The sequence below is a fragment of the Chlamydotis macqueenii genome, chromosome 3, assembly GCF_036417535.1.
Source record: "Chlamydotis macqueenii isolate bChlMac1 chromosome 3, bChlMac1.mat, whole genome shotgun sequence".
NCBI lineage: Eukaryota > Metazoa > Chordata > Aves > Otidiformes > Otididae > Chlamydotis > Chlamydotis macqueenii.
The window spans coordinates 72,758,228-72,901,313 of NC_141558.1; the positions used below are offsets into that span (position 1 = coordinate 72,758,228).

The 143,086-nt window shown below is 39.6% G+C and overlaps 5 protein-coding genes and 1 long non-coding RNA gene across 17 annotated transcripts in view; 2 read left to right on the forward strand and 4 right to left on the reverse strand.

Moving 5' to 3' along the window:
* Positions 1 to 8,661: 8,661 nt before the first annotated feature.
* Positions 8,662 to 30,794, reverse strand: LOC147601307 (uncharacterized). 3 transcript variants are annotated; one of them, XR_015258142.1, is made up of 5 exons: positions 30,377 to 30,794; positions 26,401 to 26,592; positions 10,365 to 10,466; positions 9,692 to 9,899; positions 8,662 to 9,219 (listed from the first exon to the last, which is right to left on the reverse strand). It is a non-coding gene; the product is annotated as an uncharacterized LOC147601307 (long non-coding RNA). The 3 variants fall into 3 exon arrangements; XR_015258143.1 differs by lacking the exon at positions 30,377 to 30,794 and adding an exon at positions 29,684 to 30,105; XR_015258141.1 differs by lacking the exon at positions 30,377 to 30,794 and adding an exon at positions 27,895 to 28,158.
* An 840-nt stretch (positions 30,795 to 31,634) lies between these two features.
* On the forward strand, positions 31,635 to 65,557 carry WDR26 (WD repeat domain 26). Of its 2 annotated transcripts, XM_086745190.1 has the most exons (15): positions 31,635 to 32,454; positions 34,045 to 34,144; positions 34,273 to 34,329; positions 41,008 to 41,144; positions 41,740 to 41,837; positions 42,658 to 42,814; positions 44,507 to 44,563; positions 47,516 to 47,654; positions 51,710 to 51,850; positions 53,203 to 53,322; positions 54,137 to 54,282; positions 54,812 to 54,890; positions 55,449 to 55,578; positions 58,803 to 58,988; positions 60,540 to 65,557. In XM_086745190.1, the coding sequence occupies exons 1-15, from the start codon at positions 32,102 to 32,104 to the stop codon at positions 60,563 to 60,565; spliced, it is 1,926 nt and encodes a 641-aa protein (XP_086601316.1). In that variant the 5' UTR covers positions 31,635 to 32,101; the 3' UTR covers positions 60,566 to 65,557. The 2 variants fall into 2 exon arrangements, with proteins under 2 accessions (XP_086601316.1, XP_086601317.1); XM_086745191.1 differs by lacking the exon at positions 44,507 to 44,563.
* On the reverse strand, positions 49,881 to 72,869 carry CNIH4 (cornichon family member 4). 3 transcript variants are annotated; one of them, XM_086745193.1, is made up of 5 exons: positions 72,513 to 72,869; positions 70,989 to 71,057; positions 69,815 to 69,927; positions 67,312 to 67,452; positions 49,881 to 50,630 (listed from the first exon to the last, which is right to left on the reverse strand). In XM_086745193.1, exons 1-5 carry the CDS (start codon positions 72,579 to 72,581, stop codon positions 50,606 to 50,608), a joined length of 417 nt encoding a protein of 138 aa, XP_086601319.1. In that variant the 5' UTR covers positions 72,582 to 72,869; the 3' UTR covers positions 49,881 to 50,605. The 3 variants fall into 3 exon arrangements, with proteins under 3 accessions (XP_086601319.1, XP_086601318.1, XP_086601321.1); XM_086745192.1 differs by lacking the exon at positions 49,881 to 50,630 and adding an exon at positions 66,513 to 66,714 and having other exon boundaries at positions 72,513 to 72,866; XM_086745195.1 differs by lacking the exons at positions 49,881 to 50,630; positions 70,989 to 71,057; positions 72,513 to 72,869 and adding exons at positions 66,513 to 66,714; positions 72,034 to 72,252 and having other exon boundaries at positions 69,815 to 69,925.
* Positions 72,870 to 73,011: 142 nt separating this feature from the next.
* Positions 73,012 to 120,032, forward strand: NVL (nuclear VCP like). Of its 6 annotated transcripts, XM_086743972.1 has the most exons (23): positions 73,012 to 73,089; positions 74,663 to 74,736; positions 76,483 to 76,535; positions 76,625 to 76,721; positions 77,616 to 77,670; positions 78,198 to 78,461; positions 80,008 to 80,134; positions 80,426 to 80,502; positions 80,787 to 80,921; positions 83,127 to 83,228; positions 85,113 to 85,230; positions 85,691 to 85,835; positions 88,630 to 88,900; positions 91,447 to 91,665; positions 92,282 to 92,386; positions 93,145 to 93,207; positions 94,631 to 94,750; positions 96,681 to 96,780; positions 108,159 to 108,265; positions 112,455 to 112,531; positions 113,988 to 114,076; positions 117,917 to 117,987; positions 119,803 to 120,032. In XM_086743972.1, exons 1-23 carry the CDS (start codon positions 73,033 to 73,035, stop codon positions 119,845 to 119,847), a joined length of 2,571 nt encoding a protein of 856 aa, XP_086600098.1. In that variant the 5' UTR covers positions 73,012 to 73,032; the 3' UTR covers positions 119,848 to 120,032. The 6 variants fall into 6 exon arrangements, 4 of the variants coding, with proteins under 4 accessions (XP_086600098.1, XP_086600101.1, XP_086600099.1 ...); XM_086743974.1 differs by lacking the exons at positions 73,012 to 73,089; positions 76,483 to 76,535 and having other exon boundaries at positions 74,690 to 74,736; XM_086743975.1 differs by lacking the exons at positions 108,159 to 108,265; positions 117,917 to 117,987; positions 119,803 to 120,032.
* An 8,041-nt stretch (positions 120,033 to 128,073) lies between these two features.
* DEGS1 (delta 4-desaturase, sphingolipid 1) lies at positions 128,074 to 132,800 on the reverse strand. Its single transcript, XM_086744250.1, has 3 exons — positions 132,661 to 132,800; positions 130,914 to 131,656; positions 128,074 to 128,705 (listed from the first exon to the last, which is right to left on the reverse strand). The coding sequence occupies exons 1-3, from the start codon at positions 132,740 to 132,742 to the stop codon at positions 128,559 to 128,561; spliced, it is 972 nt and encodes a 323-aa protein (XP_086600376.1). The 5' UTR covers positions 132,743 to 132,800; the 3' UTR covers positions 128,074 to 128,558.
* A 5,449-nt stretch (positions 132,801 to 138,249) lies between these two features.
* FBXO28 (F-box protein 28) overlaps positions 138,250 to 143,086 on the reverse strand; it is a 12,921-nt gene continuing 8,084 nt past the window's right edge. Inside the window, exons 4-6 of one of the 2 annotated variants that reach the window (XM_086745222.1) lie at positions 141,056 to 141,251; positions 139,664 to 139,771; positions 138,250 to 139,177 (exon numbers count right to left, since the gene is read on the reverse strand). In XM_086745222.1, coding sequence (XP_086601348.1) covers positions 138,783 to 139,177; positions 139,664 to 139,771; positions 141,056 to 141,251 — 699 coding nt within the window. In that variant the 3' untranslated portion in view covers positions 138,250 to 138,782. The remainder of the gene's footprint in view (positions 139,178 to 139,663; positions 139,772 to 141,055; positions 141,252 to 143,086) is intronic. The other variant, XM_086745223.1, reaches the window with a different exon arrangement.

A 143,086-nucleotide genomic window follows, 5' to 3' on the forward strand; every position in this document is an offset into this window, starting at 1 on the left:
AGTGTTCTGCAAAAGACACAGAGGGCTGAGAGTTGCTTTCAGCCAAGTATATTTACATACATGTTTAGCAACATATTCCCACTTTCAATTTTTAGAAATCAGAGGGAGCCAGTTAAAATGAACAAAATCAACTTGTTGGCTTTTCAGTAGCAATATTAAAATGCCCCTGTTAGCTACAAAAGTGCGTGAATGTTGCATGACATCTTCCATTTTTTTTTGTCTACACAGACAAGGTCTTCTTTAAGAAGACAACTTTCACCTTAAAAACTTGAGTCACAGAAACACTAATTTGACTATGCTGCAAGGCAAAGAAGTGTTCGGTTTGTTGGAATTCCAAGGCAAGGTGTGAAAACAAACTGGAGAGAGTCTCCAGATAAACTAAGAGCAATCATCTGACTGCATTTCAGTCCAAAGCTGCACTGACCATAGTCATATAAACTCATTTTATGCACAGCCTCTTTTGTTAACTTATTTAGCATCTTGTGCCCCTGAACATCAGATGTGAATTTTGGACCGCAAATCTGAGGCATCTGAATTTACTGCCATATTATATTGTGAAAGTACATCACCACATGACTTCATATCTGAGTATCTGTCAAATTCATAGGTGCTAATAGCAGAGATTCACCCTTCTGTCTGTACAACTTAAATAAGATTCTGCCTCAATATGCAAGTTTTATAGTACCTATATGTATTATGAAAATGTGCTTTTTCACAATAATAACTAATATTTTACTATCTTGGACAGCAAGAAAAATGTTTATTGAGTATTATGAAACATTATGAGACTGAGATATCCAGGAAATGTCCCTACAGGAATGCCAGTTTACAAGTTTGCAGTGTGGTTTATAATTTTAAAGTTGCTATAATCTCAGACTGACTGCATATTTTAGAAACCTTGAAAGACAGACTGAGGTTCCAGAAGGCTGATAAAGATAAAAATAATTTTTATCTTTAATAAGATAAGAGAATAGGTAGGGAATGATAAACATTTTGGCATGGTTCATTATTTATTCCATTATTTTTCTGTTAATTTAAATTAAATAAGTATCTAGAAGAGAGCAAGAAAAAATGCAAGGACCAATGATAAATCAAAGTAAAGTTTTATCAAATGAAACAAAATTCTTTCTATAACAAAGTAACAGGGCTTGGGAAAAGGAAAGAGCAATTAAAGCCATATATTCTAACTCTTAGATTTTGACACTTTTTCACAAGACATTTTCAAACATATGTTAAGGAAGTCTGGTTTGGTTGACATTTTTACATGACTATTAACATTGTGTTGGGAAAATGCAGCTGGTTTTGCTATTCACAATTCACTGTATAGTGGAAGGATTTTGCACTTGGAATTGTGTAGGATCCTACATCAGGTCTAGCACTAGTCAAAACTTCAATTAATATTTCGGATAATGCAGTAGAGAAAATTATTAAATACCATTCAGCCATCAGCTGCAAAGGATCCCTTAACTGCCTGTGAAAGGGTAGGATCCAAATTGAGAACCATCACAACAAGTTAAGGAATCAATGTGAAAAGTATATGCAACTTATCAATGAAAAATCAAAAGTACTGCATTTAGGTAGGAATATTAAGAGTGGGAACAATCAGACAGCAGTCCTCAGAAAAAAATAGCTGCATGTTTTATAACAAACTGAATGTAAGTCAATAATATCAATCTGGAGTGAAAACAGGAAACACTGTACTGGGATATATAAGCAAAGATGTAGCATTGAAGATGGGAAGTAATTAAGTTTGGGACATTACACTTGTGAAAACTACGTGCACCAGTTGGAGATAATTTAGGAGACATTGGAGATGTAAAACATGTAACCTCTGAGGTAAGGTAGAAATAATTGAGCTCATTTCACCTAAAGAAAACTTTTAAGATCTGCATTAATACAGTCTTCAAATATGGAAAGGGGTAGTGTGTGTGGAAAGAGAACATAATATTCTTTGCCCACTACAGACAGAATAAAACATAATTGTCTTAAATTATAAAAAGTTATTTAAATTAGGAATTTAAAATACTTTTCTACTGGTAAAGACAATGAAGTAATGGAACAGATTTGCCCACAGAGACCAATTCCATGAATTGGAAGATTTTAAGAGCAGTTTACATAAACCTATGTCAAGAAATATTTGAGCTGGCTTTTTGTTAGGTAGTTAATTCAATGACATTTTCGTGTGCCTTCCAACCCTGTGATTTTAAAATATTTTAAATCAGATAGTGAATGTTCTATTTTGTTTTAATTACATTAAATGAGTAAGGGACAAACCTATTGACTTATCCTAGAGAGTGGTCAATGCCGCATGCCTGTTAGTGTTTAAGAGGCACTTGGACAATGCCCTTAATAACAAACTTTAACTTTTGGTCAGCCCTGAAGCAGTCAGGCAGTTGGACTACATGATCATTACATGTCCCTTCCAACTCCTCTCCTCGCCTCGCCTCTCCTCTCCTCTTTCACACAAACTCCACTGTAACAATCTCCAACAAAAGACGGCACAGTACCATTAACAATGAAATATGCAGCAACCACATTACAGTGAGAATCATTCTCAGGTTGAATAGCAGGTCAGGAGACTTCTATGAAGCAATTTTTGGAAAGCTGTTTTCAAAATGGCTTTATAGATGGTTATAAATATTTTTCAGTTCTCAGTGATTATGTATTTCTCATACTCAGACAGGAGAACAAATATTTTTTCCCAAATGAAAGAAGTAACTGTTAAAAGAGCTGAGCATATAAACTTAATAATAGATTCAGATTTTTGTGTAGGTTTTAAACCAGAATGTGCTTAGAAAAATCAAAACCCTTTGTCTGCATCTGCAAAATAAAAGCAAGAATAGGAGAACACATTATATCAATTCTGTTAAGAACTCCTCAAATTACATTTAGTATTATCTCTTTAATGCCCAATTGTGACAGCAAATGTAATAAAGAAAGATATTCAAGGTCTATATGTGATGTAGTCCAATACAGAAAACTCCAAGTAATGCAATTACTTTGCCCTATTCCCTCTATTTACTTTTGATTTGAAAAACAACAGTTTACACAAAGATACATTCCCACATACTTTGATGCACACTGCATCTAAGGTCTAAGACTGGGTTGTTAACTAGACTTTGGTTATAAATTACGAACCAAAGACTCATTGCTCTACCTAACACATACTCTATATCATAGAATCACAGAATGGTTTCCGTTGGAAGGAGCCTTTAAAGATCACCTAGTCCAACCCCCCTGCTATGGGCAGGGAGATCTTTCACTAGACCAGGTCACTCAAAGCCTCATCCAACCTGACCTTGGACATTTCCAGTGACTGGCCATTCACAACTTCTCTGGGCAATCTGTTCCAGTATCCGACCACTCTCATCATTAAAAAATTTCTTCGCTGTATCCAATCTAAACCTACCCTCTTTCAGTTTAAAACTGTTGTCCCTTGTCCTGTCATTACAGGCCCTGGTAAAAAGGTCCTTCTCCACCTTTCCTATAAGCCCCCTTTAGGTACTGGAAGGCCGCTATAAAGTCTGCCCAGAGCCTTCTCTTCTCCAGGCTGAACTCTGCTGGTTCAGAGCTGAGCCTGAAGTTCTTGAAAATTCAAGTCACTTAACACGGAAAATTAGTATTTGCTCATTGGTCAAACTCACTCATTAGATGCATGTCTTATCTATTTAAAGAACTGAATAATGCTCCCCTCAGCCTTTCTTCATAGGAGAGGTGTTCCAGCCCTCTGATTAACTGATGATTTTCATGGCCAAATGATCTCTTACCTTTTATTCAAGCCTCTTCAAAAGGTTTCCTGAGATTTAGCGAAGTGCAATAATATTTTTAAAATATCTACCTACTCACTAAAAAATAAGAGAAAACCTAGGTTATTTAAAGCCCAAATATTCAGACTGCTTCTTCTGGTATTATAGCTGATGGATGAGGTAGCTAAATTTCATAAAGAAGATTAAACCACACTACCAGCCAGAACCTTTCAGGTGAATTTGTGTGGAGGATCATACTTTATTAGCACAAGCAGAAGGACAAATGCTAATTTATCTGCAATCGGTAAGTGCTGTGCAGAAGCAGGGAAAGCTGGTGGAGTAAACAAACAGCAGGGGAAAGTACAGCCTTAAAATTTAATGTTACAGGAGGCAGCTGAAGTGCACAAGCACACGTAGAAATAAGTCAACTGCTCCGTTTGGTACTTCAGAGCGCACAAACTATGTTGGTTCTTTGCTTACTCAGGGTATCAGCTCATTGAGTGACTTCTGTTATTTATCTTTAGGTTTCATTCTAGATATAGAACACTTTCATGACAAAGAACAATTGAGAATGGATAGAACTGTAAATCTCTGGGGACTTGCTCAATGTACGTGAAGTCTGAAGCAAAAGCCTGGAAATGACCATCCTGTTCAGAGCAGTCTGGCTCCAACTTCACTCCGTTTACAGTCATTTTTTTATTCTGCTATTTTATGACTGCTAGGTATTATATTACAAATGGATTAGAGAGTGAGAAGTGGGAGAGGTGTGGGGAGTACAGAAGAAGATGAAATATCGCTGGGATAGGAGAGGATTAGGGCAGGGATTGACCTTTCAGCACTATAAGCAATGCAAGGTGCTGACTTGTCTGGTGAAGAAGTGGCCAAGGAAATCCTCAGATTTCTTGTCCATGTCTACTTGAAGTTTTAACACATCTACATCCACCAACCACCAGTTGTACCAGGGGAAATCTCCAGCGAAGAATGACCTGGTTGTGAAAATTAGGTTTTTTATGGCCTTGTAGACAAGCGACTTAGCCCTCAGAAGGCAGGCTGCAATAGAAGCATGGGGAAGAAAGAAATGTCTCAAATTGTTAAAAAAGGTAAGGTCTAGTTATCCTATGAGTTGTGTTTTGTGTCCAGTTCTGGGCTTCTCAGTACAAGAGAAACAGAGACATAACGGAGAGAGACCAGCAAAGGGCCATGAGGATGATTAAGGGACTGGAGCATATGGGGAAAGGCTGGGAGAGCTGGGATTATTGAGCCTACAGAAGAGAAGGCTCAGGGGAATCATATCGATGTGTATAATTACCTGAAGGAAAGGTGCAAAGAGGATGGAGCTAGGCTCTTCTCAGAGGTGTCTGCACACAGGACAAGAGGCAATGGGCACAAACTGAAACACAGGAGGTTCCCTCTAAACATCCAAAAATACTTTTATACTGTTAGAGTGACTGAGCACTGGCATAGGTTGCCCAGAGAGGTTGTGGAGTCTCCCTTCTTGGAGATATTCAAAAGCTGTCTGGGCAGTCTGTTTTAGGTGACCCTGCTTGAGCAGGGGAATTGGATAAGATGACCTCCAGATGTCCCTTCAGACCACAACCGTTCTGGAACTCTGTAATTCTGTGATCCACAGCTACTGAGCATGAAAAGCAGCCAGTTTGTTCTACAGGGTTCCTAACTTTATTTAGGAGTCATGCCACAGAAATCAATTAAGTAGATCACAGATGAGAAAGGCCTCAGTTTCTTGAAGCTCCCAGGCTACGGAGACAAGAAACACAGCAACCTTCCAGCTGATTAAGGAACAACTCAGATCTGTTTTCAAGAATCTTACACAGTTCTTGCCAGATGACTATAAAATACGGTTTTGAAATAATTATTTTAGCCTGCTATTGTGAGTAGGACAAATGAAGCTAAAAGTTCAAGGCTGTAAACTTTCTCTAAAAAAATCAATAGGAACGTTAGAGTCTATTTACACTAGATATTTATGCAATCCCCATTACAGCAGTATCAGTACTCTTACCAACATTTAATGTACTTCACAAAAATGCTGTAAGGCCAGTGAATCTGCGAAACTGCACAGTCAAAAATACAAGATTCATGAATCCCGAGAGAAAATGCTGTGCTAAGATTTAGTAAACAAATCATGAAGAGTAATCCAGTGATGATAGATCTCCTTGGAGAAAAGCATACATGATTTCTAGGTCCTGCTTTTAACATTTCAGATCTGCCAGTATTACTAAATCCAAATATATTGGACTGCCAGTACATGCACAGATCAGCTGAGCATGTGCCATCAGTTCAACACAGAGCACGACAGGCATCATTAGATAGCTACTGAGCTGTTAATACACACATGTGCAGCTGCTATCTCTGAGTTTTGGTCATCTGTAAACAAGACATCATTTTCCTGCTATCTGAAACAATAGCAATTAATTACCTGCAAGAACACGCTATTCTGGAAGGCTTAGCAGGTATGTTGTTTACCTATTTTATCCAATGAGTGATTACATTTAAAGTAAATAAATAAGCCTGGAAGCATTGCTTACTTAGGTGTGTACCTAACCAGCTGAATTTACAATTCAAAAAACTAAACTATTTTATGAATCTGACCCTAAAATGACTTACCAAAAGCCACAGAATAAGCAGTCATGTCTCAGTCCTAGGCTCTCATCTCAGTTGCTGACTATCTTTTCTGCCTCATTATCTCTATGGCCCGATTTTTCAAACAAAATGACAGTGAATTTAGAAGAATATAAATCCAGGACTGGGCACGCAGGGCAGAAAAAAAATAATGTGGTGAACATCTCAGCAAGATTTGAACATGTTTTTTCATCTTCCTGGTCCTTGGCTGTAATAGAAAGACACTACTAGTGGTTCCTAATTAACAGATTACTCAAAGTATCTGCGAAACTGCAATGTTATTTGTCTTTGTCATCAAATGAGGATCCAATCCTGAAACACTTCCAAAATACAAATAATACATATATATTATATATGTAAATAATTTTACTTTCCTAAGTGTACTCACAGATCTTCCATGTGTGCGAATGACACATATGAAGAAGGCCTTCAAACCAGATCCATACCTTGCAGATGACATTTAAACCAATACTCAAAGAATCATGAGAAAAAGTTGTGTTTCATTTTTATTTTGTAGAGGATTTTTTTATTAACAAGTAAGTTGTAAGAAATCTGAGTTCCAGCTTCTGCAGAAGAACAGAGGCAGAGTTAAGCTACAGCACTTATTCTAGGCTTCAAAACATTTATCATGGTCATCGAGAGGTTAAATTCTTTAGAAAGTCCAACACTGATTTCAGCACAAAATCTTTTCACAACGCTGACACCAACACACTTTGGGACTGAAAGGCAAAGCCTTCGGTTAATCCCGTTCTGCCAAGTTAAATGCCTTCCCGAATTTATTGTTAGAGAGAGCATCTGCTTGGGTACGAGCTCTGGAGCCTACAGCACCAAGCAGGGAAAGGAGTGGGATGGTCATTGGCAGGAGAAAGGTTTGCTACTGGCTCAGATTTCTACATTTGTGGAAATCTGACTCTGACTTCCACCACTGTAGCTCCTGAGAAGCAAAGGGGTTTCTTAGAAAATATCAGTGCTGGAAATAAATTCTAGGTGTTAAACTGAGAGTATGCATAATAACTCCAATTTCGTGAGCAAGGTCCAGTTGTCATTCTATCAGAATTATGCAGATTTGGTGCCCCCTGCTGTCTTTTGTTTTACTGCCAGAGCGACCGATGAAAAACGTGTGAAAAAAGTGCTAAATGCACCAACTGCACAAAATACCTGCAAAGGGCAAATTAAGGACCCTGCTCAAAACCACACATTTAAATTAGAGTGTGAATTCACAGACTGCTCTTCTTCTTCTTCTTCTTCTCCTGGTGAAGCATCCAGGAGCTGAGAATAGCAGAGCTGTATTTTGGTAGAAGAATGATCACAAACCAGGGAAAAGCATCGGGTGCACCATGACTAAAAGGAGCCGCAAGGAGACCCGAGCCCAGCCTTAGCACACCTCCATTGCTGGAGAGCAGGACCACAGAAACCACTCAGTCTTTCGTGCGGATAAAACCACATGAAATCTTTGTGGTCTCTCTTTCCTTGCTCGACACTGGGTCTGCTGCATTCCCATGTCTCATCCCCAAACAGAGAGTTTAAATAGACTCTAAATACTTTTGCATTACGGTAGCACTGAGAGATCTCAAGAAATATCAGTACTAGTGGCACTCCCAGGTACGTACTGGTTGCATCTACCTAAGCTTTTGTATTCACTAAACTGGAAGACGTGCTCCAGGAGCCTACACAATACACCAACCTTATGCAAGGGACAACCCTAGAGTTAACCCAAAGTAAAACCACTCAGATGCACACTGCGTGGCTGTTGGGACCGCAGCACAACCTGTTTCTCTTTACAGAGCCAATCCTCTCAAGCCACACTGCATGCTAAAGTAGATGCGGTATCCACTTAACGTGAGACTCATGCACAGAATCTCACTGCTGCGGAGGGCAGTTGTCTAACCTCTCCCTCCCTCTAGCTGCTTATTCCCAGTCCATCCATTTCGTTAGCACCAGCAACCATCTGGTGGCACATAGGGCTTGCTTAACTTCCAGACTCAATTAAAACTAATCTCTTTTTTTTTTTTTTTTTTCCCTTCTATTTCTGCCAGGGCTGATTTTCAGTTGGATCAGTTCATTGTATGGTCATGTGGGTGCCTGGTCTGATGTAAGAAGAGGGAGGAATGTCCCTTTTGGCAGCCATACAGTCTTAGATTGGCTTAAGCTAATCATGAAACTTCCAGCCTAAATTAAACAAGGGCATGAGGTGCCAGCAGGTGCGACGGCTTGTCCAAAGTAATACAGCACATTTCTAACACAGCTGGGTTGAAATCCTGGTATAATCAATGACTGAGATTTTATCTCTCTAACTTTTAAATTTTTGCCATTTATTTCTGCCCCCTGCCCTGTACTTCTGGAACACTACACAGTATAAGTGATGATGAAGCAAAGCTACAGTGCCTCATCTGAGCCTCTGCAGAGCAGCAGACAGGACTTTTTGAGGAATAATGTCTAAGTTATTTTCTACTGTCAATCAACAGTAGGCCAACAACTGATAATTTTGTCTGTTTATTCTCAAAGACATTTCTTTAAAGAGGCCTTTTTTCAGTAGTCACAGCAATAATTGGTCAGTCAGTTACTTCCTCCCTTCAGTATCCGTGCTTAAAGATGAAAAAAAAAACCATAAAAAATCCACAGAGAAGGGGCAGTCCTGTCTCGCTGTAACAGGGGCATTTAGTGACTGAAAACAGTGCTTGTGTTCCTGAAAACACTGGTGCTAAGACGGTGTTGTGCTGTACTTCAAACAGATGTGCAGCAGCGGATGCTTCATCATTTCATATTCTCCTTGTGTTGGAAAGCTTTCAGGACTGACATTTAAACTACGAGTCACCGACTGTTCTGGAAAGGCTTCCTGGTGAACAAGATGAAATTTCTGTCATTTGTAGGATCTGAGAAGGTTTTTCAACTTCAAAAGAAAATAATTTATCCAGGTTCTCTGACACTTACTTATATATGCAAGCCCTAAACGGCCATTTTCAACTCTTGAACTCCTGTGACTTTGTGAGATGGCATGATCTATATTACATCCACACTAGCAGTATTTAAACAAACATCCTTTAAAACATCTTGTTCACTCCCACTATCCAGAATTCCTATTTTGTATTCCACACATTTTATTTTTATACTTCAGCATTCAAAATACCAGAAGGCAGAAGTTTGGCCTGCTAGTTATTAAATATTGCACCCCAATACAAAATCAACTTGCTTACTACATCCTTCATACTTGCTATTTTACTCAGTGTACCGCTGCAGGGGCTGAGTCTAAAACCTCCCCTCTATCTCTTCTGACCATTGTGTAAGTCAGTGGTCCGTCCTCTTTTTACCTCTTTTCAGGGTGAAACACATGCACACACAGCCATGTCAGGGGTTGTGCAAGAGGAAGATTATGAGGGTGGATCCACTTGTTTTGATCTCCCAACAGAGCACTGCAGCTCACCCTGCTTCCAGGCTCTGGGGCTGCTCCTATAGTCACCTTCTTCCTCTTTTTTCCAGTCCTAAGCTCTCTTCTTTCACCCTTTTTTTTTTCCCTCCCTGAAATTAAAAAATTAATGTGCATATCTAGCTGCCACCACTTGCAAAGAGCCAGGCCTCAATGCTCTTGAGAGCAAGGAGCTAATTTTTAACTGTTGACATGAACTCGAGTGCTGGAAGAGCCGGTTTGTCACAGAAGGGTAGTGTGAAGAGGGATGAGCGTGGAGGTTTAAGTCAGAAGGTCTTATTATCACTAGACCTCAGGGCACCAGCTAATCAGTAGGGATATAGCTTAGCTGGAATAAGTGTACTTTATGATATTTATGTCTGTATCTGAAACATTTGGTTTTGGTGAGACATCAGAGAGACTTCATGAGCCACGGGTGTGCTGCATCACAGCAATTAATAACACTTACCAAGAGATTCCCTGCCAGTGCATGCCAGGCTCCAGTGTGCAGGAAGGGATGAAACACATCACTAGTCATGCTCTGCCCAACACATAAACTAAGGTAAATATCAACATACATGTCAGACTTCTTTCTTCTCTCAGCATACTCTTTTTTTTCCCTGTAATTCAAGTATTGAAACACATTTCTTCAGCTAGCACATATCTGGATCCTCTTTTACCTTAAAAATGCAAATTTGCACATTCTGAGTTGTAGCTTTCTCCTCATAGGATAAGAAAACACTTTTAGAATAAAGAACACAGAACTGGGCAGCGAAAAACCCAAACTCAGTTCACAATGTAAACAAAAGATCTTGCATTTACTATACTTGTTAGACATCCTGTCTAGAAGAGGATGGCAAATTGCCCGAGGCTTTGTTTATGCTGGCTAGCAAAATAATGCTATAAACAAAGTAGAAGACAAACTGGTTTCTAACATGATTTGTCCAGTCTGTGAGGACTAAAATCAAACTTTTTAAAGCTAACAAGCAATAAAAACAAACAAACAAAAAAAACCCGAAGTGGGATGATTGAAATGAGTTATATGTAATATAAAAACAATCAAGAGCCGGCATCTATGACCCAGAGCCAGAATTCAAGTCATTCGAATATAGAATAAACAGTGGAGGGACACTAAGCAAAACCAAATTTTTGTAGCAAATATTCATATTTCAGGGTTAGTTTAAAGAGCAAAAGATCCATTCATAGTCTTTTTCTGGAGACTAAACTAGAATTGTACCAAGTACATGCATGTGTTTGTACATCAGTAAGCACCAGCATGTATTCTTATGTTAGAACAATATTACATCACATACTTTTGTTCTTACCAGAAGATTGAAGGCAAAAACACTCTTCATCTTGCATTTAAGAACACCAAGTAAGAATCTACTAGTCTACATAGTAAACAATGCATTTTATGAAGCATTATTTCATTTTCTTTGTGTGCACTCTTCTATCTGTTTCCATCTGTTGTTAGCTGTGGTATCTTGAGACTGTAAGCTTTTGAGAGTAGGGACTAACGTTTTCATTTTGTCCTTGTAAAAATCAGGACAGCAGGATCCGAAACCAGGACTACTAAATGTTGCAGGAATCCAAGTAATGACATGTAAAAATACTGTATTTGTCATGATAAACCAATATAGCTCCAACATGTGCAGTTGTTTTAAGGTATTTTTATCTTAAGTTCAGTATTTAAGGATTTTGGTTATGACAATTAAATATTTCCTTCGATTCTATCAAAATGTGAAACTTTGATGGTCATAAATTACAAAAAAAAAAGAAAAGAAAAATGTAATATTTATGTTCTTGGAAATTAATGCTGTAACACAGCCATTCAGCTTGTGTGTGTCTGTCTGTGTCTTGGTTCTCTCCTCACCCTGACTGGAGTAGGCTTGCCAGAATATCTCATTGCTCCCTTCCTGGCCACAGTTTCCTTGCATGGAAACTGGGTAGGATAGAGAAGAATAAATGGTGGGAATTCAAATGTCATCCCAATTCTGGACGTAGACAGGGAGCATGCACTCGGAGAGCTGAAGAGCACTCCTGAGGCACGCAGTATAGACACAGCTATTGCAGCCAAGAAGAGAGCCTTAGGCAATAACTGACTTTGCTGCTCTGTCTATTCTCCAGTTGTATAACTGGATACCTTCTGACGTTGCTCCTTTTGCTGTATAACTCTTCTTACCTGTAAGAAAAAGCTTTGGTACTTCCACAAGACATTTGCAAACAATAGATGTAACAATATATATAATGGGCATGTGCTGCTTGGTCCACTGCAATTAGATATAATGAGTTTTGATGGTATTCTTTTATTTAAAACATGCCACCAAGAGAAAATATTTTATGGTCGGTGATAGAATTTAATTTCTCATTTACCAGGTATATCAGACTAAATCTTCAACCAGTGCTCTGTAATAAAACACAGCTCATAAAGTAATACTATGCTTTGGAATATAAATAGGATGCATTATACACACCATATAATTTAATCATTCTTGACTACGGCATAAATGGTTGGAGGTGAATGCCGCCTAGACTAATACTAATTACACCTTGCACCTTCACAAACGTACTGACTGAAGTACTTAATCAGCCACATACACAAGAAATTTGCTCTAAGCCACGCAATGAGTCAGTGGCAAACAAAGGAGGGGAAACAAGGTCCCTTTATCTCCCAGACTTCTTCTGAGCCAGCTTCTTGCCAACCAGAATTAAAAACCACTTCGTACTTCACAGCCATAAAGTAACTTTTTGTTAGTCATCCTGAGTGTTTTATCAGAGTTGTAATCTCAGCCTCATAAGATGTTAAAAAGCTTTCTAAAAGTAAATACAAATATATATATTTATGTTAAGCATGGTAAAACATAAACCAAATGGATTAAAATCTTACAACTCCTAAAATAGCTTATTTTTACTATCTGTACGCATTACTGAGGAAAAGAGTACTACTCTTAAAAGCACACATTTATCGTGTAAACCTCAGTATTTTTTGTAGCCTTTAGGTTCACCGCAGTCACTCTGTACTACATTTTCATGGTTCTTTAAACGACCACTGGGTGTCACAGTTACCAACAGTAAACTCTATGCTTGGAGGACTTCTGCAGGTTCGTTTCAAAACAGATTCATAGCATCAGAGATAATACTAATTCCTAAACCTTATTAATAGCTACCCCCATTACAAGATGATGAAATGGTTTCCTCAATAAAAATAAAAATCAGACTGAGTTAATACAAACTCTATTCTTCTAGAAACTATAGCGAAATGGAGATACAACTTTTAAACTTGGTCTATAGGTAAGATTCTGTCACACTGCACATTTGTGAAGTATTTTCACTGCTAGAGTGGAATGAGACAATTCTGACTTCATGGACTTGAGGAATAATTTCCATAGGCTTTCTCTTTTAAAAAATATGTAGCAAGAGAATAAATTCTTTCCTCTCCATTTTTTAAGAAACCCATTCACTCAAAGAAAGTCTAAGCATTTTGTTATTACACGTAACACTACTGCCTTATGCTTCAGGCCCCAGCTCTCAGGATCATGCAAGTAGCAGAGGAATATGAGTTTTCACAATTTTAAATTTAAATGTAAGTTTGTGACCTTCATTACAGTAAAGAAAATGTCACCCCAGTATAATTGGCGCCTATTCAAGTTTGCAGACAATAGCTTTAAATCATGTGAACTGCTTTGTATCTTGGCTCAGTCGTCAGCTCCAAAGGGACAACCCAACGCTAACCCCACGAGGGTCTCCATGAGATGAGGAGTGTATCTGGTTGGCTGGTTTCACCCACCCATGTGTAGACCTTACACCTGGAGTACTGGAGAGCTGCTCCATGCATCCAAAGCGCAGGCAGCACCAAGTAAACTGGGCTCTGGGTTCAACAGTCAAAGGCTCTGGGGCGCAGCTGGTCTTCTCGTCAATCCTCCCGGTCGAAGGGCAGGGACCTGAAAGGGCCAGACGTATCTGGCAGGTTAACTCTTGGCTCAGGGAGTGGTGCTACAGCCAGGGCTTTGGGTATCTAGATCACGGGGCGTGCTTTGAGAAGCCCAGGCTGCTAGGGGCGGATGGCGTGCACCTAACCAAGAGGGGGAAGAGTGTGCTTGGACAAAGACTTGCCAGGCTCGTCCAGAGGGCTTTAAACTAGTGTTGCTGGGGGAGGGGGAGCACAGTTCAGCCCACTGCTGTCAGCATGGCGCCAGTGCCAGCACCGAGGGCCCAGAAGCTGAGGAGGGATCACAGATAAGTGCAAATAAACCTAAACTGCGGTGCAATAGCACCCCTGTAGCTCCAGCCAGCAAGTCGGCTTTGTTGGGGGCCCAGCTGAAGTGTCTCTATATCAATGCACGCAGCATGGGGAATAAACAGGAAGAGCTGGAGATGCTTGCACACGAGCAGGGCTACGACCTCATTGGCATCACGGAGACGTGGTGGGATGACACATACGACTGGAGCGTCAACATGGAGGGGTATAGGCTTTTTAGAAAAGACAGGAAGGGGAGACGAGGAGGGGGTGTCGCTCTCTTCGTCAGCAACCGGCTGGAGTGTGTGGAGCTCCACCTGGGAATGGAGGAGGAGCTGACAGAGAGCTTATGGGTCAAGATTAGAGGATGGGGACGGACAGGGGACGTCACGGTAGGGGTCTGTTACAGGCCGCCTGGCCAGGAGGATAGAACGGACGAAGTGCTCTATAGGCAGATAGGAGCAGCCTCACGGTCACAGGACCTGGTCCTCATGGGGGACTTCAACCACCCTGACATCTGTTGGAGAGACAACATGGCAGGGCACAGGCAGTCCAGGAGGTTCCTGGAATGCGTGGATGACAACTTCCTCCTGCAGGCGATAGAGGAGCCGACAAGGAGGGGTGCCTTGCTCGACCTTGTGCTCACCAACAGGGAGGGACTGGTCGGGGATGTGAAACTAAAGGACAGCCTTGGCTGCAGCGACCATGACATGGTGGAGTTCAAGATCCACGGGGCAGCAAGGAAAATACATGGCAAGCTCTCTGCCCTAGACTTCAGGAAGGCGGACTTCGGCCTCTTCAGGGACCTGATGGGCCAAGTGCCATGGGAGGCAGCCCTGGAGGGAAGAGGGGCCCAGGAAAGTTGGTCCATATTCAAGGAGCATCTCCTCCAAGCTCAGCAGAGGTGCATCCCGATGAAAAACAAGTCAGGCAAAAAGGCCAGGAGGCCGGGGTGGATGAGCAAGGAGCTCCTGGACCAACTGAAAGTGAAAAAGGAAGCCTATAGAGGGTGCAAGTGGGGACAGGTAGCCTGGGAGGACTACAAAGAGGCTGCGCGAGTGGCCAGGGATAAGGTAAGGAAGGCCAAAGCCCTGGCAGAACTGAATCTGGCCAGGGATATAAAATGTAACAGGAAGAGCTTTTATAGGTATGTAGGGGACAAAAGAAAGTCCAGGGTAAATGTAGGCCCCCTCCAGAAGGGACTGGTGTCCTGGTTACCCAGGACATGGAGAAGGCTGAGGTTCTCAATGACTTTTTTGCCTCAGTCTTCACCGACAAGAGTTCCTGTCCCACCGCCCAAGCTGTAGAAGGTGCAAGCAGGGACTGCGAGAATGAAGAACTGCCCATTGTACTCGAAGAGCAGGTTCGGGATCATCTGAGGAACCTGAAGGTGCACAAGTCCATGGGTCCTGATGAGATCCATCCTCGGGTCCTGAGGGAACTGGCGGATGAAGTTGCCAAGCCACTGGCCATCGTATTTGAGAAGTTGTGGCGGTCTGGTGAGGTCACCGATGACTGGAAGAGGGGGAACATAACCCCAATTTTTAAAAAGGGGAATAAGGAAGACCCAGGTAACTACAGGCCGGTCAGCCTCACCTCTGTGCCTGGCAAGGTCATGGAGCAGATTCTCCTGGAAACCATGCTAAGGCACATGGAGAGCAAGGAGGTGGTTGGTGACAGCCAACATGGCTTCACCAAGGGCAGATCGTGCCTGACCAATTTGGTGGCCTTCTATGACGGGGTGACGGCATCGGTGGACAAGGGACGAGCAACTGACATCATCTACCTGGACTTGTGCAAAGCTTTTGACACTGTCCCGCATGACATCCTTCTCTCTAAACTAGAGAGACATGGGTTTGATGGACGGACCACTCGGTGGATAAGGAGTTGGCTGGATGGCCGCACTCAGAGAGTGGTGGTCAACGGCTCGATGTCCAGGGGGAGACCGGTCACGAGTGGCGTCCCTCAGGGGTCCGTGCTGGGCCTGGCCCTGTTCAACATCTTTGTTGGCGACATGGACAGTGGGATAGAGTGCACCCTCAGCAAGTTCGCCGACGACACCAAGTTGTGTGGTGCCGTCGACACGCTGGAAGGGAGGGATGCCATCCAGAGGGACCTTGACAGGCTGGAGAGGTGGGCCCGTGCCAACCTCATGAAGTTCAACCAGGCCAAGTGCAAGGTCCTGCACCTGGGTCATGGCAATCCCAGGCACAAATACAGGCTGGGCGGGGAATGGATTGAGAGCAGCCCTGAGGAGAAGGACTTGGGAGTGCTGGTGGATGAGAAGCTTAACATGAGCAGGCAATGCGCCCTTGCAGCCCAGAAGGCCAACCGCATCCTGGGCTGCATCAAGAGAAGCGTGGCCAGCAGGTCGAGGGAGGTGATTCTCCCCCTCTACTCTGCCCTCGTGAGACCCCACCTGGAGTACTGTGTCCAGTTCTGGAGCCCCCAGCACAAGAAGGACATAGACCAGTTGGAGAAGGTCCAGAGGAGGGCCACGAAGATGATAAAAGGGCTGGAGCACCTCTCTTATGAGGACAGGCTGAGAGAGTTGGGGCTGTTCAGCCTGCAGAAGAGGAGGCTCCGGGGAGACCTGACAGCGGTCTTCCAGTACCTCAAGGGGGCCTACAAGAAAGATGGGGAAAGGCTGTTTAGTAGGGCCTGTTGCGATAGGACGAGAGGTAATGGTTTTAAAATAGAGGGGGTAGATTTAGATTAGAAATTAGGAAAAAATTTTTTACGATGCGGGTTATAGAACACTGGAACAGGTTGCCCAGAGAGGTGGTGGAGGCCCCATCTCTGGAAGCGTTCAAGGCCAGGCTGGATGAGGCTCTGAGCAACCTGACCTAGTCAGGGATGTCCCTGCTCCTTGCAGGGGGGTTGGACTAGATGACCTTTGAAGGTCCCTTCCAACCCTAACCATTCTATGATTCTATGATTCTATGATTCTATTTGCAATTACACAGGTTAGGCTACCATACTACATAATATAAACCATGTAACCATAAAGCTTCAGTTTAGACTCCACACGCTCTGAACAAATACCATCAGGAAGGGCTGGCACGGCCGTGGACAACTGGGAGAGGACACAGTGGACAGCCAAAGCGTGCCAGGACAAGCAGGCTGTTGCTCCTAAGTGCCCAGGGCCACCACAATGTCTGCAGGATGCTCAGGAAGCTTCTGCAGTGCATCTGCTAAGGGATACTGATCTGCAGCAGGTGCTGAGATCAGTCAGGGCCTCATGTTTGGGATCATCCTGAACAACAAAGTTTTTGGGATCTTCGCTAGGACCTGTAAGATGTGAAGAAGGAAGGAGGATGGTATTTCCTGGCATATATTGGGGTTTGACATTTGAGAGCTAAATGAAGGAGTGTGAGCCTAATTCTCTGTCCTCACCAGATGGGCAACTTGTAGCTGCTGCCACATTTCAAGTTCTCTCATTCCCTACTTTTCCTTATCTATCTCTGGCTTCAGAAATGGAGAGAAATAAAAGTGGCAGCAGAGAACTAATTTAATCCCAGAAAATCAGGCTCGACAGAAGCACCTACAGTTCCTGGCCACAGTTCAGGTGACGGGTGAGAGATACAGGCTGAGACATGGGCAGGTGAGACAGAAATGCCAAACAGGCCCTGTCATAAGAGATGTGTAACACATGGCAGGCATCAGCCTCTCTGTTAAGTGCTATGTTTAGGGCCCCAGATTGCCTTAAGCAAATCACCCTGCCCTGCCCAGTGTTTTCCAGCTCCTTCATCTCAGACACTTGCTGCCTGATTGGCTAAAATTACTGTCTCAGCCAGAATCGTATTTTTTTCTTATTTTTTTCTTTAACCTATTTTCATCCAAGTCCAGATGTACACAAAAAGGCACACTCAGAAGAATGTAAGCATTATCTAATACATAAAAGATGGATGCAGAGAGGAAGAGAATTAAGCTGTTCTTCACGCCCAGCATGGCACGATAAGGAGTAATGGGTGTAAACTGCAGGTGGGAGGTTTAGATTAGGCATTAGAAATGGCTTTTTAACAGTAGGCATAGTTAAGGACTTGAATAGATTGCTTGAGGAGGCTGTGAAGGATTTCAAAAATAAGTTCCACAAACATTCATCACAAATCATATTGGTACACATATTCGCAGAATGGAGTAAGGAATGGATTGTTCAAAGTCCCTTCCAGTCCTGTTTTCCTGCGATTTTATGATTCAAGGATGTCTAATGGCCTATCTTCTGCTAAGGATAGGTCTTAAACAAATCCCACAATCTTAAAACACTGCCAGCCAAAAAGATGAAGGATTTTTTTTTCAGTTAACATTATTCCAATTCCCCCTCTCCTTACTCAAAAAGCCCTCACACTCTTCAACACATTCAACTGCAAAACTGAATACAGCCAGTAAAATACTGAAAGCTTTATACTAGCAGCACTGATAACACTGTGGCAATAATACAGCAAGCAATCTGAAATCTATATTTCTTTTGACCAACTTCTCACCCCTTATATCCATCTCTCCTCCTCCCCACCCCAACACAATACTTAATTTTCTAAATTACTGGAGCTATTATGTGCACTTTCATTAACATAGCAGGTGCAGTTGTTTAGACCATTAATGTCCTAGCAGTAGTGTAAGCTGGGAGTGACCCCACTGCAAATTAACAGTTCAGACACAAGAGAGGAATGGTGCTTTAAAATACAGCTGGAAATCTTCCACTGTACCCAAACAGGACTTGGTCCAGGGTCTTTGTCTGAAAGCTGCTCCCTTAACACAAGTCACTTGAGTTAGAGGAGAAAAGTGTTACAGATTAATTCTGCTTTGTGGAGAAAAGAGGCTTTTTTCTTCCAGCTGAAGTTAAAAGCTGCCAGCAAGCATCAGCAACCCATTTGGAAATTTTGGACTGACAACTCATGTGATTTGACCAGGGACTTTTCCTCCCCTTGCTATTCTGTTGCATTATTTCTATAAAGTTGGTTACGAAAACCTTCTCTGATTCAAATTTATTTTTTCTGCCCTTTCATTTCACATTACTCTGCCACTATTTGTCTTCCTTTTTCCCTTCCCATTGCTTTTTAGTAATAACTTCCTTTACAATAGCTTGAAAGACTGATGCCAACATTAAGAAAAAACCTACAGTGGAATCCCCCCTATTCAAACTGTTCTGTTTATGTTACTTTCCCATTTTGTCTCCTCTTTCTAAAGTGTAAACATACCAGGGCATGCCAGATATTCATTTTATGCTTGTACTAAATATCTACAAAAATAGGGTTCACCTTGCTTGGGCCTACAGGGATGACTGGTACACAGATATTAAAATAATTGTGTTTATGTACTGTAAGTAATGCAATGTAATGTAATGTTGGATTGTGGCTACTACCACATACCTTCCCAAGGAAACAGAAAAAAATAACCTTCACAAATTCTTCCTGAAATACTAAAAAAAAATAATTTAAAAGAGGAGATGCAAAAAGGACACTATGATAGATCATACTGAGAATGCTCCTGTGCTGCTTACAATCCCACATGTCAAACCACGCTGACAATTACTGAATACAGTACTGCCCACAGAGCGGGGTCCCACAGTGTTTGTTTGGCATTTGCATCACCTGTGCTACATATTCTGAATAACTTTGGTTTAGCTACCTGACTTATTATTCATATAAACCTATAGTTAAATGTAGGATATGACCGCACAGGTCAGCGCAGCACTCCTACCAAACTAACTCCAAAACAAGATGCTGTATAGGTGTGTCAGGGTGCTCCACCCTGGCTAATTAGGCAGGCCAAGGCCGGAGACCTGCGGCTTCCACAGCCTCAGCCCACAGTTCAGTGTCCCTGCGGGAAGCTGAACGAGGAGTAGCCGAAGTGTTAGACCCATTTCACTTCAAAGACTTTAAGAAACAGCCTTTTGATGTCTATGTAGAACATAGGGATGTAAAGATAAGACCTGCTTCTCTTTTAAGTGAGGGACCTCTTTAAGTGAGATTCCAGTCCAGCTAGACACAGCAGTCCTTCTTGTTCACAGCTGCCTAAATTGATCTTCTTCTGCAGAGCTACAAGGATGGCAATGTGATCAGGAGTTACAACAAGTTGGTTCTTACATTGTTGTTGATCAATTACATCATTCAATAAATGCTAACTGGTTTCAATGGACCCAGCTGTGAACTCACACCAGTAAGAATTACAAAAACACTGCACTGAAGCCAGTAGAATTACACAGATGTAAGCCAGACTTAAACCAATATAAATCTAATTTAGGTAAACAAATAACAAGCCCAAGATACCATCTATCTGAACTTACTAAAACAGAAATCCATACCAAATATTATTTGGGGTAATCATCACAGCTCATACTCAGTGAACCTCATTCTGATTTTATTTATTCTTCCTCACATAAAACTTCTGCAATGTAAAGAAAAGAGGATTAAGCCAAATAATTCCATGAAATCATTAGCTTCCTGCCACAAATACAAATCAGACACGTGTAAGAATAAAAAGCCAGTTTGGCAAGATACCATAATGCCAAGTCAGGTCAGTCAGGTTATAATAATTTCTAATTAACACTCTCCCAAGTTTCAGTGTTATTTATTTGCATGTCAGTGTCACTCAGAACAATATGGTATTCTTTCCTGCCTATGAAAAAAAAAAGAAACAAAAACTCACAGCCTGATGTGTACAAACAGAAATCCAATGTGACCACAGATAAAAATGATGGTTGAACTTGACAACCCTTGAAGAAAACATCTTTAGAAATCAGAATACTGACAGAATCATAGAATTATAGAATGGTTTGGGTTGGAAGGGACCTTAAAAACCATTCAGTTCCAACCTCCTTGCCACGGGCAGGGACACCTTCCACTAGACCAGATCGCTCAAAGCTCCATCCAACCTGGCCTTGAACACTTCCAGGGATGGGGCATATATGTCCACCGATCAAGAAAAGCATAAATCAGGAGAGGCTGAATAACACTGAAGACATGATTTCTACATCTTATTTCGATCACATTTATCTGAGCAGCAAAACTTCCCCTATCTCAGAAGCTTTACATTGCCTTGCCCCTGAAAATGCTCCCTTTTGAAAGATGGAGTAGCACTGTTCCCTAAGGCTTAACATAAAATTCAGCAGGTTGAGCCTGCTAGAAGGCTTCATTAAAAAAATAAATATTTTTATTATGTTTGGAAATTGCCTGATAGGGCAATAACTATGCCATATTATTCAAGAAGACTTATTTCAAAAGCAAAGTCATGGAAACAGTTCTGCTGACAATCTGAATCTGCCTCAACTTACTGTATTCAGAATATCTGTAGCTGAAGAAATTCAGACCAAATATCCATAGGTTTTGTTACATACATTAAATTATTTACAATTGAAATTAATGTTTATAGGTATACATGTTAGGTAGGTAAAATGATAAAACCCACTGAAGATTATGAAAGGCATAGCTAAAATTGTCATTCCTGTGACAATCTTTAGAATATAGGTAAAGTAGTACAGTCTTGTTTTTCACATAACAGTGGGCATTTATTTTGTTAACATTATTAATTAATATTTTTAAACAATATTGATAAAAATGTTAATATTTAATCAATTATAAAAGTAAGTAGTACAGTAATTAGTTCTGTGTAGAAGACAGATTAAAGATGCTTTCACATCACATATCTCATAAGACTTCAGTGAAGTCATAATGTGTTGATATGGGACAATTTAAGGTACCTGCATGGTCAAGCTTTTTAACAATTAAGTAGACGATCCCAAGTCTCTTTTCAAGGCTGAAATAATATTATCAAAACAATGCCGAAGAAGGCATTGCAAGTATCCGTGACAGGGTAAGTGATCTTATAAAATTTTAAAACTAATACGAAAAATGAATGGGTTGAGGAACAAAAGGGCATATTTTCGAGGGGTTTTTTTTGAGAAAACTTAATTTCCAAGATGGGATAGCTGATATCTGTAATTTTTCTTTTTTTTCTCTTTTTTCTACCAAGGCAAAGATATTGTGGAAACAATGAACAACTGCTGGCAGTTCTGTATACTCAGAATGCTTGCTGCTTTTAATCAAAGGTTATTAAGCTTTCATCTTGTGTTTTGCTCCTGTGCAAGTATCATAAAATTTCTGTAAGAAGTTTAATAATTTGCATCTTTTTAAAGCAACAAAACTAATTAAGCAGCAGCGACCACCCTTTACTATCTAACGATCTGCATATATCAGACTCTGACTAGGCCCAAGCGCCACAAGACACATACCCTGAAGAACCAAGAGGATCGTGAGCTCTGGGAGCAGCTTCCAGGTAAGAGGCAGTAGGTCCAGATCCTCAGAGATCCCTAAAGGTCATCCTAGGATATTACCTGAGGATCTCCTCAGAGACATGCTGCTTCTTCAGGTGATCTGTCAATAATTGCCTCAACATCCCTTCCTGGCTAGTAATCTCCCACAGAAGAGTATTAGAAACCATTATGAATTTGAAGACAGATGATGACAGATCACCAAGAAGTGATGTGACAATATGGCTTCAATTTGTTTTGTGAGCTGTATGCAATTCCTGAGCCCCAGGCTGGCCTCCTAGTAACAGGGGAGTAGGCATCCAACTGTCATAACTTATTGTGATTGTTAATGGCATATTAGGATCTTTCACCCATGGTGACACTGTTTGCATTTTCAAATCTACCATTAAAGTCATAGAATTTAGGCCAGAATTTGCCTCTTTTAACTGTACGCACTTAGAAATTAGTGATGTAGTCTAATGTAGTTGGGCTAGGCTCTCCCTAAAGTCAATGGAGAAAGACATCAGAAAGTGATTCATCCCATCCTAAGGTAAGTATCTGGAATGAACCGCCTTTCTAGGTGCCTTCATACAGAGGAAGCCTAGAAAACTTACAGAGGTATATATAGAGGTATTAAGTCAGGCTAGATGAATATAATGAGCTATGTTTTTAAAAACAAAGTTCTGTCAAGGTTTTCCTGCTAATACCATTGTTACGAAGGTAACAGAAATGCAGATCTATCAAGCTACCTACTTTGCATTTGTGTCAATGTTCCTGGCAAAATGGAATTAATCCAGTTCAGCTGTGTCTTTGGCACTACATGTCTTTGGCACTGGACTTCTAACAGCACAGGGGGATTCTTTTAGCTTCAGGTACAGGGAGCCTTTGTTTTTAGGAGAGAAAGACTGAGCTCATTTCAGAATGCACTGTGAGGTTTCAAGTGGCCATGGTGTGAGATATAGTTAGCCACTTCAAGGTAATAGATTTGTTATAATTCATAATACCAGGTTCCAACTGTGAAAATATAGCAAATAGTACTACCCATGGAAGCATGTCTACATGTGCACTGAAATATTAAAATCCCAATTTAAAAAAAACCTTCCTTTTCCCCCTTCCAGCTGAAACTACTTCCCACCATGCCTCCCAGCTCTGAGTGTATCCAGCAGGACACACTCCTCTTTCAAATGTGGCATTCTGAAAAAATGCTATTAAATAGGAGAAACTTACAAAGAAGGTGTAAGTATTTATACAAAACTAGGAACTAATTCGAAAATTCTACAGACATAATTGAGTATATTGTATCATCTTGTGCTGATGGATAAAAATAGGAATGACAATATATAGGGTGCCCTTCCCATTAGTCTAACTGGTAATGAGTAATGCATCCAAATGAACATCAGTAAAGCCTGCCTACCACACCTTGCTTCAGAAACCCTCTCAGCACTCTTATTTAAGAGGGAAGCCACAGAAGCATAAAGGTTTAATCTGCATGTATTTGAAATTATTATATTATTTGTGAGGCAAAGATTCATAAGGTATATTAGTCACCCCAAACAGGTGTCAGTAAAAACTATCTCTGCCTATATTCCACAGATTGTACTCTCTTAAAAAAAACCAAGTATTTTAGAAAACTCGAGGAACATTAAGTTTTCTGTTTGAGAAATCAGGTTAGTTTAATACTAAAGACCCAACTATATTAGTTAAAGACAAAAATAAACTATAAGATACTAGGAACCTTTGGAAAAGGATCTGAATAAACTCTTCTGGAAATCATAACATAACATTTAAAGGCCATCAGATCACATGGGTTTAACATCTTACTGCTTGCTGTTAGCTACAGAAGGAACTTCTGTCTTGCACGAGTGTCCTGCGAGCTTGAGTGATCAGCCTGCAATCCTGTTGTGGCATGACTTTGTATACCCCTCCTGCATCTCAGGCCAGTACAGTCCTGGAACAACAGTCTTTTTCAAGCATACGGAAGAAGTATTTTTCTGCTGGGTTATTGGTGGTGTCTTGTGTTCTTTATTACAGCAGCTATTTGAAAATTTATGAGGTCTTAAGTATGAGAAGTAGTGCCAGAGCTGAGGTATTGGAAAATAGTGACAAATGAGATGAAGTGGTGAAGATTTTTTACTATATAAATGTATGGAACCACATGAAGGAATCTTTTCTCTAATTTGGTGGCTCTTTATTTCTGATTTAAATACTACACACCAACAAAGATGGAGAAGCTTGTACAGAAAGTTGGATTTTAGGCAAAGATACAGTTGCAACAAAAACTAGTGATTTCCCTTAAAATAAAGGGCACTTAAATAGTAGTGCAATGGCATTCTTGTGACACTAACCATTAATCTCTTGTCCAAAGCAAGCAAGGAGTGTCTGGTGGTTTACATGCTTTCTTAAACATGGACTTGGGAAAACCATATACTCCTGATTAAGAAGGAAAAAAAAAACTACTAAGTAATCCCAGGGGTCCAAGGAGTTATTCACAAGCTTAATGTTAAGATATAATCTGCTGGTGATTACGTAACAATTTCCCCTCTCTGCCCATTCCAGAGCTGATAAGAGATACTACCGTCTACATGCCCGGTCTTGAATTTTCAGTTCCAGGTGTAAGAGCTCATTGCATTACAACCCTCTAGAGAAAACAGAAAAATCAGAGAGAAAGGACTAGTGCACATGTCATTCTGGGAGAGGCAGGGCCTAATTCAATGGCTCGGCAATACAAAGCAGTGTGTTACCCCACTTAGGGTTAGGCTCTAGGAGCTATGTGGGAGTTGGCAGACACAGTTTAAAAAGCCTGAAATAACAATTGCCCTGAGAGCCAACAAGAAGCAAAAGGCAGGGGAGTGGCCCTCCAGTAGGAAAAGTAAAATAACTGCAACAATAGAAGGATAAATCTAATCTTGCACAAAACCACCAATAACCCATCTGAGCCCTAGACATGAAATTGACACATTAATATTAAGGAACACAGACTACAGGAGACACTTCAAACAATGGGCTTGGAAAGCCCCATGGGACAAAACCAGTGCTAAGCTTTTCCATAGAACACCTGCCAGGTCCTGCTGCACACAATGGTCAGAAGGGGATTTAGTAAGTGTTAGAGTGAACATTTATGCCTATCAAGATGTGGAGGGAAAAAAAAAAACAGTCCAAGCTTGTTGTTATTCTGCCGGTTTCAAGTGTGGAAACATCTCTTTGAAGCACAGACATGGTGGCTTACCATCTTCCCAAATCCTGGCTATATATAACTTTCTAATATATTTCAAAATGGCTGATGTACCATGGTATACACAGTCAGATTTTTCAGGCTGATATCTAAGATAGTTCCAGACAGACAAATCATGCATGCAAAGCAAGTCCAACATGTCAGATTCACAGCATATGCAATATTGTCTTGCTGCACACGCTCAGAGAAGTTGCACAGTAAGTACGAGTCTGGCATCAGACCTTTTGCACATGCATGCTTTATCTGCCCATGTGGATAAACCTGACTTCTCCCAATACATGGCGTCCTGCACATCCAGAAAGACATCTATGGCAACAGAAATACCATGATGCCAATGACATACAATGAAATACAAAGCAAGTCATGCCATGTATGCTCTTCCTAAGAGAAATTGCATTGACCGTGGAATAATATGACACACCCCGCATTTAAACAGGACATTCCATGCTATCTGGCATCCTCAGCATTTTCTGACATTTATTTTTATTACCATGCCATGCTGTGATTGCCCAGGAGAGTGCAGAGGTCAACATAGGTGTATGTACATGACATTGGTGGACAGAAGACACAGTATGATTACCTAATATTTAATGAGGTTACAACAATAGCACTAATGCCCTTATCCTTGCCACATGAGCTCATCTACGAGGCAACATGATGTCCCTACTGAAACTTTGGGACATAGTATCAGTAAACCCTGAGACATGACAATTATTGAGTCATCGATACTGTTCCTCCCATACCACAGAGATTCTTCTAGGAAGTGTATTTATAATCATAGAAAAATTAAAGTTGGGTGAGATCCTTTTTAGGTTACTGGTTCAACCTCCTGCTCCAAACAGGGCTATCTTCAAAGCTAAACTAGGTTGTTCAAAGCCTTATCCAGTCTAGTTGTACCTCCAGGGATGGAAAGTCTACAGCCACTCTGTGAATGTGTTCCAGGACTTGGCCACTCTTGCTTCAAACTTTCATTTTCATTTTCTTATACACAGTTGGAATTTCTCTGGGTGCAACTTCTCACTTTTGCCTCTTGTCCTGTTGGTGCACATCTCAGAAAGAAGCCTTGAGCTTTCTTGTCTATAATTCCCCCTGGGAAGGTGAACATTGTAATTAGATCCTGCTGTAGCCAAACCCACTTCCTCAGCTTCTCCTTGTACATCACATGCTCTAGCTCCTACCACCTTAACAGCCTCCGCTCAACTTGCTCTAGGTTGTTGCTGGAGGACCCAAAATTGGACAGTGGATATCTAATGCACCCTCACTAGTGCCACACAGACAGCTGTAGAACTCCCATGAGGAACTTCTTTTGTCCACCAGGATGGCCAGGCTCTTTTGTGTTGGGCTAGTCCCAAGCCAGCTGGCTCTCAGCCTGTAGCATTGCATATGGATAGTCTATCCCACATGCAGGACTTTGCACTTATCTCTGTTGACTATCACAACGCTCTTGCTGGCCTATTTCTGCAGCTTGCCAAGGCCACTCTGAATGGCAGCTGTGGCCTCCAGTACGTCAATTGATCTCCACAGTCTGGCATGGAGATCAGCTGAAAACTTGCTGAGGGTGCATTCTGTTCTACCCCGAGTCACTGATGAACATATCAAACATGACTTGCTCCAGTATCAATCCCTGATTCTTCCTAACCGGGCATCAGATTTCAAACCAATGAGGCGCTACCCTTCAAGCCTGGTAGTACAGCCAGTTTTTCACACACATAGTCTGCACACCCCATACACATCTCCTCAATAAGGTTACTGAGGGAATCCCTATCAAAAGCTCTAATAAAGTCAGTCTTAAATGGCATCCTTCGCTTTCCCCTTGCTCACTAAGCCAGAAGTCAGTGAAGTTAGGTCAGACATAATTGAACTTAAAGGCGTAACATTTGCCTTTTCTCAGTCATCGGCAGTCTCCTCTTAAACTCTGCAGCCTTTCAAATGTCATAGGGAATGAACACACAGTAACACTGGCCAGCTCCCTCAATGCTCAAATGCACGCCAGCTGGTCCAGTGGACTTGTGTAGGTCCAGTTTGATTCAGTGGGCTTTAACCAGATCTGCTGTGGGTAGTCTCCCGCTCTCCCCAAACTCTGCTACTAGCCATGGAAGCCTGGGAGATGTGCAGTTTTGCCCAGTAAAGGCCAAGGAGAAGGAGGCCTTGAGTATCTCAGCCTTTTCCTTGACCTTTATCACTAGGTAAATCACCCAGTCCTGCAGCAGGCCCACACTTTCCCTTGTCTTCCTTTTGCTGCTGATGTGCCTATAGATGCCCTTTTTGTTGCCCTTCACATTCTCTTTCAGTTGCAACTCCAGCCAAGCTTTGGCTTTCCAGTTTCCACTCCTTTACTAAAACACCGAACATCCTCTGCAGCCCAGTGTAGTTTGCTTACAAACCATCTACCTGTTGAATGCTTTCTAGAAATGCTGTTTAAGGTAGGTGGCTGTTTTTCATCTCATTCTCATCTTTTGAAAGTTGCAAGCAGATGCAGGTACCTGTTCAAGCATTTATTTAGCCGGTACTGTGGGAAATGCCATTGTTCTAAATTATTCTTTCTTCCTTTGTTCTTTGTTGTTAGTTGGTTTGTTTCCAGCAACCTCAAATTTGGTGCAGAAGAAAAGGAAAAGTACACACACATAAACCTGATAGCAGGGAATCAAATGATTCTTTACTTTAATCATGCAGATTTGACTGCTAATCCATCTGTCTGGGATTTTCTCTAATATCTTATAATATTTCATTCTGCCTAAGCAACTTCACACAATTATCATTAAAAAACCCAGCCCCTTAATGAAAGAGTTCCTTCCTATTACTCAGATATGGACTTCCTGCCTCATCCTTCTACAAAGCAAAACAGTGGGGAAAAAATATTATCCAAAATTTTTCAGTTGTAGTCAGCCGATAAATTATGAATTCAAGGGTGTTTTTTACATTTTAACTTTCCAGACCTAGGTAAGGGAGGTGTTCCTTACTTTTCAAGCACTTGTATTTAGTCTAGAGTGTCCCAAGACAGTTTTCTTACACATAAAGACAGCCCTTGTTCAACATATTCTATACTTGGTCATTTCATTGGCAGTTTTTGATATGGAGTGATTGGTCTCTTCAGTCTTCCAAACTTTCACAATAACTAAGTGTTTCTGCAACGTTATCTATTAAATATATGGCTCTGTACAATAGGAAGTTGTTTAACTATGATATAGTCAGAACTGTATACATTCTGCATAGTTACGTATTACCTCTGTACTTCAGTAACATGGTTGATATAACAACTGTATTTAAGGTTGCCAAAATTTTCCTTTAAAATTCCTCTCCTAGGTGTTTATAAGTTTTTCAATTTTTATTGCTGAACTGTTGCATTTATTCTTTACTCCAGGGAAACTTTGAAAATGTCTGAATATGATGAATGCATACTTCTGTTATTATAAAAAAAATCCTCTGTCACAAGTGAGATGTGTTTTGTATTTAACAATTAATTCGTCCAATTGCTCAAAAAGCTGCACGCTTATTTGTATCGTCATTAAATTCGCTCTCTCATAAGGGTGTGGAATAGAATTAGGATCCAAATCAGGGCTCAACTGATAAAAGACTGCCAAAGCACAGTGTCACTGTCCCTTTCCCAATTCTCTTTTTCCTTGCTGCAGCATAGGGAGGAAGGTCTGCTGGCCACAGACCTGTCTCTCAGGACCCCCTTCTTGTGACTAGGAAAAGCCTAGGTGAAGGGAAAGCCGTTCCTCTGACTAGGAAAACCACAAAGGAGGAAACGAGCAGGAATTGCTCCAGGAACTTCCCATGTGTGGGACAGGATCCAGCTGAGGCATGCTCTTCACACCTGGGACTCTGAATCATTCCCCTTCTACACCTTCGTATCAGCTAGGATGCTGATGTTGTGTCCCACCTCCCCCTGACACAGCAGCCAGGGCCTGTGCCATCCCAGCAATACTGAGCTTCTTCCTTCAGCTCTTTGTGTTTCTGTTAGGATATTTCCTCTCCCAAGAAAGGAAGTGAGGCAGAGGTGGGAAGGACTTTCACTATGATTAATGTAGCGAGATGTACTTCTTAAAGCTGATCTTCCAGGTTCTTTTCAGCTCCAAACACTACTCTTACTCCAAGATTATATCATTTAAATGAATGGGGCATACTGCAACTCTGTGAGACCTTTTTCTACCACAGATGAGTACACAGAACCACTTACTCGTATGATATCGTCCAGCTATAGGAAAGGGATTCTGCTTTTCTTGCATCACAGATATACTCCTCACAGAGACATCAAGACAGGAGCTGATGGGTGGAGCAGCAGGCTACACACAAATACTCAAAGCAGTGACTGAAAAGGGAACGCCAGGCTCTCCAGGTGGTGCAAGAGGAGCACGGCAGGGCAAGCAGCTGGAGGGACAGTGGCACAAACCAGTATGGTGGGAAGGGGTTTTTACTCCCCCCACCCCGGACACTGAGGCACATGGCAGGAGAGAATGATGGGCAACTTGACCTTGAAAACCCAGTCTTGCTCTTTGGGAGTTCACTTTCAGGTGCCTTCACAGACTCTGTGCTGCTCTCTGTACTGTTCCTGTCATCTTCACCCAAATCTTTGAATTCTAGATTCAGTGATGGCATCTGGGGAGGACTGAGGAAGAACTCAAGAATAATGAAAAGACAGAGTGATGGAGATGAGAGGAGATAGGGCTGTGGTGAAGTGGCTAAAACACAAGCATTGTGATCTCCTGCAATAGCTGGCGAGCTAAGGAACACAAAATTGATATGGTCCTCTCTTTGGAAGACCAATGTTGAATTTAACCCTACAGCCACACTTAGGGAGTGCTCAATGATAACCCTCTTTCTAACCTCTCCCTCTGGTGTAAGAGTGCTTCAGCTGCTATCAGTCAAATACCTTCTGAGGCCTCAAAACAGGGCCAAGGTACGGGATCTACTTCAGTTAGCCAGGTTTCCATGCAGTCACATCTCCTTCTCCAGTTTCATTCCTTTCACGGATCTTGCCTCTTCACAGACTTCTCCACTTGTCTTGGGCCTATGGTTTCTCTCAGTCAGACTTCTTCAAAGTTGAATGTGAAAAAAAGCACTGTTGTCCAAACTTACCATTTTAACATAAGTCGGTAACATTCAGTGCTCCTAAAACCTCAGCTTCTGAAGGCAAAGATGATTAGATGTTAATCTCAGCTTTCATTACAAAAAAAAAACCCAACCTTGTGTTATTTTCCTTTGAGTTTTGGAGAAAAGCTTGAGAATATCAAAGATGAAAATTCTAGGCTCTAAGCCAAATAACATACAACATATTATTTCAAGACACTATTTTTAAAGATCAAGATTTCACTCGTCCCATGACTTTTGACCAGAGACTTGGCTGAGGATTTGAGTTTCCTCTCCATCACACAGGAGGGGACGGAAGGGAGACACCTCAGAGCAGAAACTGGGACCCACAAAATGCCCAGCCTGTCCTGATAAATGTGCCCCAGCTCTCGAAGATCTACAGCCAAAATGCCATTTTCTCCCGCTTCCGTGCCAACGCATACAGCACTACGAAAGACAAGACCAGCAGCGGGTCTGAATGCTTCCAGTAACCAACCTGGGCAATGACAGGATGCGACTTCATTGATGCGATTCATTTCTCCTTTTTTTTTTTTAAAAAAAAAAAACCCAAACTGATTGTTTCAGGAAATAACCGTAACCCTCCTCCGCCCAGTCACCTCCGCCGCCTTAGGGGACAGCCAGTCCCACTGAGAGGTGCCTGGGCGGTGGGCGCTTGCCACGCGTCGTGCCCACCGCACAAGCCTTCGCACATCTCCGCCATCGCGCTCTCGCCCCAGGACTGCCAGGCGCGGGCACACGCGCGCAGGACCCCAGGGATCCCCCCCGGGCAGGATGCCTACGGCCCCCCGTAGTCGTCGGCAGACCCCTGCCCCGGAGCCGCGGGACGACAGTGGGCAACCCAGCAGGCCGCGGCGGGGCGTCGGCGGCGACCCCGGGGCCTGTCCCACCACCGCCCCCCGGCACCTATAGGGCCCGTACCCCACCCCCAGCCCCGGGCGGCGGAAGTGTGTGTAGGGGGCAGTATAGGAATTTCCTGTGACGTCCCGGCCCGGACTCCATTAGGCTGCAGCTGGGCTGAGAGGAGACAAACCCAGCGGGCAGCGAGCGAAGCGGGCCGGGCGCCTGGGGCTGCCGGGCGGGGGCTCAGGGCAGCGGCGGCCGCCATCGCCAGAGGGAGCCCCGAGCGGGCGGCGGCGCTGCCTCCGGGACCCCCGGGGGGCACAGGGCCCCGCTCCGCCTCCCCTCATCCCCGCCGCCTCCCCCTCCTCGCCCCCCCCCGCCTCCTCCTCCCCCCCGGCTTCCCACCACGGCCGCTCTCGGCGAGGAAACTCTGGCCTCCGCTTCCTCCTCCTCCGACTCGGACACCGGCGGAGCCTCCCCGCCCCCGCGGAAGAAAGCCCGGGCCTCCCCGGCGGCGGCGGTGGAGGGAGCAGGAGAGCCCGGGGTTTCCGCGGGCAGAGCAGGCCTCACCTCGTCCCAGTCCCCCTCGCTCCCCGCCGGGCTCGCCCCCGCCGCCGCCCCCCTCAGAGGCAGCAGCAGCAGCAGCAGCGGCGGTGTCGGCAGCGCCATGCAGGCCAACGGGGCAGGAGGGGGCCAGCAGCAGCAGCAGCCGCCGCAGGGGCCGGCGGGCCCGGAGCTGGGCTGCCTGGGCGCCCAGAACGGCGAGGCCTCGGCGGGCACGGCTGCCAGCGACCAGCTGGCCCACGCCAACGGGCTGCTGCCCTCGGCCAACAGCGGCGGCGGCAGCCCTGGCGGCCTCAGCGTCAACAACGGGGTGCCCGCCGCCGGGGGCCCCGGCCCGGCCGCCGCGGAGCTAGGGGGCAGCGGCGGCAGCGCCCTGAAGAAGAAGAAGCGGCTCTCGCAGTCCGACGAGGACGTGATCCGGTTGATAGGGCAACACCTCCACGGCCTGGGCCTCAAGTAAGTGGCCGCGGAGGCGGCGGTGGGCGAGGGGGAGCGTAGCCGGAGCGGAGGGGAGCTCCCTCCATCCCCCGCCGCGCCGGCCGGGGCGCCCTGACCGATTCGGAGCCTCCGGAAGGGCTAGGGGAGGCCCCGCACACAGACACCCCGCCGTCCTCCCTTCTCCGTCCGCGGGGAGGGGGCGGCAGGGCCCGGCGCGGGGTCGCGGGAGGCCGCGGAGGGTGGGCAACTGGGAGGGGAGAGGAGAGGAAGGGACCTCCGGAGGGGGAGGTTTGATAGCGAAAACTGCCCTGTCGCTGCCTGGTAGTCCCCAACAAGGAGAGGCCAGTGCCTGGGTGCGAGGCAGAGCAGTGGGGCAGGCCTGCTCGCAAAAAAAAAAAATGGAGCCGGAGATGTGTTTTGCAAGCCCGTGCCGGTCAGCTCGGTGTCTGCGAAGGGACAGGCCGGGAGCTTCCTCTGCCAGGGATGGCAATATGGAAGTCGAGTTGCACACCGATAAGGGAAGATCAATACGGATGTGTTAGTGGGGGAGAAGTTATCTGGTAAACATAATGGAGCCTGCAGTTGGGCGTGGGGGGGCGGCTTTTCGCAGATGAGCTCCAAGATTTGGCCTGTCAGCTGGGAGGAAGTCAGCACAAACTAAACTGCCACTTAAACAGGCTATTTGGTTTCACTCTGAAAACCTTCGCCCCTGTAAATGGTGACAGCCTCTGCAGATTTGTGCTGGACACATGTCTTTAACAATCTAATCTGTCGACTAGAAACCAGTATGCTGGCTCTTTCTTAAGATCAGAATAGGGAAATTAATTTGCCAGTGGAGTAGAAGTCTAAGAATTTAATCACAACACTAAACTTTGTGAGTAAAGCTAAAGCCAACATGTCATGATTTTGGAAGGAGGCTAGAGAGGTCCTGTAAAGTCTTTATGTAACTACCCCAAAACAAGTCTTCAAAACACTATGGAATGTGTCAATTAGAAAGAACTTCATACGTAAAATAAATTGCCTCTGACACAAGAGGCAAGTTTACAGCAGCAGACAACTCGTGACTGTTAATAGACGACACCACAGTAAATAAGCTATTTTTAGTGTAAAAGGGGGAGGGCTACAGGTTCATGAGCTTGTTATTTTATTTTAAGGAGCCAGTCTTTTAATATGTGATAAAGAAGAAAAAGTTAGGCCTGTTGCAGATGTAGTAGCTCTCCATGTTGGTTTTCTTTTGAGGGAGGAGGGGGGTGAGGGAGGGGGGCAGGGAATAGTAGCCAGTAGCTAACAGCTTTCTAGTCTATATCTTCCTTCATGAAGTCTATCTTCTGTGCAGGGGATGGCTGTTTGTGGTGGCTGGTAAGTCACATACTTTATGGTACTTCAGCAAAGCTTTCAAGCTCATTGACAACTTGCTTTAGCTATAGGTAGCTGTTTACCTGTCTCAGGCAACTGAAATAGTCTTTTTGGATAAGCATCTGAATCTGGTCGTAGTATTCTTACTTTAATAAAGTTACTTTTAAATATGGTTAACTGTTATCATAGCAGGCGGTATATTTGTGAGGGTAAAACTGGTCAGGTTTTTTTTACACTGTATCTCTCCTGCAGCCAGACTGTTGATCTTCTCATGCAAGAGTCAGGATGTCGTTTAGAACATCCTTCTGCTACCAAATTCCGCAATCATGTCATGGAAGGAGAATGGGATAAGGTAACGTAGGGCTTATAGGACTGTATTAACCACTGTTTAAATTTATAGTATCTGTGAGAGAACTCAAAATCCACCTTCCTTACATCGTTTTCTTTTTATTTTTTTTTTTCTTATGCTGATTTCTGCAGGCTGAGAACGACCTGAATGAACTTAAGGCCTTAGTGCATTCTCCGCATGCAATTGTGGTAAGAGGCACACTTGAACTCTTTTGGAACTGTATAGTTGGACTAATTGTAGTGGTGTAGTCTTTCACTATGGAGTTGGTTGTCCATAGTTCTTGTTTTTCTTTTTATTTCCTTTAAGTGACTTGCATGCTGTCTCAAATGTCATACTAATCTGAACTTTTAAATTCTTTTTTAAAATATGAGGTAGGAAGCCCAAAAGTATTGAGGCTAATATTTACTGTACTGAATGTTTAAACTCTGTTAACATACTTAACTGATAAAATATAAATCCTGTAACAGTCCTAAAATAGATCAGTTTCTGGAGAAACTGCCTATGGTGTATACTAATTTTAAACTTGAAATATTTTCCCAATCTCTGTGTTTACAGGAGTTAGGCTCTCTTGAGGGAAGGGAAGTTCATAAACAAAATGTAGTAATACTAGTGTGGAGTTGGCATTGTAATAGCACATTACAAGAATATAGAGGCTGCTATAGACCATGAACAATACTGTTGCTTTTCCAGATAGCTTCTAAAGAGTGAATGTATTTGTATTGCTGTTCAGGATTTTATTTAGAGCTTTTTCTCTTTGGTTGGCTTTTTTTTTTTTTTTTTTTTTTTAAAAAGATGAACCTAGAAATAGAGGCTTGTAGATCCTGTGACTTGACAATTACAATATATGGTGGTGTTATTTCAGTTACTTTGAGGGAAGTGTTTCTTGGTTTGATTTTTGTATCTGGAGACAGAAAAAAAAAACATTACTTAGCTCTTCAAACAGCTTGTTTTGTTTAAGTATTTATTTTAATGAAATGAAATTAGAACAACTATGGTCACTTAGGAAGAAAACAGTAGCAAGACTTTTTGAAGTGTCTGTGACTGTAAACAATGAAGAATCAGCTGATGGCTGCTTAGCTCCACTTCTAGCTGATTCATTTGTTGTCAAGACAATTTCCTGTCTGGTGGGGGAGGGAGAGAAAGAGAGAACAGGAAGTGAAGTAGGAAAAACAGATGTTTAACAAAACATCAGAGGGTACTTGAGAGAAAGTTTACATTCAGTTCCATCAATTTAGTCAAAGCTTAGCACCTCTTCATTAGACTAGAAGTTCACTTTCTCTTTTCTCAAAGACTTGATATACGTAAGATTTGCTGTTCAAATAGTTTAGAATATTGCATGCAGCTTTCAGTAGTTCATGGAGGCTGAAAGTATGAATCCACAGTTTGTGAATATGAATGGTCATTTGAAGGAGATTTTCTTATCTTTCTAGCTTCTGAAGTTACCAGATTTCTCTGTAGTATTAAAGAGGTTTACATGTCTGGAAGTCAAGATATTTGAGTGTCAGCATTGTACGTTTTGGAGAACTTAATTTGAGGAAAATGGGGACATTTTCCTTCTGTTGCTTTGGAGGGCTCTGAAAGCATGCTTTTCTTTAATGCTGAAGTCTTAACTGCTTGAATAAACCTTGGTGCAATAAAAATCCTCGGTTTAGACTGAACTTTATCTGAACAAAATCTTAACTATTTTCTTTTTAAAATTCTTCTTCTTTATATAAACTTCATATAGTTTAAAACAGATAAGTGTTAAATGTCTTACATGTGTGTTAGTAAGACAAAATTGACTTGCCAGGATAAGTTGAGCTTGTGTGTGCCTCATTGCGTGTACACTGTCTTCACCTCCCTCCCTGCCCGGCTTTTTTGTATATGATTAAGATGATGGGTGGGTATTAGTACGGTCAGTACCTGGAAAACTAGTGAAAGATCATTACAGGTAAGGAGGGATGCTTTGTGCTCTGTAGGTAATCCCGACTGCAACAAAGTCAGAGTTAATGAAGATGATAATGTCTTGATTAGGGACAAAGTCCAAACAACATGCTGCTGCAGGTAACTCTTTAAAAACAGAAAATTAGATTTGGGTTTCCTGACTACTGACTCATACTGTATGACTAGACATTTCAAAAATGTGTGTGTACGAGAAGAATGGGTACCTAAAAGTTTAGATGACACAGAGCATTTAACAAAGCAGGGGATGTGTGGGTGTATGTCGTGGTTTGTTTTTGGTGTGGTGGTTTGTTTGTGTTTTGTTTTTTGTTTGTTTGTTTGTTTGTTTGTTTTGTTTTTTTCCTTATGGTTAGTATGACCTGGACAAAATAACCAGGATATATAGCTGCTTTTGAAATGTCTGGTCAGTGAAGGGGATATATATGTGTTTTGAAAATTCTACTCCTGTTTTAATTTCCTTATTTCTGCAGAGTTCTGTAAGTTCTAGAGGTGAAAACACTAAAGGTGAAATGGCTGATCTCAGTTTGTAAACCTTTGCTGTATGTTGATATCTTGTTGGGACAATGGGACACAACAGTCTGCTATTTCTATTTGTGTCAACACAACTGAGTGCTCTATAGTGTGTGATTAGTCATGTTTACTTTTCCAGCATATAAGATACAGCTGTCTTGAGACAAACTGTAGGAAAACTTTGTAGTTAATTCATGCATGTTATTTTTCCTTGAGTAACACTTAAAAAAATATCAGCTTCAAGCCAGCCCAAGGTTTTGCTTACTTTAGGGCTACTCAAGCATATTATGGCATCTATCTTGGGTAACTAATTGAACGTAGGAAGAAATGTGGAGATTATTCCTCTTTAGTAATCTAGAATGTACTTTCAAATTGTCTGCTTTACTGCTTATTTTTATATACTTAATGGGGCTCTCACCCAGTTCTGAAAGTAGACAGCCTGCAGCACGCAATGCAACAAGAAGTGGTTTAGCTCTTGTCGTTTGAGCGAAGTGCTCCACCTGCCTGTAAGGTGTCCAGCTTGCTACTGGCATTAAAAGCAACTCTGCATTGGAATGAATTACTTTAAGTTACAGGATTTGGTATGGTTGAAGCGTTGTTGAATTCTCTGGGCAGGAATATTTTCTGCCCTTTACGTATCAAATCTTCCATTTAGGCTTTGGATGGTTTCCAAGTGCTTTTATCAGTGTTTTACTAGACTATCAAAACAATAAAGACTACGAAGTAATGAAAATGGGGGTCTTAGTTACTGCGTTGAGTTTGTCTTGAAACATCAGCTGATAATTTCAGCATATTTTTTTAGTTGCTGCCTTCATTTCAAAGAAGAGTTGTTTCAGCAGTGTTTACTTATGTATTCTGAACTCTTAGTATAGTAATACAACTATTGGGGAGCTTGTTAAGATATGCACATCAAAAATAACACCAAAATCTAATCCTAAAATTAGGTTGTTACGCATTTTACTCCTTAAAGTTCTGAAGATTTGCTACTGTAACTAGTTATCAAAATGGCCGAATTTCTTGACTGTGGTAGGATGCTTGTCCTATTATATTCACAGTTGTGTTGCTCAGGCCTTCACCTTTGGTTATTTAGTGCTGTTGAATCATGGTGCAGGCAAAACTTCCTAGAATTCAAGATTCTGCAAGGGGCTTTCTTACTAACAGTTAGGACAATGAAGAAGTAAAGTACTAAACATTCATGTTAGTAATCAAAGGTTGTAGTTTGAAGAAAGCAAAATGCTGATAGTACCTACATCAAAACAAACAAAAAAAAACCCCCTGTAAATCTATTAACTCTGTCTTAGTTTTGCCTCATGGTGATTAGAGGTTCAACTTATGCTTAAATAATAGCTTCTAGAAACAACAAAGTGATGCACTTTGTCCTCATCTTCTCTATAGAGTTGAAAGACAGGATGAAGTAGTAATAACTGAAGAAAACCAGCCAGACTGCAGTGATGATACTGTTGTATTGAACTCTTCCATGGGTCCTACAGGGTGAAGAATCTTTGCAGACAATGGTGGTGTCTGGATTTAAATTGTTCAGCATTAAAGAGTGTAATGATGTTGAATTCCCATTGCAAACACTGAGATGATAAGAACAAATCCCAGGCACTTCTATTACATTGTCCATGGTATAATTTGGAGTAGGATAATTTATTTCCCTTCTTTGGAAGGCCACTAAAGAATATGGAGAATGAGTAAGCTGTTCTTGTGGGTGCATTGCATCAGATTAGTTTTATACTTGTTCTGTTCTATTTAAGTGGTGGAGTTTGTGCTTTTACTTTACAGTTGCCGGTATTGTAAACAGTTCTCTTTCCTTCTAGAAGAGGTTGTTTGGGCTCTAGAGGAGGTGATGTACTCAAAATGGTCTCATCTACCATGAGAAGGTGGTATTGGAAGTAATTAGCAGTACTATTAGTAGGGCATATAAGCAGTTGAGAGAAAACTAAGACAAGAGTTCAGTTGTTCAGTGAAATCTGTTTGTCAGCAAAGTCAATAGTTGCACAAAAATAAGTGGCAGGAGGTTGTGAGTGTCCTGATATAAAAAATGACTTGAAATATGGTGTCACTGGCGTGTGAGTTTTGCCGTAAGGAGGCTGTATTCGTGCCATTGTTTGAGTATGCTGTAGGGCAGGTTTTGGAGCAGTTGTCAAAATAGCTTTGAAAATCAATTTAATTTCCCTATCAACACTTTACTCTAGTCCCTGCCTTTTGCTGTAGATAAGTTACAATTTAAAACTCCTTATCTTTTATTCTAATTCTCCATTATGTTAACAGTAGACTCCTGCATGAAGTGTACAGTACTATGTTGTCCTGGAGGCTTTTATAGCTGTAATATGCCAAAGTCACACATGGCATTGATGACTCTTTTATTTTAAATTATGCTTTCTAACCCCAAACTGAAGCTATTCATATTTGGATAACTTGGCAACAGCATTCTGCATGGTACTGTTCCTATAATGCTTCCATGGAATTGTTAGGACTGGTGTTACAAAAACTGTTTTTTAGGGTTTTCTGCTCTTTTTACTTTTTTCCCCTAAAGAATTGAAATTAGCATGCCAAGTCCTAAAAGTAGGGAGGAAGAAAGAGTAATTAGATGCGGATACAGCTATCACATTTCAGGGAAAGACAATATAAATTTAATACATATATATGCAGTGAATGTAGAAAGAAGAGTTGGGGGGTTATAGTTTTTATTACAAACTGGAAATATCAGACTATTTTTTTTTTTATCTGATGGTGATCGTCAGTGTGAGGTGACCAAGAGGAGTGAAATACGGGGTGTGTGACTACTCCCTGAGCACCTCCATATGTTCTCGTAAGCACGTGCGTAGCCAGGAAAGGAAGCTTGTATCCCTCCTGCTGCTAGTATATAAGCAAACAGCATGAGGTCTGCTGGCCTCCTGCTTGGAACCAACCACTGAGGTGATAAATAATTGGGATATCTTTCTTTTGGTTGTCTACATGTCAGAACACCAAAAAAATGTCGTCTCACCTGGAAAAACTATACAGTGATGCTCTGACAAATCCAAATAAACTGAAGAACTGGATAGGGAAGGTAATGCAGATTTGTCCTGCACGTGGGTGTCACATGCAGGACAATAAGGTACTACAAACACATTTGAACATAAATCACCTTTACTATGTAATGTTTTATGCTTCACAAAGCTGTGTAGCAAGTTAAGAGTGCTGTATGTGGAAACTTTCTTCTTTTGAAGAACTGAATGCCTTTGGAATCTAAAACTGCTTTATATTTTAACTTTGGATTTTACATACAGTAAGCCTTAAAGTTTCATGTAAGCTTTAATAGGACAGGAGCATCGTGAACTTCCCGATTATCTCTCTACTTAAGGAGGCTAGCAGTGTGTTTGAGACTAAGTAAACATTGACCAAATATGAGCATGAAAATAGTGAGGTGCCAGAGGTCTGACAAAGCAAAGGAAGCTGGTGATTGAACTGGTGGTGTATTTATTAGAAAAGCAAATGTAATTTGCTGCACTTAATCTTCATTCTCTTTCTCACTGATACGTCTAAGAATGTACATTTTCATCTTCAACCTGGTGAGTCTTGTGGACCAGAATTGTCTTTTCTTTCTGATAACTGCTAACAGTAAAGATGTGCAAACACAGAATAGTTGGTTTAATCCAGAAACAACCAAACTAGTGTTTCTAGTAAATTGGTATTAGAAATTTCTAGGACTTCAGGTTTTTGAGGATAGTAAATGAATACCTGATTTTCTTTTTTTATCCACAGACACTTGTTGTTAAGAGTAGCAGGCTTGATTATTTTTTTTTTTTAAAGAAAACAACCAAAACCAAGATGAAAGGAACACTATGAAATAGCAGTGATTACTTCTGGGAAGTGAAGTGATTCCTAAGTATAGGAAACTATTTTTTTTCTGTAATCCTGAAAAATGATACAAGACCCAAGGAAAACAACTTGACATGGACTACAAAACAAAACCTCAGGCAGTGTCAATTTGTTGTTGCTATATATTTATGCACCTATGCAAACAATACATGTCAGCTCCTAGGTAAGCAGTATGAGAACTTGTTGAGTTGGCCTGTTGTGTTCTGTGCTGTCATGCAGTCTAAAATATGTGATCAGCTGCTTTTGTGCACTTTTCTTGATTAAATGTAAGATTGGGAAGAAAGATGAGACAAGTTGAAGAGGGGATCTGAGAAATGAGGTAGGAAGATACTTCGAGCCGCATAAGGCAGGAAGGAAACTCATGGATAACTTAATTCCTGCAATGTTGTTGAAAACTCAGCAAAGAGAAATTGAGTAATGAAACATTACATATAGCTGTATTTCTGAAGGGCATAGTAGAATGGTTTCTACTGTTCTGTTTAGGCTCAAACGTTTTCTGAAACTGCAGTCAACCTTTTTCCCCTGACTGCTGCTTTCTGTCATGTCAGAGGATGAAGTTTTTGCTGCTGCAGCAGAAGTACCTGGAATACTTGGAGGATGGCAAGGTCCTAGAAGCACTTCAGGTTCTACGCTGTGAACTGACGCCTCTGAAATATAATACAGAACGCATTCATATCCTCAGTGGGTAAGTGTTTGGACTTTGAGAGCCTTCTGATGTAATTTTCTAAGGAATTCTGTAGCTTTTGATAGCTGGCATTGTGAAAACTTGAACTGTATTGAAGCTATTATCCTGTTGATTAATAAGCTGTAGTGAGATATGCTAAAATGATGAGTAAAGACAACTATTCCATAGACAATGTTCTGTTTCAGATGCTTGAAAATAACCTGATTATGATTTACTTTTATAGTACTAGAACCCAAATTAATACGTACACATGTATGGTCATCTAATCTTGAGAATTATTAGCCTGTTATCTTATAATTGAATAAGTAGATGAACATAGTCTAGTTTGTTTTTAGATGAAAATAAGACATTTCTACCTTCCCAAAATCTGTTTGTATTTTGTTTTCTTTTTCTATTGCTGATTTGTAGACATTTGTTCTGAAAAAGATGCTAGTTTGTAGGGAATAGTTCACTGCCGTTTTTCCTATCAGTCTCAAACTTAAGTCACCTGTTTCCAGTTCATTAAGAATGTTGTTATATATATCAAGTGTAAAAGTAAAAAGAATGATCCCAGAAAGATGTGGTCTGTTGGTATGTGTGCACTTTTTTTAAACAGGTATCTGATGTGTAGCCATGCAGAAGACTTGCGTGCGAAAGCAGAGTGGGAAGGGAAAGGAACAGCTTCCAGATCTAAACTTTTGGACAAACTCCAGAGTAAGATGTTCTAGTGTTTAGAATTTATTCCCACTTTGGGAATCCAGTCCATCTTGCGTAATGATACATCCCAGGGAACTGGCTTTAACTACATTTGCCGGTTGTTGGTTTTGTATTTCTTGGTTAATGGGGATGCCTTTACCCTTTGGTCTTCTGTATCTAACCTTTGGCTGTCTCTAATAAACTATTTGTAATAGGAGCTCTTATTTCTTAGCTTTGCTGCATGCAGTAGTAGTATAACTTGGTGATTAAATGTATGATTTTGGGGTGGAGGGGGGCAGTGTTTTGTAAATGCCAGCTATACTGAGAGTTTGAAACTAAGTGTAGCGTATAACCGCTAGAGATGCTAGTATTGGTTGATAGCAGTCTCAAACTTACCTATGAATTATGGTTTCTCCTATCTCTTTCTTGTGACTAGTGTAATACAATGTATCAGAGTTGTAAACCCCATGGTGTTCTTTATTTTGATACCGTTAATAGAGAATTCCTTAAATGAACACAGCTGCTGCCTTTGTTTTATAATTTTACAGATCTTGTTCAATACCGGGGTTTGAGTTAGCTTGTGTAAATGTGCTTGTTGGCCAGGACAACGGGTACTATAGCCACAAATAACTTGCATACAGCTGTGCTTTCCAGAAGTTCAAGCTTCTAATTCCAGGTGTATAGCTGTAAATTTGACAAGCTGTGTGCACTCTTTTTGTGTAGCTTTTGAGTTTTATTTACTAAGGTCTCTTCCAAAAACACTTAAATCAAAATACAGTCTTACTTGTAACTTGGTTTTGAAAGCTCTTTTTTGTTTTTCTTAATAACTCTTTTAAAGCGTACCTACCCCCATCAGTGATGCTTCCTCCGAGGCGTTTACAGAACCTGCTACGTCAGGCCGTGGAACTACAACGGGACCGGTGCCTATATCATAATACCAAACTAGATAGTAATCTAGATTCTGTCTCGCTGCTAATAGATCATGTTTGTAGTAGGTAAGAAACTCTTACTACTTTTAAGATGGGCCTCTATCTTTTCCTTGTCTTTTAAAATAATCTAATTGTACCTACTGTTAAAAGTAACATGAAGACTATTTTGAGCTGGTTTACCAGGAGCTGACTGGGAAAAAACAGTTCTCATTAAATGGGTTGTGAGAGGGGGTAGAGAACATGTGTGTGTGTTGAGAGACTTTGCTGGCTGCATATGGGGTAATGGGGTCAGAGTGAAGCTTTAAAATTGTAATCAGATGGGTGTGAATAGAATATATTACTATGCTAATCCTGAACCACTAGTTTCTTGTAATTTTGGACAGCCAGTCTGTTTGTTCATCAACACGTGATTGCTGTATTTTTTTCACTGGAGAATCGCTAGTACGTTACTTAGCTCAACTCTGTCTTCAAGCTTACCAGAATGCAGAAAGCCTACTGAAGCATACTTCATGAAGTCAGCTTTCAGCTTCAGCTTTTAGTAGTAGACAGTAAGGTGCTTTTAGACACAAAGGTTAAAACAGAGTAGCAATTTGCAGTAGACATTTCTGGTTTATATAATATATAATATGAATAATGTAAAGAACTTTTTTCTCACACTTGTAAGAATCGAACTTGTCTTTTACCTACATATTAGCTCTTAAAACTATCTGTATAATTTTTTTTTAACAAAAACAATGCTGCTTCTGAATCTTCAAAATGCCATACTCTACCAGACATGAAGCAGGAGGGTGTTTGTAACAAATGGCTGACTTGAGTGGTGTTTCCTTATCCAGCAGAACTCTGCCAAGGACCTAAAAAACTCAGTGTAGCTTTTTTGAGAAACTGCTGTGCATGGTGTAAGAAGGGAATGAGGGCTAGGATACCTAGAAAATAAGAACTGTATGTTTGTTCAGGTAACAGGCCAACACTTGGGCTTACAGGGGAATTTTTTTCATGTTAAGGTTAGCTCATCTGAGGAAGTTAAGTGCTGATAAACTTACTTATAGAAACTTTCTGAATGGTTACTTTGACTTACATTATCGGGTTACTTGGAATCTGTTTTTAAAGATGCAGACTTCCATAGTACTTCACTGTAGCCATCTTAAGATTTAAAAAAAAAAAAATTAATATCTTTGGCATTTCATGTATTCAAGTAACTTTTTTAGACTATTGGCTAGCTTGCAATTTTGCTATATCACATTGTTGCGGCAGTTTTGTGTGTGTGTGCACAGACATTTGACTGTTCCCCATTTTAAGAGCTTTTGTAAATGATCAGATGCTGGAATTATGGCTTTCGTACTTCAGAAGTGAGTCTTAAATTAAATGTCTTTCTGTTAGTCTGATTTTTAGTCTTCCTACACGGCCATAAATAACATTGGATGTTATGTAGGAGTTTGATGTGATTAATTGAACCCCAAAGAGCAATTAAGCCAATGTAAAGAGCATGGTTTACTAAAGTCAAACTAGCTAGAGCTAATACAAAAGATATTATGTGCAACAAATCTGGACTTGAATTTCACCCACCAGAATCTATAATTTTGGCCATGAATTTTTTTTTTTATTCCATCGAATATGGTAGTTTCTAAGCTTGCTTATTTCATATATGTATACTTACACACATACTCATGACTACTTTAAGTTAAAAAAAAGAAAAACCCACTTCAAAATAGAGGCTTCCATTCTGTCCTTAACTCAACCTATTGTACCTACCTATTGCAGGGGTCTGAGATCAGTATGTGGTGCGATGTACACGCTGCCATGCTTGGGCATAATGAGGTGAGTTAAAGACAGTGGAAGCCAAATTTTGATTAAACTGACAGAAATAACAGTAGTTTAATAGATTAGACCATTTAAGTTCTGTACTACTTAATGATCGAACACTGACAGCTTTCCCTTTTTTTTAGTTGGAACTAATCTGTTTTGGACTTCTAGCAATATTTTGACCAAGCATGCTTGAATTGCGCTAATAGGGAAAATGGGAAAATGTTTAACTAAAACTTAATTACTTCATAGGAGTGGGACATAAGAGGGAGAAACTGCTGGGAGTGAAGGTGAGGGATTTCATCTTACTGTGCCTGAGATTTTGATAATAGAGAGTTTATGCTCTTGGGGGATGGTCATTTTTGGTTTTGAGAGCCTTCAGCCTAGTAGAGTGTTTTGTTTGGGTCCCCTCCCACCCCAGAAATCTTTTGTCTGGCTTTCATGTAAATAAACTTTAATCTGAGTTTACAAATGATCAGTGAAACCCAAATGAGAGATGAATGCTGCTGCTTTCTAGGTACTAGTTTAATGTAGCATTTCTGGAAAAGAAACGTGGAAGTTGAGGAATAAATCTTCCATTGGGTGTACATAGAACAAAAAGGTAGCTGTTTGGTGTGCTATTTAGAATTTTGAACTTCTGTAAATACAACCACAGCTAACTTGATTAGATACTTTATTTCAGTATGTGAACAACATGGTTCAAGCATGTTGTGCTGAACAGAACAATTTGTAATGAACGTTTCAAAAAAGAAAAACCTTTGAGCTACAATAGTATCTAATTACCGAAACTGGAAACTGTTAGACAACTGAATTTGGTTTCTTGTTTTAAGACTGCTGCTGTTTCCTTCTGCAGAAGGGTTATTTAATGTATGCTTTGCTATATGTGAAGCCAAACTTGCTGGATTGTATGTTTCATTAGTTAAGTAAAGAGACCTCTTGGTGAGAGTGCTGTGATCTGACTGGATTGTGAATAGCATAATTCAATATTGGAATGTGTCTGCAGCAGCTGTACCAACTGCCTATTATGCTTTTTAGGAACCTAAAGGCCACCTTACTATGAAAGTTGTGTACTCCCGCATTATACTGCTTGCTTGTCAAGAAAAGCAGCCAAGGTTTTGTAAAGCTTTAAAATACAAGCGCTATTGTTCATAGAGGAGTTGTGTTTTTTCTTTTTTTTTTCTTTTTTTTTTTTTTTTTTTAAAGGAAACATACTGAAAAGGCTTTCCTGGGGCACAGTGCGGCCCTTGTACTTTGTATGACTTACAGATAAAGACTCTTTCACCTTCTAGAGCAAACTGCAACTCTGAGGCAAAACATTAACTTATTACAATGTGGCTAAATAAAAATGAAACACTTCCTGTGGTGCACATATCTGTGTAAGCGCTTGCCTACCTCCCTCCAGACTTCAAGGAAAACAGTTGTCTTTCATGGGTGGGGCTTTTTACCTTGGGCTCAGTGTTGTTCCAGTGGCAACTAGACAGCTCCTGGTCAGCTTAAAGCAGGAACAGAACAGACTTGTGTTTCTCTATGAACAAGTAAGTGGACGTACCCAAGGAAGCCAACTACAGATACGTATATGGATGTTTTATTTATCCTCATGTACCATAAGACAGGAAATGAGTGATGTGTGGTTGTTCAGTGCTGCTCGATAGTCTTTAAGCATGGACTAGGAAGCATCTTCTAGTAAAAGAACGTGGATTGGGAGGATATAGACACTGTATTGAGCAGAACTTTTTCTAGCTTCTGGTAAGAAGTAGTTTTACAGGTGTCTGTCAGCCTGGCTACCACCAAACTGTATTTTTAAACACAAATTTAAAGGAAGGTTTGTTTTTTTTGGCTAGTTTATCTCCAGTGGTAGGTACAACTGTACATTCACGGACACTGTCAATGTTATGTTAATACCATTGAATCCCATTAGAGTTGTGTTGCTGTGTTGCACTGAGCACCATTAAAAACTCAGCATAAGACTAAACCTCTTCAGGATCCCTGCAGTTCAAGAAAAATATCCGTGGTTAGAGACTGTCTTCTAGTGCATCTGAACAATGAACTAGTGGTTACTGCAGTATTACTTATAAAAGCAGTCAACTGCTGTGAAAATCTACATTTATTTTAACTTAGCTCTCAAATTCTTATACAGTGGGCAAGCTGTAAATAAAACAAAACTTGTCTCCAGTTCTTTCCTTACTTAATATTTTGACTGTTAACTTTTCCTCAGAGTGTAACTAGGAGATTAAATATTAGCTGTATAGAGATATTTGACTCTTCTCCTTCAGAAGTTTATCATATATTTTATTTGGTAGGTGGTGTTTTACAAAATAATATTGATTTTCTGAGGGGAGAACAATTGAAGTTGAAAGCTCATAATAGTGTCATGGCAGTTATGCTTAGCTGTTGTATGTGGTACCCTGCAAAGAAAGTGAAAAATGGTGCAAAATAAAGGCAAAGAAACACCTAACTTATTGCAAGATCACATTCAAGAAAAAGAAACAAGACTATTCTTTTACTCAACTTTTGTGTAAGAATCACTTCTAAAGATGTGGCAAGATACAGCTAAGTGAGTTAGGTACTTACAGAAACGTCACATATAAAAAAAACATGGCATGTAGTGTTCAAATAAGTTTGGACTCCAGTATTTTCTGTACATCATAGAAGTGTGTAGTAATAACCTCACTTCTAATGAGGTTAGTTTTTTTTTCCAAGTTGTATAAAAGCATAACAAATTGTGTGAGAGGAATAAGAATAGTTCTAAGTTCTTACAATTAGTTACAATCACTTGGTGATGTGAGCTTTTTACCAGATAAGACACTTCATTCTGTACTTATTTGAAGCATCTGTTAATAGACAGATTTTCTAAGTTATCTGATCTTGCATTTAAATAAGTTTTTATTTTAGTTTTTACTATCTCAATTTAAAAAAATCTCTACTACTTTCTCACTAATCTACAAATACATCCCTTTCTTTTCCCAGGAAACAGTTCCCATGCTATACACAGCAAATACTAACGGAGCACTGTAATGAAGTGTGGTTCTGTAAATTCTCCAATGACGGCACTAAACTAGCAACAGGATCTAAGGACACAACTGTTATTATATGGCAGGTTGATCCAGTAAGTGTGCAATGTGTTAAAATATGTATGACTTGTCTTTCCCTTTTCACTTCTCTTGCTAGAACAGTTCGATTTTTGTAGGACAGACTAACATGTACTGTAACCCACCAACTGAGGTATTTCTCTGGGGTGTAAAAAACTGAAGATCACTGTCAGTGTAAGTTAGTGAAGGAGGACACTTGAAAACCTGATGCCTGAGTGTAAGACTTGAACTGTTGGCTGCTTTGGGGAAGGAACTTTGTGTGCCCCTAACCAGTACTATGGGGTAGAGCCTGCTAGTTCCCTCCAGGGCAGCTTCTCACCTTGAAGGCCTTGAGAAGCATTGAGTGAGGAATCTTCTAAATCACTCTTACTAAGAGTACTTCTGACCTATGTATGTGACTAACCCCTTTCTGTTGTCTTGTTACTACTAGTGCACTTGAATTTAAATACTCTATCAATTTCACCGTTTATTACTTCATTTCTGAGTAATAAAATGGTATGTGCTAAACTGAAGTTGTGTGAGTATACCGCTTCATGCTAGTTGCTGTCATAAGATTTGCCTTGGCTTGAGATGAAGGTTTAAATGCTTGTCAGAATCTACTGATACATGGATGTATACCCATCCATTTTCTTACAGATTGCAGTTTTAGGTTTTGATGGCACTGTTTCTCTTATGTAAAATATCCTACAGCTACAAGATTTATCTTTCCTACCCATGCCTATTCTTATGTAAATAAAAAGACTGAGCGGTGATTCTAAGACTGTTTTAATTGACTCATAGAAGTGATATGAAAGTATGTCCATGTATTTCATAACAATTGAAAGCTGTGAATAAACTTGAACATATGCACACAATGCTTGAAGTTGTTAATGCTTGTGAAACACTATCAGAAATATAGGGGGTTTTTTAACCACTCCACTGCAAACTGGTAACCTAAGTGGAAGATGAAAGTGTTTTGCAGTTTCATACTGGCTTTCAGTAGGGTTTGGGAGCTGGACTTTATCCTTTTCTTCCACTACAGGTTACAAAACCGTGTAATTTGAGTCCTTTTTGCTATTAAGAAGGCAAGAGAACTTAAAACCCTGTTCCACGTGCATAGTTGTTATCTAGGCCCTGAATTAACAGCAAGTGCTGTGGATTTTTCAGGCATAGAACCATTGTGGCTTGTTTGTTACTGTGCCTGTGTGCTCTGGGCCAAGTGATGCATAGCAGCATAAGCCAACTTCTGTTATTTATTTAGTAAATGATCTGGGTTTTTTCGTTAAACAGATTAAGTAAATTAAGAATCAAATCTTTTTGCTGTTGACTTGTCACTTGATTGTAGGGGCACATCTTCCTTTTATATTGATGAGTTTTGATACCCAACATCTTGATCAGCACATTTTATATTGGTTTGATTAACCAGATATTAGCTAACAATTCAAATAAATGTTTTGTGAGAGTTTTAGACTAACCTTTTTGGGCAAGGGTTGCTAAAGAATCAAAATCTCTAAGAAATAGTTGGAAAGCAGCTTTGTAGAGTTGTATCTTCTATATTTGGGTACTTAAAAAATCAAGGAGATAGAAATAACATCAGGCCACATAACTCAAATGGTTCATTTTTGTATTTGCCAAAGTATACTTCTTACAATTCCTGTAGCAGTTGACAATGTCTTTTGAACCATAAGTTTAATCAGGTTTCCAAAGCTTTAGGTGTTTAGAATTATTCTAATCTGTGTATATATAAACTACAGGGAAACATCCATCCAGCTCTATCTGGGCAAGTGATGGGAGAACACTGTTTTAAATTAACAATATGTTATTTTACCACATGTGTGAATCCTTCATTTCTCTCTTTCTTCTCTTCATCACACCTCTTGAAGTGTAATGACACTGCTTCTTTGTGTTTTCTTCATTGCATACCGTGAATTTCTTATTTCTTTTCTAAGACCCAGCTACATGTCTAAGCTGTCTTAACCTGTGCTTCTGTTTTCATTTTCATTTGTTCATTTCAAAGGTCTTATGAAGACTCAGCAGCATTAAATAATGTCTTGAGTCAACTAGGTTTGTGTATGGAATGCATGGTCATTATTTTACTGTTATAAGTGAGGCAGAATCTCTAGAGCACAAAGGATAAGCACAGTAGGCACATCCCCTTGTCCGGCATGTATCCTGTTTAATAGAGCTGCCCTTTTAACTTGTTCCTTACAGAAACCATTTCTCCCCCCGCCACTTCCTAAAAACTGTTGACAGGTTTGTTTGGTTTGTTTTGTTTTTTCAGCCAAGGAGCTCAACTACTGCAGACTTAAGTTGGTACCTGAATAGTTGTTTCTTCTATATAACAAAAATGTGGGAGGCTATGTGTAAGGGATAGAAGTGCTGAGATTTCTTTTGGTGGTGGGTTGGGAAGCAGATTGACTAAATTTGGAAACATTTTTCTGAAATACCATTGACTGCTGTTTTGGAGCAAAACATGGTTTGACAATTTTGCTCTATTTGGAGAGAAGTATGAGAGCAGCATGAGAGATCGTAACAGCCACAAAGTCCTGTCATTAGAAGAGGAATATTCTATGTATCTTGCTCTTCATGAGTCTCAAATGTGATGCAGAAGTGACAGGCTACTTTAGTCCTGATGTAAGAAGAAATACATCAGTTGCAGGCAAGCTCCAGGATGTAAGATGATGTCAGACATGGCTCAGTTTCCTTGCAGATCAGTTTAGCTACAGATGCAGCAGTGTCTAATGCAGATCAGGGATAATAATTAGAATGGAAAAGGAGCCTTGAGGAGGTCCATTCATTTGCCACTCTTTCCTTGTGCTTTAAAGATTATTTTTAGCCTGCTTTCTTTTAAGGAATTTAGTTTTTCTATCCAGCAGAACCATCAAAGCTCAGGTTTGCTGAGAGTCACCAAATCCCTCGCAGCTGATCCCAGGAGGCAGTCCTTCATGTCACTCTGTTCCTCTGTTGACCATGTTTTTGCTCTTTAGAATCAAGAAGTGCTCTGCTGATTAATACTATAATAAAAGAAAGAGAAGGGGCAATTTGAGAAATTAAGCTAGGTTTTCAAATGAGTCACTCTTTTTGAAGAGAAGTAGGAGGTATAAACATCCCCCATGCAGAAAAAAAAAAAAGAGGGAGGGGGGTGGTGAAGAGGGAAGAAAATCTACTTGTTCTTTTCCAAGATCCTTCACAAAAATGGTTGTAGATAGTTTAACAAGCTCAGTTCTACTTTCTGCATATGCACGTTGTTGTCAAGAGTCAGTGCTAATACTGTATTGAAGCATGTTTCTGTATTTAGGAAGCCAGTGTATGGTTATTTCACAGTATCTAGCTGTACTCTTTATTTTGGTAATCTGCTTGGAAGTCAAGTTGCTCTGACAAGACAGCAGTAGAACAATTGTAGCATAAAAGTGATACAAGATACTTGGTGTGAGCGAAGTATCCTTCATTTACTAAATCTGGCACAAAGATGCAACAGCTTGCAGTAGGCAACACTTCTGAAATAAGAACACCTCTCAAAGAAGCTTTTGAAAATATCTTTCTGGAAAACTTATTTCTTGAGCAGCACACGCAAGATACACTCAAGTTTATTAAAAATTGGCACTTGGAGGTTTTCACTTCTCAGCATACATGAAGGTTTTGGTTCTCTGTTTACCCATAACAGGCTTCCAGAATGTCTTTACTTTTAAGAAAGTACCTTAATTCTGTAAAATGTGGATAATAGTACTTTTGTATTCCAGTAGATGTAGGAGACTTGACACTACAGAAATCTTATATACTAAAGCAAATGTAATCTAATGTTAAACTTTGTGGAATTCACAAAATACCAGTGTACATTCAGAATCATGAAAAATTAGAACAAAAACACTACAACTGGTCATTTTTCATGTTGAAACTTTAAAGGTTTCATTTTATGGTCCTACTCTGTAAACTAGCAACTGCTTTTCCAGTAAGAACCTATTCATATGTCTTGTAAAATGCAGGTGCCAAGTTGCATAAAGCAAACTTGCCATCCTGTATTTGGTCACACTGTATACATGAAATCTAGTAGGAGTTCATTTGCGTTGTCTCAACAGAATCTCTCTTGTTTCAGGATACTCACCAGCTAAAACTACTTAAGACATTAGAAGGTCATGCATATGGTGTCTCTTATATTGCTTGGAGTCCAGATGACAACTATCTTGTTGCCTGTGGCCCAGATGATTGTTCTGAACTTTGGCTCTGGAATGTACAGGTAAGTGGTGACTAAGAGTGAAAAATAAAACTTTGTGGTCAGCTGCCTGCTTTTGTTTCAATATCTAAATACATCAAGCATGAAAGAAATAAGTTCTACAAACTGGTTGTGCAACAGTGTGAACAGTAAAGAAGAGAAAATGATCTCCCCACCTCTCCTCAATTTGAAAAAAAATAACTCTGGCAGCTTACAAATTCTGGATTCAGTTTATACAGAACTGAAATTAGAGTTCAAGTCTAAGTGCCTGAGACTATGCAGCAGTTCTAGTGTATGTGGTTACTGATCATTTCAGAAGGGACAACGTAAATCCGTAGAACCTTAGAGAGCTACCAAAGAGAAAAACAGTAAATTAATCAAAGAGAAACAGAGGGCAGAATTATCTAAGGGGAGCAATTGTTCATTGAAGGTTTTAACAGGTAGCAAAAGTAAAAGATACAAGCTATTTTACTTTGTGTAACCCTCCCAGTGATGTTAGTGGAAGATCCACAGAGGCTTAAATTTATAATTTCATAACGTCTTTCAGTCAGACACTAGGGTATTTTGTCACTTCCTCCATGAATTTGAAGATCCTGTTCTGCTGTTGATTTTAATAGGCACTTGACTTGATGTAAAAGCTTCCCCTGCCTCAGTTGCAGGCTGTATAGTCTGTCTTGTGCTGCCTTGGACTCTGAACTAATTTAGTTTCCTAAAACAAAAATGTTCCCTTTTTTCACCCTTGGAATACTTTTCTTCTGTTTAATTGACTAAATTGGCTCAGTGAAGAGCACTAGAGCTGGCACAAGGGAATAGAGAAGAAGCCCTTGCTGTTTTGACAATGGTAAGCCACTCATTGGCACTGTGTCTTCTGAAACAGTAGCATTATAAGTTAGGGTTGAAAGCTAAATTTTGGCATGAAGGGCTCCAGCTCAGGGAGGGAAATGTTCCAAATACTCTGATAATCCCAACTTTTAACTAAAATGTGTTTTGTCATCTCTGTTTTCTTTTAGTCTTCTTCTGCATCCTTGTTTTCCATGTCTGGTTTTTTTATTTCATGTTGCTTCTCTCTCTTTTACATGTTCTTTGAACTTCCTTTAATTCTTCTCTCTACTCATAATCTTCCAGTTGTCTGATACACGCTTTCTAGTCCATCTCTCTGGATTTGAGGGACAAAAGAAACTGTCCCAAATCAAGTCCGGGGTTGCTGGAGATACTGAAGTACTTCTGCCTTTTTACTGCATTATTCCTGGTCTGTTGCTTTTTAATAAATGTGTTGAAATATATGCATTTCCAAACACTATGCAAGTTAGATAAAATTGTCAATGCTTTTTTGGGAAATGGGCCTGGTATAAGGCCTTGCTGCCTTTATTTTCCAGACAGGGGAGCTGAGGACAAAGATGAGCCAATCTCATGAAGACAGTTTAACAAGTGTGGCCTGGAATCCTGATGGGAAGCGTTTTGTAACAGGAGGTCAGCGTGGACAGTTCTATCAGTGTGTAAGTTCTCTACATCTGTCCCACTGAAACCAAAGCAAGAAATTAAAGTTCTGTCATAATCAAATCTGAGGTTCACGGGTTTTTTTTTTTTCATTTTTTTTCATATGTGTGTACGCTAAGGTTTCTGATCCTTTGTAATTCAAAGAAGCAATACATTAATGCTAGTATTTCAGCAGCATATCTGTATGCAGCAGTTAGAAGCATTCAAGCATCTTTTTGTCTGCCTAAAGGAGGATTTGTGGGCTGGGAATTTTTTTCTTAGCTACTCAAAAAATACGCTAATAACAAGTAGTGCCTTTGTCCACAGATGTTGTTTATTCCACTGAATCTTGACTATATCTTTCTTAAGTTTTTGCATGCTGTCTTTACTTAGTGTAAACAGAAATTTAAAACCCTCATTACTTGACTAGTGTTGATTTTTTGGGTGGTGGTCCACAGTCTTGCCCTACCCTTGATTATTTGTCATCTGAGTTGGTGCCCAGAATAATTATGCAATATGCAAACCTTGCTCACTGTAAAGGTGAGTTCTGTGATGTGCATAGATTGCACATGTCACGCGTGAGAAAAATAAGTGACAAAAGGGATTCTCAGTTCTCTGGGACAGATACCTGCAAAAGCCCTCGGTTAAGACAACCAAGTCCTAATTCATTAAGTCCTCTCTATTACAGGGTAAAACTGCTCTCTGTAGCAATTGTGTGAACAGAAGGTGAAAAAGATACTTGTGTCACAACTTCTCAGAAATGTGAGACTAACAGTTCAATGTTGTGTTTTTGTTTTGTTTGTTTCGGCTTTTTTTTTTTTTTCTTCTTATCAGGATTTAGATGGTAATCTCCTTGACTCCTGGGAAGGGGTGAGAGTACAATGCCTTTGGTGCTTGAGTGATGGGAAAACTGTTCTAGCATCGGACACACACCAGCGAATTCGAGGTTATAACTTTGAGGATCTTACAGACAGGAACATGTAACTACCTCTTTCTTTGGTTTTGAATTCCTGGTTCTTACTGTCAGAAGAAGACTGAGGAAGGGTTTTTGGCGCAAGATGGGAAATAAGTTACTAAAATGCTTTCAGTATTAAAAGAAGAGGAGAATAACATGGGACAAGAATTAGTGACTTCCAGTTGCAGCAAGAAGCATTAGATCATGTATTAGAAATAACTTCTTAAGTACTGGAGTAGGTTTCTTGTGGATGTTTTGACACTTCTGTCATCAACAGTTGTAATCTTCTCAATTCCTGGCATATTTTAGTAGATCCTGCCTTGAAATTAGGAGTTGGATTTGAGATCCGAAGTCCCTTTTGGTCTTGGGATTTGTCATAAGCATAAGGAAACTATTGCACTCTTGGCTTGTACTGACATAGGGACATACCTAATTTCAAATTCAGAACTGTCTTTCCTTGGTAATATTAGAGAGACACAGGACATGCCATTTGTCTTGGTGTTGCATCTTTGTTTGGTTAAGTGTATTCTTAACACTGTGTCGTTCCATTTCAGAGTACAAGAAGATCACCCTATTATGTCGTTTACTATTTCAAAAAATGGCCGTTTAGCTTTGTTAAATGTAGCAACTCAGGTGAGTTGGTGGTAATAAATGGAAATACAAATAAATCTGCTTGCAACTGCTACCTGTTTTAAAATATTTTTATGTGAATTGGAATGTTTGATATTAAGCAGTTTAATGTAATACAAAAGCCTTATATTTGTAAATATAGCATAGCATTCTCTAACAGAAGGCAATCTTATTCTTGAGACTTTTTTTTTTTTTTACTGATGCATAGTCAAGAGTTTTGTATTATGAAATATATACTGTTAAATGTTAGTATCTGGCTATTACATTGAGAAGCCAGTTACAGCAAGAATTTTGGCAGCCTGACATGTTTGGGGGTGTGAGAACTAGACTGTATTTATTTATTTCTACTTTTGGCACACTGGGTAAGAGTGAGAGCTTTCAGAATGGAAGGGACCACAGACTGGAAGTTTGATCTAGTAATTTGGTATGTCTGTACTCTCTTGATATAGTAACAGTGCTGAAGTAAGGTACTTTAATCATGTTTAATTTTTTGTAGTGTTTCAAAAGAATGCAATGAAAAATGCTTAACGATAAAATAACTTTATTTATACTTCTACCCAGGGAGTTCACTTATGGGACTTACAAGACAGAGTTTTAGTGAGAAAGTATCAAGGTGTTACACAAGGATTTTACACAATTCACTCATGTTTTGGAGGTCACAATGAAGATTTCATTGCGAGTGGCAGTGAAGGTAACATCATTCCTTTTTGTGAAGAAAACTGGAACGCTATATCCTTCCTGTACCTTACTTTTATAATGTTGTTGTTAGCAGCTGTCATCTACAAAAGGAAGCAACTGGTTCAATAAGTGAGTTTGAGGAGCACTGAAGTTGTGGCATACTTCAAGAAATAATTATGTGCTAGCAGAAAGAATCTTTTGAGAAGATGGTAGTAGTAGAAAGTATTAATGATTTTTTTTTGTATTGCTCCTCTAAAGCAAAATCATCTGCACAGTTTTAGTTAGAAGTGGGTGGGGTGTTCTTGAGGCTTTTTCTTTTTGTGGTATGATACTGAGGCTTATGGTTTGAATCAGAAATGCTTCTGGGGAGTTACAGCTTCATTTGCCTGTTGAAGATGCAGGTGTGGTGAGGTTATTTTAATTTCAGTAGAATTGTCACCTTAATTACAGAAGGAGTAGTCTCAAATTAAGCACTTGTTGACACAGTCTGGTAGGGTTTCTTGGTGATCAAAGGCTTTGTGGTATGTTTTATTCAACTTTCTGTGGCAAGAATAGAAATTAGTTAATAGTTTATATGTTGGATTGGTTCAGCTCTGTCACTGATGTAGTGCCATCACCTCCCATGGAGGTCACATATGATTCAAGCCTATGCAAGGCTAAGAATTGCATTTGGAATATGTAAGCAGTCACTGTTAGTACTGTGTAACTCACAACTGTTAGGAAATAAGGTTGGCCAGGATATTACTACTATGCTTTTCTAGAAAATACCAAATATGTCTAAAATAAAACAAAATTTCAGACCCAGTGGAATATAATGACTGAAGGACAGCATCTCCAATCATAGAATGGTTTGGGCTGGAAGGGACCTTTAAAGGTCACTTGGTCCAACCCCCCTGCCAGGAGTAGGGACATCTCCAACCAGATCAGGTTGCTCAGAGCCCTGTCCAACCTGGCCTTGAATGTTTCCAGGGGTGTGGCTTCCACCACCTCTCTGGGCAATCTGTTCCAGTGTTCCGCCACCCTCAATGTAAAAATATTTTTCCTTATGTCCAGTCTAAATCTAGCTCCCTCTATTTTAAAGCTATTACCCCTCATCCTGCCACAACAGGCCCTGCTAAAGAGTTTCTCCCCATCTTTCCTGTAGGCCCCCTTTAGGTACTGGAAGACTGCTTTAAGGTGTCCCCAGAGCCTCCTCTTCTCCAGGCTGAACAGCCTAAACTCTCTCAGCCTGTCCTCATAGGAGAGGTGCTCCAGCCCTCTGATCATCTTCGTGGCCCTCCTCTGGAACCTCTTTGTGGTTGAACAAGGTTCTTGGTTTGGGACTTGAGTACCCGAAAGTTCAAGATTTGTGTTGAGCTGTACTGGTGTGCATGTGTAGGTGTAGACACTACAGTCCACCAGTCCTTCCCCCACCTCCTTTTTTTTCTTTTTTTTTTTTTTTTTTTTTTTTTTTTTCTTTATTATCTTAATTGTCTAAGAACTATGGAGCAGTACTTGAAACTGATGGCACCCTATTTAGATTTGGACTGTTTGAAGCTGTTGCCTCTTTGCACTGAGTTGTTGCAAATGTGGCTACTGAGGAAGTCCATGTATCTTAAAAAACAAGCAAACAAAAATAACATCACATTGTCATAGCCTTTTAAAAAAAAAAAAAGTAATAGACTGATTGTGTTGTCGTAACCTCTTAAGCTTAAGGTATGTTGTCAGCTAGGTGGGCTTTTTTCTAACATTTCATCAATAGGAAAAAAATAGAGGTCTCTTTTCTGAGAGGGAAATTGGCTGCTGTCTTTATCTAGTTAACTTGTTTTTTTCCAAAACAAAATACAAGCATTCTGACAAGCACCAAAATACTGGTTTGTGTTTAGGCTTTGATTCTCGCAGACAGCAGAGGTGTGTGTGTCCAGTACTTAAGCAGAGAGTGAGTTGTGTTGTTTGATGAATAGCATGGATGTGTAGTCTCTTGAGATCCTAAGTGGAATGTAAACACAACCAGAACATGCATCAATACAAGTATGTGTAAAGGTGGTGTACTCAAATGAGCTGATTGAGCAGAAGACAATTGAGTTATCACATGGTTCCATGATGCTATTCTAGCAGGTAGGTCAGAGTTTGTTTTGTAAGGGGCTGGGAGGAGGAACAGAGGAAGACTGGTTTGTTTGCTAAGCCTTCAGAATGACATCTGAGTTAAAACATTTCAAATAGATTAAAATGCTTTCATTTGATATACCAGACCTAACTATTAGGTTCTTGTGTAATACTAGTAATACATACTTGTGTGGTTTTTATAGCTGTGTTTTGAATATTCCAAAAACATTCCCAAAGAGGTCAACCCACAGACTTGTTAAAGGCTGCTATTCTACAGTTGGGAAAAAACCCACACCTTTAGTCATTTATTCTTAAATATGGTTGGTTATAAAGCAATAACACTTCTCTAAAAATTGCAGTGGAATGTCTGACCAGTTCACTATTCTATTTCTAGCAGTAATTAAGTGTCTCCTGTCACAAAATAGTATCTGTTGGGTTGTTTATTGCATCTGCTTTTGATATGTACACATTCATATCTTTAAATACCACACAAGAATTAATTGTTGCCAAAGACATTAATAGCTCACAGTTTGACACATTAAACTTTTACTCGCCCACAGTTGCTCTGTTTGCACTTTTGCTGGAATGTTTTAGGTCTTTAGTATCAAGATGTATTTCATCAACTATTTAGCTGTGATCTTATCTAGTACTCATCAACAGGTGGTGGTTGTAATTATTCTACCTTAGTACTCATTACTCTCTAATGCATGTACTAATCTGTAGATACGATTGTTTAAGAAAAAAAAAAATTGCAAGACTTCCTCTTGAATAAAATTACAACTTCATATTTTTAATTTAAGATTAGATTTGTTTCTCTCTTTAGCCATGTATTGGCATATTTGCATTGTAGTCAAACGTTTTTCTTCAAATACCAAGCATAGTAGACTTTCGGGTCTTAAAAAGGAATGTGCCTCTTGGTGGAAGAGCTTTACTCATATTCTTTTGATAACTTTTAAAAGAAAAATTTTTAGAAGAAAAATTTTCAGTGCTATTGCACATTCAACAGACATGGGGTTTAGGCATGGGTTTTACAACATTAATGGATTTTTTAGTTGCTGAGAGCTTGTGTGGAAATTCTGTTTGATATGACGGATCTGTCTGTGCAGAACAGTGTTTCTCATGATGTTTTTTTAAAATGTGTATTTTGTTTAGATCACAAAGTATATATTTGGCACAAGCGTAGCGAGCTGCCAATTGCGGAGCTGACAGGGCACACGCGTACTGTTAATTGTGTGAGCTGGAACCCGCAGATTCCATCCATGATGGCCAGCGCCTCTGATGATGGCACTGTTAGAATATGGGGACCAGCGCCTTTCGTAGACAACCAGGATATTGAAGGTAAAAAAACTGTGTGTGTGTTCTTCAATCACTAAAAGCTTGCATGAAAGGCAGCTAGTTTGGTGGGTTTTCTTTACCATAAATAGGATGGAAAAATGTTTTTAACTCTTGAGTTAGCATCTTTACTTTTACTTAAAAAATAAGTTACTGATTTTTTTTATAATGTATCGCTGCTGATTTTTATCTAAGTTATTAATGTTTGTGGAATAAAAAGGAAACAACTGGTATTTCCAAAATTATATTCAAATTTCTGACATGGCCCTATAGAAAACTGTGGTGTCACTAAGACCTCAGAATTACCTTAACTTATTTATGTAGACTTATTAAAAATTGTGCATCCAGTGCTTGAGGTTTAATAATGTACAATGTTATTAAAATGTAAACAATGCATTCTGACTGCACTGCAAATTGAATAATGGTATTACAATGGTTACAAAAGGAATCTCCAAGACCTGGGGAGAGTGAAGTTTCCCACCATAAAATCTGTACGCACTTGATTCTTTCTTAACCATCAGCAATCATCTGTGTCCAGGAGAAAGACAATTGTTTAACAATGCAACTTTTTTTCACTGCCAAAATGCATATTTTTTTCCAATCTTCCCTTCCTTCCCCCCAGAGTTGTTAACAAGATGGCCACTGAGGGGGTTGTTCTGCAATTTATAGGCTTCTGTCATTACACATTGTGGTAAAAAGCTACAGTAGACAACAAATGAAATACAGTATATCCCATTGCCACAGGACCTTGAGGGTACGAGGTGTGGACACAAGTTCAAGGGGAACTTGGACAAAGTAATCAGAGAAATCCATTGAGTGCTACTAGATAAATAAAAACCTCTAGTTCAGAATGTCCCTTAGGGTGAAAATGGCTGAAAGTTGGAAGGACATTAGGAGGAAGAATCACCTCCTCTCCCTGCTCCTCTGCTTTCTGACGCATCTGCTTCTGGTGTTGGACTAGATGGACCAGCCTGGCAAATCTCCTGTTTGTAACACCTTGAATGCACCCATGAGGACTCAGAACCTATCCTTCAGTTGGTTTTACTTGTTATTTTGTTTTTCTCCAATTAGCTGCTTGCTCACTCTTTCTTCATTCCTCCAGAAAATGAGCTAGTAAATGACATAAAAATCAAAACAATAGAAAATTGATTTCTTACAGGAGTGCTTCCACAAGAGGTGTAGGTGCACAGAATAATTAACAACTTAAGAATCCTAAATGGATGACAGACAGCTTTGTAATTAGCACACTCCCCTGGAACTTGAATGCAAATTTGTGTTACTTCTTTTTGGAAGAGATGCTTTTTGTGTACCAGCACCCAACATGCTAAATTAATTCCTAAATTAGTATGAATAATGATATCTAAAATAAGTAATTTTTAGCATGGGATTTAGTTACAGAATAAAAATAAGATCCATTAATTAATGCATGTTCAGTAAAACTTATGTAAATACACTGTATTAATGACCTTATAATAGAAATACTAACTATTGATAAGATCTTCAAGGTGTGATTTTTTTTTTTTTTTTTTCCTCTCTTATGTTTTTGTTTTTGCTCAGAGGAATGCAGTAGCATGGATAGTTGATGGCGAATTTGGAGCAGACGACTTCAGTTTAACTTAATTAGTCGTATTTTAAATGGCTTGGGATTTGGTGCAAACAAACATGATTGATAGCTGGACAGACATGCTCGTCATGAAAAAGAACCATTTCTGAAGCCCGGTCGGGGCCAAACATTTACCACCTTGCTTCATAGTAACCAGTCAAGATGAAGCACGTCGTTAGAACGTTGTTGGACACCGTGTTGAAATTACCCCCCTCCATCGGTTGTGAAGAACTGTGCTACATTCAGGCTAACCATTGAACTCAGTATATGTATTTTTCCCTCCTGCCTTTTTGTCTGGCAGGCTACTGTTCTTGTTGCTCTTCTGTGTAATGAAGTTTAAATGCTTGTTTGGAACACTTTATTTAACAGTTTAGAAGGCTTGATAGAAAGAGTGCTTTAGTCTGAAGAGTATACATTGGATAGGAAAGTATTTCCTTCTCTTGTTTCTCAAGTCTCTCTCAGCCTTACTTAGCTTGAGATCTTTGCAGCTTGGTTCATGGATTCTAGCCTTGCCCGTTGCGCAGTATATATAAATTGAGATGATAAACCAATGAACTATGTCAAAAGCACTCTCAGTATCACATTTGACAAAAAGTTTTGTACTTTTCACATAGCTCGTTGCCCTGCAAAGGGGTTAACAGCACAATTTTTTAAAAATAAATTATTTATAGGATTAAAATGACTTCATTTGTATACATTTGGAATTAAAAAAATGCAAGAAGTGTTGTGAAACACGGTATCACTGATGCTTTTCCAGAGTGTCTTGAGACCAAATCGAAAGCAGTGGCTGGAAGGAGCTTTACGTAGGCAGTGAAGCTTGTTTTAAGAGGAGAAACTCACTGTCCATCTTTACAGATACTTAGGAAAAAAGCATTCAGAGTGCACCACCAGACTAAGAGTTTAAACAAGACAAGGTCTTTTGGCTTTTTTTTTTTTTTAATTACATAAATATATGCAACAATGCTGGTAAAAGGTAGACTACACCTTGAGGGAAGAAACTGTTGAATCCTTTCTTCACAAAGTCAACATTTTGTAAAAGTACATACAAATCATAATGAAACACTTGTATTACGATGGATATTTTTTGTTGATAAACAAAGGTGTATAGATGTTTTTTTTGAGAATATACTTTTAACTTTGCAGATTTAAATGCCTCTCCCAGACCTTGTTGCAAGCTGGTGCTGTGAACATCTTGACACATCTAGGAATAGTTCCACTACTATCCAATGTTAAGAAAAGAGAAAGACACTTATAATTTCAGTACTTAGTCTTTTTATCATAAACAGATGGCCTGGCATCTCTGTACCTTCTGCACTACACACAAATTCATTATGGGATGGCACTGGATTCCCTTTCACCAGCTTGGGTAGAAAGGTGGTGTTGGTACTGCTGTGGAGTAACGAGAGGGAGCAGGGAAAGTCATGCCACCAAGAATGATATGAACAGAAGTGTGGGCTTCATCCTCTAATGAAATAATAATCTAGTGTCCTTATTAGTCATGTGTGGAAGAAGGGTGGGGGAAGGTTTGCCGGAGTTCCTGGGAAAAGAAGTGTAGCCACTTTGATGAATGGGAATGTGGTGTTTAACAGAAACAGTCCTTTTTTTTTCTTTTCCAGAAAAAGTGAAGCTTAGCAGCTTAAGAGATTTTTTTTTTTTTTTTTTTTTTGAGGTTCCAGCCATCAGGTAGTGGGGTTTTTCTCTTGCATTGTGTGTAAACTGCAACATGATCTAAGATTCTGATACTTCATTTGAGACCAGCCCTGAATCTGACATACTCCTTAGTACCTCCAAAATGAAGTAGGAACTTAATGTTCTTATCTAGTACATTTGTCTTAAAATTAAGGTGAATTTCTTTGATAGCAAGTGCAGTTCCACAGTACTGGGAATACATGTGTAAACCTAAGACTACAAATCAGTTTGTTTTTCCATTAGCTAGTTCTAGAGGAAGCTGTTTCTCTTCCTAGTTCAGACAGCATCTTGTTCCCGTGGCATCAGTGTTGCATGGAAATGGACAACTTCCTAAGGTCAAATTTGAGTAAGCTAAACCTTTGGGTTCTAAATAAAAATTGAATAACTAAATTGTAAACAGTGTTTCATACATTCAAAACATGGTATAATTCATAATCAGTGCCTGCACATGAATCTTTAGAAGCTACCCTAGTATTGTCTTACTCTGGAACTTAGGTTTTCAAACAAAACATTATTTAGGAGAATAATGTTGGTTTTGGTGTCTCTTAACAATGTCTCATACAATGGTCTGGCACTACTTGCTTACCTCATAGGACTAAAGTGATAACTTTAGGCAGGCTGTGAAGGCTGGATCAAATCTCAAGTTCAGATTTAACGCCTCATACACACTTCAACAGGCATTTTTATTATGGTAGCCGTGCCTAAACAAAGTGAGACTCCTTACCTGGTACAAGCTATCTGGGGGGTGTGTATGGGCTGATGCCTACTTTCCACTGCAATGCATTATAATTAGAGATTTAAACTTAGTGCTTCTACCAAAATACTGCCCCTTCATTCTGGGGTTTCTCTTCTGGAGTTGGTTTGTACCTCTATAATAGACTTCAGGTATTCAGAAGCAGAGTTAGGGAGAACCATGTTCTCGTATCTCCACTTTAGTTTTGTGGTGCAACTATGCAATGTAAAGGAAAGCTCTATAGAGGTGGCACTGTTTCTGGAGCAGCATATTGCACAGCTATCTGCTGCTCACAGGTGATGAGCAGAGATGAGAGAAAGGTGAGAGTTGTCTTCATTTTGCCACACTACTTGGTCCCACAGTAAACTGACGTTATAGATCTAGTGATAATGACTACCATTCCAAACTGTAGATTAAAGAGGAACCAAAACACTTTCTAACCCATCATGTATTCACAACATGTGAATTGAAAAGTACCAATACTTTTTGTGCACAGGCTATAAAATGAGACTATGGGGGGAGGTGGGGAACAAGTAAGTTTGCTCATTTGCAACACATTGATTTCCATGTGCTTAAAAATGTTCATAGGCTGGAGTCTAAGGCTGTAACAAGTACACACCCGCAATAAATCACTGTATTTCTAGTCAACAGACCTATTGTTTTAGAGAGGAAAATACTCTTAAGTGTGTACTCCTTTGTAACTTTCTCTGGTCAGCTGTTGACTTAAAATATTCATAGTAGCCCCACGTTATTGTCAAGGCAGATCTTTAAAAAAAATTATGCCGAAGCATTTTATTATCTGAATGTTCTTTAACTGTTCAGGTAAGTAATCTTCAAGGCACAATGGAGCACAAAAGGGAAAATACTAGATCTGTCCTTGTTTTGGAGGGGAGGGTAGTGGGGGGAAATGACACCTTTGTTTTAAATTCCCTGTCTTTTCTAAAGTTCAACTTAAAAGTTAACTTCTTTTTATGATTAGAGCAAAGATGCAAGCTAGAAATCTATCCAGATCTTGCCAGTTACTTCTCAACTTGGCTTCAAACAGGTAATGTTTAATAAAACTCTATGTTCTTGGGAGTTTGTGTCGAGTTGTATACTTTTACACTGCTAAGTGACACTCCCACCCAAAAACCAGTTTTGAAGGCTTCCTTAGCAGGAAACCAGGACTCATACGATTAGCCGTAGTTTGAGGGGAGATGTAGACCCAAATGGGGAGGGAGGTAGAGAAAGAGGAATGAACGTAAGAAGTAGGATTTACTGACCAACAGACAAACTACTGTAACTCAAGGGGGAGGAGGAAAAATGCACTTTCAATAGTTTGTCCATATTTTAGCTACAAAATACACTTGTATCTAATTTTTTTTTTTGAGACAACTATTAAGAGGAATACCCATCCCATAAATGGCTAATCCTCTTTTTGACCTCCTCCTGTCTTTTCCACATTGGCTTGAGTCTATTTTCAGCTGCCATACTTAATTTTGGAAACTGCTACTTTTAATGATGTTTAGGAAGGAAAAAAAAAAATCATTAACTCTGACACTTTTTTAAACAGGGTGGACTTAATTGAAGTGTGCAGTGTTGACTTACTGCTGCAGTAGCTGCCTCTAGTTGTTGAAACAAACTGTAGACAAGTTTTCTGTCTATTAATCCAGATAATCTGGATTCAGTAAAATGTCTGTGAGAGTGTTCCCCCCATCTGGTATGAATGTGCGTATGCATGTGTTCCATGAACAGACAGAGAACCAAATGTTCTAGGTACTTGTCATGTTTTATTGAATACTTTTAAGTCATGTGTATGTGAAGTGTCCTTTGACCGGAAGGTTTTCGTTAATATCAGTATATTTTTATAAATTTGAAATTCATTGTGCCCCATCTTTTTTCTTAAACATTTTTTCATTGTTAGGGTATATGTGCTAGATTTGAATCTTAACATTTTTAGGCACAGATGGAAAAAGTTATTGGCTCCTTGAAAACATATGGGACAAAATGGATCCTCAAAGCATGTATGTACTTACAAACCAAGCTGTAGAGATCAAGAAAAGAACTTTATTGTTGATCTCAAGATTTCTAAATTGTCAAGATTTATATGGAGTTGTGGTGGAACTAGTTAACACTTAGAGCTTTTGGTATGTAATGACTATTTGCTATGGACTGATATTAAATGTTTCAAAGGATTGCGTTCTTAAACTTTCTGGATTTTTGTTACTCTCCTCAGATTATATTAAGTAGTTAAAAATTTCTTTGCTATATTACATTAAAAACATAAGAACTTTGGGTCTCGTATTTATTTTCACTTGTTTTACTAATTATTTACAGAACACCGTTTTAACTTTTTTATTTTATAAATGTGTAGTATTTTAAACATATCTTTTAAAAATTGTTCAATTGGAACTACATTAACTTCTGATTTGTTTTTATTAGAATTAAAAAAAAAAAAAAAAAAACAACAAAAAAAACACACAACACTTTTTCCATGTTGGTGCACAGCACTTAACAGAAATGTTTGTATTCCCTTTCTTTCAATTCAATAAACAGAATAAATAACTGGAATGAATAGTTCTTAGTTTCCCTAACTTTACTTATATGACTGACTTGATGTTAATTTCTTGATCATTAATTAAGGATTTCTTCCATATTTGTAGTATTTTTCTCCCTGCTAGGGAAAATAATTTGTGGCGGTTTAGTTGAAGATGAACTCACTCAGTGTTGTGTGCAGGCTTCCCAGTTCTTGATGTTTGGCTCTAATCTACCTCATGCTTGTATTTTTACTACATTTAGCCGTTGATTTGCCTGTGTCCCATTCTGTACTTATCTTGCTTGTTGAACATTTGGCTCCTTTGAGGCTCCATGAAAGCCTTGATTCCTTAATGCTGGAGCTTGCTTAAATACCAGACAGAGGTTGCTTTAGGTGATCAGTGGGTTTGGGGTTTTGGTTTTTTTAGTATTTTATATTAAGATGATTCTCCTAAAGTACTTGCATCTCTTGCTTTGTATGGAGGTCTATGATGTATTTCAATGACAAAATAGTTGAAGGGGAAAAAAACCAAGTATTTATGTTTTTCACTTTTACACACATCACTTTCACCAGAGGGCCCTTTATCCATCAAAACACAAGACTTCATATAGGTTGTTGGAGAGAGGGGTAGAAAGGGAAAAAAGCATAACTTTTATTCCATTGCTTTTTAGTTGGAAAAAACACTAACACAAATACGCAACCTGTGCTGCTTTCCAATTTGAAATCTGTGTTCCAAGTGCTGCTTCAAAATAGGCTCTAATAGGACAGCTTGACAGCCAGAGGCACATCCTGACCCCTTTCAGTAAGAAGCAGGCATTATTAGAGCTGCACTTAAATTTGTTCTAGAACTACCACTATTATCAGCCCATGCTGCTGAAATTAGTTTCCCTTCTCACCATTTAATTCTCATGGGATCAGTTCTGTAAGCAAAGCAGCAGCTCCAGTAGTTTGGGTTGTAAAAGAACAAAAACAACTGCTACACAAATCCAATGTCTTTTGAAAATATTTTATGTTAAAAATACAGAAAAATAGTTCTTGTTCAAAGAGGAAAAATATATTGCATGATGACACTGATCTAGGTATGTTCAGAAGGTGTCTGTGGCTCCACAATCAGTCACTGGAGTGATGACCCAATTTGGCAGCTAATGTTTTTTTTTCAACTTCTCAATCATTTATCAGAGCCAGAATCATACTGTGACAAAACAGAAAACAGGAGACCAGTGGATTACTAAAGCATGTGCAAGTAGGAACAGCTACCACTTTCATGAGAGAACTGCATTTGATTCTGAAATAAAAAGTCAAGGAACCTACGCTACGTGCTCTGCTTATGAAGGCAAGGACTGCAGAAGCAATACGGCATTAAAAGAAGAGTAGTTCTTCCATCTTGTAGTAAGTGGCCCCCTCACAGAACTCATCCATTTGTTAACTCAGACAGATCAACTTTATTTTCTGAAAACATAACTTGTAAAATAGGCTTGCTCCTCAAGATTATTTCCATTCTAAATAGACCACTTATTCTAACTGCTGAAATAATGTAACTCTTTATATTGTACTTATAGCGCTTTTGAGATGAAGGAGTAGTCTTGAGTTTCCAAACAATGTTTGATCAGAAAGAATAAAGGCATATAATGAGCCTGGAGATAGCTGTCAAAATATATTATTGAGGCTTAGCAGGATGCAAAAAGATAAGATGCTTATGAATACCAGCAATTACAGTAGCAGAATAGAGGAAATAAAAATAGCTAGCAGACAATTCCTTTGTTCTTGGGAAGCAATTTTTGAAACTAACCTGTAAAGGTACATGAAGAAGCAGAGCAGATGAAAGCCTAGTTTAATCATAGCTTCCTTCATGTGTGATTTCAGTTGTCCTCGATTATGAATCTCTGTGGGATCAAATACGCCCATGTTTCCACTTGGCACCATAATGTATCTGAAAGTTTAAGAGAGGAAAAAAAAAAACCAAAAGCCAAGAGAGTTGCTTTCTTTTTGCTAGTCACATTCAACATTTCCTTTGTAATTCTTGCTTCTTTTAAATAGTAGCAGGTCTAAGAAATATTTCAGATTAAAAATATGTATTTTGAAATATGATTAGATTTCAAATAAGCTGCTTCAGTATCTAGTTTTAAAACAAGGGGAATGTAAGACAAAGCTATGTCTCACTGGAGGTTGTATAAGACACTACAAAATTCAGCAAAAAATAAACCAAAGCAAATGAGCATCTGAGTATGCTGAACAAGAAGGGCCAATAGCATGTTATAACAAACATGCTGCAACTTTGAAAGTCTCCCCCGATGCTCTTTTTGACCAATTTACCTTCTCTGGGATTTGTTTCTGATGCCGCTTTCACAGAAACCTCTCTATTCTCACTAAAATCATTGAGACAATTAATAAATTAAGCCAGTACTGCCTGCAAGTGTACCATTTACTCATCAAGATTAAGCACGTTTTGTAGGAAGGAGAATACCTTTCTCTCTATTATCACTTGGTTATACTACAAAGCATGGACTTCTTCAATCTCAACACAATTATTTTGATTTCTGTACTCATCTTGGAGTAGAATGATAATCTTAAACCTTTCTGAACTCATGTGCAGCAACATTTACTCCAAAAATTTGTTCTTGAGATACTATAACATACGAAGAAGATTCAAACACATCCAGCTGATGTTGGAAGTCTACAGCTCATGGTAATGTGGGTGAAACTCCTGGATCCTCAGAAAGAAGGCAAGGTTAGCAATATAGGCTTACCATTTTGAGTTTTTGTGGCCGGACAGGTAAACTATCATATTGTCATACTCATTTATTGCCTACACTGCACATCTAAAGTTGAATTTTAGGATATTCAGAATATCTACCCCATGTATGATGAATATAAAATGAGAGCTGTCAATTCAAAAGAGCAGTCAAAGCTTACTGCCTGAAATGTGGAAATAGAAATAACTGTATCTTTTAAAATTCTCTCTGACCAAGTTTAGAAGGGAAAGCAAGTGGCTACTTTACTTTAAGCATTAACGTAATTAAAGAAAAGGAAGCAGCAAAGGGGTAACCAGTACAAGGAATCTTCAAAGCTTCAAATAAAATTCTCTTTCTAGTGTCTCTGTAGAAACAGTCTAGCCTAAATGTAACACCAAATGCAAACTCCACACTCGCCAGCAGATATCGAAGGGAATACTGGTCATTTTGTGCAATAGCATATAATACAGTTGTACATAGGGGTGGCCAAACAAAACTACCTCATGTGTGTGTATTTAGGCAATATTTGTTTGCTAAGTGTACAAGTTATACTGTCTCACGTTACTCCAGCTTAGAAAGATTTGAAGGCTTTGCTAGCAGTTTTGTAGAAAATAAGGGTGATAAACGCATGGTTACTTTGCCCAAAACTTCTTTTTCATGAGAGCTATGAAACCTCTTATTTAATTTTACCAACAGCTTGACCCATGACTGCAAATAGTTAGCACTAGCAGGTTCAAGCAAACAAGAATTACAGCCAACTCTGTATACCTATATCTTAAACATTTGGCCTCTTGGACTTCCTGTAGTAAGTACAGTGATTAGAGATAATTTGCGACAAATCCACATCCAGTTTTCATTAGCATAACACTTGTAAAGGTTAAATTTTCTGCACGTCAAATGATACAAAATAAAAAGAACATTTTTTAACCAACAGGCCCAATGTTGCCACGTGGAAATCCCTGCTGCTAAGTAAACCATTTCAAAACAGTGAATGGCGCAGTATACAAAGGCCAGTAACACTGACACTGGTTGTAAGATTAAATGTCTGCAAAGCTTTCCAAATCCAGAGAGGCAAGGTGGGGGACCAAAACCAATGCAAGTGAGGGGGAGAAACAAGACAGCAAACGAAGAAGGGTGCAGGGGATAACACCATCATTTTACACCCATCAGCCATGCTGACCTAAGTACTTTTATGCTGATACCACTATCAGGCATGTAGGCACAGCATGAAATATATTAACAACTATGTTTGCAGTACTACTTCATAATCCCAATTAACATGCTATTATTTCCTGTGAACTCGGGAATGACTCAAATCATGATTTCTGGGCACTACAGAGAATGCAAGGAAAGGCCAAAAGTTTTGTATCCTTTGGGATATCCTTGGGTTTCTTGTAATTTTAAATGGAAGGAGAGGAGATCCATGAAGACTGTTACCAGCTCAAGAATACAACTGAAACATCTCATAATGACATATTATTTATCTTCATAATACACCTAAAGGTAAACTAGTAACAATGGGGGCAGGGGGGGGAAACATGCCAAACCCTTCGCGCTTACCTATATATATTCCATGTTGCTACTGGCAAATTAAGAAGAAAGATGAACCAGTGCAACGAAATAAGCATTAATACAGTTACAACAGCATGGCCAATCACCTCAGGGACCACCCACTGTAAAAACAGAAGAAAAGAAAAAAGTTATAGGCACAAAAGTAAATTCCTTTCTGAAAAAAAAAAATTCCTATACAGAGTTATCATCTGATTCTAATCACATCAAACTCAGACAGAAAAATCATGGAAGAAGAAAATTAATGTGATTTCATCACAATGTGGGGAAATTAAAACCTTCAGACAGCTCATGTGAGTAAGCCAGAAATCAGGCCCTAAGATATTATAACAGAGGTCATTTATCCAAGTATTACAAATATTTCTAGAGAGAAATTGTGTTTGAACACAACTATATTACATAAGCATTTAAGAAAGTGAGTTAAGAAAGTATACAATACTCATTTGAAATCACTGCAGAGCACATAGGATTTAGGAATGAAAGAAGCAGATAATTAAAATCTGCACAGATACAGGACATACAAACACCCTCAGGCTTGGAACAGACAAGAAAGTTGATCAATATGAAAACTGGCATAAATAAATTGGTCAGCCCCTGGCAATAACACATTTTTGGCTTGACAGTATCCTGTGGCATTCTCTCTTACGTTAAGAAAGAAAATACCTTCAAATCAAAGGGAACTCCCATGCTGGAAGGCCACATTGATTTAATGAAACCAGTTTTAAGCAGATTTGGTTAAAATGGTACTTTTCCTTAGCACTTTAAAACTCTCTACTGTTCAAGAGAGGTTAGAAATTATACAGAAGCATCAGAGAAAGTTGCTATAAAGATCCCAGAGTTCAGTCATGAATAGACATCCTTGGTGTCGCACACCTACAAGAACGAAAGCACAGAACTCAAGAGCTCTGTTAAGAGTTAAGTCTCAGTCCCACAAATCCAGAGTAGCAACCCATCTCAGAGCACCAAGGGTCAGAAGAACAGCCTTTCATGACCGAATTTGCTGAAAGATGAGCATCCGAAAAAGACAAGCAGACTGAAATAAAGGATGCATGCAAAATATTGACAATCAAGGCTCTTCAGATATACATTACACCCCTGTTACTTGCAATGCTAAGATGAAGGACTGATTTCTTAGCCGCACTAAATGCAAAGAAGAATCATTTACTTTATTGAGTTTTGAGCAGCATGATCGAGCATTAATGTAGTCACATTCCAAATCCGAAAGTGTAATTATCTGAAGTCTAAGATAAGGAAAAATTGTACCGTAACTCAGAATACACAAAGCTTTGTTTTTTATCCAATCATCTGGGGAGAGCCCTCTATTCTACAGTTGATCTGCCAAAGGCGTATTTCAATTAGCTACAACTCATTCCTACTTCAGGTAGAAAGTTAGCCTGGTTATAAAATGTAGCCTAAGTGATTTTACAATGTTTTTCCAATGGCAACTGTTGCACAAGTGCTAAAGTTCAGTTCAACACTTAAAACAGACCAGGGAGGTGGATTCAGTATTTTTAGTATTAGAATTATTACTACAACACTTGAAACCACAACTTAAAAGGAAGACAAAGTCAATGCACTTTTTAATCTCTCCTCACAATAAAGCAGTGCAGTTTTAAGAAGCAGATCTACTTTTTTTTTTTCCATTTACAGCAACATTGGATTAATTCATACTTTGCTAGGAAATAAGAGGGTAAGACCATTATCAAATGAACTTTCAGCAACTGAAATATGAATATTTCAGACAGAAAAGTCCTTTCACAAAAAGGCTTAGCATGCATGTGTCCACGTTACCATGCTATGTCCTGTAAAGCTCATGCTCCTTTTCTCCAAGAAAATGAAAAAGCACAAGATTTTTCCTATCCTTAAAAAACAAAAAACCAGGTAAAGTCTTTTCTTTTCTTTTTTTTTTTTCAACAAATAACCTATCCTTCTAAGCTTAATTTCCTTCAAGTACTTCTGCACTTTTTTCTTTTAGGAGAACTAGGTAGATTCTGAAACAGCACTAGGATTTGAAAGAGCATGAGAGCCAGTTTTCTTTTATTCAGAAAAATAGGAAAAGAAAGCCAAATCAGTGCTTCTACATTCTAATGACGCCAGACAGCAAAGACTACAGGCAAATTTGTAATAAAGAACACGGAAACAACGTTTGTCGATGAACTCAGAGTCTCCCAGCTAAGAGATCACATCTAAAATAGAGTAAGGTATCCTTACAACTAAAAGCCTATTGTGTGGCCACAGTTTTTCAGGCCCATGCAAGTTTCTGCGGCTGTGAAGCATCCTTCGACACCCCGTTCTCCACACCAAGGCCAAGCGCATCCTACCTGTGCCGAGGCACGATGTATTTCTCCACAGCACCGGCAGCACAGGCCCGTGGCAGCCTGCAACCCCCCGAGCTCCAGCCCGGGAAGAAGTGCACATATTTCGGGCACCGAATCACTAGAGCGCTGCAGCCTCCCCAAACCCCACCCCGGCTCCTGGGGGGCTGCCGCCCCGACCACCCCCTCGCCAGCGGCGATTACGCTATCCGGGCCCTCAACCCCCCGCCAGCCCGGCGGCGGCTCCGGCTCCAGCCTCGCTCCCTCGCCCGCCCTCAGCAGCGGGCCCGGCCCGTCTCGGTCCCGCCGGGCGCGGGTGCAGCCCCAGCCCTACCCCGCCCCGGGCGCCCGCCAGCCCCGGAGGAGAAGGATACGAAGTAGACGGAGAGGAAGATGAGGGCGCAGCAGTCAATCAGCGAGAAGATGAAGACCACCGACTCCATCCCGCCACGGCCACCGCCCTGCCGTACGCCTCACCCCCCTCCCGGCCCGGGCAGGGCCGCACCGGGCACCGCTCCTCCCCGCCGCGCCGAGCGGCATGCTGGGAAACGGAGTCCCCACGGCCGGGCGGTGACGGCCGGGGCGCGTCCCTGCTCTCCGTGAGGACGCTGCCGGGGACCTCACACAGCCCTGGCCGGCGGAGCGAAGGCGCCTATTTTAAAACTTAATAAGCGGCCCGGCGGGTCACAGGCAGGAGAAGGGAGCGCGCCTGGCGCGGGCCCGCTCCGCCGCGCCGATCTGCGAAGGGGGCCTTGCGGCGGCGCGGCTGAGGCGCCCGGGCGCTGCCTGCTCACAACTCGCGCACGGCTGCCGGCCGCCCCGCTCAGGCGAAGGGCTAGGACGGCCCCCGAGCCCGGCGGTGAGGCCCTCGGCCGGGGCGGGCGGCGACCGGCGATGCGGAGCCGGCCGGGTCGCTTCGTGGACCTGCGGCTGAAGCAGCGCGTTAAGCAGGTACCGCCCGGGCAGGCAGCAGCGGCGGGGGGCAGGCCCTCGTCTCCGCGCAGCGGCCGGCGGTGGGGAGGCTCCCCGCGGGCGGCACAGCGTGGCGGGGCTGGCGTTTCCCCCCTCTCGCTGGAAGGGGCCTGGAGCATCCGGCCTGCTCAGGTGCGGGAGGGAAGGGCAGCGAGCGCCAAAACTCGGCCTCAGGGCTTCAGAGAGGCTTTAGCAAAGGTCTTTTTTTTTTTTTTTTTTTTTTTTTTTTCTTTTCTTTCGTTTTGTTCTGTTTCTTTCTTCCATCCTTTTCGGTACTTCTGATCCTGAAGCTGGCCGCTCTTTCAAATGCGAAACGAATAGTCCAAAGAAAATACACTCAGAGTATCTGTAGGCACACTGGAAACGTTTGCATTTGGAAACCTGTACATCGGTTATATTAAATGGCTGAGGAAAAGGAAACAACGAGATTACTTCCACAATACAGGTGTGAAGAGCAGGGAAAACAGTGATTCCTTCAAGTGGCATAGTGCTGTGTCATATCTTACGAAAATTTGTGGTGACTTTGCAAGTTAAGCGCTGTTTTTCTGAGACTCTATATCTGCGTACTCTACTTCTAATTCCTTAAAATGCAAGCGGCTGCTTGAGGGAACTTGCTTGTTTTAATTTGCAAGATTACAGTGATTGTATGTTGGCTATTCTGAAGTGAAAAAGACAGCTGGATTTATGGTAGGCTTGATATTTTCTGCAGGTCAATAGCTACCCGTGGGTAATGTGAAGTCTGACATAATTTTTAAAAACAATTTTGTGTTTACTTTTAAGCAATTTGTTTGTTTTATGTAAAGGTATTAATTTAAATGAGATTTTGAAATTCTCCTTGCTGTGACACTTGTGATACCGTATCTGCTAGAAGAAGATTTTCTATGTCCTTTTTCTTTTTTGAGAAGACTTTCACTGTTACGGTGAACTGATCTGGAAATTGGGGGAAGAAAGCAAATCAAGAACAGTTGTACCTGAAATGTAGTGCATTTTCTGGCACTTTCACAATTTGTGATTTGAAAATGGGTTGGATCAGCTGCTGTCAGAAAAAAAAAAAGTGTGATACAATTCTCTTTCATTTGTATACTTTTCTGTAGTATTCTTTGAAACATCTTGCACAGGTTAAAGTTCTTATCATGACAATATTCATACTAATTGATGTAGATTGTCTTATTCTTGAGGTAGGATACCTATACCAAAAGGAGGTTAACTGAGAAAAAACAAGACATTTAGGAGGATTGGTAATAGGATGGTGTGTGGGTTACAAAGTAATTTTTGTTACCAAATGAAAACAATGGAGTTGCACTAGCAGAAGTCACTTAAGCACCAGAGTACATTATGCTGCTTTTCCTCGGGAAATGCAGCTAGCTGGTCAGCTGCGTAACAGATCATTGGGAAGTGCTCTATAGTGTGTTCCTAGGCAGTTCAAAGCTGTTTCTGATATTCATTTTGACTTCTAAGAAGGGTCAAATTTGATATAGGCATATTTGAACTAGCTGTTCTGGTGAAATTACTGACAAAGATTTTATTTACTGCTTAAAATTCTTCATTTCAGTATCTTGCAAGTAGTAAATGTGGCCAGTATGTTGACATTGGAATTCTAGCATCTGATTTGCAGAAAACGTACAGGTGAGCAAAGATTTGATTTCTTATATTCTACGTTCAACATATGAATTATCTTACCTTGTTATTTTGCATTTGTGTATTTTTAATCAAAATATCAACTTTCTTTATGTTAACTTCATTACCAGTTGTTGAGATTGATCAAAACAATAAGATCATTTCCACTCCAGTGTTTTCCTCTGCTGATATATCTAGTAACTTACATTTTATTAATGCATTGGCATTGCAAGATCCAGTTGCTGTTTGTTTTTTGTGGCTTTGTTGTGGTTTAACCCCAGCCAGCCAGTAAGTGCTACACAGCTGCTTACTTGTTCCTCCTAGTTGGGATGGAGGAGAGAATTGGAAGGGTAAAGGTGAGAAAACTCATGGGTTGAGCTAAACACAGTTTAATAGGTAAAGCAAAAGCTGTGTATGCAAGCAAGGCAAAACAAGGAATTCATTCAGTACTTTGCTTTGGCAGGTAGATTTCAGCCATCTCTAGGAAAGCAGAGCTCCACCACGCTTAAGGGTTACTTTCCCTCTTCCTCCTTCTTCCCTCAACTTTTTATTGCTGAGCGTGATGTCATATGCTGCAGAATATCCCTTTGGTCAGCTGGCAACAGTTGTCCCGGCTGTGACCCCTCCCAGCTTCTCGTGCACCCGCAGGCTGCTTGCTGGTGAAGTGATTTGAGGATCAGAAGAGGTTTGACTGTGTGTAAGCACTGCTCAGCAGCAATGAAAACATCCCTGTATTATCAACACTGCTTCCAGCACAAATCCATCCAAAACGTAGCCCTATACTAGGTACTACGAAGAACATTAACTTTATCCCAGCCAAAACCAGCACAGGGTTGCTTTTTTTTTTTTTTTTTTTTTTTTTTTTTTAAATTAAACAGCTACATTATAGCATCTTGTTCCTTACCCCAGTGAGCTTAAGAGGGAAAGTAGCACTTCAGTGCAGGAAAATGAGGGAGATAAAGGATTCAGTAAGATATTAAATCTTGCTCAGTTGCTCAGCACAACAGTCAGTCTTGCCTAATTATTTTTAGGATGTTATGCTTTTCTGGGTGAGGGGCAAGGTTTAGCAGATCATTGGTGCTTGGAGGGGTTAATGAAGGTGGAGAAGTATATTTATTCGTGTTTGCATGATCTATTTATTTGTGTCTTATCAGAGAAAGGGAGCCAAAACTCTTGCTTAGGATGCTTGCAGATCTTGGGGTTTTCTTTTGTTTTTCCTTTGACAGCTATGGTATAAAAGCAGATTAAAAAAATATACCCTTAATGAGTGAAGATAAAAGGTTGGTGATTTTTGTTTGCATTTAAGGATGCTCATTGAATCAAATCTTCTCACAATGACTGTTATGAATTATCACAGTTATTCCTAACTGGACAGTCCTTTCTAGACTGTAGTCCTGTGTCTGTATGTTCTTGTTTGAATTAAAATTTAAAAATTGTTAGTGTTGTGAAATAGAATCCAGTGTGCTCATTTGTGCATTGCTGCTTCTCTATACCTATGGTTAAAGAGGACCTTGATAATTTTTATTAACTTCTCTTTAGAGAACAGTATAGTTTAGTGGTTTTGTTTCATCCCAGCACTTGAGCTATTCCAAGCTTAAGGAAACAATCACATTTTCACATAGTTGATTTTTAATAAGAACTTGTGTAAAAGCTTGGGTATGGACTTACACTGTATTTTTCCCACTGAGAATGATAGTATGTTGGGGGAAAAAGCAGTTGGTGTAACCTCTTTGGGTTTTTTTGTTTGTTTTTCAGCGTAGAATATGGACGAAGAAAAAGGAATGCTTTTAGAATACAAGTTGAAAAAGGTAGTTCTCTTACTATTATGTCCAAGATGCCAGCTTCTTTGATTATGCTTTGGCTGTTTTCTTAACATGTTTGGAACTTTTTATTTCAGTGTTTGGAATAATCAGTAATGAAAAAGAACGTGAAGATTTAGCAGTTTTAGAAGCTGAACATGTGGCAAAAAGAGCAAGACAACAAGAGAAAAATGAGTAAGAATTTTTACCATTAGGTTACTTTACTAATGCCGTTCATGTTTAACATTTCTTTAAAACGTTCTGTCTTCATATTATTCATTTTTGTTAGTTTCAAGGTTACAGATGGATCCTTAATTTCCTATAGACTTGTCTTCATCAGAAGTTACCTGTAGTTAAAGAAAGCAATTTTTTCACTGAAGACAAGAAGGTACTAGAGCTAATCATGATTTCTCTGTTATGAGGAACATACAGCTTTGAATTAATTAATATCCTTGGGACTTCCTTCACAGTTTTCCACGTAAGGCCCCAGTCCTTACGTGATTCAGTTCCTTTGGTTTTGTTCTTAATTTTTCTTGAGTGTAAGAGATATTAGCTAAATCTGAGAGATAACACTACAAGACAGGCTATTCAGGGTAAATCACTACTGAGTATGAGATTGGAATTAAGATTTCTTAACTCCTAACCCTGTGCACAGTCTCACAGACCACTCTGTTTTCTCTAACCTGTGATGGATATTAAGGGTCTCATGGGAAATTAGGACATTGTTGTCAGAAAGACTAGGCTAGTTCAGCAGTGATCTGCTACTTCTTGTGCCAGTATTTGTGATTGTGTGATCTCCTGGTGAACTGAATCAGATTGATCCTACATCACTTTTTTTTTTTTTTTTTTTAGGGCTGTCTTTCAGACAGGTTGCCATGTTAATCCAACTCATCACAGCCTTGGAAAGGATAGCTCTTCATAGTAGTAAATTTAGAGCATGCGAGTCAGGAATTTTTCTCCAGTCTTAGGCTACTTATTATGGTTGTGAGGAACCACATTGTGGAAATTGCATTTGTTTTGTTTTATGGGTGTCTCACTCGCAGTTCTGCTCTGATACATTAATAATTTTTATCTTCCTTCCATGTCAAGGACTGCAGGAAGTGCCACAGATGACTCTGATTGTGATGATTATCCAGAAGATCTAGTAAGTAGTATTTTATTATGATTGATTGTGTTTGCATAACACATGGTTCTATGTTGTGAAATTGCAATGCACTTGAAGAATTTAAAAATGGAGATAAAAATGAGGTATAGTTAGAATTGACAATTACAACTGATAATCTGTAGAGCTAAAAGGAGGCCCTTTTCTCAAGAAAAAGGAAGAACCTGTGGTCGGGCATCACTTTTGAGGAAAGCACACTAGCAGCCTGAAATACTTGGCTATCAAATGAATGAAATGATTGAAGGAACTGACATACTTATTACTAAAAGAGGTGACTGTCAATTAATAGGGGTAGTTTCAGAATAAATTGCAAAGGCTATTGCCTCCTCAACCAGCAGATTGTATGCAGTCATTTGATTTGCAGAGGAGTGGGTTGGAAGATGCATGGCTACTTTCTCCAGCAGGTATAATGCTAAATGATGTTTATGAAATAGTTTTCATTGTCCTCTTAATAAAAATAATCCAAGTTATAACCTGTGTATTTTCTTTTAAAATGCATGAATCTGCAGTCTACAAATCACATGAACAGTTCCCTGCTGAGCTTATACAAGAAAGGAAATCCTGATTCTGTTCCAGCCACTCCAAAAAATGAACCAGTGGAAACCCCTCGTCCTGTGCGAACAGCACCTCAAACAAGTACTGTCTCACCAGGAGCAAGAGTTGAAACCTGCACCTCTGAAGGGGGCTGGTTCATTGATAAAACTCCATGTGGAAAAGACTTCTTCATTGACCTTTCTGAGGATGGAGGAGATGAAAAGAAACTGGTTTCTGAGGTACTGCCTTTTACAAACTCAATGTGATTTAAATAGCCAATATGAATATAATGTAATGTATGTAATTTGACAGACTTTTGAAGGGTGATACTAAGACCAAAATGGCTGTCTTTCTTTCTGGATTTTAAAAATACATTATTTTTATTACAAACGTGTGCTGTATTTAAAGATAGAGAACATGTTAAATAGAAAGGAAGGATTGGCTTAAGCCCAGTAGAGTACTTGTTTTTAGCTTGGTTTCTGAAGAAGGAAGGGCTTAGCACATTCTTCTCCCCTGTCAGAAGTGATTTTTGAACCTTCTGGCCTGTTTCAAGCATGTTTATGTAGGAGGTAAAAAGTCACAAAATTATGAATTTCCTCCACATTTTTTTGAGGAAAATGTAGTGCTCACTGTTAGGGAGACCCAGATCAGTGCCCATACTGAGAGGAAGGTCAGTGGAACTTAGCTGTTATTTATTCCGTTGGCCAGTGGCTAGCCTAACTAGTCAGGAAGCATGTGGCTTACTGTAACCGTAGCATGTGGTCTCCCTTAGCCAGTGGTTAAGTCTTAGTGAGCCTGGGGAAAGCTGAAGTTTTTTGGATGGACGAGAGTTGGGGAAGTTGGAAGGAAATTACATTGATTTATAAGCAGTAAAAAATAGGTCCTGCTCCCCATCCAGACATGTTGCCCACTTTGTGATCCCCTCCTCCCCATTTTTTTTTTTTTTCTTATTTAGAAAAAAACAACTTTGTTTAGCTATTGAAAGCTTTCAATTTATGTATGAGAGATAACATTTATGTTGTTTGGCTGACCAGACGTTTTGGCAGGATGCTTTTTTTTTTTTTGTGTGTGTGAAGGAAGAGCTACATTTGCATCTACCTTTCTAATTACATAAAATGCTTACTGAAGAGGCAGATTCGACAAATCATCCCTTTGTCCTGGTAGTACTGCATCCTCTTACATAGAGAAATTGAATAAAAGGGAGATCTTAAAATTGTAAAATGTTTGCAATACTGTATTCTTAAAAAAACACCAAACAACCCCAACTTTCATCATTGAACCTCATTTTATTTCTTTTCTCCTGTATTAGTCTTTGTTTACATGCAGTTAACTTGTGTCAACACTGAATAATATTTTCTTACAGCCACTCATGACTTACTAGTAATAAAAGTTATTTCCATTGGAGTAAATACACTTATACAGTTTTATTCATCCCCAAAGTGTATTGCTCTATGGTATGTAAATGACTGGTGTCTGATTTTGGTTAGTGGTTTAGGGATCTTTTAGGGGGTTTGTTTGGGGTTTTTTTGCTTATAAGTATGTTCTCTTAGCAAAAATATGACTGGGGTAATTAGCCCTTTAGGAAAAAAAAAGGCAAATCCTAGGTAAAAAAATTATTTTTCTAGAAAAAGAAAGGGTTAAACTCTGCCTTACTTGTCTTTATTCATATAGTAAGTGTAAGTTAAGCATCATAGACTCTTACACTTTTTGTTCTTTTAAGTATTTGTGGAAATTCATTGACTTGGAAGGTTTTGTATAATAATTCTGTTTTTTTTTTTCCCCTAGAAATCAACAGAATTTTCTGTCCTGGAGAGTGAAAGAAAGAAGACAAAGAGTAAGAGAGTAAAAAGAAAAAAAGAAGAATTTCCAGATGTAGATGGAGAAATTAATTCCATCTTACTGAAAGAGAAAGGTGAGAAATTATTTTTGGCATGCTGCTCCAAACAAAGAGATTATATTTGACCATGGAATCTGTTACCAGAGAAGTGTTTTCTGAGGTGCAGAGAAGGTGACCTCAAGCATTTTGTTAAGAAATTTAGCCTTAATGTGTAATGAAAAAATATCCCGGTCCTGTGTCTGCTACCAAAAAAATAATACTGTTCCATGTACTTAGCTGATTGTTTAGGCTGAATACTTTCTTGTTTGGTGTTAGCAGCTACTGTTATGCTATGTCTAAGTTTGCCTGACTTTTCCTCCTTAACAGTTAGAAGTAGAGGACCAGAGCTTTACCATGCTTCGGTGAAGTTTGAAGATGTAGGAGGCAATGATGAAACTCTAAAGGTTAGTTAGAATTTTATTTATGGGATACAGAATAAAATGTCACATGAAAAATGACAAAGAAGAAATTTGGCAGAATTCGTCTGCATGGCACTGAGAATAGCTGCTTATACCAACAGCCACACAGTTTTGGGTTTTTTTTTTTCCCTTGGATTAATCTTTCTGAAAGCAGTCACTGAAATTACATTAATAAACAGAACTTGCTGTATTTTGGCCTGTGTATAGTATTAGCAATCTATAATACTGATTTCTGCAGTTTAAATGGAGGTCTCTCTTGTTCTTAACAGGAAATATGCAAGATGCTCATTCATGTCCGTCATCCTGAAGTCTATAACCACTTAGGTGTGGTTCCACCTCGTGGTTTTCTCTTACATGGACCACCAGGATGTGGAAAGACTCTACTTGCACAGGCAATTGCTGGGGTGAGATAGCTTTCAAATTTACAGTTTCTTCTTTTTCTGAATTACATTTAGAGAGAGAAAAAAAATAATACTCCTTCATGATAGACTAGATCTTTTCCTCTTTTTTATATCTTTTTTTTTTTCTCCTTCCTATTTTAGTCTAAAATATATTAATCTTCACTTGCTTTGTTTAAATTCCATCCAAGTCTGTACTTGATAGAACCTCATATATGAAGAGGGGACATAGTGACAGGGTTTTATGTTTGACTTAATTATTTTGAGGCGTTCTCAGGACAGTGGTATAGGCATGGGTATTGAGAAGGCTATAAACAGAAGATGCTTTTGGTTATATTTACCATAGTGTTTTCTTTTAAATCTGGACTAAACCTTACATGCTTTTATGAGGCTGTGCTGGTTTTGTGTAGCAGGGAGGGGGCTACAGCAGCAGCTTCTGTGAGAAGCTGCTATATTTCCCCTTTGTCTGGTGGACACAGACAGGTCTAGGGCAGACCTGCTGCTGGCCAGGGCCAAGCCAATTGGTGACAGTGGTAACACCTCTGTGATAACATGTTTAAGAAGGGGAAAATAAAAAATAAGTAATAATTCTAAAAAGGAGTGAAGAAGCAGAAGCAGGGGCAGAGAGGGGGAGGCGTGAGCCTTGAAGCCCTCACCCTCTGTCCTCCCACTGGGCAGCTCTCTGGGCCCGACGTGGCCTGGCCAAGAGAAGAGAAGAGGGGATATGGGAAGAGAATGAGAGGCATCTGACTGAGCCTGGTTATGAAAATTTCTTGTGAGAGGAATGGCTGCAGACGCCAAGGTCAGTGGAGAAGGAATCTCTCCTGGCGGAGATTCCCCTGCAGCCCGTGGTGCCGCCCATGGTGGGGCAGGCTGTCCCCCTGCAGCCTCATTCCCTCAGAGCATGGGGAGAGTGAGTGAGCGTAGCTTGGTTCCGAGCCGGGCTAAACTACGACAGAAGCATTAAATGGATTCTATTAGGTGGTATCTGTTAAAGGATTTCTGAATTCCAAAACTGGATGTTTCCTTGCCTGTGTCAAATATAATTATTTCAGAGCATATGACATTATTTTTGTTAATAGTTTGGTGTGTGGTGAGGCTGCTGTGCTGCTCTGTGCCTGTTGTGGATATAAATCTAGGAGCTATTTTAGGGCTATTCAGTGATAACCATGGACATTTCTATTTCAATTGTTCCTTAAATGTCACAGATTATAATCTTAAATTTAGACATGTGTAAATGATAAACATTTGCAGTCCAGATTTTATCTTTGAAAGAAAATACTGATGTTTATTCCTTAAATGTTGGTTAGACCCTTCTGACATGTTGCAAATGTTTTAATTAAAAATGTAATTTTTTTTCTTTTTGATGTCTTACTATAAAAAGGTACCAATTTAAGGAATCTGTCATATTTGATACTTCAGTGGGTATTTCTATCCTGGAAGGGTACTAATTGGGGAAAGAAACATGACACAAGTGAAAAATTTTCAGAGATGAGATAAATTTAATGACTACTTCTTAATCTCTATTTAAGAAAAATGATTTATCAATAGTGCTATTTAAGGCAAATTATCTCCTCCGAGCCACAGGTGGTGCCTCTGGTGGCTGTGATTTGTATAAACTAGGATATTTTTTTTTTTGTATGTGGTTCAAAGAGCTTGAAATAGGCTGCAACTATCTGTAACACTACTGTGCTACTGTCTGCAAAGTTAGTTTTATTTATTTATTTTTAATAACATAAAACCTTGAGTGTGAGCTTTACAAGTATCTTATAATACAGTCCTGCTCAGATATTTCTGGAGTAAGACTAAGAGAACTGGTGGGGATCTCTTCCACACTGCTAAGCAATGCTTTGTTTCAGGTGGAACAGACAATTTTTTCAGGAAGGCAGCCCAAGTACGAACTGAAATATATGCGTTTTGAAGGATTGGGTTGGGGACCAAGGTGCAAAGCTATTTGCCAGTGCAGTCATTTTCTAACTGGATTAAGGAAACCTGGGTTTTGTATCCCTTCCTGTTCACTTGGACAAATGGCTCAGACTCATTTTAAATTGGGGGATGCTACTCATCTTTTCTAAAAGCTCTTTAAGGTTTAGTCTTGATTACATAATCTTTGGGTGTAAAAGATGTCATATTAGAAAATATTTGTCCTCTAGGACAGCCAACATTTCTAACCTCTGGATATATCATACAAATGTTCTTTGTCTCTTTCAGGAACTTGAGCTCCCAATGCTGAAAGTGGCAGCAACAGAGATGGTGTCTGGAGTGTCAGGGGAATCTGAGCAGAAACTGAGAGAATTGTTTGAGCAAGCTGTGGTGAGACGCCTATTGGAAATAGCACTGTGAATTGTTTGTCCTTTTCTTTGTAAAGATTCATACTTTATTGCTGTGGTTTGAATTGGAGTGAATATTAGTGATTGAATCTTTATACTGCTGCACACAAGTCGTAGTGTTTCCCCTTCTGTAACCAGAATTCCATTGTACTACGTGTCATGCTGTCACAGAGCACAAAGATTGCTGTTCTGAAATCTTGACAAAAGATAGTTCATCATGTCAGTATGAAGAGAGCAACATAAATGATTTACCTATTTGGAGCTGCTTGGCTTGATATATGCAAATAAAAAAATATGTAAGAGCAGTTCACAGTGCTTTTTTGTTGCAAGGTTTTTTTGCTGTTTTTGTATGGCTTGGAATTTGAGTGAATGTGAGAAACTTAAGATTTTGGAGGTTTAGGTATAAATTAAGAAAATTGGGGCAAATATCATACGAGCAGGAGTCAAATTACAGTTGAAGTCCTTACTTTGGTGTGATTTCCAGACTTAGTGAGAAGTAAAGAGAACCAGACAGGTTGAGATCATTTTAATTTAAACAAATACAGATTTTTCCTTTTTTAGTATGTGGCTAATGTTTTATTTCCTGAGGTCAGTTTTCTGTTCCCGGCCTTTGAGAATGTTCTGGTTTTCCAACTCTGTTCCCTTTTTCTACTCTCCTACACAAGTGTATATAGGTGTTTAGAGTACGTTCCTGTAAAAAAGAATGCTAAACAGGGCAAAAGATTGATAGCGAAGCTATTAGATTATTATGTTTCCAGTTCATACTGCATTTTAATTTTTAGAAAGCCTTGTTAAGATGTTATTTAGAATAAAATTAAATAAGTGATCGCCCAGAGTTTTTAGAAATTACATCTCTTTTGTATGTATAGTGATTGAGGGGAAGCTGCTATAAAAGTTATTTTTTTTAAGAAATTAAATGTATTGCATAAAATATGTTTAAAAATAAAAACTGTTGCCTTTCTTATAGTCAATCACATTCACTTAAGTAACTTTTCCACTTAGTTTTTGTACAAATTTTTGTGCAGGGAAAAAAAGACATGGTTCCACGTTGTGCAGGTGCTGTGGAATCTTTATGGCTTGGTTGCGTTTTCCCCTCTGTCAGGCAGTGGGAAAGCGAACGACAACTAGATGGCGCAGTTGCTGCTTGATAACACAATGCCTGGGTTTTAAAATAGTATTTTCTCTATATTAGACTTTTTTTTTTTAAGATGATTGTAGTGTTTTCATTAAGTATTCCTTTGCACTACTAGTGCTTTTTGAGCATATTAATAATATTTTCTATTAGTTACATTAATTATTATTCTATATTAGTGTTGGCTTTTTATGAACATGATTTACATGGAATTTTAGAACACTTGAAGGAGTTACTCATTGCTCACGTTTACTTTTGTAACATGGTCAGGTTCTGGAGTAATCTTGAAGCTGGCAGATAATTTTTCATGACCACCTACTGCTCCTTTTATTTCATTATATGTGACAGTAATACTAGCTCTTGAAATTCTACAGCTCTAATGTCACTAACAGAACAAACAAAAATCAAAACCAGACCTTTCTTATCTGGTTTTCTTATTTGGACTTAAGCAAGTAAGCACTGACAATGGAATATTTATGGAAAACATAAAGCAACGTAGAGGTACATCTTGAATCTTATGCCTTAACTGTTTTGTAGCCTCAGCTCAGCACAGTTTCATAGTCTGGTGGCTCTCCAGGTAGTCAATAAGAACAAAAGAATTGTTCCAGGACAGGTTGATTGTGCAGCAAACTTACGGTAATAATTATGGAACAGAAAATCTGAAAAAATTATTTCTGTCTCATAATACACTCTGTCAGTGTAATTTTGTAATTATTAATATTTTTTTGTTCCTAGTCCAGTGCACCATGTGTCCTTTTCATTGACGAAATTGATGCAATCACCCCAAAAAGAGAAGTTGCATCGAAGGACATGGAGCGGAGGATTGTTGCTCAGTTCCTAACTTGTATGGATGGTCAGTTTCGGGAAGATGTATACTAAACTAAACTCTCTGATTACGAGGCTCACTGTCTGCTTTCCTTCAGTAGTGACTCGTGGTTACTTTAGTGGAGATTAGTGGTAATAATTTTTTGTATTTTGGCACAGTTTACATGGGAGGTGGTGGGAATCTGAGGGAGTGTTACTACATTATTTTCACAGTGGTCTGTAGAGCATTACATAAGCTTGTCTGTTGTATAAACAAATAATGGGAAAATGTGTCAGGTGTCATGTGAAATGCTTATTTTTGCTTGATTTTGCAAAATGCAAGTTCTAGGAGGTAGAAATAAGGATAAAGAGCAGTTTAGTATGACTGGTTAGTTTATCTCTGCTGTTCTGACTTATTGTGTGCTGCAGAAACAATGTCATGTAGATATCAGAACAAAGTTGAGATGGTGAGTATGAATACTCCTTCCTTCCTTCCTTCCTTCCTTTAGACTTGAATAACGTGGCTGCCACTACCCAGGTCCTTGTTATTGGAGCAACTAACAGACCTGACTCACTGGACCCTGCACTGAGGCGAGCTGGGAGATTTGATCGAGAAATTTGTTTGGGAATCCCAGATGAAGCAGCAAGAGAAAAGTATGTGTTATGAAGTTTAAGCTTCTTTTTGTTTAATTAATAAATAAGGAAATAATGTGTAAGTTAAGATACAAATTAAGGAAAAGTGCTTTATTGTGTTTAGTCTTATTTGTGCCTGTACAAACCCATGGATCAGCACACACTGAAAAGTGCAGAAGACATTAAGTGTGCATCTACTCTTTGTCTCCGTAGCTGTGTCTACATTTGGGGTGGCTTCCTTTCTTGTGTGAAAATCTGCATTTAGCTTTATGTTAAGGGGTTTTCAAGTGCCTTAACAGTATAGATGATGGAATTAAATACATCTTTTCTGTTGTTCAGGAAGTTAACATTCTGTCTTTGGTGCTCCCTGTGTAACTATTAAGAACATAAATTTAAGTATAGCCTGTTTGTTAGTCCTCTCAAGCACGTACCTTAAGCAGCAGGCCTAGATTGTTCCATTCCATTCCTCATGGGAATACACCAGTCCAAGCATTAAGCTGAGCTGCAGTCATTGTGTTTTGTGTAACTGGCCCTTTTAACTCCAAAGAGCTATGACTGTCAGACTAGATTAAAAAAAAAATATATATTTGCTTTTTTAATTGAAAAGGAACTGCTACTCATTTCCGTAACAGCAGAGAACACAGGAAGGGAAGTGTGAAAACAGCTGTGTCTTATCTTGTTACGAGAAGGAAGGAAAGGTTAAAGGATAAGTTACTTCTAGCTTAACTAATCTTATTTCTAGGTTGAAAAAGTGAACTATTCTGCTTGCAACAATGCTCACTTTGTGTTGTTAGTGCTACTAGCCATTAGTCAGCTTTTTCTTCCCCCCCCCCCCCCCCATGCCTGCACTTCTTTTTTTTTCCCTTCCTCCAGATCTGCAGCCCTGTAGTAATTTTGTTTCTCTTGATTGTGGGAAAACATGCAAGCGGTTAGAGGTAGAAGTAGAGTTGACTGATGAGAGTTCTGATTCTATGATATTTCTTAGGTTTGTGTTAAAAATAGGATGTAAATAGGATGTTCCCAGAAATAGCACTGTTTCAAAGGATAGGAGTTGTGAATGGGAAAGCCATCAGCACGTGTAGAAATTGTTCACAAGTTGGAGTGTGGTCGCATTTGTTTGTATTACTGTTCTGTACAGTTGTTCGAATTGTGTTCTTGGAGGTGTAGGCTTACAAGAACTGTTGATTTTCTTTTATTTTTTTGTGTTATTCTCTCCCCCCCCCCCCCTACTTTTCTGTTTCGTTTTGATTTTGGGGTGGTTTTTTGTTGGTGTTTCTGTTTTGTTTTATATAGAAACAGAAGTACTTATAGTGTGCTGATTTATCACATAAACAGTCTTGCTGAAGGCATGGTTTTAATTGCTTAGCTGTGGTTCTACAGCCTTAGGGGGATGCAATAGGATGAGGAGGTGTATCTGGAGGTCTTGCTTTACTTGGAGTGTTTTCTTGTGCATGTATGAAGCACGTGAAGGAAAATAATATATACAGGACACAAGTTTGGAATGAGCCATTTTCAGGTCTTTGCTTTTTACGCTTTGAGTCACTTGATTACCTACAGCTGTTGTCAGACAGGTTGAAAGATTCTTGAGAATCAAGCTAATATAACTAATAAAGATTTAAGTGAAAGATGATGTAACTTGTTAGTGGAGGAAGCAAACAGATGAAACATATTATAATTTCAGAGTTTTTAATAGTTTAATAACTTGTTCTTTTCATAACTTTACTGTAGTTACATTACTTGAGCTGGAAATAAGTTTTCATTGGAACTAGAAAGTATGTTAATGATCTTCACTTCTTTGGTTTGTGCTGCTTTTAAAAAAATATTTTCCCAATGAAGTGATGTTTTGCTGTTTTAAACCAGTTGATTGGATCCCTCTGCTCAGGGTTCTTCAGTGCCAGTATTTGTGCAGTGACATTGGCCTCTGTCTTTTTTATTATTATTATTCATGTAATTTTCAGTTGTCCTTGGCTTAGAAGAACAGCAGGAAGTCTTGGTGGACCTTGAAGGAGGTTTTTAAAGCTTCAGCCTTAATACAGAGTGAAAAAACTCCCATTAAAGAAAAAAAGTGAAGCATAGCACTTCACTGTCAGTTACATAGAACTGTTTTGTACTAGTGATGAAAGTGCATAGGTAGGTGTAACATTAGCTTTTGAATGAGGATAAGGTAACACACGAGGTGTACGCATAAGCTGTGTGTTGCCTACTGGAAATTTTATTTGGGATGCAGGAAATATCTGCAGTTATAGTCCACTGCCCATGGTAGGAAAATTAAAAGTCAGAGCTTCTCACACTGTCTGATTTCATGTGCTTCTTGCAGAATACTTTCTGCAGAGAAAGTATCTGTTAATGTGCAGAATACTTTCTGGTGGATGTTCTTCAATAAATAAATGAAAGTGGGATGGAACAGACAATGCAGACTAAGGTTGTTAGGAATACAAGGTTAAGTATCTCAGTGAATAACTTGTGTACGTCTCTGGTACACTCTGAGATCTAGTCTGTCAATTTGGAGTCATAAACTAAGGTTTAAGAATCTATAATATTTAGATTCACCAAAACTGGCTTTTACCTACTGGTTGAAGTTGCCTAGTTGACGCTGTTTGTTTTAATTTAAGAAGTGAAAGGAAATATATAACATAGTTTTGTGGGTTTCAGTGTTGGTTATGTCCTAGTTCAGTGAAAACTGTTCCCACTGTGCTGCTTCAGTTCATTTGGACTGAAAGATACCCTAAATCAGTACTGTTTGTTTTTAAATGAAAATTTTAAAAGCCCCAGCTTCATCTTTATTTTGTTATTCTTTTTCTCCCTACTTGATTAGAATTCTTCGGACTTTGTGTCGAAAACTTAAGCTCCCAGAGTCTTTTGAATTTAATCATTTAGCACGGCTGACTCCAGGTTATGTAGGTGCTGATCTGATGGCACTTTGTCGTGAGGCAGCTATGTGCACAGTGAACAGGATCCTGATAAAATCTGAGAAGCAGAAAAGGAAACACATACACACTGGAGGAAACGCAACTGAAGAAAGCATGGGAACAGAAACAGACATCCTGGTGGAAGAGGATACCAAACAACTAGAACTTCCTCCTAAGGTATTTGTTCTTTGAAGCACGTGCCTCTAATATCTTAAGAATTGAGCCATTTTATAGTTGTGCAAGTCATTGCTCATAAATCCTTAAAGATCTGTGGTCAACATAATATTAAATTTAGACTTAGAAATACCAGCTCCAAAGCCAGAAGCTTGACTCCTAATGACCTATATAATGGGTCTGAATATGTGGCTCCCCAAACCCACACCTTCTAAAAATCATGTTAATATTTTATACAAGGTGTGGTTTTTTCCTTGAGTTTTTCATTGTTGTTGTTTGTGTTATGTTGTTTTATTTTCTAGCTGACCAGAGGTTGAAATAGCAGGTATATCTCTCTTCAAAAGTGTATTGACTGTAAGACAATTGTAAGAATATCAGACTTGCACTGAGTTTTTACCAAGTGGTTTGCTGTGGCCTCAGTGAAGTCTCTATTGTGATGCCAGAGGCTCTTCCCTGATGTGGTATAGTTACAGTTAGCCAAAGTCTAGAAGTGTTTATGCAGTTTACGTTGTCCCTCTAGCTATGTGATTACTTGGGGTAAATTGCGTGTGGTGTCTAGTACCTATAGCAAGTTTGAGGAAAAGGTATCTATCCAGTAGGAAAGTTCTATTAGCAGTGTGACTTGAGCTGCAGAGAAAGTATCTGTTAATGTGCAGTACAGCTGGAACTCTTCCAGAAAATAGCGTTGCCAGTGCCAGAATTATTCTGTGGCCCAAGTAACATGCTGTGGTCAATGAACCAGAACATATGTATCTATGTCTTTAAATTCTGGGCCCTACTTCTCAAAATTTGAAGTGTGCCTTCGTTATGTGTAGGCTTCCTAAAGGTTTATCTGGAGAAGTAAAACAAAGTGGTTTTAAATCCACATTTTATGCAGATTCTGGTTTTAGGACTGTCAAAGAAAATTGTTATTGTAATTAACAAAAACTAGTGTTTTTACACTGTAGTAAGCCTTGGTATTAGAGTAGCGTAATCATACTGCATACCTCCCAGTGTTTCCTGGGGCCTGATGTAGCCAAAAGTACATGGGGAGGGGCAGGTCATTGCAGCTTTTATCAACATCACCATGATCAAAGGGGTTATTGAGGATGAGGAAGTCTAGTCCTAACAGAGCCATGTTTTGATAGCTGGCAGGAGGTTGACATAGTCTAATACGGGGTATTGTAATTAAAACTGTTATATTGTGTTTATAATGGAAAAATAAACATACAAAACCTTTAAAAATCATTCACACAATTCAAGTAAACGAAGTGGTCTCGGCTATTTTAGAATTTCTCTTAATGGTTCAGTTAAGAAGAGGAGGGAGAGCTTAAAAGGGATATTAGGCACTATAAACACTTCTTTTTCTTTATGATCAGCTGTAGAGCTGTCTTAGTTACAACAAATAGGAGCGATACTTTCCCCATATACTGCTGTAGGAAAAATGTGAAAAATTAACTGTTTTTACAATCTCCCCCCCCCCCCCCCCCCCATCTTATGATTAAAATCCTGGTATAGTTTTACTTTTAGTTTGCTTTGATACTCATATTAGAACTGGGATGTATTTATGTTGTGAAGGTATAAAGTTCTTCTATCAAGTGTTTTCTCAGATAGTTTCCCCGATGAGGAACTGATTGGGGAAATTGGAATGTACCTGCCTGGGGCGTTGTGGTCTGCAAGTTGAGACAATGTTGAAAAATACTAGGCTGTATCTCTGTGCTGTTTGCCCAAACTTTATCAGCGCCTCGTTACAAAACCACATCGAATCAGCCTAAGGAAATAAATTCATGACTTGAAATCAGATTATGTTAAAGGAAAGTGTATAATCTAAAAGTGTGTGTCTGTCTGTGTGTGTGTGTGTGTGTGTGTGTGTGTGTGTGTGTTAAGAGTTTTAAAGGTTTCTATGTAACTGAATATTCTGCAAATTGCTGAAATTGTGCTGTTCAGCAGAGTTGTTCACTTTCTCTTGACAACAATTTCTTATTTAAAACAGAATTAATACATATAATTAATACATATTTTGGAAATTTCAGCATGGAAGGAACTTTCTCCTGATCAGTGTGGGAGAAGCAGTAGGAAGAATTTGAAGACAAAATAAGTGTGCTAGCTCTGTTTCTGTAGTATCTAAATCAAGATTGTAGTCTGTCAGCTCAGTGCTTTCACAAGTGTTAAATGTACATAGTGCTTCCCTGGAATGTTTTTGTCATTAATGTTAATTTTTAATGTTATTTTACATCTTTTATGTGTATTGTACATAATAATTTGCTTTATAGTAATTAACATTACAGTAGAAGAAAGTATTGCTTTGAAAAAGCCCTTAAAAAAGTCATAGAATCATAGAATGGTTAGGGTTGGAAGGGACCTTCAAAGGTCATCGAGTCCAACCCCCCTGCAAGGAGCAGGGACATCTCCAACCAGATCAGGTTGCTCAGAGGCTCATCCAACCTGGCCTTGAGTGTTTCCAGGAATGAGGCATCCACCACCTCTCTGGGCAACCCATTCCAGTGTTTCACCACCCTCATTGTAAAAAAGTGCATAATCTTTTTCTTTTCCTTTCCATGTACCCTAAGGATGAATTGCAGAGACTTTTGGATTTGCTGAAGAATCAAGACCCTTTGCCTGAGGAGCAGCTGCAGAAGCTGTGCATTGAGATGAATGATTTTATTGTTGCACTGTCATCAGTGCAACCCTCAGCCAAGAGAGAAGGCTTTGTCACAATTCCTGATGTGACATGGGCAGATATCGGAGCCCTGGAGGATGTTCGGGAGGAGCTGACTATGGCAATATTGGTATGACTTGACCTTACTGTCAAAGATATTTTTGTACTTCCCCCAGGAAGGAAATAGAACTATGCTTGTTTCTTTTTGTAATGTTTATTTAAGGTATAACGTGCTTCCCATGAGTTCTAACAATTTTGCAACATGTTTATTTAAAATAGCCAGACTTCTATAATTTGCTTTCAAATTTGTTTCAAGTCTGGTGCACGTACTTAACATTTCACTTACTGTGTTCATGCTTTCAGTTTTCCCTATGTTAATTATTGCTGAATCTGAAGTATTCCAAAAGTTTTGTAGCAATAGTCTTAGTTATGCAACTGCCACACAAACAATTGAAGACTACTTAGCTAGAAGGTTAGTAGTCTTGCTGCTAGTCAGAGGGATACTTAACACTGACACTGTAAGATGAGAAATTAAGTAAATAAAATGTTTCCCTCTGAATAATGATACTTCTCCCATTTTGGGGTACTTAGTGCAAGGTAATAATATGCTGATCAACTGTGTCTTCTTTTAGTTATAAAGAATTGGAATAAAGAACTTATGAATTATTTTTCATCCACCTGTAATTGAAATGAAAAGTTTTGGTTTAGGTTTTTGTCACAGATAACTGTTATACTTTCTTTTATAGGCACCTGTGCGAAACCCAGAGCAATTTAAAGCTCTGGGCTTGACTGCTCCAGCTGGTGTCCTGCTTGCAGGGCCTCCTGGGTGTGGCAAAACACTATTGGCTAAGGTAACATATTTTGTAAACAGGTTCTAAGATACTGGAGAATCTTCTTGAAGTGGATGTTTCTGTAGGAATGACTGAATCTGGATGATAGTGCCAGAAGTTAGGCTTTTGCACCACTTCTCATCAGAAAATTAAATTTGGGCCTCTGTGCTAAAGTTACTTGATTTTCTTGTCATAAGGTTGCAATTTTGCTTGAATTGAGAGGGAATTACTGCAAAATTTGAAGGAATTAAGTTGGTTAAGAAGACAGGAAGAAACTCTATTAGATAACCACTTCTATGGAATATTTCACTGTAACTAAATAATATATTTGAAAGTAGTCTATGGTCTGTTATGTATTTTTATTTATTATATTTACCTTACTGAAAATACGTTCGTTTTCCTTCTCCTCGAGCATTTAAATTCTTATGGCCTCCCGTGTAGATGCAGATAATCATGCAAGTTTCCAGATTGTCACTCATCTTTATCTTAAAATACTCTTACGTACTTGAATATCTCTTTAACTCCTACTAATTATTGAGAATTCTTCAGCTAATATTGGAGAAGGGAGTGAGGTGCTGGAACACTGCCTCATTAGAGAGAGAACACCTTGCTAGATTTCCTGTACCTCTCCCACTCTGAATTGCATGTAATTATACTTTGTACTGTTTTCTATATTTTACAAACAGTTGATAAGTTTGTTTATCATTCTATGGACAGAACCAAAGAAAACACGAAAAATGCGTGGTTTATATATGCACCTGTCTTTCCCTTTTTCGTAGGCTGTGGCAAATGAGTCTGGACTGAACTTCATATCTGTGAAAGGTCCTGAACTGCTAAATATGGTATGCAGTAATCATTGTGTTTTTGTTATTTATAGAATTCTTAGCCAAAGCATGGGGCAAGCAAAATTTGTAATAATTACGTAACTGTTACTAGTGCAACTTAAGTTGCCTCATTTAACCTCTGCTTAACATTTTTAGCAGTGAAGTTGTTCCTGTGAAAAGGAAAAAGCTACCTGGGTAGTTTAAGTATATATCTTGGTTTAAATTACCTGGCAGATGGAGCCTTCTTGCCTGAAGTAGGATTTCTAAATGGCCAACTACGTGCATCATTGCTTTTATGTAGATCTGGAAAAAGAACAAAAATTCAGATCTACCGTGAGAATGAGGGGTGATCAGTAACTGCAAATCAGCAGCTTTTAATAAGCAAAATAAAATTTTGAGCTTTCAGGTTCAGAAATGTGTTCTGCAAGTCATTTAACCTTCTTAGTGGAAGTTTGAAACCTTGGAAAGCAATGTTTTGTGGTTTGTTTATTTGGGGTGGGTTTTTTTGTTTATTTTGTTTTTTAGCTGATCAAAGTGATTTTTAAAGATTTTAAATGTTAACAGATAAAAGTGCTGTAGCTGGACTTAGAATTGTTGTGATATAACTTCAGTCCCTTTTGGAGTTAAGAGAATGTGTTGAACTAATGGCTGCAGCACACATCTTGGAAGACCATGGCAGTTACCTGTTTATCAACAATGTGGACGCTAAAACCGAAATACTGGATTTGATTATTCTTTTCCCAACCTTTTTTTTAATGTGTACTTCAAATATTGATACAGGCAGGAAATACAACTCTAAGTTAACGAGGAGCCCTACTTCCTTGTGGACTAAAGAGAAAATGTCTGGGTGTGATTCAGAGACTGTGTTAAGACATAAATTGTATCAAAATATCTTTGTTTGGATAAAATGAAGTCTTTACGTTTACAACTTGTCAACACCTGCCCCTGCAATTCACCATTGAAAGTGAAATTCTGGCTTACTTTTCAGTTCTGTACCACCAACCCCCCTGTCTTCAAGCAATGACTGTATGAACTTCAGATGTTCATTGTGTTCAGATTGCTCACTGGGTTTGTTTATGAGCAGCTGAAGAACAACAGAGTCCTTATTGAAGATTGTATTTGTTAATTCTCATCAGCAGAATGAGGGCAAGTTATATTTATTCCCCAGAAAGTAGGAATTCTATTAAACTTGAATGCACTGTGAACTGTCAAAAGTGAGCTAGTGACACCTACTTCCCATGTAAATCTTGATCAGTAAGGAAATAGAGATAATAGAGTGTTGTCAGAAGTAAATTCGTTAGCAGGTTGCACTTCTCCCTTGCAAAGCACCTCAAATAGTGTTTAAAACGGTAGGTTTGTGTTAGGTGTGTTCCCCCCCGCCTCCCCCCAGCAAAATCTTCATGTCTTACATTGTTTTGCTGTGATTTGTCATTTTTTTTAGTATGTTGGTGAAAGTGAACGTGCTGTACGTCAGGTATTCCAGCGTGCCAGGAATTCAGCCCCTTGTGTTATTTTTTTTGATGAAGTTGATGCTTTGTGCCCTCGGAGGTCTGACCGTGAAGTGAGTCCATCTTAAACTATCTACATAAATAAATGATGTGAGTTGTGCCTTTTGTGGCATTGTGCTAGCAACAGAAGTACCTGGAAAGGTACTATGTTCAGTATCTTCCAAGAAAAACAATCTGATAGCCTTCTTATATTTGAGGGAAAAATGTGTTTGTCAAATTTTATAAAGCTTAATACTTTTTTTTAATTATCTATGTATATATGGAAAATAATATCCAGAGAATGTGTGTGTATGCACCAACTTAGCTGTGTAGAGCAGTGGGAAAAGAAAGAGTGCAGGTTAATATTGTGCTTAATTTATGGCCAGATCCTGATACGTGCATGCAACTGTAATGCTCGCACAAAGTGTGTATTGATTTGAACAACATGAACTGGGTCATGAAAATATTTGAGGCCGTAGCATAAGTGGAATGCATTAGACTTCATAGCTATTCCACTCGTCAAGTTTTCTCTGTCTTGATTTTTTTGGTTGTTGAATAGGAACTACCTAGACCTAGAATTAACTTCTGCTTTTGTGGGGTTATTTTCTTAAGCACAAGCTGTTAGTGTGTTTAAAGGAAACCTGCTCTATTTTTTTATGCAGAGGAAGTGCATCTGTTTTATGTTACTGTACTGGTGCATGTATGTTGATGGCTGAAAGAAATGATGCTTTTTTTCAACAGACAAGTTGCGTACAGTATTGTTCAGATATTGCCATCAATGACTTCAACAGAAAGACTGTAGTTCCAGTCTGTAGGAGAGAGAAAGTTTCATCAACTATTTCTGAATCGAATCTTGACTTCTGAATTTGTATACTTCACTTCCTATGAAAGAACTTCTAGCAGTTTCCTACAGAAGCTACCACATTAGGCCCCCCCACCCCCCACTTAACAAAACCAGAACATAGCCAAACTAAAAAGTTCAGACTTGACTTCTTGAATGTCCCAGGGTGGTGGTTCCCACAGAGCCATCAAAGGAGGTGTCCAGTACTAGGTACCACAGTAGGCATAGATGGTAGCCAAGGAGGGGGAACAAGTGTGCTTTGGCCTCATTGTATTTCACTTCTGTAGCAGCAGCAGCAGGTAGCAACTTGGTGCCTAGAAGCCCAGTCCTGCTCTTCACAGCCTTCTTTAACCATGTAGGGGTACTGTCTGGGCAGGAGACTGGTGACTGCATTACTCAGGATGTAATCCTGGTAACAATCCTTGGGATTTGTAATTGAAACTCAGGGGTGTTTGGTGTTTCCGTTGGCTTTTTGAGACCTATGTGCATTTTTCACATTCTAATTATCCGTAGGTGGATTTATATTTTTGTATGTTTAAAATAAAACAGTAACACTTAGAACAACTTTCTTAAAAATCATCAAGTAGTTTTACTGCGTAACTGAACTCTTGTTCTCCAGCTCCTGTGCCTTCTCTGTCTCCCCAACTCTAGAATGAAATTCTGGTTAAGATGTTGAGTTTGGTTACAGGATGTCAGTACTATGGAGTTAACATTTAACTGTTGAGTAGCTCAGCTGCTGAAAGAATTGTTTCAGAGGTTTAAATATTTGAAACCCTTCTTCTCCACCCCCCCCCCCCCCCCTTCCCAACTTTAGTATTGAGAAGTTTTGGGTGTTCTTGTTGAGGTAGACAGGAAAATGATTAGTATAAATATCTATGTGTACTTCTTTAAGGGAGTCTGTCATTTTTAACGGGAAAGAAAAGGTTTGCTACATGTTCAAATGTGTGATGGATATATAGATAGCATGAATTTTGGGTGGAAACCAGCTGAGGTTGTGATAGTAGAAATCCAGAATGCAGCTACATTAAAAGTGCAGAAAAGAAGCTTTTTCTTTGAGTAGTATTTCAGGGTGGGGAGCTAGTAGATCTTTTGTTTCTTTTACTTTGAAATATTTGCATTTGCACTGTTTCCTCAGTTTGGTTGACAAATTTCTCCTTTCAAAGTCAGGAGCCAGTGTCCGAGTAGTTAACCAGTTACTCACAGAGATGGATGGTCTGGAGAATCGTCAGCAAGTTTTCATTATGGCTGCCACAAACAGGCCAGGTAAGGACTCAAAAATCATGAACAAGAGAAATAAGATGTCCTTGGTTCTTTCCTAATGAAATCATATGTTCTTACATATTTGAATTCTATAACTAATCTTCTTCTGTACCTGAAATTACAGTGTCTCATCAAATCCAAACCTTTTCTGATCAATTAATCTGTTCCACATTCTTGTGACAGTGTGAGATGAAGCAACCTCTTTAAAATGTGTATTAATTAGCACTTGATACGATTGCTGTAAAATGCTTTGAAAGACCTTTGACTCAATTGGACTTCGAATTATGTCCTTGGAACACAAAAGAACAAAAGAGAACTAAAACACAGATTACATATTTTTCGCTGTTTGCATTGATTTTTCTATCCAAAGCAACCTTTTTTTTTTTTTTCTTTTTTTTTTTTTTTTTTTTTTTTTGTCTCGAGGCATCTGTCTCATGTTAAATCACTTTTCCGTTTGCTTATCTTTTGCTTCCTGGGCTTCATGTTCTGAACTCAGCTCCCTCAGCCTGAAGTTATTCTGCTGTTCCCTCGTGTTCTGTCAAGCTTTGGTATTGACAGCTGTCTGCACTCCCTTGCTGGCTCTACAATTTTTGGTAGCTTTTGCAATTCCTGTAGCATCTTCTCAGTTAATTAGCTAAACACTGACATCTGCTTTACAAACATCTTGTGTTTTACAACCAACTTTCGGCTTCTTTTTTTTTTTTCTTTTATTTTTTTTATTTTATTATGGAGAAGTCTCATATTTTATACACAGCAAGAAACTTATCTCTTCCTGAATTTGAACTCCATCTAGATGCTGAGAGTTAGAAGTAAGGGAATTTGTTGTCAATATAGAAAAATATATGCATGAAGTTGTTGCACTTCCTTGATTATGAGAATTTTCCTGAATATTACAACTGAAATTAAATACAGGTTACTAGTCTATCTTGGTAAAACCATACTGGTCTAAGTTCCAGAATTTTGGAAAGAACATTTGCACCTAAAGCATATGCTTGGCAAATTACTGGTCATGACAAGACACAGTTGTTTCATACTTGCATATATTAAGTAAGGACAATATGTAGAATTCTGATGAGAAGTGGCTTAACAGGGAAAAATAGTAACATAGCTACTTTGGATATAAATTGGAAGATGAGAAAGTTAAAATATTTGACAGATTGCTTCAGTCCTGTAGACTAAGGAAAATTCGGTCTGAAATCACCTAAAATAGGCAACCTTGAGGTGTGTTTTTTTTCCAACAGTCAAAAAATTCAAAAATTTTGAGGAAAAATTTCCTATCTCTTGAATTCTTTGCACCATGACAGACTATCAAGCCTTCTACATGGTGAAGTATGAGCAGTAGATGTTTAAATCTGTATCTGCTTGTAGAACTTCTTAGATTTAAAGTGGTAAGTTTTCCTGGCATGAGCTTGATGATACTGAACTGTCTAATCCAATGTAGAAAAGAGAATAAGGTTATACAATGTAGCACATCTATTTATAGATACAGTTGGATGTACCAAGGGTGTTAGTACTAAGGTCATCAAGTTGCCTTAGGAAAGAGATCTCTTGCTAAATTAGTTATGCTAGTGCAGGTATTTATGTCAAGCAACCTTGTTTGTGAGTGTTTCTGAAGGGCTTCATGTCTAATTGCTGATTACGGTAAACTCGTCATTATCTCTGACTGGTAGCTCGGGCTGTGAATTCCGATACTTGTGAAGTTGAGGAAACATCTGCCTTGACTTCCTGCAGTGCCTTGACTTCCTCGGGTGTACCACGGGTATACATGGTGCAAATGCTTTTAGGGCCAGTGCGTGTAAGTGGCACTGTTCTGAGCTAATGACTCCTCTCATAGAGGCAGCTGAGTGCAAGTTGTTTAGCAGCTTTACGAGGGCCAGTTTAGAGTAAATGTTGTGCAGATGTTAATTTCAAGATATGAATACTTGTGTGTGGCAGGTTTGTCCGAACTTCCAGCTTTTCTGGGTTTAGCTTTACACTGATTCAGTACTTGCTTATGGGTCTCATTTTCATGCGTATATGAAATAGGCATCTGTGCAATTGTTAATCCATCCCTTTATAAGCCTTATACTGGATGCAGTTTTACCATTATGTTAGTATAAAGTACCTCTAATGGTTTGGGCATTTTTTGTTTGTTTGTTTTAAAAAGTCACTGTTGCCTTGTTCAGCTGCAATAGCAGATGTACTGTTTTACTATACTGGAATAGTTAAAATTACAAAATTTTCCTGAGTATTGAGGGTTGAACTAATATTTGAGGGAAGCTGGGAAATCTGTAAGGCATGAACTCAGTGGTGTATTACTAGCCATTGACATTGATGAAAAAAAGTGAATTTGAGGTAAAAATGTGAAGCACAAAGAAAATGCAAAGGCAGAGATAACATATAATCATCAAATTGAAGGGTATAAATATATCTGCCAATTCTGTAACTGGAAGTGAATTGTATCTTGATAAAGGAGTTGTTTTGGCAACACAATTTTTATTTTATTTTTTTTTTCTGAATGGCAAAGCTTGGCACATCCAGCTTTTGCTAAAGGAGGCAATTTGTATGTGGTTTGGGTAGGATGGATCTCTTGCTTCAGAAGGATATCAGCTGTGTGTATGAATAACACTTCGGATAGGTTTAGACTATAAACTTTTGCTGTGCTATCTTGTAGTTTAGCCCCACTCAGGATCAAGCTACACAGTTTCTCTCTCACTCCCCCCACCCTCCAAGGGAACAGGGAGATACAATATAAGAAAAAAAGGCTCAAGCTTTGAGATAAGGACAGGGAGAGATCCTTAAAGTTACCATTATGGGCAAAACAGACTTGACCTGGGGAAAACTATTTGTTTATTATTAAAACCAAAGCAGGATAATGAGACAGCAAAGCAACTTCCGCCTATCCCTCCCTCTTCTCGATTTAACTTCATTTCAATTATCTCCACCTTCTTCCCCCGAGAGTGGCACAGGGGGAAAGAGGGAATGGGGGTTATGGTCAGTTCATTGCTTGTTGCTTTACACTGCTCCTTCCTCCTCAGGGGAAGAACTTCTCACGTTCCTCCCCTGCTCCACCGTGGGGTCCCACCCACGGGCCACAGTCCTTTGTGAAACTGCTCTGGCATGGGTCCTTTTTCCACAGGGTGCAGTCCCTCCAGAGCAGCTGCCCCAGCAGGTCCTCCATGGGCCACAGTCTCCTTCAGGCATCCGCCTGCCCCAGTGCGGGGTCCTCCATGGGCTGCAGGTGGATCTCTGTTCCTCTGTGGACCTCCATAGGCTGCAGGGGGACAACCTGCTCCACCATGGTCATCACCACGGGCTGCAGGGGAATCTTGGCCAGGAGCTGCATTACTCCTCTCCCTCCTTCTGCACTGACCTTGGCATCTGCAGCCATTCCTCACAAGAAAAATTCTTCACAACAGGCAGGCAGGTGCCTCTCAGGTTCTCTTCACATCTCCTCTCCACTTTTGCAGCTGGGCTGGGCTGAGTTGGGCCCAGTTGGCTGCCTGGCAGGAGGCCAGAGCGTGAGGGACACAAGGCCCACAGGGTTCGTGCCTCCCCCTCTCTGCCCCCGCTTCAGCTTCTTCACAACTTGTCTCTTCTTTTTTTTGTTTGTTTTTATTTTTCGCCTTCTTAAATACGTTGTCGCAGAGGCATTATCAGGGAACATTCTGCCACCCATTGGCTCAGCCCTGGCCAGCAGCAGGCATGCCCTAGCCCATCTGAGTTCACTGGACAAAGGGGAAACTTCTAGCAGCTTCTTGCAGAAGCTGCCACTGTAGCCCCGCCTCCACTAAACAAAACCAAACACATATCTGCATTTATCAATGTGAAGAAATACAGCTTCCAATTGGTGCAGCTTTTATCACAATTTTTATTGAAGTTGTGGTTAAGTTGGGGAAACTGATTTTTCTCTTGTGTAGTTTATTCACTGTTCATGAGGCTTAGGAAGAGGCAGTGTTCACCAGATTACATTTTGCTAGTATGGTCTGAGTACTGAATAGGGGCACACTGCAGGTAGAGATCAGTGAAGTCTATGCTCATAAAGCACTCTTACTGCCCTAAGAAAGAAATGTCCAAGCAGAGACCTGTAGGAGAACCATAGCTTATACTGGCCAGTATATTTAAATGATTCCTGCAAACAATAAAAGTGGTGGTGCCTCAAAAGCTCTTTTGCTTATAAGTCTGACATTTGTATGCAAGATTTTTCTGTCATAGTTATGTTGAATAGAGGTGCTGGGGTGGGGGGCGGGGGGTGTAACATAAATCTAAATAATATATATGTCCCAGAAGGACTTCCTGAAATCTTCCAATGTGCCGGTATTTTGAAGTGTGAGATCTCATCTTTAATCCATGTTAGTATAATCTAATGGGAGAGAAAATGGTTTTTTAAGATGCTTCTTTTTTAGAGTGGTTGCATGCATGGTAGCTTTTGTAGTTGGTTGCTGTTACTGTTCATGACTGTTAGTGTATGTCGTCAGCATTTGTGCTGGTTTCAGCAGGAATGGAGTTAATTTTCTTCTCAGTAGCTTGTGTGTCTTGGATTTCGTGTGCGAAGAATGTTGATAAAAACACTCTGATGATACGAGGAGTTGTTAATGAGACCAAGGACACTGTCTGGCTTTCCAGGTCTCGTTAAAGTCTCGTTAATGTGCAGATGCAGGAAGCTGGGTGAAAGACAGACAGAGTAATTGATCCAAACTGTCCAAAGAGAGTATTCCATGCCATAAACGTCATGCTCAGTATATAAGTGGGGGTTGCCCATGGGAGGGCGCATTCTTTTCTGGCATCCATTCCATTCGGGTATCCATTCAGGCACCCTTGGCATCCTTTTCTTCTCTTGTTTGCTGGCATTGTTCCCTCTACCTTGCTAGCTTGCTCTCCCCTCTTTGCTTCCTGCTCGTTGTCATTCCTGTGATCGCTGCTCAGGACGGGCTGCGTCAGTCATTCGGACATCGGGTGGTGAGAAATTATACATTGTTCATTTTGTATATATTAATATCCTTATATTCTGTTATCTTTGTAGTTTTTAGTATTTTGGTAAACTGTTTTTATCTCAACCCACGAGTTTTCCTTTCTTCCCAATTTCTTTCCCCCATCCCGCTGGGTAGGGGGAGGGTGAGTGAGAAACTGTGTGGCGATCCGGGCTAAACCACCACAGCATTGTAGTCTCAGAGACGATTGTGCCTAAAGAAGAGTGTTCTCTCATATAAACTATTATTATTATAGGGAATAATGGTACCAGCAGTAGGGTAGCAGTGGCTCAACCGGTTTCAATATATGTTCCTGGCAGAGTTGTTCCGGTGAAGTGTTTGCACCCACCCGTGACAAGGTATCATTGTGAAATGGTGGTGTCTTATAGATCCCATGGCGAGGACTGCCACATCTTTTTTTTTTTTTTTTTTTTGTAATAGCCTTTAAGGACTTGGAACGCTCTAATTCGCCTTTTGCCAAAAGGGCGGGGACAGTAGATTGGTTCCTTTGTTTATCATATACAGTCTGCAAGTGGTAATTCTTACTCTGGCAGTGCTGAAATAAGCCTTTGATCTGTCCTTAAAAGCAGGATGTTTGAATGTTTTTTGCACTTACTCAGTGACTTTGAAAGTCCTCTGTAGATCTTTCTTGACTACTGCTAAGTTATCAGGGATGCAGTATTCCCAACTCAATCTCTTTCCACCTAAATGCAGAACCAATGACAAACTTTGTCTGAAGAGGATTAAACTTGTAAAGCGTTCAATGTCATTAAAGAGAGAGAAAAAAAAAGAAGCAGAAATGTCATGTCGTGTTAGAAACTTTATGGGTCAGAATAATTATATTCTTTTTTCAGTCTACTTCCTTCCCCAAATTTGAGACTAAATATTTACAAAACCATGAAGTACTACTGATAACTGAGGTCTGTAATTTCCCACAATTTTTTAGTTACCAAAGAGAGTTTCAGTATTGGATGCTGCTTTCTCCTCTTACTTTCCCGGGCTTTGAACATCTATAAACTCTTTAGAGAAATGCTGACCAAGGCAGCAGCAGCATTTACCATGGGATCTAAGGAACTGTATGTGACTTGAGGAAACACATGAGAAATCCAGTGAAACACTACAAACCAATAGTGATTTAAGCTTTATGTAAATTGTGACGATGTCTTTGCTTTTATTCATGGTCTTTTTCTCTAGCTTTTAAAAATTAATTAATAGAATCATAGAATAGTTTGAGCTGGAACAGACCTTCAAAGGCCATCTAGTCCAACCCCCCTACAAGGAGCAGGGACATCTCCAACCAGATCGGGTTGCTCAGAGCCCCATCCAACCTGGCTTTGAATGTTTCCATGGATGGGACATCCACCACTTCTCTGGGCAACCTGTTCCAGTGTTCTACAACCCTCAGTGTAAAAAATGTCTTCCCTATGTCCAGTCTGAATCTGCCTCCCTCTATTTTAAAACCATTACCCCTCGTTCTACCACAACAGGCCCTGCTGAAGAGTTACTCCCCATCTTTCCTGTAAGCCCCCTTTAGATACTGGAAGGCTGCTATCAGGTCTCTCCAGAGCCTTCTCTTCTCCAGGCTGAACAGCCCCAACTGTCTCAGCCTGTCCTCATAGGATAGGTGCTCCAACCCCCTGATCATCTTTGTGGCCCTCCTCTGAACTCTCTCCAACTAGCCCATGTCCTTCTTATGTTGGCAGCTTCAGAGCTGGACGCAGTACTCCAGTTGGAGTCTCACAAGAGTGGAGTAGAGGGGCAGAATTGCCTCCCTCGACCTACTGGCCACGCTTCTTTTGATAGAGCCCAGGATGCAGTTGGCTTTCTGGGCTGCAAGCGCACATGGCCAGCTCCTGTTGAGCTTCTTGTCCACCAGTACTCCCAAGTCCTTCTCCTCAGGGCTCTTCTTGATCCGTTCTCCACCCAGCCTGTATTTCTGCTTGGGATTGCCCTGACCCATGTGCAGGACCTTGCACTTGGCCTTGTTGAAGGGGGGTTGGTCTTCTTGCAAAATTCCCCTTCTCCTGTTATTTTAGAGCTTAGTCCTAGTTTCAGTGAATTCTAGTTTTCTTTAGCAAGTTTATGTTGGTTTTCTAGCTATTCACCTGAACCACGTGTTTTGAAACACGGTTAAAAAAATAATCTTCAGTCTCTGACAATAGTTACAGTTTTGGTTTGGGTTTTTTGTTTGTTATGTTTATACCTATTTATACATGTTGCGGAACTAAAGGTAAGATAAGATCTAAGAAAAGCAGCAAATATGTGAGGCTTGGAACAATTTCTCTCATGATAGTTCTAATTCATAGAAATTGTATTTCTGCATTTCACGAGCCCTTGAATGTTATATATCTTTCACAGTAACTTTAGTGGAGCGAGTTTGTTGTGTAGGAGCAAAGTTGTTAACTGCAGTGTTCATCTGGAGTCTCAGAAAACCTTTTAGGGCTTCTGAGCCTACGTTCCAGAATGTCACAAATGTGAGGACCTAGATCTTACATATTTCAAATATAATTTTAAAAGCTCACTTTAAAAAATGAGTACAGGAGAAGTCCGATGGACTCAGCACAATAGTTGTCGTTGCTGGTATGCACTGAACTTTCATTTCAAACATTGTTGACTCTTGTACAGTTGAGATAAAACATGAATAATCAACTGGAAATGAGTGTGAGACTAATAGAATTTATTATAGGACAACAGGCTGTCACATTATAGGGATTCATGCAAAGATACTTTCAGTAGAATTTAATGAAGACCATAGAAGTTTGCCATAGTTTGGAGGGCAGTATAGCACGCTGAAGTATTACATTATTCTCTAGAGGCTAATGCCTGTTTTAACCTTAACAAACAAAGCAACAAAGTGGATGTACTCTAAATGTCGTCTTATGTAATTTTGCCAAATTATTTGGAAATTGGTGCTACTGGATTCTAATGACGTAGTCAACATCATTGATTACATCAGAAAACCAAGACAGAAAATGATCAACTAGACATTTCTCTTAATAGAAGTGTTGTGTGTTACTACATTTCCATGTTTCACGTTCAAACTTGAGAGATAAAAATAAGCTTTGAGATATCTATGATAACTACCTTAATTTAATTAAAATCTTAAATGTATCTAAAATTAGTTTACTTTCTTCTGTTTAGATAAGTTTTGAGATAATAGATATGGAGAGAACATTATGATTTATCTGGATAGAATGCTTTGAAATTCCTAAAAAGGGAGCATTATTTAATTCTTTAAACAGATACGAAATGCATCTAATGAGTGAGTTTGACTGATGAGTAAATACTGATTTTCTGTTGACTGACTTGAATTTTCAAGAACTTCAGGCCCAGATCTGAACCAGCAGAGTTCAGCCTGAAGAAGGGAAGGCTCCAGGGAGACGTTACAGCAGACTTCCAGTACCTAAAGAAGGCTTGTAAGAAAGACAGGGAGAAAATTTTTAGCAAGGCCTGTTGTGATGGGACCAGGGGCAATGGCTTTAAAATAGAGGGAGGTAGATTCAGACTGGACATAGGGAAGACATTTTTTACACTGAGGGTTGTAGAACACTGGAACAGGTTGCCCAGAGAGGTGGTGGAGGCCCCGTCCCTGGAAACATTCAAGGCCAGGTTGGATGGGGCTCTGAGCAACCCGATCTGGTTGGAGATGTTCCTGCTCCTTGTAGGGGGGTTGGACTAGATGGCCTTTAAAGGTCCCCTCCAACCCAAACTATTCTATGATTCTATGAGATGGGGAGTGTAGATTTGTGTTTTAAACTTTGGTACGATCTTCTCATTGTAAACCACCATTACTGCAGCTTATTGAGTTAGTATGAGTTGTGGTAACTCTTTGAATGTGAGCAGTGTGATCATTTACATACAGATGGGTGAATGCATCTTTAGACCATATGACTAACTTCATATTGTTGGACAAATAACGTGGCAAGTGCTGTGTTCTCAGCATGCAAAATGGAAACAGGATTTTCCATATCAAGCTTAATATTTTTAAAGAGCTTTTGAAACTTTAGAATAGGGAAGTTGTCAAGTGCATGGTGTTGTAATGCAATCCCTATTGAGAGAATTTGTTTTGATGCTTGTAATTGATCTGTTGAGCAAACTTTGTCATCTCATCTTAATAATGTGGCAAGACTTCTATTCACAGAGACACAAAACCAGGAAAGTGCATTTGTGCTAAAAGCAAGATAAAGTATCTTCTAGCACTCTGCACAGACATATAAGAAATATGTTTTTGTCTGGGCTTGCTATGGCACGGATTCTGTTTAATCCTGGTCTGTATTAAACTAATACATCAAGTTCTTCCTTTTTTTTTTTTTTTTTCTTTTTCTTTTCCTCACCTTTCTTCTTGCATTCACAATAGCTGCTTTTTGCCTACATAGATGCCTCTGGCCATGACTGCTGTGTCTTGGGAAAATAAATTGCTTTTGTCCAAGAAAAAAGTAGTGGAGCAATGTTTAACGCATCTCATTCTACTTTTTCTTCTTTAAACATGGGTAGGAGAGAACTTGAACAAAACGTTCTTCAAGCACAGGTAGGAGAGAACTTGAACAAAACTATGCCCATCTTTAAAAAGTGAATGAAGACTGCACTGTGGCAGGATCAGGTAGTTGGAGTCTTGGCAGAGTTAAGCAAACTTTTAAAATTTGAAATAAAGGGATAGCTATGCTTCCATGCTACTGTTTTGGGGTTTGGGTAGTGGTGCGTTTTTTTGTTTTGTTTGGTTGTTGTTTTTTTTTCCCTTTTGCACATTTGTACAGTAAGGATTAACAGCTTAACTTTTCCCAGTTCTTCACCTTTAATATACCTGAATGCATGTAGTTTGTCTGTTAGCTGCATTTTGTCAAGAGGATGTAACAATAGAGAGGGTGTTAACAGCTTCATTTGGAGTCCTTGATAGTTTCCAGCTGAAGACTTAGATGTAACTTTCAACTGTTACTTTTGGATAAGGTTCTTGCAATGGCTACCTAACACATCTGTATCGCTTACAAACTTCAAAAAAGTCTATTACTAAAAGTACAGTTTTCTTTATATCTTCTATGGGTGCTTTTGTGACTTTGCTGTTTACATTACTGTAGTATATAGGATATAATAGAATCATTTAGGTTGGAAAAGACCTTTAAGATCATCGAGTCCAACCATTAACATAACATTATCAAGTCCACCGCTAAACCATGTCCCTAAGTGCCACATGTACACATCTTTTAAATACCTCCAGGGATGATGACTCAATATAATTCCTTAGTGAAACAGAGCAAGTAATACTGTCATTGTTTTTGGTAGATGGGGAAACAGGGCCTCCGGAAGCATCTAGAAACATTATCCAGGCAGTTTGTGCTGAAATACGGACAGGAATTGAGGTCTTTTCCAGGTTATACGCCCTGTACAGATTATATGCCTCTTGTTATACCAGTAGTCCTTAGTATTTATGTCATAGAATCATAGAATGGTTATGCCCACTATCCTGGGCAGGGACACCTTCCACTAGACCAGGTTGCCCAAAGCCCCATCCAGCCTGGCCTTGAACACTTCCAGGGATGGGGCATCCACAGCTTCCCTGGACAACCTGTTCCAATGCCTCACCACCCTCACAGGAAATAATTTCTTCCTTATGTCTAACCTAAACCTACCCTCTTCCACTTTAAATATCCTGACTTACTGTTTGTGGAAGTTCAGTATTGAAGCATGTGATGCTTCTAGAGGCTGCTAGACATTTCTATATTTCTATTACATTTAGGCTTTGAATGGTTTTCTAGAAACATTTGTGATTATTTTTAGTTTCTTACTTCTCCACACATAATAAAATTTGGAGTCTGTGATTCTTCCTGGGAAACAAATTCTGTACTTTGCGGCTCTATTTTGTGTTTTCATGGGTTTCCTATTTTAGGGTTCAGAAAATTAATACGTAGTAGAAATGCAAATGACCAGTAAAATTAAGTTTATATATGGGTACTTATGATTGGCCCTGTGTACTTGTTGTCCTTAATTTATCACTGTGCCTTTCAAGAAGATTTGCAACAGTTAATATGGGTAGAGTTCATTCCAATAGAACAAACTGGAAGCATTTTTTTTTCTTTGTCATGAATTGATGTGGAATACTCACTTGACCATGCTAGGTATGACAGTAAAAATATTCTGGTACTGTATTGCCAAAGATAGAGTTGTCTTAATTTGTGAAGCCATGAAACCGGTATTTGTGAGGCATCCTTGAGCAGATGTGGCTTAACTGTACTGTGTAATAGAGGCTCCTACTTGACAGAGACGAAACTGTTTCAGTCAGCTATTTTAAAGCTCAGAGCTTCACATCATGGCACAAATGCTTCCTTGAATCTTGGTACAAGTATGCATACTTTCCTTCTCATGTGTACACTGTCTTAAGGGTGTATCTCATTTCTGGATAATGTTTTCTTTTTTTCTTTTTTTCCCCCCCTCCCTAAGATATTATTGACCCAGCTATCCTGCGTCCTGGTAGACTGGATAAAACACTCTATGTGGGTTTGCCACCACCTGAAGATAGACTTGCTATTTTAAAGACCATCACCAAAGTGAGTATTTGGAAATAGATTTTTATCTTGAAGCTTGGTGAAATGATTTAATGCAAGTGAAATTTTAGAGGATTGCAGGATCCTGTCTCATGAAACACTTGAGGTAATAAAAATAAACCATCAGCCGCATCTGCTGTTAAATTTGCTCTGAGACTGCAAGGGTTTGATAAATCTTCTAAGGCAAACCTGTTAAACATAGAAACTGCTGCCTTTATAGTCACAGTTTGAACAGATTTAATTAAAAGATTCCTATCTGTGTGAGTAATGGGCCTAGAAGTGTTTTGTAAGCTTTTTGGGGGGGCTTCCACACATTCACCATAATGATTCACTAGCTCCGGCTTTATTTGCTCAACAATAATTGTGACACTTAATTGCCTTTAGGATTAAAGGAAGCTTGTGATGACAAGAGATTGTAGGTCAAAGTAAATGTGAAAATGTAAAATACTTGCCTTCATGGATCCTCCCTGTGGTTAATGGCACATACTGCCACTTCAGAAATTTGATTTATACAATTCTATTTGAATATTTCTTTCAGTACAGTACAGCAGTAATCAAGGCCTTATAAAAAGAACATACAAAGTATTATGTATGAATTACTCAAATATTTCCTGTGTTTTCTGGTAGATCAGCATTCATTGTTATGAGCAGGAGTCCTGTCAGGTTTTTTCTGAGCTGCAAAGGAGACCAAGTCTTCACTATAGAGAAAAGATAGCACTGTATTATGAAAAATCTGGCAAAAATTCTTTAGCAAATTTGTAAAGAAGGTAATTCAGACCTGCATAAGCATGAAGTTGTGGTGTAGGCACATAATCCCATAGGAGAATGCAGAAACTGAGGACTCATTCAAACATGTCCTTTCATGCCAAAATAGTTGTTCAAAAGTCAGACTCTCATTACAAATTCAGGATGTCAGACTTTCCTTCAGTTGTTCTATGCATTACTTCATGGAGGAAAAAAAAGTAAGTATGCTGCCGTTTGCTGTTAGCCATAGATCAGTTTCTTGTTTCTAAGTTTTATAAAAGTATTTCAGTTAAAATTTTTTACAACCCTATCCTTAAAAATGGTTGCTTTTTAAAAGACCTAGAGAGAATTTGAGTGTAACATCCATGAATAATTTTTCAAATGTACTGTAAGAAATTGTTTCTTACTTTCCCAGTGTTCTTTAAAAATTAGGCTTATATGATTGTTTTGACTTAATACAAACAACCTTGTTCTTCTGGAAGAAGTGTGTGGTAAGAGTCAGTCACTGAACTGTCTAAACAGAGCAGAAGTAAACATGTGCTTTGTTTTTTGACATACAGGTGTTGAGTCTTGCTCTCCCTGATTTTTGCTGGACAGTCTTTGGAGATTTGTAACTGTCTTGAGTGCTCTCACTGTAATCAGTGGTGTAGGAAAACAGTGCAGCAAAGCTTGGTGCAAGACTTCATGGGAGGGGAAGGTGATATTAAACAAAACTGCTTAGAATCATAGAATGGTTAGGGTTGGAAGGGACCTTCAAAGGTCATCTTACTCTCACTCTCTCACAGATTGCACTTGCTCAGACGCTCACAGCCACATAGAGTCCCAAAGATGTGTGCATCCAAGTGGTAGGGCCAGGATCACTTGTGTGCAACACCGAGGATAAGGAATTCTGTGTTGAGTCCTCACCTCATCTGTTAGAGAAAACTGTTTCTAGATTCCCTTTAAGAATCGTGCTTACTTCAGCTGCCATAAATCTTGGGCGAGGTAGCTGAAAAGTGTCTTTGCTCCCTCCTTCTGGGAATCTTTGTGGCTACAGTCTTTCTTCCTGTTGGGATCACACCAAGAGGAGTGGCACATGTGATGTGGTAACCTTGTCATTATCCTGTTACCAGAGCGTATTTGTCTTCTGCTGACAAACCACCTTTGCTGTGGCCTTATCTGATCATGGGCCTTCTTGTGATATAAGCAACACATTGCATAGTGTTTACCACCTTGGTTCCTGTGGATCCTGTCCTTGGTTATGAGGGCATGTTATTTTTGGAATGTCAGAAACTTCCATGCATACTTAATTCATACTAGTCTTAATATTTTGGTTACAAATCTTTTTAGTGAATGAGGTGTTAAGTCTTTAATGGATTTTTTTTTTTCTCAGCTCTTAATTAAGAGGCTAGCAGAAATGAGATATAAACACTCTGAATGAGTCTTTTTCCTTGCGTGTTTTCGTGTTTGTTCCGTGAGGATGCTGGTGCTGTTCTCATGTTACTGCTTCTGCAGTCACCAGAGTTCTCGTAAAGCTACATAAAGATTTGTGTTTCTAGTGTTAAGAACAAGGAATAGGTTGTTATTTCTTTAAAAATGTACAGGAGTTAGCTGCAAGAAGAACATGGAATACAAAGAGAGGAAAATATGTAAAATTAATTGAAGTAGCTTATTTTTTGTCAGACTTCATCCATGCATTCTAGGTAAGGAAATGTGAAAAGTCTGTGTACAGGAAGACTCGCTTAAATATGTGCTCAGGGCCAGAAAAAACAAAATGTTTGGTGCAGATGTGAGTGGCTTGTGGGTGACGGTATGCATTCCCAGAAATCCCTGAGGAATACATGCACAGGATGTGGAAACAGAATCATTGCTGAGGGAAAACATGAATGCTTGCAAAGGCAGCATGAGGAGGAGGAAAGGGGGTTAGGAGGAGGAATAGGTTGAAAGGAAGACAGCATAAATGTAGGTTGAAGCTTTGTTGTGAAAGAGTTTTATTTCAGTTAACTTGTACAAATCAGTCATTTTCAAATTGCATATTAATTATGCAAGAGAAGCATGTCTTCACATGTTCAAGTCACTAGTGTACTTACATTCCTGCAAGCTGTATCAGGCTTCTCTGGTGCACGTACTGCTGAGCTCGTCTCCAGAGTAGGCAGATCATCCCACTCAAAAAATGCCCAACATATGTTGCTACTCAAAGCAATAGGTAAAACATTTCTTTTTAGCAGAGAGGGTGTCTCTCTGGCTTGCAATATGTTGCTTGTATCACAAGAATTACTAACATGTCCCATATGAAATTGTACGAGGCTTCCTTGTTTCCAGGTTAAAGTCTCTCCTTTCAAGATGTTTCAAAATCAGGCTGTTCCTTTGTCTTTTTGTTGTTTTTTTTTTTTTTTTTTTTTCACCCCCCTTTCTAACTGGTATTCCACCAAAGATTCACTCAAGATTGCTCCCTTACTTTGCCTAGCGCTTCATTATCCTGCTGTCTGTTAAGTATTCAAGGGTTTTAACTTGCCAGTTACTATACATTTTATTTTTTTATCTTGAAGGTATTGTAGCTATATGGTATATTAGTTCACCTGAAAAAGTCAGAAAAGAATTATATGAATCTGTGCATTTCTGTCAAATGAGTTTCTGGCAGAAATATATCAATTGTGTCAAAAAGTGTCCCTTCATGTCTAAACGCAGGTATTGTTTAGTACTATAGACATCTAGAATCTCTGTACTACCATGATACTACTTTACTGTTGTCTAAGCGTAACAGGGAGATCTCCATACTTATGGTGTTCGATAATTTTGTTGGCAAGTTTTAAATATAATTCATAATGTTGTTCAATGTTTTTTGCTGTTGGAGATGCAAGAATAATAACAAAAGAAACCACTTCTGGGATCTTTATGGAGGAAGCAGTAATAATAACAGAAGAGTAGTGTCAAAAAGTCTACAGGAATGTCTATGGTATATGTAAACTTCTATGAAATCCAGAATGGAAAAATTCTTAAGTTTGAAAATGTATGTCTAGAACATAAAAGATATACAGCTAATTCAGTCTTAAAGGTTGTAAGACTAAATGTACGTGCTTATTGCTTAGCTATTTCATTTCAACACATACTAAAACTAGAGCAAGTTCTGCTAAACAGTGCTGTTGATGTAACTAGCTACTTAAGGCATGTGCACGTGTCAGTGTTATATTGCCCTGTGACAGGCTGGCCATCATTTTGTTAGAGAAAATCTAATCTGTTGGTGGGAAGTTAAAATTTAGCATTATTTATTATGTCATAATTAAATGTTATTAAGGTTGGTTGCCCTTCTTTTTGGTTTGAGATTACAAACATTAGTATTTGGATATTTCAGGGAATTTGTCAGGCCCCTATATGATTCCTGATTGATTAAACTTAATCACTTCAGGGATGGCGTGTGTAAAAAGTAATGTTTTCTTATCCCCTCTTTTTATTATCTCAAATTCTTTAGGATGGCACCCGGCCTCCACTAGATACTGATGTAAGCCTTGAAGAAATTGCTTATAGTCAACACTGTGATTGTTACACGTGAGTAGCTTCTAGTATTGACTTTAATATTTAATGTGCAGTGCCAACAGTCCTCTGATGCATGATAATGCGTGCTATGCTGTTGTTATTAAGAGTATCTCATAACTTTCAGAGTTTATAAGCCTTTTCCTTTATGCTATTTTTCTTGCTTTTACTTGTGCTTTGTTTTCTGGTGAGTCAGTAGGAATATATGGATGCTAAAGTCTCTTTCATCTTCAACAGTCATCTTCACCTTGTAAACACAGATCAGTAGAGGCCACTTTTTCATCCTGGCTTTGTTTGGGTTTATTTTATAATTCTTGCATAATCTGAGGATAAAAGAGCACATAAGTTGTGGACAATGAGGAGGAAAGCAAATTAGTTAAACAACCATAACCAACTTGTTCTGTCACAGCTGAAAGCAATGTGTTTGACACAGTAATGAGGACCTATTTCAACTTGTGCTTTGGGAATACCAGGCTGGGTTTTTTAGGAAAGCCTGATAGCCATATTTGTCTGCATAATTTGCAATTGCATTTTACAAAATTTCTAAAAGCTTTAACGTATTAAATGATTTATTAATAGTTAATGATTTTTGGGAGTTCGCAAAAGATAAAGTTTATGACATGCTACTTGTCACAATATTGCTTTTGAATCTTAGAAGTGGAGGCTGTCAGCAGTAATGATTTTTAGTTTGTTGTTTCATACTTGGGAAAGATGAGTACTTTTTATTTCCCTTGCCCTTTTTGCTCACTGTCCTTTTTGGGGGGTGGGGTCATGGGGAGGTGGTGTTTGGTTTTTTTTTTTGTTATGTTTGGATTTGTTTGTTTGGGGTTTTTTGTTTTCGGGGTGGGTTTTTGTGGGGGTTTTTGTGTGTGTTTGTTTTTAAAATACAGCTGTATTCCTAGCATCCCCAAATGAAGCATGGTGAGTTAATTGTTACATTTTCTTTGGTGACTTGTACCAGTTTGAAGGGTTGTGAAAAGTTCAACAGCTGGAAACTAGAAAAAAATATTTAGACTGATCTGACCATGTTTGTAGATACTGTTATTTTAATAGAATGTTAACTAAACTGTTGATCCAGCTTTGAGCAAGGCAACTCCCTTTTTAATAATGGGCAATTCCATTTGAATCTTTCATAACACTGATATAAGAAAAATGTATCATATTCCCACCAAGTGGCACAATATCAGTCAATCCTTTGGCGTTTTCAAGGATGCTGGGTGGGGTTTTTGCCACTTCCCTTGCTTCTCACTTATCTGATCTTAGTCTGTGGCTATAGCTGGAGGACATCACTCCATAATAAAGGCTGCAGCACCAGGTAGTCCTTGGACCTCTTTCCAATGTTCTTGAGATGAACCTTTATGACAGCACAACCAGTCTCTTACCATCACTTGTAATGTCTTACTTTTCTATATGCGATCAGCAAAATGAGAGAAATTTATCCTAAAATAACCTATTCTGTTTGTACCTGTAGAGGGGCAGACCTTTCCGCTCTGGTGCGTGAGGCTTCAGTTTGCGCCTTGAGACAGGAAATGGCCCTGCAGAATACTAAAAGCAAGAAAGGTAAGAAAGCTTTACAAAAACCTTAATTGAACAGTGAGAAGACAAATGGAATGTAAAATATTTAAGGTAGCTTAAGGCAAGCATAAATGTGTGCATGCTGTACATAAATAACTGGTGCCTTCTGAGCCAAACAAAAGTCAGATTTGTTTCCAGAACATATAAGCATCTTTGAAGTAGATGTAGGGGAGAGTACAGGAAAAAAATAGTTCTCATGAAGGTTCAGCATATATATATTTTTTTTTTTCCTAAAAGAATTGATCCTTGTAACCTTAAAGAAAAGGTTATGTTAAACAGTAGTATAAACTGACCATTTTTATGCTAGACTGTATACATCTGCCAAATTTCCACATCACTATCAAAAACTAATTGTACTGACTTATTTGCAGATTTGAGTACAGTTGTAACTGCACACACACTGATCGCATACCTTTGGTACACAATTGTATTGTGTAACTGAATACATGCATCTAGTAGTAACTGGCACCAGGAGAATCTGAGTGCCATTTTTGATCGTAGGTGTTTAGCTCATCAGTGGCTCTTGCCAGGACTTTAACAGGGAGTTATAAATTATTTCAAGTACAATATCTCCCCTTTCCTTATCTTTCTGCACTTTTGTGTTGTGTATTCCTGGTTTTTAAAGGTTTGTTTTTTTTTTTTTTTTCTGTGCAGACAGGAAAATGTAATTGGAAATTGAAACTCTTTTCTATAAAATCTGTGTGCATATAGACTTTTTCCAGTAATTTTCACTTGGTATTTTATCCTTAAGTCAAAATGCAAAGCTAAGATATAATTGTGACTTTTCATATTATGATTTTGAAAAATAGATTAGGCTTTGCATTATGCCTCTAACTTAAGAACCATGCTGGAATTTTAATGGCTTTGGATCATTCTTTTTTATCTGGTACATATCCAGTCTCATCTGGTTTTTAACAACAGTAGGTTAACAGAGCTGAATGTTTGTATTTCTTGTTTTGAGAGAACTACCATGTTTATTTAGGGAGGTGGGGAGAAACAAACTATAAAAACCTTTACTATTGTTTGACTTGGTTACCCATTTTGCTTGGTGTAGATGGAAGAAGCTCTTGATTTGAGAGGGAAATTTCTGAATTTATTCTCTGGTTTTAACATCTTTGATCCAGTCTTCTGTATTCTGGATGATTATAATCATTTTATTTCAGCCTTCACATTCAGGACTGCAGCCTGACCACTTATTGTATGGATGTGTTGGCAGCTACCAAGTCCATAATATATGCATAGTTTGATCTGCATATTTATAGCAGCTGCTTGTTTGGGGATGTCTTTGGATTTCCAAGATGTCAGCCCTGGCTGGTATGAAAGTATGTAAGGTGGTTTCTGATTTGAGTACTTACTTATTCATTTGTATCTTCAAAAGAGTAGACTTACTTAGTCTTATTTTTAAAATATACCTGTTGAGATACTTTGTTATTTCCATTTATCATTAATTTATCAATACAAATTGTTTTAAATAACAAAACATTCATACCTACTTATTCAGACAGAATGGTTTTGTCACCAGAAGTGAAGACAAACTATGTTTGTCAAGGATTCACCTCTACTCTGCTCTCATGAGACCCCAGATGGAATACTGTATCCACCTCTGGAGCCCCCAACATAAGAAGGGCATAGACCTGTGGGAGAGGGTCTAGAGGAGGGCTACAAAGATAATCAGAAGGCTGGAGCACCTCTCCTATGAGGACAGGCTGAGAGAGTTGGGGCTGTTCAGCCTGGAGAAGAGAAGGCTCTGGGGAGACCTTACAGTGGTCTTCAAGTACCTCAAGGGGGCCTACAAGAAAGATGGGGAGAAACTCTTTAGGGAGGCCTGTTGTGATAGGATGAGGGGCAATGGTTTTAAAATAGAGGGAGGTAGATTAAGACATAAGGAAGACATTTTTTACACTGAGGGTAGGGGAACACTGGACCAGGTTGCCCAGAGAGGTGGTGGATACCCCATCCCTGGAAACATTCAAGGCCAGGTTGGATGAGGCTCTGAGCAACCTGATCTGGTTGGAGATGTCCCTGCTTCTTGTAGGGAGGTTGGACTGGATGGCCTTTAAAGATCCCCTCCAACCCAAACTATTCTAAGATTCTTACGTTAATGCAAGTAACCAAGGTACAGATTACTGACAGCTAAATTCTCCATAGTATCGAGCATTGTGCCTGCTTTTATTACACAATAAGCATGAATTAAACTACTTTACCTAGCAAGAGGTAGAAGTATGTTTAAACCTAGCCATAGCTCCTACTTCTACATTAGGTCACAGACTGTTTCACCTTAACTTTTTCTGATACTGATCTTCCTAGTTAATGAATGGTGTTTTCTTCTTTCCCTTTCCTCCCTCCCTATAGTTGAGGCTATATATTGTTTCACAATTTGATTTAGAAGTTATGGGCTTAAAAACAAAAGTGAAAGCAATTCTCATAGCTTCATTTTATTATTTTATGGAGTTTTGATGACTCAATCTTAAACAAATTTGGCTTCTGTGAAAGACCCATGTTGAAATTTTTTTTCCTTACTGTAAGTAGTGCTTTCTTCAGGAAATAAGTTAAAATGCTGATATTTTAAATTTACATCTTTATTTATTACTGGTATAACTTTATATAGTAGTGGGAATCTTGAATAAGAGCTGATGAGAAAGAGCAGCGAGGTATGTTTAGTTCAGTGAACTTCATCTTTACTTTTAAAGCAATTAATAATAATTGTTGACAATTTGCTGTTTTGTTTTATACTTATGTGAGTTCCATCAGCTATGTAGTCTTTTGCTATATCAGCAGAAGATAACTGATGTTCGTTAAACTCAAGCTTCAAATATATTAATGAGGAATCTAACAGTTTTTTCCACATCTGCACATCCCATTTCACATTACAAACAAGTATGCAAAGGTAGTGCCAGCACCTATCTGTGGAAGCAAGAAGTGTCTTAATAAAATAAATTAAAAGTGCACCAAATGGACTCGAGACATACGTTTGTTACTTCTGTCATTTCTGGTACCTCTGCATAACATTAGCATTGTAACAAATCTGTATAGTAGTGGCATCTTGGGATTCTTAAGTCTAGATTAAAAAAGGTACTTGCTTGTGAGAACAGAGGAATCCATGATTTATTTCAAGTATACTTACATTTTAGCATACTAAGAAGAGACCTGTTCAAAAGGTTATTATTACGAGTAATTACTGTGGATAGCTGCATTAAGGTTAAAAAGGCAATTTGCATAAACTTAAACACAGGAGAGTTGTAAAAGTGAAAGCTTTCATCACTTCTGGGTAATGCCAGACAAGGCAATGATATCAAGTCAATTATTTAGGAACTGAGCATCCTGTAATAGAATTGGAATGATAACAAAATATTTTCTTGGTACTTAAGTAAATAACACTCTTTAGGGAAGCTTAATTCTAAATATGTATAGAAAAAGGCCAGAAATGGAAGCAGCAGGATTTGAGGCATTCACTTCCAGAAGGGTTAAGGGACTTGCTTTCTAACTGGATTTGACATAAGCTGTAGTTAACTTGGCATCTTTGAGAATTAAATTCTCAATCTGCAGGTGGAAATGCTAATACCAAAAATAACTTTCTGAAACAAGTAAGTGTTATCTGGCTTCAGGTGCAAGGGGTAGAGGGATTGAGATCTTGCCTAAGACTATAGACAGGAGGCTACATAAAATAGAGTTCAGGTGTTCGTAACACTACTAAATTAAATCTCATTCACCTGACTAGCACACAGCTAGTTAGGCTTCATGAATACTGCCTTGAAATACATGCAATGATTCCTTGATTGTCACTTGCCTGCAATTTTAGTCATCTACTATGCTTTATTCTTCAAGGAGTAATCAAGATTTCCCATAAACACTTTGATGAAGCTTTTAAGAAAGTGAAATCTTCAGTATCAAAAAAGGTAAGACAAGCTTCAAGTACGTAAGACTCATTACTCCCCCAGAAAGGATACTCTTTTTATGACAGAGACTAGGGGGAATAGTTAAGGCTGCAGTATACTTGCACATATTTCAAACTGACACTACCTGTTTCTGCATTAAACAAACCTGATGGTTTTTTACAAGATCAGAAATTAGTCTCCCTTTTCAGCTGCAGATGATGCATTGTATGTAGATGGATCACTACACTATCAAGGTTATCTTTGAGTATGGCATCTTGGACTTCTCATTCACATTCCCAGATTAGTTATTGACCTGGCCCTAACCTCTTATGTCTGCGGAATTTTCAGTTAAAAATCAAGGCATTTAGAGTGCATCATACCTTGCCACCACCTTTCCCCTGCCAGATGGATGTGACACCCAAAGATGCTCAACCATTTCTGTTAATGTGCAGAAGAATTTTGAGTTAAGAAATAACTAAGCTGTTTATGTCCTAGCAGTCTTTTAATTATTTGTATTTGTCAAGGAAGTTTGTTTTAAAGGTTTCCATGTGACCTGTTATTTTTAATGACTGAAAGGAAAGCTGTTCAATCATCTTAATTACAGTAATTGAGAAGTTAATATATATAGGAATTATTATTGCTGCAGAGCTTTTGTGTGTAGGTCTCTAGGTTGCCAAGAATATACTGCAGCCAAAATACATTAATATATTCACTTTGAACTCTAGCCAGAGAGAAGCTAACTATTTCTTTTCATTATTATTGTATGTTGATGGTCAGTGACCTTTTCTAAAATTTAGAAGTGATCTTTGGCTCCAAGACCCTTTAAAGATCACACTGGTTGTTGTTTTCTTCCCCTTTGTTCACTAAGCAAACAGTTCAGAAGGAACAGACACAAACTTAAAACATCTCCTCTAACTTAGCAGTCACTGGTATCAGGATTTACTTCCGGTTCTAAAGAGTTAACCAGAAATGTCATTCTGTATCTCAAAGGCAGATTGAATTTGGCTAATAGATAGGAAGTAGCATCCGGAAATGGGAGATCAGTATCTTGTACTCGAAATTTCAAAATACCTAACAATTTTTCAGATGGATATAACTGAAATATAGGTTCTGAAACATGTGATATTCAATCTGACAAAAGCTCTATGCACCTTCCTATGAATACTGGAAAATAAAAGCAGCCACATCTCACTGATTTAGTGCTTCTAACTCTTCTTTTCCCTCCCATACACATCTGAGTTCAGTTAACTTGCTTTTGGTTTAATTGGTTGACTTGAGACAAACCAAAATAAGTTGTTCTTAAAGCTATGGACAGACATCACCTTCTGAAAGCACTTATTTCAGTGGAAGTTAACATCTCTAAGGATTCTGTTCCTCAAAACTGTCTTTTTGAGTGACTAGTGAAGAGGATTAAAGAACAGTTACAGGTAAGTAAGTTAGACTAGAAAAAGTAAGTGTTGCCTGTTCATTTTGGCATAACTAGATGGCAGAATAAAGTGTCAATTCAGCAGCTTCCCTGGTAAAGAAGGCCGTATCTTCTTAGGGAAGCTGCGATCTGAACATAGCATGGCAATATTAAGTGGAAGAATTGTGCCAAAGGCTTCTATTAATTACATATCATTGGTGACTGTCACTGGAGAACCTCATTTATGAGCCAGGGTAGGGTGGTTTTTGCCTTATTTAGGTTTCTGGTGGTAAATGTTTTAAAATACAGCTAGTGGCTCATACAGCTGGTTTGTTTTACTTTGTTAAATATATGTAAAATCACATTTAAACATTGCATTATTTTTTTTACTATTGTCTGAAGTGTTTTTTCCCTTATCTTGGCACTGTCAGGATCAAGTAATGTATGAAGAACTGCGTCAGTCACTGTGCAGGTGATACATTTGGACCATTCCCAAGAGACTTGTTCTACACTGGTGGAGAGTTTTGTAATACCTGTGCCTGATTTCAAGAGACAGGATGGAAAGAAGCTGTACTAAATCTCTCTCAACTTCTTAAACTGTACCTATTGCTCTAATCCATCCTTAATTTAACTATTTCCAGAATAAAAGCTACAATACACACTTCCTGCTTATAATCACTTACATTTTTAAAATGAATGCTTTTCATGCTGAAGAGGTAATATGATTCTGATATATTCAGTGCCCTTAATCAGAAATGCCTTAGAGGCAGAGAGGCTAACCCTTCAAAGTGTTTATGCTGCTCAAGTAGCTGGTTTCAACCATGAACAAAAATAGCTATGTTTTCAAGAACAAGGACTCTGGAAGAATCACTGGGAGAACAAGGCTGTGAAAGTAGACTGAGAAAACACTGCACTGTGTGTTACTGTATCATTAATCATGCCTTTCCTAAATACAGTGACACATTCTGATTGTGCCAGCACAGGTTCTTGGAGCTTTTAATAGCTTCCCTTCACCTTATCAAAAGAAACTATCCACAGATTGCAAGCTGTCTTTAAGTTATCTAGGAGAGAGTAAAGTTTGGAAATGTGAGAAGTGCCTTGATATTGTGATTTAACCACCACCTAAGAGACATTTGAAAGAATAAGAGTTACCTAACAGACAAATTTGCAACAACAGAAAATTCTATTATGGATTTGAATTTCTTAACTCACAGAATTCACAGAATTATTATCAAGATTGGAAAAGACCTAGAAGATCATCCAGTCCAACCATCACCAATACTTCTCAGCTAAATCATATCCCTCAACACAACATCCAAACGTTTCTTGAACACCCCCATGGTCAGTGACTCCACCACCTCCCTGGGCAGTGCATTCCAGTGCCTGACTACCCTTTCCTAGAAGTAATATTTCCTAATGTCCAGCCTGAATCTCCCCTGGCGCAGCTTGAAACCGTTGCCTCTAGTTCTATCACTGTCTACACGAGAGAAAAGGCCGACCCCTAGCTCACTACAACCTCCCTTCAGGAGGTTATAGAGAGCTATAAGGTCTCCCCTGAGCCTCCTCTTCTCCAGACTGAACAATCCCAGCTCCCTCAGCCGCTCCTCATAAGGCCTGTGCTCCAGACCCCTCACCAGCTTCGTAGCCCTCCTCTGAACGCGTTCCAGGGCCTCAATGTCTTTCTTGCAGTGAGGGGCCCAAAACTGAACACAGTACTCGAGGTGCGGCCTCACCAGTGCCGAGTACAGGGGGACAATTACCTCCCTGTTCCTGCTAGTTAACACTGTTTTTGATGCAAGCCAGGATGCCGTTGGCCTTCTTGGCCACCCGGGCACACTGTCGGCTCATGCTCAGCCGAGCATCGATCAGTACCCCCAGGTCTGTTTCCTCCACACAGTCCTCCAGCCACTCCGCCCCAAGCCTATAGCGCTGCCTGGGGTTGTTGTGGCCGAAGTGCAGGACTCAGCATTTGGTCTTGTTGAACCTCATCCCATTGGCTTCAGCCCAGCTCTCCAGCCTGTCCAGATCCCTCTGTAGGGCCTCACTACCCCCAGGCTGATCCACACTCCCAGCCAATTTGGTGTCATCTGCGAACTTACTGAGGGTGCACTCAATGCCCTCATCCAGATCATCAATAAAGATATTGAAGAGGACAGGCCCCAGCACCGACCCCTGGGGAACACCACTTGTGACCGGTAGCCAGCTGGATTTAACTCCATTCACCACCACTCTCTGAGCCCGGCCCTCCAGCCAGCTCCTTACCCAGCCAAGAGTGTACCCATCCAAGCCATGGGCTGCCAGCTTCTGCAGGAGAATACCGTGGGAGACAGTGTCAATTCAAGTGTTTTAATATCCTCTGGAGGAAAGAAAATGTTACTCTTAAGAAACAGACTCAAGCATTTAAAAAAAAAAAAAAAAAACACACACAAGAAATTCTATCTTAGAGGGTCATAACTTTCAGCATCAGCAAACTAGAAGGTATCTGAGTTAAGACAGAAACACTGAAGGGTGACAGATACTGAGCAACTAGTTTTTGAAACCTACAAGCCTTCATGGATTTTTTTTACCACTGTCCTCATTCTGTGAAGTTTTTTTATCATTAATCTCAGTTCCTCTCTTTGATCAATCTTATTCCTCCTAAAAGCACTGCAGCCAACAGTTAATGATCAGAAAAGGAAGTGGATTATTTCTGCTGGCAAGTTTCTTAGAAAAGTCTTCTAAGTTTGATAATACCAAACTTGAAATCATTTTTGAGGTCATATTTCCATGTAAAAAGCAGTAACAGTTTTTGTAAGCAACATTTATTCTGTAAGCACCTCCCCTACTTACTTTAACATTTAAGAGGGAAGAGCTCCTTTAGTCTCCTACTCAAATCATAATTTGTTTAAATAAATTGCCATGCTTTGCTAGATGTGACCCTGAGCAACCTGATCTAACTTTAAGACTGACCTTGCCTTCAGAGGGAGTACTGCCTTACACCTCAGATTCTTCTCCAAATTGCTATCTGACAAAAGATCTTGCACATTTGTCCCAAAGGTAAATGTGGAAGGCTGTTACAAGTAACTAATCATCACAGACCTGTTTTAAAAATACTGACACTCATGGCAGCTTGTACTTACCACTGTGATTTTTGCACAACATGGTAGAATACTCCTCCCCTCTTCAAGGGAAGCCCAAGACTCAGTGACTCAAGTTGTGGCCCATATGACTAGCAAATGAAGTCCCAGCATACAAAACAGAAGATGTAGCATCTGCTTGTAAGTAAGTGTAAAACAAGCTTGGAGCTTCAGGAATTACTGTGATTCCCAGAAATCCAGGATGAAGGTTCATCATTTTATCGCAGAGTACTTTCACTTTATTCATTACTGTGAGGCAAAGTAATTAGTACGTTAACTGACTCATTTTACTGTAAAACCATAACTAGATGTCATGTACAGAGCTACAGAAGAACTACTTATGTTAAACTTTTTCCTGTTTTAGCTCTAAATCTACAACTTTACAGTTTGGGGTTTTTTTTCCCACTTTTCTTAAATAAAAGGTTTTTGCTTTATAGGAAGCTACAATTGTGTGAAAGTAAGCTGTGAACTCTTCTAGTACAATAATACACTTGATTCAGTTGAGTGTTTGAAAATTCACCAATTTAAAAAAAAAAAAATCAAGCAGGAGCCTCATGAAAACAGTATATGATACCTCAAATTTTGAAACTGTCACCCATTCTACCTTTAGATGTGGTAATTCTAAAGGCCATCACTGTTTTTACCTGCCTGTGGCATTAGTTTCAAAATAAAGTCTATTAAAACTCAAATCAGGAATTAAAAAGGTCTAACTGTGATATAACTTAAGTGATACAATATAGAAATATTTCTATATGTCATATATTTCTATATGTCATCCTTTCTTGGAAAAATAATGTGGGAAGCCACTCTTTACAGCTGAAAGTAATTACATTAATTATTTCTTCTTTATGGATATATAGTGGAAAATCCTGCTACCATACCTAAGGATAGCTGCAGTTGAAGAGCTTATGAAGGAGTAAAGTCCTCAAGCCCTGGCACAGCCACCTAAGAATTTTCTTATCCTTTCCTCTTTCAATTGTCTTATTCCTGTGTATATATGGAGCAAGAAAGCAAGGTAAGACTTGCAAGGCAAGACTAAGGAGGAAGTATTATTCAACTGGCAGTAATAACAATAGTCTTGTCAAGGGTTCTAACACAAAACATGTTTAATATATAGGGTGTCTGATATTCCTTCTTATGTGGTAGTGAAAGAGGAAGTGGGGTGCAGGAGGCTTTGAATTTACAAGAAAATCTGAAGTTGAAAAGCAGAAAAAGCCAGATCAGTCAAGTGTCCATACCCTGTTTGCTTACCTTGTCTGGGCTACAAGGAGCCAACAAGGGCAGGCAACTGAACTCTATCTGACTGTTCACACAACAACTGCACCCACACTGCTGCTTTTTCTTGTGGGAAATTCTGCTTAGGCTATAGTACTTATCACTAAAAAAACCCAACTTGATAAGAATAAAATGCAAGATCTCTCGTACTTGTACACAGAAAATGGGAATTGCTTTAAGGAACAAGCCTTTTCATGCAATACAGAGACTACTGCTTTGTTCTGCATATACATACAGCTACCAATCCTCCTAGCAGACATGCCCAGAGTCTGTTTTGCCCTCTAGTCATCTTGTTTCTGTTGTGACAAGATCAAGAAATTGTTCATCATGCTGTTCTTCTCTCCCTTTTCCTGAGGCTAACCACATATCTAAATCACAATAACGATTCTGTCCCAGAGCATATTAGATGCTAACTTAAGCATGAATGGGGGCAGAGGCAGTGCAGGAAACTGTCAGCAGGAGAGGGGGGAAAAAAAAAAAAAAAGGCAAAAAAAAAAAGCTGCTGTCTTCATTCTTGGCTCAATAGGTCACATTTTCAACATTTTTGTCCTCACTAAAGGCTTGTATACCACTGCAAGCTTAGTTGTGAAACAGCAGATTTGACACAGAAGAGAACTGTGTGCACAGAGTTGCAGGTTGCTATAACTAAAGGCACATCTACATGATTTAGACAGACTTATTTATCAGATTGTTTTCCTGGGACCTTGCAGAAGCAATCTTGACAGACCCAGAAATAGCTCCTGTGCTTTGCAGTGTGCAAGCTAAAACAGCAGAACTTGCTTTGCCTTAAGTATTTTGAGATTCTTTCAAATTAGCAGAGTATACCTTCCGAAAGCTGTGTCTTAGATTACTTATCATGCAAGATCACTACCTGAAAGTAGTAAAAAGTGTCCAACAGGATTAATATGGCAGCCTGCAATCTAGAGCATTGACATTGTTGGTTGAACCTCATCATTAAATAAGGAATGAACAGCTTTAAGTTCTACTGTGGCATGCCGCTTCATCTGATACAAGAATAAATGCCAAGGAGGTAGAGGTGAACCACTGAGTTCATTATCTCAGTGTCCACTTACTTAGAACAGATCTATTTCTCAACATCTACAGGCTAAGCATGTGTTATGCATTTGCTGGCTACATCTAAAGACTGAACCAGATGAGTTTTGTGACACAGAACCAAAAGTCTTAACTATTTCTCAACTGACCTCTGGTTCCAGGTAGGAAGTCTTGCCTGGATCTGAAAGCATGGAGCTCTGTAGCCAGAAAAATGCACCCATTTAACACACATTAGTTGGCCACTGTTATGGAGCAGACAGGTTCAACAGCAAAACAAGAATGCCAGAGGCAAGAGTTGTTTTGAAAGACACCCACACTTGTCCTGTGGGAAAAACTTATGCCTAGTATCATCAGATGCCAGGATGCATTACTTATTCCACTTAGGCAGTTTCAAATAAATAGTGGGGGGAAATGTTAGAAGCCATGCAAGGCAGTTTATTCTGAAAACTGTAAGTTACTCTGAAAGCCCTGAAGGGGATTCAGAGCTCTGCACAATTTAACTGCAGCTAAAATATTTGGATGACATGTTTAACACAGCTGACCCAAAGTCATCTGTGTTTTGACAGTTAAACTCCTGGTTGATTTCACATAAAGGAGAGGTTTTCCAAAGTGACAAACTAGTAAGGTGCTTTACTTACACAGAAAGGAACAAACTAACAAGCATGTAGAAAGGACAAAGTTAACTCATCCCATCTGAACAGATTTATTAAAAAATTATAATTAGGTTAACTATTAGGGTTCTTAATGCTCTTCAGGTTTAATTTGTTCTTCACTGGTTAGTCAAAGCTCCCACTTTCAGATAAAATATAATTTTTGAAATATTACACTGTTTCTGCCAGATATATTTTAATAGCATTAATGAAAGTTATTTAATTCCTTCAAAACCATAACTAGATGTTCATATGTATTTTTTTTCAAATAATGTTTTGTATTTCTGTGCCATGCCTTTGGACTGAACACCACATTATGACTGGAAAGAAAACAGTTACTCATGTAGAGTGCACCAAGCACAAGTCAAGTAGTCCAGCTGCTCTTAATTCCTTTTACCAGTGGTTCAGAAATGCTTCTGTTCTTTACGGATGAATCTATGCTGCACTACAGGTTAACTTTCAGATTACCTGCTTCTGGCAAAATCCCTACTACTGAAGTTAAGGTGCCAAGGCCTCTTGTGTATTACACAGGAATTACATGCCTAAGAATGGTAGTTACCAGTGCTTGCAAGAGTCAAGACTATGGTTTAGATCCAAACTTAAGTCTCACTGGCTCAGATTAACCTAGTCCAGTAAGTGTTCCCAACAGGCAGCCGGTAGCAGATGTTTCAGAAAGATTATGGAAAGTATAGCTACCTCTCTCAGAATTCCCCACTACTCTGCAGCTCTTAGAGTTAAAATAGTGCATTTATAATCAGAGTTGGAAGGAAAGATCATAGTCAGAACACCTTAAAGCAACATTTACCATTTTAACCAAGAAAGATGGCAACTTCAGTCCTATTTAAAAGCAGGAATTCACACTTGCACTACCCATTGGGAGGACAGTAAGGGATATCAGTGATTCCATGAAGTAAATAACCAGAGTTCAGAGTAAGAAACTTATACTTGGCCTTAGTTATCTTTCATCTAGCATAACTGAGTTTCTTAACTTTAGCTTTTAGTCAAACTCTTTAGAGACACTTTCCATCCTTCATCCAGCTACAGTTAGCCATCAACACTCAAGAAATTTGACTCCACCTTTCACTTCCTAAATTGAGCAGTCATGCAGAAGTGGCTTAAAAAGAAACTGTTTTGCAACTTTTTAAGCCTAGTCAAGTCTTTTAACCAAAGTTTTGGTGGTTTTTTGGTTTTTTGTTTTTTTTTTTCCCCCTGAGTAAAAAGGAAAGGCAATGATTCTTTACAGTTCATCTATACCACCCCTCAATAGAACAGGTCTTGCATCTGCTTTAAAAATACCAAATATCTTTAAAGCTTAAGGCCTTCAGCATAAGGCAACTAGTTGAAAATTCACCCAATATTACTTTAATATTTGCCTTTTAATTACATGTAAAAATACTAGATAAAGTATATTTTGATATTAGACTCTACCCTGAGCAATATGGTGGCTAGCTAGCATGTTATTGGCATTGTAACAAAGTCACTCTGTAAGTGGAGGGCACACTTTCATATCATTTCTATAATTTAACCACAGGTAAGGGCCCACACTTAAATAAAACACACATTAATAATAGGACAACAATCAAGCAAGGGTTAAGATGTACCAACACATTCTTGTCAGGCACTCAGCTTCTTAAAAAAAAAAAAAAACAAACAGAAAAAACCCACAACACACAAAATGCAGGAGTTGAAGGCATCTAAAAATTAAGTTACTTACAGCAGACCACTGTGAACAGCAGCTAAGAATTACACCTTCATCAGATTCCATCTTTCAGGTAAGTGAAGAACACGCCACAGGATCACCACTTAAGATTTAAGGGTGATCTGTGGCCATCTTTGACAGCTTAAAGCCATCATCAATGCACTGGATTATAAAAGGCAAACATACTGTGCTGAAGTATGTAGAGATTTTCAGGTGTTCAGCAAGTCAGTCTATTCTCTGTTCCCAATTTAAAAACTTAAGCAGGAAATTTGATATCACCCCCTGTGCTCTCAACACATTTTAACACATAAAACAGACAAGTGCTTATGTAGGGTACTGCAGCTTTAGGGAAGAAAGAAAAAAAGAAAAAAAAAAGATCATTTAGCAATGCATTTCTGTGTACACAAATAACTAATATGCTTAGTAGCATTGTCAGTGGTTGTAGCTAGCTTTGTTTGCCAGAATCTACTTCAATTGATTCAATTTTCCATACAAGCCAAATTTCCAAATGAGTGCAAGTATTTATAGATTGAGCATTGAAAACCATGGTAATAGCAGAACCCATTAGGACAAGCCCAATCATTTATCTACACAGATATGAAAAAAAAAACTCTAGCGTATGAAAATCTTAATCAGTTATACTAAGTTACTAGTGGCTTAAACAGCACAATTCTAAACGCTAGTTGCTCAAGCTGTAGGCTAACACAGGCAGCTTAGGCAGTAGGTGGGAACCCACAAAGTTGGCAGTACCCTTGAATTCCTCACCTTTTTACAAGGAAGTCACACAAGCCATCTTGAAGATGCTAGTTTCATTCTGATAGATTGCTCCTTTAAGGTACTTTCAGTAGAAAAGGCAGAACTTCAAAGCAATGCTTCAACTAACATATCGCATACTTCGACAAAAGCAGATTTAACATTTCTGTGCAAATTTAGTTCTTCCACCCGTAAGTTAGGAAACAGGTTCAACACAAGGTTTAAGTGAACAAATCATGTTCATTTAGAATTAACAGGTAAATACAGCATTTTAACACTACAATTATCTAATTAGCATGTTGTAGGCAGTGTACTACATTGAGAACTTCTAAAATATTAGGAGTTGGACAGATATTTTATATAGATTTAACACCTGCCAAGGTAAATTCTGTAACAAAGTGATTTAGCATTATGCATATAACACTGATCCTTAGGCAAACATGTACACATTAAGCCAGTGAATCCGAGCACTGCGAGGAATGTTATAGCTGGTAAAAGTCTGCTACAAAATCCTTATGGATGCATTGCTATGTTGCTGTAGATCTTAATTCAGGACACTGGTGAACATCTTCAGCAAGAGACCTTATTTCAGCCACTTTAAAGCAAGCAGACATTTCAAAGTTTTTTGGTTAACCAGAAGTTTAATCTTGCTTCACTTCACCCTTTAAGTGCCTTTTCATGCGTGAATATGGGCTGATTGTGTCATCCATCACGAAGTCATACAGTACTTTTATCCAAGAGTTATATTGTGGCAGGTTGTCATAGTATTCAGCTGCTATTTTCTTCACCTAAAGAGGAGATACGAGGTTTATTAACTATTTTTATTAGCACCAGTCATGACAACTCTACAATCCTTCAACCTGTAACTGAATGCAGAGCACTAGAAGCTCGATTTTAGATGTTGGAGTCTACAGGAAAGACTACTAGTGCCACAATGTGAAAGATTCGGGGGGGGGGGGGGGGGGGGGGCGGCGGGAAGCACAGCTGCCTGGTTGTTAAGTAAACTTAATGTGAAACTTTTCTATTGAAGCTAACCAGAACGAACTGCCAACACTCTGAAGGCCATTCACTGCGCTACCTATGGAATGATGTAGCTGACAAAAGTGAGCAGTTTGGTTGCTAGTTGAAGTAGGTGACTCAGTTCAGCGCTGACTCATAGGTATAGGAGTATCACTAAAAAAGAATGTTGTAAGTTCTAGAAAGAACTGCTTAACACAGCTATTTTTACATGTAGCTTCAAACCTCATCGCTCAAGAAAAAATAAATCTTATTTCTGAGGAACATCCTGTTTCTGAAGACAGACATGAATGAATATAAACTGCTTCCAAAGACTTTGTTCTCAGACGTACATGCTGATTAGGCCACTGTTTTAAACTAAGAGTTGGAGTTTCAGTTAGATATCCCTACTGATATTTAAGGCCAACCACCTAAAGCCTTAAAAACCTGAACAGAGCCAAATTTATTTTTCACTAAATTCCATAGCTTCAGGCAAAAGAAAAATACTAATCCATATGAGCAAACAAACCCAAGATATTTGCATGCCTGGTTTGGAGCTGAAAGTCATTTTCATCCATCATCACTCCTATAGAATAGTGCATCTAACCAGTATTACTTTTATTGAACAGTAATTATTCTCAGTTCACCAATACCCCAGCTGGAATCAAGTGTTTAGTACTTCAGTGACCTTTAGCACACAGTTCAGCAGAGTCCAGTCCAATCAAATTGACTACACTGTTCTAAAAGAAGGCTTTGTTTTCTTATCAGAGCTGTAGATTTAAGAGTCCTGTGGCAGAGCCGAGTGTTTACCTCTGCAATTAAATACTTAAAAAAAAACGCTTGCTATTTGTAACTGAAGTGCTGGTGCAAGAAGTACTGGTTCACCAGCACAGATCTAGGTATGAAAGGTGAGTTAAAGCAACTTTAGCTGTATTTGAAAGACTAAATCTATGAATAATAAATTAAGTATTTTTTTTTTCCAAAAACAACAAAACCCACAAGAACAAATTCTCAAACCAGTTACAGAATTTAACTGCTCTGCTAAAGAAGTGCTGGAGTAGTTATTTCACCTGCATTTCCACTACTGACAACAGAAGTAACAATCAAGTTTAGACTCCACCAAAGGCAAAAGCTTACAAGGTCTTCCTATTGCCAAGACCAACAACAAAACTACAAGAGCAACACCACAGCTGCTGTCAAATAGCATGTTTAGTCTCTGACGAAAAACACTTTTCACTGAAGATGTAACACTGAAGGTGTAACCCTAGAAGCTTGTGTTCCCACACCCCAATTGGGAAACACACATAAAATGAGAAATAAGCTCCTGCTTAAAAGAAACCAGCAAAGATTGAAGTAGGGAGAAACCAGCTTGAGATTTCGTATCTGCTACACATGCAGGTAACAGGTCTAAGTCTTAGCTTAATTCTGTCAATGTACAGCCAATACTTTCTTAGGGTTCAAAGTTCTCACTAGAGGAAACTGAGCTGTTCCAAACTAGAAAGCTATTAAACACTTGTCAGCAGTACAACAAACATTAGCAGGACCTCAAGCCTTTTCCCTACCAGAGAATGTTGGTGATAGAAGAGAACAAAGGATAAGCATGCATTACAATACCGTCCTTAAGATTTCAAAGACAGAGCTGACAAATCTCTGAAGTTATTTGCAACTTATTTAGTTTTCTGCATACTTACATTAGAAGGCTGGCTGTAATTACAGAAAACCAAAGTTAGTGCAAAGCATAAGATGTGGGTTTCCTCCCCTCTCCTTTTATGGAAGAGGCCTGAGCAGCCAGCAAATTGAAAGCTTGTTCAGGATACCATTAAAGTGGTAAGTAATTACCCCTTAGAAATCGTTCTCAGGTTTTATTTTGCGGTGTGGGCTTTTTTTTTTTTTTCCCCAAAATCTCCCAACTTTCATTCTCCTATCAGTGTTCTACATTATTTTGAAGTTAAAGTATGGCTTGTTCTAAGAAAAAGTAATAACCTTGGAAGTAAACTTACCAGTGGAAGGCTCTTGCCAGGAATATTGGGGAAGTCATGATGTTCATTATGATAGCCAACATTAAAAGTGAGCAAATTAAGTGGCCCATAGTAGGAATAAGTCTCATGTCCTTTTAAAAACATGTAATGTTCAGCTATGAAGTGTCCTGAAATCGGGTGCAAACCAAGTCCAAGTACTGAACCAGCAAGCATGTAAAAAGTGGATTTGACTCCCCACAAATAATATATTACAACATCAAAGGAAAGCTGAGCCAACAAATTGATTATTTCAAGTCGAGTAATGGGTTTGGGATTGATGCAGAGAGGTCTAATAGCATAGAAAAAAGGCTGAAGAACAATCCATATGAACTTCCTAAAACGGGTGCAGAAAAACCAGCCTTCAAAGTTAGTAGGAATGTCCACATCAATTCCGTCGCCTCCTAAGTAACGATGATGATCCATGTGGTATCTCTTGAAGGATACGGAGTATGGAAGACCAAGAGGGAGGTTAGCAAATATTCCAAACCATCGATTCCACATTGCTTTGCTGTTGCCAAAGGCGCTGTTGTGAGAGATCTCATGAATAGCCAGAGTCATGGAGTGGCTAATACAGCTTCCAAAAACATATGCCCAGAAGATTACCCATTTCCAGTCCAAGTCTTTAACTAGATAAAATGCAGTCAACTGTGCAAGAACCATCAGCATAACCACCCAAATCAAGTTGTAGTCTGGTTTCATCAGCGCTTTTATTTCTGGATGTTTAGCTAGATGGGAAAGAATTAAATGAAAAAAGGAACATTCAGAAGCTCTCCTCACAGCCACCTACCCCAATTAGATTACACAAACAGATATAATAATTTCTTCCCTTCCTCCCAATTAGGATGTCTGCATAGGTAATGAAGAAAACACACCACCATTCCATTTGTGACATGTATTGCTATAACAAATCCTTACGAATGAAATCATTTCAGCATTTTCCCATTCCTCAGCAACTAGACACTTATATGGCAAGCACCAGCACCAGCTCCAGCCTGCCCAGGAAGGAAATGGCTTTGAACCGACAACCACCAGAAGGGCTCCGGGCAGCTCGGGCCCGATTCCACCTCCCTACTTGACAAGGCGGTTGTTCACCGCCAGTCGCGGGTGCCGCGCTCACCTCCGCGCACGACTCGGTATCAGTTCGTAACGACCAGCAGAGACCTTACCGATCACTCAGCGCCTTCCCTACCCGCCCGAAGGGCTCTGCGGAGGCGGACAGCTCGGGCGGGGAACGGCCCGCAGCCCCCGCAGGGCGGGGTAACCCCACCGCCCGCACCGCTGCCCGCCAGCGGGACGCGCCCCGCCTGCCTCCGCCGCTTCGCAGCTCAAAATGGAAGCTCGGGCCGCCCGCCTCACGCTTCGGGGTTCGGGCTCCGGCCCCACAGGCGGCGAGCCACCGCCCCCCGCCCCACTCCTTCCCTTCCCCCTCCTCCCGCCAGCGCCGCCAAGGCGGCGGCTCTCGCCTCCACGTACACGGCCAGAGCCGCTCTCCTACGCGGGCCCGGGCCGACTTTGGCCCCGGCCGCACGGCTCCGCACGGCTCCGCACACCACAGCCGCCCCCCCCCACCCCGGAAGCTTCTATAACGGCTGGCGGCGAAGGACCAAGCCCTCCGCCGCGGCGCCTTCCCCGCGGCGCCCCCCGGCAGCCATTTTGTGAGATTCCCCCCACCCTCCCCGCCACGCAGCCGGTGGCAAGGAGCGGCGGCACTGCCACCCCTCCTCCTCACCCAGGATCTCCTTGCGGCGGTCGGCGTGAGGCTGGTCCGTGTAGACCCACTCGAAATCTTCTCTGGCGACGGTGTTACCCATCCTGGCGGCGCCCCCAGGCCGCCTGCTCGCCCACTCCCCTCAGCGACACAGCACTCAAGCCACAACGCCCCCCCGGCACCGCAGTTTATAGCGCCGCGGAGGCGGCTCGGCGGGTGTCCCGCCCACCACCCCATCCTCTCTCTCCATTGGCTATTGCCTGCTGTCAGCGCTGACAGGCCCCGCCCCCGCCGGACCGTCTCCGCCCCCCGCCCGCCGGCGGGGGCCCGGCCTGGCCGGGCGGGGCGAGGCGCCCGGCGGAGCCGTCGCCTGAGGGGCCGGCTGGCGGTTGCTGGGGGCGGCTGGGCGCCCCTGCCGGGCGGAGCCATGCTGCTGCCCAGCGGTGCGGCGGTGGCGGGCGGGGAGGTGAGGGCTGCCGCTTAGCCCTCGCTTCTGGCGAGAGAAGTCGTGTGCGTCCCCCATCTGCAGCGGAGAGGGTCCCACCGCTCTGCCCGGGCTGGCTGCGGCTCCCCGGCCTTCCCGCTGGAGGCGGCAGGACCGACTCGACCAGCGCCGGCCGCCCTGGGGGCCGCAGGGGAGGTCCCGAAGGGCCGGGGTGCGGGGTGAGAGGGGCCGTAGAGGGGGTCCCGAGGGGCTGGGGTGCGGGGTGAGGGGCCGTAGGAGGAGTCCCGAGGGGCCGGGGTGAGGGGCCGTGAGGCGCTGCCGCCCGAGGGGAGCGGCCCGCAAGGGGAGAGCGAATCTCTCAAGACCGGTCACGCCGCTGCCAGCGCTGCGGGTGCCTTTGAGGACGCCGCGTCCGTAACTGATATTTAAGGAGGGAGAGAAAATGCTCGGCTTGTAACGCTGGCCCTGCCCGCCGAAGCCCTTCGAGGCGCTGGGGAACCCGAAGCTCCCTCACCTTTCACCGCCACAGCGCGGAGCAGCTGGCCTGGGAGAAGGCGGGGAGAGGGGGGTGTGTGGAGGCTCAGCAGCTCCGTGTTGTCCCACCCCGCCTGCCCTGCCCTCCCTCCTGCCGCGATGTTCATACGGGTTCAGCTGTCTGTGAGGTTTCTGCCCCTCGTCGTTGTTGGGACAACATGCCCAGAAGCCACTGCAGACGGACAGGCAGGCCGGGCGGTCTCAGCCGACTCGCTTCCTTCAGGCTGGAAACAGAAACAGCATCTTACAACGTTTCTTTAAAAAACACTTACTCTTTTCCACAGGTAAGAGATGTATGGTTGTAAGGACTACTTACCTTTCACCCAAAATCTAAGTTTCTATAAGCTGCCTAAAGATACTCAACTACAATTCCAAACGCCTCTGCCAAGGTCTCAATTTTCTTCACTTTCTCTGGTAAGACATGCTATGAACTTCTTTGACAAACTCCTCTGTAAGAACTAAATTCAATTTAATCTGTTCCTGCATCAGTTTCTCATATCATATTGATTGTGGGCAGGTCAGTTACAAAGATTACTTTATGTAACAGTTGAATTGGAATTGCTTGGAATTTTGTTTGTCCACAAATCCACTTAAATTAAAATAATAGTGAGAAAAACAAGGAAGATATCACAAAGTAAATTGTAGCTTATCTATTAATGCAATACAAGTATCTCAAGGTTTATGATGCATCACTTAAAATTTGTTAGTAATAATGAATTGAAAAGGCTAAGATGTACTATTTGCTAAAAGCCCCACGTGCAACTGTGCAAGTGTAGGGGAAATACAATCCCTACTTGAAAATGTTTAAAATCTAAAGTAATAGACAAAGCACAAACTCTATGACACATAACAGCTTCGTAAATATTTTTGTTTACGTGCATTTTTAATACATGTGTATTAGGATGTGAATTAGAAGTGAAAAAGGAAGCAGGTAGAGGAGAGATGGAAAACTTTATTCACAGCTTTTCCCTCTTTACTCACACGATCTGAATTTTTTTGGCTTTGTGAGGACTGGTGCAGTGTAAGAGGTAAAACAGATTAGATGTCATCACGGCATTTTGTCCTTGCAAGGGATATTCAGTTCTACTTTTTGCCCAGTGACTGCTTTGCAATAAACCAGGAAGTGCTTTTGAGGTCCCAGTGCAGAAGATGACTGCAAAATTTTCAAGATCACAAGCACTTCACTCAACTGCACTCTAAATGCTGTATGTAATGTTTCTGAAAATATTCCCCTCTTATTGTAGTTCAGATATTTGCACTGCTATCCATCATTGCGCTAAAGACCTTCTTATCCATGGGAAGGATCCTGCCAAAAAAACAAACGCATCTGCTGATAAGAAAAGTTGCAGCTGTCATTGGAGGAGAGAGTACACAGAGGCGGGTTTACAAGCACTGCAAATATATAAATGTTTGTAAATGGTCACAAGTTTCAGTAGGGTAATTAAACAGAAGATCCCAAATTTATAAACTAAACATTCCATAGCAGCCAAAGAAGGCTTAGACAACTAAGAAAAATATTAAATAGGAAAGTTCTGGAAAACTTAATTGCCCAAGTGTCCTGGAGTGCAAAGTGTTTTTCCTATTTCATCACTGAGTCTTTCTGGTTTAAGCAGTCCATACAACAAATCCAGATTTATTAGGTCTTCAGCAAGCTAACAGCTTTTGTATCTGTCATTTTCCCTTATGAAGACAAAGAGATTCAGCACCTAGCATGTCTTCAACTGGCACAAAGCTAGAACAAAAATCCTGGAGTGTCCAGTTACACGTAAACCAAAGCTGGTAGCACATCCCCATCCAACCAGGAAGATGAGATCCTGTAAGCAAGAATGGAGAGCACGGGGACAAGTGAGTTCATCCAGGTATGGTGTAAAGTAGCACAGAAATGAAACTGGAGAGTGTCAGAATAGTTCTCAAGTAGCAGACATCTTGCTATAAAATACTACAAAGTAAATTTACAGATGAATGAAACAACAATCTAGTACTGACATTGCCAGTTACCTTCTAAAAACCATCAGGAACACCAAAAAATCAGGTAGTCATCTCCTGTCTGAAGACACATTTAAGTACATCCTATGTCATCCTATTTTCAAGAGGGTCTTGATGTTGAAAATTCCTTAGGCAATCTTAGTGCTTCCTGTAATTAACTGTAAGAAGATCTCAGTAAAAGCAACTAAGTTTCTGTTCAATACAGTCTTATCTTCGTGTGAAAGAAATTATGTGAAGGCATCCTCATAACATTCATGATCCATTGTGACTAATGTGCTATGCCAAGAGAATGTCAGTGATTTAAGAAGTTAGAACTTGTTTCTAGCTGTTCTTTAATTTGTGAAGTTTATCTTGTTAAGCAGGTAGTCTTTCTTCCTTCAAGGTTTCCACTTATTACATCCATTAGCCCTTCTTTAGAAGGTGCTTGCATACTGCATTTTCAAACAAGTTAATCTGGGGAGCAAGACCTGGTTGTAAATAGCTTTTCCCTCACAGAAGTACTATTGTGGTATCTTCTAATACCATTTTCACTATTTACACACAAATTTGTAAAAAATCCCCAACCCTACTATGAAACAAAAAGCCATTTACAAAGCAAGCTGGTGGTTTTAGTGCTATCTGATGCTGATGTCTCGCTCCCTCTCCAGGAAGGGAAAATGAAACAGTAGTGGACCTTTGTTGAGGCACTTCTCACAGCTTCTTGTAACCATCCCCTCTACCTGTTAAGTTCCATGGGCCTCATTCAATTGTACTACACTTGGTAGCAGGCAGATCATCAGGATGCGCCTGCAAACTCACAGCATGCAATACTTCCTTGAGTTCAAGGTTCCAAGTTGGCACCATTCACGGACAATGTTTAATGCAACAACAGGCTGCAGTTCTTTCCAGCTCAGTTTATGCACTGCTAGAGATTCACCAACATAAAAATAAATGGCACTCTCACATAACCTGATATGATTTGTATATTGTGAAGCAGGGGGGACATTGTTTGCATGTTCTAGAAATGAATGAAGAAACTAAAGTGAAAAATATTAAGAGATGAATGAATAAACCTTTTCAGTAAATGCAATTCACAGGTTTATACTTGTTAAGAAGTATTTAACCACAAATATCTGGTAATTAGACCATTACATGAATTTGTCATCATGAGTGACCATTAAATGAATTTGCATCAAATGATACACAGTAATTATAGCTATCATTCTGACCCTTTGATTAAAAATTATTATTTTTTTAAAAGACAAAGTATATGCCAAAGTTTTTAAACTGAACAGCAGATACCTATCTTAAAGAGATCTTTAACAATAAAAAAGTTCTGAGCCATGGAAGATCAGTAACAGCAAATGCTCCTTTAACAGTTTAACCTTTCCCCCAGACAACCTTTTATCACTTCCTTCATGCCTGTAAGAAACATGCCTCTTTTTAAAAGGCTCAAACTACCCAACAAGTTTATTTGAAAATTAAATGTCTGCCAAAAATTAGGTATTTGCAATGTTAATTCTAAAACATATTGGCTTGTATCAGGAGTAAAAACTGCAGCTGAAATTTCAGGAAAAGTGTCAGTTCTCCGATGATTATATAACATTTGACCAGACAGTTTCTGATTTGTTTGGTGATTTAAATACAACCACTATGTTATGCTGACAGCCATACAAAACATAAGACAAACTTGCACTTTAACCCATGGTAATAGTATCAAGATTTTGAACAGCTATAAATGCAGCATTTGCATTTTCAGTGCCATATCAAGTTGAATTCAGTACCACCTAAATCCAAAGCAGCAGCTGAATAAAAAAAAAAAAAAAAAAAAAAAGAAAACCATAAGTCAAATGATAAAGCTACAAAGTTTAGTAGATAAAAAAAACAAACAAACAAAAAAAAACCCCCAAGAACAATGGTATTTGTATAACATTCCAAAAATATACAGATTGGGGAAAAAAAAAAAAAAAAAAAATCACTGTACACAACTCTGAGGTTGTTAAAGTGACCAGAGAGACTGAACAGTGCAAGACATGCTTTTCCAGTTACAAGCTCAAAACAGAAGTGCAAAAGAAATTAAAGCTTTGTCTGAAGTGATTTACCTTTTAGGATAAGGAAACCTTAGAATATTGTCATCAGTGTTACAGAGTAATTTCCACCCCACCCCAACACATACACACAAAACAGTTTCAGTTTTTCCATAATATAGCATTTCATTCCAATGGTGTCCCCTGAGCTTGGTTACTGCAGGGACAGTTTGTCTGATACTTATGAGATGTTGGCCTATCAGTCAAGTGATACATAGGCAGCTTCTCAATTCTCCAGCTTTGGCTAACAATACCTGCAATTTACAGGCAGTGAAAGTGTCAGATAGTCTGGGTTCAAACTCTCCTTCGTAAGACCACCTCAGTGTAAGAAAGCAGTTGTGCTGAAAGCAGATGCTAAGTTATGGCTGAGGAACAAGGAAATTGCTTTACAGCAATTGCTCTCTCCCAGAGTTAAGAACAATTTCAGGCAAGTGCTTTTAGCAGGCTGACTAAACTGTACATGCATCTATCCATGCAAATGTAGAATATGGCTCCCAAGACCTAGAACCAGGGTGTGTGCATGTGAAGACTGGATAGAAGGCCCTTCCTTGTAAGTTTACAAAAATATATAGTCAATACTGTAGCTTAAGAAGTCAGTTTTACTCATTACAGAGGTCCTCGAAAAGTATTAACTACTTTTCAGACATTCCAGACAAGGTCACTTGTAACAAAAAAGGTCAAATTCTCTAAAACAAGATTTTAAAAGCAGATCTTTCCTTCAAGTGAACAGGACATCTGTTTTTACGCTTAACTTCTTAGTCAGTTAAGACTGAATTTATTTAAGATTTTATGTGAACATATGCATAAACACAAATAAGTTTACTTTAAACACATTTGCACAGAAAAAATGATTAACCCTTCAAAACATAACAGAGCAGGTCTTGTTAGTATGTATCTATTGCAAATCTTAAAGATTCTGTGCATTAGGCCCACCCATACAGAAAGCAGGGGAAAAGTCTCAATGAAAGAAAATTACTGTTCAGGTCTAAGTGGTGTTTTGAAGAGCCAGCAGCCTAAGTGACACCATGAAGCTAATCACAGTATCCACACAAGCAGACCTGCTTGGGCTACTAAAGCAGTGTATCCTCCTGAAGGTGTCATTTACTCCCAAGTTATTTTCTGTTCCGAAGACGTTTAGATTTCCTAGGACAGTCTGTGGATTCAACCACCTTCTTCCGTTTTCTAGAAGACTGTTCATTTGAGCCAGAACCTGAAGAATTTCCTACTGTACTCTCCATCACCTCTCGCAGCTTGCGTTCAAGCTCAGCTAATCGGGCATTCTGTTCACCTATGATTTGGGTTTGCTCTAGCAGTTTCTGATCTTGATCTTGGAGTTGTTTCTGTTGCTCTTGCACTTTGATGCGAAGCTCTGAGATTTCCCGCTTTAGTGCTGTCAAGCCCGTGCCATTCGCTTTTACTTGCTGCTGGAGTTTGGTGACCTCCTGTCTGGAAGGGTTCTGCTTGGAGAACAGCTGCATTGTTGTCAGTGCTGCAGAAGGCCCTGGAACTTCAGAGAAAACTGTGATTAATCCTCTACAACTTTAAGACAAAGGTAGAAATCGTGTCCCAGTTTTCGTATTTTGCTTATCCCTACTCCCCAAACATGAATCTCAATACTGGTTGCAAGTTATGTGAACATGTAAACAGATTTACTGTCATTTAAGTGTCTAAGAAGAGCATATGGTATCTCAGAGCACAACTAGTGCTTAGATTTCTCAGTAGTCTGGAAAGCTCATAATTCATATTCTGTATATATGACCCCCTCCTTTTGCTCTATCAAAATTTACATACAGATATGTTGTCATCTAGACTTAGTGTCACAGATGGTAAGTCAAAAACCCACATCATGTCTATAAATTACTTATTACAGAATAGTTATATTAAATAAAAATATTAAAATAGAGCAGTACAATTCTGCTGTCTTAGTTGTAGACAGCTGAAGTTCTAAAATTTTATGGTTTGGGGCTTAACAAGATATTTCAGTTTAACTTACTTTTTAGAAGAAAGGAATTTACTTTCCATGCTTCTTTAGAATCACTCTTCCTAAGTACTAAAACCATACTGGAATTTGAGCTTGGGAATGTTGATTTTAATAAAGTTCCTGCAAATCAAGGAGACTAACAGCTACTGTATAATTTCTTTCACTTTTTCTATCATAAAAAGATATCTATCACTTTTTCTATCATAAAAAGATATCTATCACTTTTTCTATCATAAAAAGATATCTATCACTTTTTCTATCATAAAAAGATATCTATCACTTTTTCTATCATTTTACTCTTCTAGCAATGCCGTGCAAGTAAGATGCAACCTTTTAGTGCTACAAAGACAGAACAGTCTGGAACAGCTAGAACAGTCATCCTCCTCCTCTTTTTTTTTTTTTTCCCCCTTTAAGATGCCAGCATGGCTACAGTTACGTGGCACTAAAGGGTGGCCATTAGATAGGTTATGCTCCTCCTTCAACACAAGATAGGCATTTTTATGCCACAAAGTCTTGACCTTGAAAAGCCAACTGGCATCAACTATGGTTTTAGGCAATAATTCCTCAACTAAGAGACTTGATGGAATTGAGGTATAATTAACAGGATATAATTAAGAGGTGGTATACACACTTACAGCTAAAAGGATGGACAGGACATACCAGAAACAACAAACAGCTCCTATGGTTAGCCTATTATTTTTGCTTAAGATGTAATAGATTTTTTATTAAGTTATCCTTTCAAAGAGTTAATTTCACAGTTCCTAAGAAGTGCAAAGATGTTCAGCACAGGGAAACCACCACAATTCTACTAACATTTTGCTTTTGGCCATTATATGAGGCAACTACCTTAGACTTTGGTTCACAAAAGTTCTGGAAAGTCTGACAAAATATATGAAGGGCCAGTTTGTTTATTTATACACTGTTATTTTAATTGTCTTTCACTATTACCCGTAAGTATTTTGCTTGTTAGTGTATACATTAGTGCCCCAGGAATGCAGAAAAGCACATATAAGTATGTTCTAGCTCTCTATGCACTACAACAGCTTTGGCCAATTCATTTGCTGATCATCCTAAAAATAAAAGGCATCAAGCTGTCATCTCATGTGCCAAATTTCAACCAAGTGCAGTGATAAAGTCTCATTCATTGGTGGCACAAAAGCGTTTGTTTAATGAATACACTCTATGCATAATTCTAACATACATTCAAGTGACTGTTCTTTTGGTAGTACAAAAGCCCCTTAAATTTCAAAGCAAATGAATTTCAGTTAGCATTCTTAAGAAACAAGTATCATCAATATTTATGTAAAAAGCTCACATTTAAGGGAGGGAGCTTTAAAAAGATACAGTGCCATGAATTTTTACAGAAAAACTAAGTAAAGCTTAACTATACATTGGAATTAATACCTGGGGCAGTTCCTATCAGACGTCCCGATACATCTGAACCAGGCATCTTTCTTTTCAGTATTGGAACAATCTTCTCATCAAAATATTCCATAGCCATGGAGGAAATGTCCCTTAGTTCTTGAAGAACTTCATGAGCTCTCTGAGGAGCTCTTGTAGAGTTTACATACCTTAGCACACGATAAATTTCATCTATTACCTAAAACATTTAAGAAGAATTAGGACTTTCTGATAAAGGCAAGATTATTTCAGATCATTCTAGAAGTGTTGGCATATTTGGGGCTTTTACTACATAACTATTGCATACCACTGTGTGTTTTAGTTCTAGATCAGCTTTTTGAAAGGCAATGCTGTTTGTGATATATCAGAGAAGCTATTCACTTGATCTATCACAACAACTCTCTTAAAACTCACAAAATGATGCTCATTGTGTGAAATTTTGTTTTACTATATCCATATTTGAGTTTTAAGTTATATAATCTATACTCAGCAGAGCATAACCATTTATTTTTTGATAACCTGAAGCAAAATATTCTAAGCCACACTGGAGAGCAGTCACCCCCCCAGCCAATTATGAGGATTATGAAACACATGAATGGAACAGCAAGAATTATCATTATGTCACTTTGAAGAGCTGTAACTACTTCCTTGAGTCCACTTGCATATACCCAAATATTGCAAATTCAGATTAAATCCAAAATATATTAATTTCTAAAACATCAATCCACTACTGATAGAGAACATAAGCACCCTCTTAACAGGTTTGACAAACAAGCCTTTTGGTTAGAAGCGATACAGAGAGATGAAAGGCGTCTTGCTAATCTACAAATTCTAGTCAGAGGCATGTCAGGATAGGAGTGCTGGTCTCTTGTTATCAAAACTACTAAGGTATTTTGCACAGGATCAAGAATGGTTGAAGAGTCTCCTGAAGAACACAGATCTTAAGGGCTTTAGAATCATCGGTGATACCGTTGCATCTTGTGTTTTAATAAAGGAAACTTAGCTAAAAAGTTGCAAAAGCTAGACAAGACTAAAGTGTCTCATCATGCAACAAGCTTACAGAAGACTTCTCTAATTTTACCCGCATTATATCCTGTTAGCAACAACATCCTCAAAGCATTCTACTGCCAACCTCAATATAAAATCTTGCAGCAGCACTCTGCTATCACCAGGAACCCTCACACAGCAAGCTGAACCTCAAGTCAGGATTCACATATTCTAACACAAATTAACTTCCTGACAATTTTGTGGCAGTTTCCTTCAAACAAAATTTCCTGAGGGCAGCAGGGCAGGTGGGGTTGAAACCACAGGCTGTAAGTGAACACTAAGCCTTGAATCTGCTTAATCAAAATAGGATTTTCCAGTGAACTGGTAACTGTGCTAAAGGGGAGCAGTGTTAGCAAGTTCATATGCTAACTAAATAATTATACTTTTTGGCTGTTATAGCAGAATACAAACAAGGTCCTTATGAGTCAGTGCCCACATGGAAAATGGCTGGCAAGCTCACTTGTTGAACTCCTGCACACCCAAGGTCTAGATTGCATATTGTCTTTCCATCTACTGTTGAAAAAAAGTAAGGCAACATTTCTTTCACGTACTCCATTTGCCATGTGAGTATCAAAGACTTAAGTTTATTTGACTTCATGTTCTATTACATTTTAAAAAATACATAGTATATATTAAAATATAATGTAAATTCAAGTAAGCATTAATATATCAAACTATAATGATTTAACTTAAAATTAGTTAAATATCAAGTCAACAAGAGCATACAGAAATCAAGTTACCTCTTCAAGATACAAATACATTTCATGCCGACAGCCTATCCTACTGCACTGAATGTTAAAATGCCTGCCATGCTTCACCTGTATCCAACAGCTAACTTTCCCATTCATCTCAGTGCATTCATCTCATCTCACATGGAAAGATCAATTAACAGAACAATAGGCTAATGTTCACAGATCGTGTTTCAACCCTGAGCTGTACCAGTCCTTCTCAGATCATGATTTTGTCAATTCCCCTGTGCTCTTCTGT

Coding starts and splice junctions, on each gene's coding strand:
- DEGS1 (XM_086744250.1), bottom strand. CDS start 132,742: ATGGGTAACACCGTCGCCAGAGAAGATTTCGAGTGGGTCTACACGGAC. Junction 131,657..132,660: donor CCGCCGCAAGGAGATCCTGG/GTGAGGAGGAGG, acceptor TTTCCCATCTAG/CTAAACATCCAGAAATAAAA. Junction 128,706..130,913: donor CTGGCAAGAGCCTTCCACTG/GTAAGTTTACTT, acceptor TCTCCTCTTTAG/GTGAAGAAAATAGCAGCTGA.
- NVL (XM_086743972.1), top strand. CDS start 73,033: ATGCGGAGCCGGCCGGGTCGCTTCGTGGACCTGCGGCTGAAGCAGCGC. Junction 77,671..78,197: donor ATGATTATCCAGAAGATCTA/GTAAGTAGTATT, acceptor ATGAATCTGCAG/TCTACAAATCACATGAACAG. Junction 114,077..117,916: donor GAATACTAAAAGCAAGAAAG/GTAAGAAAGCTT, acceptor TTATTCTTCAAG/GAGTAATCAAGATTTCCCAT.
- CNIH4 (XM_086745192.1), bottom strand. CDS start 72,581: ATGGAGTCGGTGGTCTTCATCTTCTCGCTGATTGACTGCTGCGCCCTC. Junction 71,058..72,512: donor TCTTCCTCTCCGTCTACTTC/GTATCCTTCTCC, acceptor CTTAGACTTCAG/ATAATTACACTTTCGGATTT. Junction 66,715..67,311: donor TTCTTCATGTACCTTTACAG/GTTAGTTTCAAA, acceptor GTTTTGTCACAG/TATGATTCTGGCTCTGATAA.
- WDR26 (XM_086745190.1), top strand. CDS start 32,102: ATGCAGGCCAACGGGGCAGGAGGGGGCCAGCAGCAGCAGCAGCCGCCG. Junction 41,838..42,657: donor ACTTTTGGACAAACTCCAGA/GTAAGATGTTCT, acceptor ACTCTTTTAAAG/CGTACCTACCCCCATCAGTG. Junction 54,891..55,448: donor TGTTAAATGTAGCAACTCAG/GTGAGTTGGTGG, acceptor ACTTCTACCCAG/GGAGTTCACTTATGGGACTT.